The sequence below is a fragment of the Cnephaeus nilssonii genome (assembly GCF_951640355.1).
Source record: "Cnephaeus nilssonii genome assembly, chromosome: 1".
Lineage (NCBI taxonomy): Eukaryota > Metazoa > Chordata > Mammalia > Chiroptera > Vespertilionidae > Cnephaeus > Cnephaeus nilssonii.
In genome coordinates this window covers 88452950-88597128 of record NC_137072.1, presented here as the reverse complement: position 1 = coordinate 88597128, position 144179 = coordinate 88452950, and the positions used below count along the sequence as shown (strand labels likewise).

The 144179-nt window shown below is 41.3% G+C and overlaps 4 protein-coding genes across 7 annotated transcripts in view; 1 reads left to right on the top strand and 3 right to left on the bottom strand.

Moving 5' to 3' along the window:
* The window catches only part of CNGA1 (cyclic nucleotide gated channel subunit alpha 1), a gene marked incomplete at its 3' end in the record, with an annotated part of 11014 nt that extends 7597 nt beyond the window's left edge, over positions 1-3417 (bottom strand). Inside the window, exons 1-3 of the mRNA XM_079773756.1 lie at positions 3290-3417; positions 1268-1384; positions 20-82 (exon numbers count right to left, since the gene is read on the bottom strand). Coding sequence (XP_079629882.1) covers positions 20-82; positions 1268-1384; positions 3290-3396 — 287 coding nt within the window. The 5' untranslated portion in view covers positions 3397-3417. The remainder of the gene's footprint in view (positions 1-19; positions 83-1267; positions 1385-3289) is intronic.
* Positions 3418-22039: 18622 nt separating this feature from the next.
* On the top strand, positions 22040-42277 carry NIPAL1 (NIPA like domain containing 1). The gene is made up of 6 exons (XM_079770601.1): positions 22040-22173; positions 31787-32053; positions 33829-33885; positions 36510-36600; positions 38097-38257; positions 38778-42277. Exons 1-6 carry the CDS (start codon positions 22128-22130, stop codon positions 39386-39388), a joined length of 1233 nt encoding a protein of 410 aa, XP_079626727.1. The 5' UTR covers positions 22040-22127; the 3' UTR covers positions 39389-42277.
* Positions 42278-52793: 10516 nt separating this feature from the next.
* Positions 52794-111572, bottom strand: TXK (TXK tyrosine kinase; the record flags this gene model as incomplete). 2 transcript variants are annotated; one of them, XM_079773975.1, is made up of 15 exons in its annotated part: positions 52794-53770; positions 56049-56206; positions 57787-57905; positions 58521-58585; positions 62538-62754; positions 66728-66899; positions 70350-70424; positions 73723-73850; positions 74773-74852; positions 78282-78336; positions 84853-84918; positions 88351-88556; positions 89291-89393; positions 90777-90831; positions 111485-111572. In XM_079773975.1, 15 exons carry the CDS (start codon positions 111570-111572, stop codon positions 53702-53704), a joined length of 1656 nt encoding a protein of 551 aa, XP_079630101.1. In that variant the 3' UTR covers positions 52794-53701. The 2 variants fall into 2 exon arrangements, with proteins under 2 accessions (XP_079630101.1, XP_079630102.1); XM_079773976.1 differs by lacking the exons at positions 84853-84918; positions 111485-111572 and having other exon boundaries at positions 90777-91055.
* Positions 111573-113897: 2325 nt separating this feature from the next.
* TEC (tec protein tyrosine kinase) overlaps positions 113898-144179 on the bottom strand; it is a 121349-nt gene continuing 91067 nt past the window's right edge. For all 3 annotated transcript variants that reach the window (XM_079771243.1, XM_079771241.1, XM_079771242.1), the window contains 15 exons: positions 144079-144160; positions 143279-143407; positions 141125-141165; positions 139906-140081; positions 138419-138484; positions 132811-132865; positions 130353-130432; positions 128701-128834; positions 124515-124589; positions 123126-123297; positions 122790-123006; positions 119048-119112; positions 115940-116058; positions 115700-115857; positions 113898-114512 (listed from right to left, as the gene is read on the bottom strand). In XM_079771243.1, coding sequence (XP_079627369.1) covers positions 114429-114512; positions 115700-115857; positions 115940-116058; positions 119048-119112; positions 122790-123006; positions 123126-123297; positions 124515-124589; positions 128701-128834; positions 130353-130432; positions 132811-132865; positions 138419-138484; positions 139906-140081; positions 141125-141165; positions 143279-143407; positions 144079-144160 — 1653 coding nt within the window. In that variant the 3' untranslated portion in view covers positions 113898-114428. The remainder of the gene's footprint in view (positions 114513-115699; positions 115858-115939; positions 116059-119047; positions 119113-122789; positions 123007-123125; positions 123298-124514; positions 124590-128700; positions 128835-130352; positions 130433-132810; positions 132866-138418; positions 138485-139905; positions 140082-141124; positions 141166-143278; positions 143408-144078; positions 144161-144179) is intronic.

Here is a 144179-nt window from a genome sequence, read left to right as displayed (position 1 = left end):
CTATTGTAAATGTACTTACTGCTCCTTATTGCTGCTGTTGTTAACATTGAAAAGTGCGATGACACCAGGCAGGTACTGTTCCCTAGGGAATGAAGAAGTACAGTGAAATCATAGTAGTCACCATCCATATAATGTCTATGGTAAGCACACAGTCTCGAAGAACAACTTTTTTTTCAGTTTCTACTTATCACTAAAGATTATCTAGACAAGTTTTGAAAATATAGAGCCTCCATGAAGCATGAGCTACCAAATATCATGCCATGAACCAAAATGATTAGTAAATGCCTGTTGATCAAGGCTCACACCGAGAAGTAATATCCTTATTGGTCTCCACTGAGCCAACTGGATGCCGCTAACTCCCAGCAAGAGACCTGAGACTTACACTTAGGAAGCTAGGAAAGGAAAGAAAGGCAAATGAAAAAAGTGGAAAAACTGGAGGTAGTCAGTGAAAAGAGAAATAGGAGAGAAGGAAAAAAAGGAGGGACAAACAGCAAATAAAGAGTGACTATGTTCCATAGGACGGCAACCCCTGACCCACACCACCACACACAGCTTCCACCCCCTCAGAGTAGCATGTTTGAAGTTTCCATGATTGCTTATTCCCTATGAAGGATTTTAAGCTTTGCTCTTCTAGCTACTCACTCCAGTGCTCTACTTCCCTGAAAGGAAAGTCAAATGGGATTTTAAAAAATGACAGCCAAGCCCTAGCTGGTTTGGCTCAATGGGTAGAGCGTCAGCCTGTGGACTGAAAGGTCCCAGGTTCACAAGGGCACATGCCTGGGTTGCAGGCTTGATTCCCAGTAGGGGGCGTTCAGGCAGCCAATCAATGATTCTCATCATTGATGTTTCTATCTCTCTATCCCTCTCCCTTCCTCTCTGAAATCAATAAAAATAAATATTAAAAAAAAATGACAGCCAAGTTTAAAACACTTCCATATGAAGACAAACAGAGCTAAACTACTTCAAGGCCCTAGAAGAAGGATCAGAGAGAAGGAGGAAATCAGAGGGGACTGGGGCATGAGGCTTCTTAAGAGACAGACATGTGTCTCAGGGAAAATGATCAGCAAGAGTATGACTTGGAGCCCCGTGGACATGAATAATCATCAGGCAGTAGCAGTCTCCCAAGAAAAGAAGTAGCGAGTTCCTCCTGAGGTCCTGCATAGTGATGAGGGAGCAGGACCATTTGCCAAGTCCACTCAAAGGAGATCTTTTTCCATCTAAACAATGGTTTAAAAACCAGTATGGGGAGGTAGATCAGATTGCTCACCTCTGTGATGCTCCTCCCTTCCTGCGTGAACTATTTCTGAAGGAATCCCTTGCACAGGGGTTTTCACTCTCGGAGTCTTCAAATATAGAGGCACTGTCATCATAGTCAGAAAAGGAGCTACAGTCCAATGGGAGGGAGGGATGAATTAGATCAATGCTCTAAACCAAGCATGTCAAACTCGTGGCCTACAGGCTGCTCACAGCCCACAAGGAATATTTTTGCGGCCCAGCCAATATAACGGTATGTAAGAAATGTTTTAGTGAAAATTTTGTAACTTAATTTTTACAATATCCTGTTATACATAATTATTAATAACGAACTACAACATTCGCTAATGACTGATTACTATACGTGATCATATTGCATTTGTTTCCCTTACACGCCTTACATGCAGGTGCACCATTTCTCTCCACTAATACCAGCAGCGAATATTTTAGAGCCGATTGCCACGTCATTAGTCTTGGACTGACTTGTTTGGTGTGTGCAACAGGAAATAGTTTGCTTTCGGAGAACAAGAAAAATAGGTTTATTTGTGTTGTGCTTATTAATTTGTGCAGTTATTCAGTGTCTGGTAAGTTAATGTCCAAGAAAAAATATTAAATTTTATTAAAATGTTCTATTATTTTATGTTAATGATTACTAATTTATTTCAGCCCTTTGTATTCAGCATGTCTCTATTGAAATAAACCTATGTTTCTATGAAAATTGAAGCTTTTGTTTTTTTGCGACCCACATGAACTTAAACCTTGTTTATTTGGCCCATGTGAGCCTTTGAGTTTGGCATGCTTACTCTAAACTGATATGGAGGAATGCCAGTTCTCATTAGGGGGACCCTTACCTCTTTTCCTTCCCTCTCAAACTAACACACACAGCAACTTTTAATTAGAGTGAAATGAGAACTGTACAGAATACGTAGAATTGTAACCACAATTTAGTGAGATACATGTAATTAAGAAAATACTTTCTAGGTCATATACAGGGATATGGACTAACTTACAAAAATCCTAAAGGCCCAGTGCACAAATGTGTGCATCAGTAGGGGTCCCTCTGCCTGGCCTGCGGGATCGGGCCAAAACCGGCTCTCTGATATCCCCTGAGGGGTCCCAGATTGTGAGAGGGCACAGGCCAGGCCAAGGGACCACACTGGTGCACGATTGGGGCCAGGGAGGGATGTGGGAGGTTGGCCGGCCAGGGAGGGACCACGGGAGGGCTCCAGGGTGTGTCAGGCCTGTCTCACTCAATCCCAATTGGTGGGACCCCAGCAGCAAGCTAACCTACCGGTTGGAGCATCTGTCCCCTGGTGATCAGTGCATGTCATAGCAACTGGTCGACCAGTTGACTGTCTGCCCCCTGGTGGTCAGTGCAGGTCATAGTGAGTGGTTGAGTGGCCTTAGCATATCATTAACATATTAGACTTTGATTGGTTGAACGGGCGACTGGATGACGGGACACTTAGCATATTAGGCTTTTATTATATAGGATTCCTTCCAGTAAAAATATATTTAACTACATGTATACATGTTCTCTTCATTTATAGAAATAGAGTAACTGCATTAAATTATACTTTAAAAATGTGCTAGTATTTCACACTCTGTATTTTTTCACAACATGGCAATGTTATCCCTTTAGAATTGAAATGTTGCCAGTGACTAGGAAAATATTTGGCATAGGGGCTTCTAAATGAGCACAATAATGTCTATGTTTATTTGTTGTACAAGTTATGCTGTTTCAAAGTTTAAATAAATTTACTACATTAAATAAACTATAAATTTCAAGGTTACAAATTAAAAGTTAAATTGAGCCACGGCCGGGTGGCTCAGTTGGCTGGAGCATGGTCCCACACACCAAAAAGGTTGAGGGTTCCATCCCCAGTTAGGGCATGTACTGGAGGCAACCGATTGATGTCTCTCTCTCTCTCTCTCTCTCTCTCTCTCTCTCTCATAAGGATTAAAAAATTTTTTTTAAGTTAAATTGAAATTTAAGAGCTCCATTAAAAATACATGGAAAAATGAATGGAGTTACCTGCATGCTCCATTTTCCATCCTTCTTATTTTCTTTTCCATATCTGGGACAATCACATTGGGAATGTTTATGAAAGAATGCTGTGTATTGATAATATTTTTCTTCATGGTTAGTTTAATATCTGGGGAGAGAAAAGGCTTATTAGTAGGAAGATTTCTTTTATATTTACATACATAATCAAAAGTTTCACTCTACCATTCTTCTAATGCTTCTAATCTTATTTCCAGTTATATGTGGGAATTTTTCTTTAATAGAATAGAAACATGGCCTAAGCCCTTAATTACTACTCACCAGTTTTTGGTGTATTTTTTTAAAATTCAAGAATATAAGAGAGGGATAGGACTTTTTTTTTAAATTTTGGATTTACCCAGTTTTGAAATACTCAGGCACTGTGGGTGTAAGACAAAACTACAGGAAACTCACATATACATTAAACAATTAAGAAATAATAAAAAAATAATAAAATACAATACAAAATGGATGTAATCAGCTGTGAATGTCTATAGGCATTCAGAAAAAAATGTCTTGAGTGGTATTCCCTTTGGAGTGAATAAGGATGCAACTGATCCACATTTGTAGCAAGTCCTCTAAATTACTGTGATACATATAGTCCCAGCAACATATGTTGAGAAACACTGGCCTAAACTCTCATCTGGTTATATTATTTCCTAAGATCAGGTGGAATGAGCTGGGCCAAACATCGATCCACTTTACAGCTGCTTCCAGCATGTACCATGCTCATATTATTGCTGTCTACTGCCTTGCCTTCCCACCTTCCCGACTTCGACTGCCCTCAGTGTATCGTTTCTGTCCATGGTCCTCAGAAGGACCCTCTCCCCAATTCTGCAGGTACCCACCTTAGGAATGCCAGAAACCATGACAAAGATGCTGTTCCCTGATGCTCCCCCAGCTGCCATGCAGCAATCCTGCCTGCAGAGTGGAGGATGTTCCCCCTCCCAACCCCCTGCTTCCCTTGATCACCTGGGCCTGAAGGGACCTTCATCTTCCATGAGTCACTGCTGAAAGGAACATACCTATCTCCACAAAAGCCAGCACATGTGAGGCACCCCTTGAGGGGTTCCCTGGGAAGACTTTTAAGGTAGTAAAACTAGAGGTCCTGTAGGTACAGGTGAGCAGGAACAGGAATTATATGTGCTGTTGATGAGAGTAGAGCTCAATATTGTTTGGATTTTATACATTGAGCATGTATTAATCCTATATAATAAAGAGGTAATATGCAAACTAACCCTCACACCCTCACAAGATGGCTGCCTAGGATCAGGCCTGCAGGGAGGTTAGTGAGGAATGACCAAACGACTGAACAGCAGGCTGTGTGGGGCGACCAGGCTGGCAGGGGATCTGTGAGGGGTGACCAGGCTGGTGGGGGGCAATTGGGGGTGACCAGACCAGTAGTGGGGGGAAGTTAGGGGTGACCAGGCCAGCAGGGGGGGCAGTTAGGGGCAATCAGCTGGCACGCAGAGGCAGTGAGTGGCAATCAGGCCGGCAGAGGGGGGAAATTAGGGGCGACCAGGCAGGCAGGTGGGTGAGTGATTAGGAGCCAGCGGTCCAGGATTGTGAGAGGGATGTCCTAAACTGGCAGTCGGACATCCCCTGAGGGGTCCCAGATTGGAGAGGATGCAGGCTGGGCTGAGGGGACCCCCCTCATGCACGAATTTCATGCATCAGGCCTCTAGTTTTATAATAAAGGATAAATATTAAAATATTTTTCTCAAATGAACATTATTTTAAAGCAAAGAAAAATTGTTTTTTTAAATATATTTTTATTATTGACTTCAGAGAGGAAGGGAGAGGAAGAGATAGAAACATCAATGATGAGAGAGAATCATTGATCGGCTGCCTCCTGCACACCCCTTACTGGAGATCAAGCCTGCAACCCAGACATGTGCCCTGACAGGGAACCAAACCGTGACTTTCTGGTTCATACGTAGCTCAACCACTGAGCCCTGCCAGCTGGGCAGAATATTATTTAACTTATAGAAATGTTCATGCTATAGTGTTAAGCCAAAAAAAAAAAAAAAAAAGCAGATTGCTAAGCAATATTTATAGCATATCTTATTTATGTATATGTACATAGAAAAGATAAGCACCTTAATGTCACATATGCTAAGATTTTAGTGGTGGCATAAGTATTTTCACTTTCTTTTTTGTGTTCTGTCTTTTTCTCCTAATTTATTTTTTATTTAGGAAAAACGGTAGTATTTGTACATAGGATTTTATTTAGTGGCAAAAATGACATGTTAGCACTTTTGCTTTAAAGGGATGTTTTGCAGTTCTTTCCTAATCTCAGTAGTCAATCGCAGAGCTTAGATTGTTTCTTGATGTTTAGCAATGCCCCCGGAGTTGTGTAACCAGCCACAACAGGCTTTGCTAGCTCTGCAGCAGGTCGCCATGCCTGAAAACAGACATCTCTTGTTTGGCTGAGACGTGGGTTCTAACCTCTGCTCTTCACCAAACTGCCAGGGAGGGAGACCTCAGCAGAGATGTTTCTGAGTTTCAGTTTCCTCTTCGTAACATAGAGAGGGTAATTCCTTCCCTGCCTATTTTAATGATTCTCTATTTGGACCTCATGCAAAATATATATGAAGCAATACTGAAGGCTGTGAAGAGTTATACAAAAGCAAGTTGATGATATTATTCTATAATCTCCAAGCTCAGAGAGAGGCAACTATCAACTATCTTATGGAGACACACAGAGCTAAAATGATTAAAATAATCTTCCCTTCATCCCCCGCCCCCTTGAACTATAACTTTGAGAAGTCAGATTTGTTAAGGCAACTAGTTAACAATCATCTTCATAGGATCATACCCAAGCTGTAATTCCCACAAAAAAGAAAACAAAGCTGACGCAACACTATTGCCGTGTATGCCCATGGCAAACACAGGGACCTGCCGGGCTTGTTCTGTACATTATTACCAACTTATGAAGAAAACAAAATACTTTCTCAGGAAAACAACAATTTCACCAAGGAGGTCATTATTGTCATAATCATTATCATTACCTTCACAATCCACCGAAAGTTTACAAAGCAGCCATCATAAAATAAAATCTCAGTTAATCAAAATTCAATTAATGAGACCATCAAATATCCAAATACATTATCTAGTACTATTTTTGCAGCCAAAACATTTTTACAAAAAAAAAACATGTTGAAATAAAAGAGTAGTTTAAATGACAGAAAATGTCAGGATCGTGAGAGAAAAATATCTGTTTTGTTCACTACTATTCCCAGTGACCAGAACTAGAAATATCTTTCACATCAATTTAAAGAATTTATTATAACTCTAAAGTCACATATATATATGGTCATGGAACATTGCAAGACCCTACATCATGAAAGAAAGTACTTTTTAAAAAATCAAGATGCCATACTAATCAAGGGTAAGAAAGAGACTTTTCATGATGGTAGAAGGCCTAAATGTGTTATTATTCCCACTTCCTCCATTGAACAAAAAAGTATTCAGAATTCCAAAATTTGATCAAAAATTTAACAAATTCTGATTAATTGAAGATCTATTTGCCTTTTTTGTTAGGGTACCTCATTCTTTCTGCTTCATAATGGAATTTCTCAGAAATGCATGTTGATGAGAGGTGTTTTTGGAAAGTCAAAATTATTTCTTCAAAACATATAACTTATTTCTTTTTCTTGTCTTACATTGATAGAAGTTATAGAACAATGTTAAATAATAGATAGCATCACTCCTTGTCTTGTTTCAGTTACTAGAATTTCTCCTATTTTTGTCCATTGATTTCAGATAAATATTCTTTATTGTATTCAGGAAGTTTTCTTTTATTACTAATTTCTTATTTTGTCAAGAGTAGATGTTGAATTTTATCAGTTACCTTTTCATCCACGAAAGCTGTATGAGTTGTTAAAGTTAAGTTGATTTATACTTTGGAACATTTGCACATTTGAGAACCATGAAGTGTAATTATAAGCACTTGTCCCACACTATAAAGTACCTATATTGGCAAAATCTTGGCACAGTGGTTGTCTTTTGATTGAAAGCTACATTATATACCTCCTTTAAGGGGGTATAGAAAAGTAACAGCTGTGGAAAGTTTGGTTGGTGCCATAGCCAAAACTTAAAATATGGCAGCTCAAGTCCCACATACTTTTACCCAAGGTGAAGGCTCTGGCATATGTGGACTTACTCCTTTTGATCAATAAATTAACAAGTAAAAAATATTTTTAAGAGAATTCTTTATATACACTGAGTGGCCAGATTATTATGATCTCTGAACGCATAATAATCTGGCCACTCAGTGTGTGTGTGTGTATTAGAGGCCGGGTGCATGAATTCGTGCATGGGTGGAGTCCGGCCAGCCTGGCCAGGGGGAGGGGACATGGGCGGTTGGCTGGTCTGCCTGCTGGTCGAACTCCTGGTCGAGGGGACAATTTGCATATTAACCTTTTATTATATAGGATATACGCTAAGTGGCCAGATTATTATGCGTTCAGAGATCATAATAATCTGGCCACTCAGTGTATATAAATGTTATTATTATATATGTAACCATATATATTTTTTATGGATTTAAGAGAGAAAGGGAGAGGGAAAGAGAGATAGAAACATCAATGATAAGAGAGAATCATTGATCAGTTGACTCCTGCAACCCCACACTGGATATTGAGCCCACAACCAGAATCAAACCATGACCTCCTGGTTCATAGGTCAATGCTCAACCACTGAGCTATGCCTACTGGGCAACAAGTAAAACATATTTAAGGTACACTGCCTGTTTTTGGAGGTAGTTCTTGGGCTTTTTCAATCTTGCCCATAATTTTTATTCAATTTAATTTTTTCTTTCTTAACTTAAATTTAGACATTTTGAGTGTAGAAAATAGTCTACCTTATCCAGATTTTTTAGTTTTTAGCGCATATCAACTTCACAGGTTAAAAACTACCTCGACGAAAAAGAGAAAGATCTTCAATAGCTTACATTATTTAATTAATTAAATAATTTGCTGTTATCTTCCACTGAAGAGCTATTTGACATTGTTTTTCTCTTCCCTATACTTTTCTTTTTCCATTTCTAAGGGTAGGGTCCTTAACTTAAACTTTAGTTGTTAATCTCTAACTTTATTTGACTGTTTGGCCAGAGAGTGTAGCTTGTATACTTTTTTTTTTTTTTTTTTTTGCCTTGCTGAGATTATTTTTGTGATCAATATTTATAAATATTCCAAAAGTAGAGGAAAGAGGTTGTATTCTCTATGGGATATAAAGTGTAATCAATAACTATTAGGTTTTTATTTATACACTGATGCTTCATTCACACCCATCTTCTTTTGTCTGCCTGCTTGATCTAACAATGATATGAGCGAGTGATATTTATGAAAAGAATAAATACAGCAGAACAAATGAGTTAAGGTACATATATAAGCAAAAAAATGGTCAAAATGTAAAAAGTCAATTTAAGATGTGTCTTCATTGACAGGGACATTTTAAAAGCTTGGTTTAATAATGTCTAACTTTCTAATGTAGAATGAAATCACAAATATTTAAAATCCTGTAATCTTTGCACAAACAAAATGATGAGTAATTTTTAAATTTATAAAAACGAAACATGACAGTAATTGATAATTGTTTTCAAAATTTAATTGAAATAGAAATGCTTATCGTGAAGAATTAAAAGAAGGCAAGGTGATTTAAATTCTGGCTCCATTACATAATAGTAAGACGTTGCCTTGAAGGAGCCACTTATTCATCCTGAAAAGGAGGTGTACTGGTTATAATAATGTTTATAAAGCACCTAATTCTTAAGAGGTTCTCAATGAGTTGAGGCTGATATTTTAATTTTTTATTAAGAATTATATGAATTTGGTGGTGTTCTATCTTCAAATACGTTAAAGAAGAAGCAAACCAGTATATAACACTTCCTAGGGAAAGACACACCTGCCAAAGTTATTGTTTTTGACTTCTAAAAATGAGTTTGAAATTTGCAAAAAGCAGGTAGCATTTACCACGTTGTGATATTCAGATTAGCAGAATCATATTGCTAGGCCTTTATATATTATCATGTTAAACTAAAATTGTATTTTAGCAGAAAATTAATTCACCTGTCAAAAATACAGAGAAATTAATAAAAATACAACCATCAGCTGTAACTAGAAGGCATGTATCATGGAAAACAAAGCAGATGCTGATGCTTTAATAAGTCAAAACCGAGGTGTAAGCATATGTGAAAATACAACTGTAATTACCATTGGGTTCTTACCTTTGGTTGCTTAAGCACTGTATCTGTGTCTTCTAGAGATGGAAGTCAGCGGTGTATCCAAAATAAACAGGGAGATAGTGTAAACCTTGACATTGTCAAAATCCAGGTCTTAACTTTTAAAAATAATAAAAAAGCTGATCTTTTTCCTTTCTTTCAACGTGTGCAAATGGCCAGTTTTCATAATCATTTTCAGAAAGGAAAGAAACAATCCCGTGGCATTGACAAGGGGGATTTTCCTGAGTCAGTATTGGATTTGCGGATTTATTGAAGGATGAAAACAACAGCCACCAAATCACCATTATCCTTCGCCAGGGCCCCAGCTTATGAATATGTATGAGAGTTAGGGCTAAAAGGGGTGTCTCAGAACTACACCTCTTAACAAGTTTGAAAGTAAAATTAACCAAAGAGAAGATTGCCTGATGAATTTTATTATTTATGCTATCCATTTCCCCAGATTTACAATCTTGAAAGAAGTGGCTCTCTGTCTGAGAAGCTGCTCATGTGTGACCTGCCAACCTGCCCCCAAAGGAGGGGATGGCGGCGGTCCTGCGTCCAGGCGGTCTGTGCATGGCTCCCCCAGGCAGGCCCCGGATTCCCGCAGGCGGGTCTGGGTCTACAGCGCCTTGAGGGAGTTTAAGATGTCCACCGGTGTTATCCTTGAGTAAAGATCCCTTCCCAGAATGGCTTCCCCTGATCCAGGTCTCCCTAAATTGGGAATGATGAGTTCTCAGACTAGAGTCTCTGATGCTGGTTCTGAAGTGAAAAATTAAGTCCGGACTCATTTGGGGGATGGGGAGGGGAGGGGAGGGGAGAGAATTGTCTAGGTTTTTACAAAGTATAGTTAAAAATTTAAATATAGTGCTATCATGCTAAAAACTATTAAAATGTAAGTAGGGTGCACTTATTTATTCATTGACCTGTTTATTGTGTGGAAGAACTGCATGCTTGAAACATATCTGATCAAGAAATACAAAGAATGAGTCTGAGCTTGCCCAAAAGAATAATTCATACTTTAGATGTGCAAAAAAACATCAATAGGCCAGCTAGTTTCTAAATGTTATTCTGATGACTTAAAAGTAAATTTCCCTAAGAATTTTTAATGCAACATTTGACCTTTTACATGTTCACAATACTTTTCCCTAAGGCTCAAAATCAGAATGGCATGAAATAAATACTGTCTCCATCTAGCAATCTGCCTTCATTTTAATCTGTCAGAAATCTCTCCAGAAATACATCATTCTTTCTCCAGTACTTGCAATAGTTGTCCTGCTGAATAGTTAGCCACTAAACAACCCAGTAGCATTTATGACCTTAGATAAGTGGCTACAGCTCCCAGTGGGATTAGGAAGCTATCAAAAGAGGAGAAACCCCAAGATGCTTAGCAAAGAAAATTAGCAGAGTACTGAGTTCTTTTGGAAAGTTGGCTTGTGGGTTATAGAGTTTTAAAATAACATACTTCTAATTATAAAATAAAATATGCATCATAAAATGTGGATAATATGGAAGAGATGAAAACAAAACAAACATATTCTTACCATTCTGGGACAATTGATATTAATATACTAGAGGTCCAGCGCGCAAAATCTCCCGCGGTAGCCCGCCGCCCCGTCCACCCGCCCACCGCTGCTCACTGCGCTCGCCCCCCGCCCACCTGCCTGCCTGCCACTGCTCTCGTGGGCCACAGGGAAGGGACCGAGAGGTGGTCAATGCACCTCATGGAGACTGGTCGTGACAATTATGGCCTCTGGCCTTTTATTATATAGGACAGTGGTCGGCAAACTGCGTCTCTCAAGCTGCGGTTTGCTGCTCTGTTGACTAATGAGTTTGCCGACCACTGGGATAGGGGCTTAATTACAAGGAACAACGACAGCCTGTAATTATTGGAATCGAGAGTCTAGGTCAGTGGTCGGCAAACTCATTAGTCAACAGAGCGGCAAACCACGGCTCGCGAACTGCAGTTTGCCGACCACTGATATAGGATAACATATATTTTAAAATGTATAATAATATATAAATATATTTTTAATAAAATTATTCTGATTTTAATATTATATTAACACTTTTACATTATTAAATATCTATCTAAGGCATCCTCTAAAAGAGTGCATAATATCCTGCCATATTCCATTTTCATAATTTGTTTATTGGTTTCCCTATCACTGACTTATTTCTTCTGCTCTAAAATATTTCAAAATGATTTTCTTATTCTTAATGAAATGAAATGTTTCTTTTTTATGGTCTGCTTGTTCTTTGACATGTTCTTAAATTATTTAATGAATTAAATAAAATCATCAGATCAATGATTCTAATAAACCTCTCTTCCTCTTAACTCCTGGTTGACATCATGAAACTTCATAGAACTTGTCATTATGAAACAGTTCCTCCCACTCCCCACCCCACCTCACCATGCACACACACAATTCTTTACCTCTTTGGAATGACTCATTCCTTTTATCTCAAATGCACCTTCTTTTACTAGCTCTTGTACTTTCGTCATGCACCTTTCCCACGCCAAAACTATAACTAAGGATGAACTAAGTATTATAACTCTTGGGATAATGCTTATTAGTCATATAGTCTTGAAAGAATGACTTAATCTTCCTGAGCCTCAGTTTCCTTTTCTGTAAAATGGAAATATAACCTCATTAAGTTTTTGTGAGGACAAATGGAGTAGGATTATAACATATCACACACTGGTGGTATACAAGAGAAGACAATAAATGTGCTCTCTTTTCTTCTCTTCCTTCCCTTTCCTCTAAGCTCTTGGACAGCATCTAAGCTTAGGCTTAGGCTTCACCAGTATGTTGCAGTGAGACTTTTTAAAAAAATATATATTTTATTGACTTTTTACAGAGAGGAAGGGAGAGGGATAGAGAGTTAGAAACATCGATGAGAGAGAGAAACATCGATCAGCTGCCTCCTGCACACCTCCTACTGGGGATGTGCCCACAACCAAGATACATGCCCTTGACCGGAATTGAACCTGGGACCCGTCAGTTCGCAGGCTGACACTCTATCCACTGAGCCAAACTGGTTAGGGCATCAGTGAGACTTTTGATAGGCAGGAACATGTGGCTATTAAATAACTAACGTATGTAAAGTTACAGGGCCCTTATTTATACCTTATTTCTAAATAATTTATTATATACTTCTAGCAGTATGATCAAATGATATAGTAATTTATTGGAAATAAATTTATTTTTTAATATATTTTTATTGATTTTAGAGAGGAAGGGAGAAGGATAGAGAGATAGAAACATCAGTGATGAGAGAGAATCATTGATGGGCTGCCTCCTGCACGCCTGCTACTGGGGATGGAGCCCACAACCCAGGCACGTGCCCTTGGCCAGAATCAAACCTGGGACCTTTCAGTCCGCAGGCTGACACCCTATCCACTGAGCCAAACCAGCTAGGGCTGGAAATAAATTTTAATGGAAATCTGTTTTATGCATGTAAAGTGCTTAACAATGAGAAATAATAATTCTTCATAAAGGCATGGAATTTGTTCAAGTGTTTGTCCTTCCAACACTTAGTTCCTGAGCACCACATGTGCTGGGCACTGTTCTAAGGTCTGCGAGCACCTGCAAGCCCTTTCCTGGAAACTATACAGAGGAGGAAAACGGGTTAAGGAAGAGATGCTTCAGTACAGGGTTACCAAAAGCTAAGGGGACACATTTAAGAGGCCCTACGGTTTGGGATGGAAGGAACTGGCCTAGAAGATGTTTTGGGGGAAAGTGTCTCTGCTGAAATTGAAGGGAAGTAGTAATGTTGTTTCATTTACAAACAGACATAGTAGGATATTTTCCCAATTTACCCAAGTTTAAAAGGGCCAGAGTGTGTTTTATTTTGTTTAGTTTGTTATGTTTTCCCCCACCAAAGTGCAAGTAGCTTTATTCACTCAATCTGAACGGATTTCTTTTCCTGGAGCCTGCAGTAACCTTCACCGATGGAAAGAACAGAGCCACACTGGATTATCTGTTTAGTAGGCTACTTTTAGTCTGGTTCCCAGTCTTGCTTTGTCAGCTCCCTCTAAATCTTTATAATCCCATTTAAACTGCCTCTAATTATAGATGCTCATTTGCATGACATTGACTCTATTGTATGTGCTTTGAGAGAATTTGGCTCTTGGCCCTAAATTATTAAATATTTGCTAGTCTGTCTTCTAATTTATCAAGACCTTCAGCCAGAGTGGTCAATGAGGTCTCCTCAGGATTCATAACCATAATAATTAAATGTCATGTGATTAATTGTTTAATGCCTGTATCCCCTGTAAGAATTGTAAACTCCATGAAGGCAGAGACTGTGTCTGTGATGTTCATTACTGTACCTGTAGTGTGAAGTTCAATGCCATGCAGAGTTATTGATTCAACAAATATTTACTAAGTGCCAGGCTCTCTTCTACGCACTGGGGAATCAACAGTAAACAAAATTAGGTTCCCACCTCGTGGAGTGTACATTCTCAGGGAGTGGGAAATACAAACAAAGCAGCAAACAGAAGTCAGGTAGTGAATAGTAACATGATAAAGAAAGCAACACAAGGGAATAGAAAATGGTGTGGAAACAGGCAGGACTGTTTTAGATGAGATAGTCAAGAAAGGCTTCATCTAGCAGAGACCTGAATATACTAGTAGTGATAGAGTTAGCCATGCCCACTTTGGGGGGGGGGGGGGCAAAAGGGGAGGAGATCTGCCTGGCAAGAACACATATGCAAAGCTTGAAGATAGGACTGTGCTTGGAGCAGTAAAGGAACAGCAAGGAGCCAAGTGGGTAAGTTAAAGGAAGCAAGGGGAGGAGGAGGAATTAAGGTCTCAGAGGACAGACTATGTAGAGAACAGTTAGGAGGCTACATGATAGCTTCCTTCCCTGCTCTGGATTCAGACCAGGATAGCAGAAGTGGAGCTGTGAGAAGGGGATATATTTTTAAGACAGAAGCAGTAAGATTTGCCAATTGATTGGATGTAGGGTGTGAATGAAAGAGTGGAGTTAAGGATGACTTTAGATTTTTTGACCTAAGCAACTAAGGTTGCCATCTCCTGAGGTAGGAAGGACACCAAGAAGAACAGACTGGAGACAGAGGGACATTGGGAGTCCTGTTTGGAAAATAAGCAGCTGAAATGAATAAATAAAAATGTACGTATTTTCTTCTTACTTTATTAATGAGGATTCAACCAAGATGAAATGTTGGCTGCATAGTTCAGAGAGTAGCAATATTCATAAAGAGAAACAGTAGAACTGCCTTCCACTGTCCTTGGAGTGCAAAGGTTCTTATATGAATTCCATTGGCAGAGTTTGAGGGTCCAGGACCCCATGATATCATAGCATAATTTGGTATATAGATGAAAATGGGTTATTTTCTAAGATGGTTCATGATTTTCATCAATTTGCCTTCCCCAAATAGCTAATATATTAATATATTAATTAGATTAATATATTATAAATTCCTTAAGTATCTATTAACACTTCTTTGTTTAGAGAACTCAATTAGAGTATAAAATATGTAAAATGTGCAAAAGTAAGAAAATGATATTGTTCTTACTCAGTTAAAAAGAAAAAAAGGATAGTATTACATGCTAGGCACTGGGCTAGGGAGCATTCATAAAATTACCCACTAAGAGAGGCGGTTTAGCTTAATAGTTAGGAATATCAGCTTTGGACATTAGATACATGGGTTCAAATCCCAGTTCTTCCACTTGCTATCTGTGTTACATAGGGCAACTTATATAACTTCTTCACTTCTTAGTTAAATGATATATCTAGTATGGTAAGCTGTCGTCCACAAAGTGCTTAATACATTGACAGATTTCTGCTAATGAGCAAACCACCTTTGATTATAATTTAGCTTCTCGGGTAAATCTGTTTACAGGGAGAAAGCTCACTCATATAGAACATGGTCATCTAATCTATAAAACCAGACCCACTGAATGAATAAACAAAGTAGAATTTTAGGGCCTAAAGAGTCACAATCCCACCCCTCAGAGTTGTGCACATACCAAGTTGCCATCATTCTATGGTAACTGAAATTATAAGACCCTTCACAAAGTATTATACAATTTAAAGTAAATAAAATATTTATTATTATGTCTGAATTTAACTGATAGAATTTTGATTGACCCTCTTATACATCTAGGAGGAGCTGAGTAATAAAATTTTAGCACTTGGTGTTAATAGCTGCTTGGAATATTGGAAATTTAATAGACTGGAGTTAGAGTAAGGTAGACTTGCATTCTAACTCTGCCAATTACCAGCAGCATTATGGTCTTGGGCAAATTATTTAACTTCCTTGAGTCTCCATTTTTTCATCAGTATACTGGAGGATTCCTTTTATCAGGTTATGGTACTTAGAGATAATCTACACAAAACTCTTTCCACAGTGTCTGGCACAAACCAGGTCCTCAAATATGGTAACTATTAACAGTCTTGTTTTTTTTCACTGAGATACAGTTACTGGAGCTCACTATTAATTAATTAATAATTCTCTATTAGAGTATCAAATTTCTAGTTAAGTAGTAACATGATTAAATTCAGAAGAAGTCAGATAGGAAAGGAATCTATCATGTAGAAGCACAGGGTTGTATCTGAGAATTTTAAGTCTTTTAGGTAAGTCGATAGCGTATCACTGCCAGGCAACTAAATGTTAAATAATTGCCAGAATTCACACAGAGTTTGAAGAGTCAAGTTCCTGTCAGAGTGGAGTGATCTCATTGAAAACCCCAGCAATAACAAGGTTCACAGGAAAGCCACACTTTTGGTAATAGGTCTAAACTAGATCTAGGACAAAGGATATACTCTAACAACCATAACAAATATTAAAACAAGATTGTAAAGGATCCAGCTAGTCTCCAAGTAACTCACCTCCTTTTCTCTCTTTTAGGAAGGTAACACAAATCTAAAACCTTCACAATTTAATCTCATAATGCCTGGCATTCAGTCAGAAATCTCTCTCTTTATAAGGTTAATATGGAAAGTGTCTTCTCAGGAGTTCGACCAGGAGACCAGGAGTTCAATCACTCACTATGACCACCAGGGGGAGGCACGGAACGTGGCAGGCAACCAGTGGTGGCAACCGGGCACTGAGGGAGTAAGGGAAGGAGGAGGCAGGGAGGCAGGGAGGCAGGGAACGTGATCCGCACTGATTGCTGGCCAGGCCTAGGGACCCTACCCATGCATGAATTTCATGCACTGGGCCTCTAGTTACTAGATAATTACTAAAGAAGCAGAAAATGTAATCTATAATCAGGATAAATAGCAGTAGTTTCAGACCTACAGATAATGGAATTAGCAAGAAGTCCGTAAAATATCTATTCTAAATATACTCAAGAGTTTAAAAAAAACAAAACATGGACATAATAAATAAACAAATGTGAAAGGCATGAAAAAGTAACAAATGGAACTTCTAGAAATTAAAAGGAAGCTGTCAAAATGAAAAATTTATCAGATATTGACCTAGCTGTTTTGGCCCATGGACTGAAGGGTCCTAGGTTCAATTCTGGTCAAGGGCACATACCTCAGTTGCAGGCTCGATCCTGGCATGTGCAGGAGGCAACCAATCCATATGTCTCTCTCACATTGATGTTTATCTCTCTGTGTCTCTCCCCCTCCCTTCCACTCTCTCTTAAAATCAATGGGAAATATCCTCGGGTGAGGATTAACAACAAAAACAACAAAATTTTCCAGATATTTATTCAGTGGAATTGATAATACAGAAGATAAGATCAGTAAACTTGGAAGACAGCCATCAAAGGTATCCAAACTGAAGCAAGAGATAAAATATCAGAGCCTCAGTGACTCATAGACTATAGACTTCATGAGACTATATTAAGCAGTTAAACATATGAGTGTTTAATGTCTTAGAAGGGAAGAGGTAGAAACAAATATTTGAAAAAATAATGGCCAACAATTTTCTAAATTAATGTAAAGGATAAACCCACATATTCAAGCATCTCAAATGAATCCACACAGGATAAACACAAAGAAAATCACACCAAGGCAAATAAAAGCCCAATTAATAAAAATAAGTGATAAAAATAATTTTTTAACAGCTAGAGGGGGGAAATAGGCACATTACATACCATGCGGGAAAACACAAATGAATAGTCACAGTCTTTTAATAGAAACAATGTGAGCTAAAAAACAATGGAACAATATCAATATCCTTAAAGTTCCAAGAGAAAATACTTTCAACTTATACTTCTGTACCAAGGAAATATCACTTTCAAAAACAAAGACAAAAATAAAGACTTTCCTCCCCCCCGCCCCCAGAAAAACAAAATGGAGAGCAACTATGCTAGCAAATCCACACTATAAGAATGTTAAAGGAACTTCTTCAGTATTTAATCCAACTATATCAATAATTACAAAACATGTACACACACTAAGTAGACTAATAAAATCAGAGATTGACAGTTTGGTTAAAAAAGTAAAGTGCAGCCCTGGCCAGGTGGCTCAATTAGTTGGAGCGTCGTCCCATACACCAAAAGGTTGCAGGTTTGATCCCCAGTCAGGGTGCATGAAGGAGCCAATCTATCAATGTCTTCTCTCTCTCTCTCTCTTTCTCTCTCTCAAAATCAATAAACATATCCTCAGGTAAATATTTAAAAAAATAAAATGCATCTATATTTTATTTATAAGAAATAAGTTTTAAATATGAAGATAAGTTAGAAGTTAAGGGATAGAAAAAGGTATAACATGTAAACTCACAATAAAACATCTGGTTTAGCTATATAAATTTCAAAGTACAATCAAATAAAAAAAAGTATTACTATAAATAAACAGGAATCTCTAATAATAAAAGGCTAATATGCAAATGGTCGTGATGCCCTCACACCATAACGACCGATCAGCAGGAGGCTGCATGCACAGCAGGTGTGGGTAGGCGGGGCTGCGTGTGCGGCGAGGCCGGGGGACGTGAGTCTGCATCCCCCGCCCAGCATGGCTAGACAGGGGATGTGAGGCTGCGTCCCCCACCCAGCGCAGCTTGACGGGGGACTGAGGCTGAGTCCCCCACCCAGCATGGCTTGATGGGGGACTTCTATTATAGAGAAAGGGCAAATAGCAATATTTAAATATTTCCTCTAATTAATTCCCTTTTAATGTGCATGAATTTTATGCACTGGGCCACTACTATTTAATAATGCTAAAAGTGTCAATAGACTCAGAAGACCTAATAGTGCTGTGTGTATATTCACTTAATGACAAAGCTTCAAAAATCCATGAAGCAAAAACTAACAGCACTAAATTTATAGACAAACTCAAAATTACAGGTGATTATAACACTTCTTTCTCAGTAATTGACAGAACAAATTTAAAAATCAGTAATAAACTAGACTTTGAGCAAGCAATTTAACCTAGTTGACATTTATAAAACATTATACCCCAAAACTGCAGAATACACATTCTTTTCCATTTCACTTGGCACATTCACTAAAATAGACCATAAACCAGATCTCAATAAATGTCAAAGGCCTATGATTATATAGAATATGTTCTATGTCCAAAACAGAATTAAGTTAGAAATCAATAACAGAAGGATATCTGAGAAAAAATCCCAAATATTTATAAATCAACTGCACATTCCTAAATAATCCATGCATCAAAAAAGAAATCACAGAGAAAATTTCAAAATATTTTTAACTAATCCTATATAATAAAAGGGTAATATGCAAATTGACTGAATGGTGGACAGACCGGTCACTATGATGCACACTGACCACCAGGAGGCAGACACTCAACACAGGAGCTGCCCCCTGGTGGTCAGTGAGCTCCCACAGGGGGAGTGCTGCTCAGCCACAAACCCGGCTGACTGCTGGCCAGCACAGCGTCAGTGGCAGGAGCCTCTCCTGCCTCCACAGCAGGGCTAAGGATGTCGGCCTGCCGCTTAGGCCCGCTGGGGAGAGAGCCTAAGCTGTCAGTCGGACATCCCCCGAGGGTTCCCGGACTGCTAAAGAGTGCAGGCTGGGCTGAGGGAACCCACCCCTCCCCGGTGAATGAATGTCGTGCATTGGGCCTCTAGTTAATAATAAAAACACATTTCAATTTTTGTGGGATGTAGCTAGAGCAGTATTTGAAAGCAATGATCTATGTTTCTACCATAGAAGCCAGAAGAAGAAAAGCAAATTAAACTCAATACAGAAGAAAGAAAATGATAAAAAATAGTAGCAGAAGTCAATGAACTTTTTAAAATCAGTAAAGAAAATCAATAAAGGTAAGAGATGGTTTTTGGAAAAATTGATAACTTCCTAGCTAGACTGACAGAAAAAAAATAAGGAATCATGAATTCCCAGTAGTAGACTTGGCATAATGCTAGGCAGGGCTGTAACTTCTGCAAATAGTCTCAAGTCCCCTCTCCAAAACTACCTCTCCTGCCTACTCACCCCATCCCTGCCCCAGGAACCTTAGACCTCTCCACAATCTAGCAACTGAAGGGTTAAAGCCTTACACCATAGGGACCCTATCAGACCCCTGCACTGTTCAAAGAACCTGTGGCCTTGTTCCTGGAGGCCTCAAGGTTTGTTCATTATTTGGACCATCACTACTGAGTCTACAAGACCAGTAAGTCAGGAGCTGACATTTTAGAGGACCTCATGTGTTATCACATCCTAAGTTTTGAGTCAGAAAGGAATCTTCCCAGAGTTGTGGAGGAGGCTAGTTGTACATTTTTAAAATGTTCTTCTTTTAGTTAAATAAACACCATACTTTCCAATAGGAATAAAAATCTCTAAAATTAATGACAGTCTATGGTGCTATAATGGCATAATATCCAAAAGTCATCTAAAATAGGCAGTGAAGGAAAATAAATTGTAAAGTTCTGATAAGCAACATTTAAACTGGGGAAACAGTGATCTTAGATAAGCTTACTTTTATTTTTCTGTGATTTTGTTTTTATTTCTAGAACCAACAAACAAGAATTACCACAAAGTGCCTCCTACTTAAAATAGACTTTACGAAGAAGCCGGAATTCAATTTTTACAAAAAAGCATCTCAACAGTAATTCTTAGTTTTTTAAATATCCAATTTTTAAAAATATCCATTTAGCAAATGGGGTAAAAGCACAGACTCTGAAGCCAGACTTCTTTAGTTAGCATCCCAGCTCCACCACTTTTTAGCTATGTGTCCATAGGCGTGTACGTTACTTAATCTCTATCTGCCTCCCTTTCCTATCTGTAAGGGAGAAGGGGGATTAATAAAGTATCTATTATGATGATTTAAAAAGCAAATATTTGTGAAGTGTTTAGAATAGTGCTTACCCACATAAAGGCTATTTGTGTCGGTTAACTATATAAGTAATAAATAATACTTCAGAGCACGTTCACTGTTCTCACCAATCTTTGATAAAGGTAAAAATTTCAAATCTGATGTTAAAACCTTTAACTAGAAATCTAAGTTTTAAAGCTTGTTATCCAAGTGTGCCATAAATCTCCCTCCCATCCAGTTTTCACCATATCCCTCCCCATGCTATGCCTTCTCCACCAAGTCATCCACATGGTGCCATATGGTGACTGATTGTTAACTCTTCTCTCATCAGCCGAAGAACAAGAAAAGCAAGACTGAGGCCTCTGCTCTGAAACTCTTAGGTAATCAAGTTAATGACAACCTAGAGCAAAGACAAGGTGAGCAGCCAGCCTTTCCTTCGGTGAATTCCAGAGCACAAGGGCCTGTGATGAGGGCTCCCGCAGGAATGGTAATCATTTCACGTTGCATCAGGACCTGCTACGCAGCCTTCCACTGACTACTTGGTTGACCCAACCTCACTTTTTAGCGCTGATCCCGCATCTGTAAACTAGGGGTTGCTAGGTTGTGACACATACTGAGTTCATACATATAAAGTGCCTACACATGCCTGGCAAAGTCAGAATATCACACATGCGAACTATTACTATTTTGTAGGAACCAGCCGTTTCCGTTTGAGCACTGCCTTTCCTTTAGGGTTTATTGCAGATAACTCTATGACCAAGAAAAAGGCGGGTCGAGGGGCGCAAGTTCGAAGTCGAAGGAGCGCGGGAGACGCTGATAGTAGCACAGAAGGGCGCAGCCTGTGTCCAAAGCGCCCAGGTCAAACTTTGGCATGGCCCTCAGAGCAGAATCCCAGCGGCCAGCAACTTCCCTGCAGAGCCGCTCACGTAGGACGGAGCGCGCTCAGAATCCTGCAGCAGGAGGCATTTCCACCCGGGCGAGCCAGAAGGGGGCCCCCCCGCACAGCCTGTCCAGGTACCCCACGAATTCCCCGAGGGTTGGCTCGGCGGCCTCCACGCTCGGAGAGACGCCTCCGCCCTGCGAGGTGTGCCCGTGCTTCTCTCGGCCCCGCTCCGGCGGGCGACCGGAGGCGCAGTCAGCGATTCCGCGCGTCACACCAGCGACTGGGAGACGCCGCCGCCGCCGCCTTCCCCCCGAGAACCACCCTCCAACCTGGCAGGTCGGGGGCGGGACTCGCCCGCAGGCCCCACCCAGCCGCCCCCATTGGCGGAGGCCTCCCAGGGGGCGGGGTCAGCGCACTTGGGTCTGAGCCCGCGCAGCTCTGCGGGAGCCCGGGGTCCAGGCGGTGGAGGAGAAGCCCAGGTGGGTGAGCAGCGAGCGCCTGCGCCCGGGAAGCCCTGCCTGGGGGCGATGGGGGGAGAGGTGAGGCTGCCGCCCGGAGAGCCCTGCCGAGAAGGTGAGTGTGTGCCCCGAGCCGGGGGACCTGGCATCTGGGTGGCGAGGAGATCGAATGGGCGGTCCCGGGTCCTTGCAGAGGCGAGGAAGGGACGCACCGACTCCTGATGCATTCATCGGGCAGGTATTCATTCAGTCGCCCAGCCAGCGCCCAGCCAGGCAACAGCTGCCTATTGGTGCCTACAACGTGCCAGCCTCGGTGGGAAAGCCCGAGTGGGTCGAACCAGACCGACGTGGCTCCCACCCCGGTCCGGAAGGGAGATCCCTGTACAGGACAGTAGGCTGAGTCTTGGGACGGAGAGATTCAGGATGCTGCGGGAAGACTTCCAAGTCTCCTCTGAGAAAGACTCTGAGTCACTTCCAGAGTCCTCGGTCGACATCGTCCAGCGGCCAGAGGGCGTGCCCGGGGACCGGAGTCCTGCGTGGCGCCCTGGGCAGGCGCCCTGGTCCGCGGGGGAGCGCGCTGGACCCGCCCGGACCGCCCACGTCTCTCTCACTTGGAGATGAGAAGTCCCCGGTCCCGCTAGTCTCCCGTCTGACTCGTTGTGCGGTCACTTCTCGGCTGCGTTCAGCGAGAGCCCAGCGGGAGAGGAGAAGAGAACGGGGCACAGTCGTGCGTAGGTCTCACTGCTTGCTGGGCTGGAGCTTCAGCCCCCACCCGACCCCCAGGTATTTACAACACCCGCAGGCTTTCTGCAGTCACAAAGGCACGTCACAGCCCCGAACCGGGACGGAAATTGGGGGGGGGGGGTGTGGGGGTGTGGGTGCGACAGGAAGAATGTGTACCAGCTGAAGATTACGACGGTTTTCACATAAAGGCAGTTTTTCATTTATCTGATGAGAATATAAATAGACAGGACAGTGAGGGGCCTGACAAGAACTACGTAGTCCAATATAGCTAATCCATTATATCTAATCCCATCAATATAGTCCCATATACCGTATTTTCCGGCGTATAAGACGACTTTTTAACCCAGGAAAATCTTATACGCCCAGTCGTCTTATACGCCGGAAAATACGGTATATACCTTTCCCAAAGTTGCTGGCAACTTCCCCGGTTTTCTCTCCTCTGGGTCCCTCCAACTTATTCCTTGATTTGGAGAGGCTTGTTGTTGTTGTTGTTTGCTTGTTTGTTTGTTTTTAAGGCAGTGAACTAGTCGAAAGTCAAAACCATGGTGAGAGCGAGAAAAGGGACACCAAGAAAGAGAAAATGCCTGAACCGTTCACAAACGCTTCAAAAGCTGAGATTTTTGGAAGCGGTAACCAAGGCAGCTGGATGTAGATTTCCTAGATAGTCAGACTGTGTGACCTTTATCAAAATAATGCCTAAACCAGTAAGTTAGATGGCCACTAACCCTTCCACCCTTGTTTACCCAAGGATCTGTGCGGAGGAGGGTGTGTGAGCTACACCAGCTTGTTTGAACTTCCTGATGTTTTTCCTGCTTCGCTAATACATTTAGTTCCAAGAAGAAATATCTAAGCTCGGCGCTTAATGCCTGTGGTTAATCGTGGTAACCGGTGTGTGGGAGACTGGTGGGAAAGATTCGGAATCCGCATTGTCGGTAGTGGTGGGAAGGGATTAGACTTGGGCACCAGACTGTCTTCTCAGCTATGATTTAAGCCTCCTTGCGTCTTTCTTCGTCTAAAACTTGGGAATAATTCCTACAGTTTACAGTTGTGAGGATTAGAAGCAGGTGGGGTTACACAGGAAGCCTGACAAGGAGTAAAGTCTCAATTTGAACAAGTCCCATGTCCCAGGCATCTGCCTAGGGCTAGTACAGAGGGATTTGCAAGATAGTCTGGTCTAGACTTTAGGGCCAGGTCCCTGCTCCCATGCAGCTAACTGTCTATTGACAGATACTATGCAAGAAACAAACGACTGAAAAAGGACAAGAGTGGTGAGTGTCATGGATAATGTAATGAGAAACTTGGGATGGTCGGACTGGGTACACAGGGAAGACTCCTTAGAGAAAGAAACATGTGCACTGAGACCCAAATGACAAGGAGTCCATCATGAGACCTGAGGATAGAGCAATCCGGGTGTACTCCCACGCAGAGAGTTAACCCCGTAGTGTGGTTTTTACTTTTAACACTATAGATGCTTTAAAAGGCCTTCTAATCCAAAATTATCTCAAAAAATAAATTTAAACACGTATGAAGGTTTTTTTAAAAAATTCAGGATTTTTACATTATGTCACCTATCTTACAGATTTTAATTTGACTCCAGTAGAGCTTTATTAACATGAAAGTATGACATGATGAAAATAGAATGTAAGAAATACACCCATCACCTGTGAAGCACCAACTGCACGAAGACTTTGTGCTAGGCCAGTGGTCGGCAAACTCATTAGTCAACAGAGCCAAATATCAACAAGTACAACGGTTGAAATTTCTTTGGAGAGCCAAATTTTTTAAACTTAAACTACTTCTAACGCCACTTCTTCAAAATGGACTCGCCCGGGCCGTGGTATTTTGTGGAAGAGCCACACTCCAGGGGCCAAAGAGCCGCATGTGGCTGGCGAGCCGCAGTTTGCCGACCACGGTGCTAGGGGACACCAAGGTCAGCAAGCCTGGGCTGTAAGGAAGACGGGGCATCTTCCTGAGAATTCGGACCTGGTTTGGCGGTAGGGAGGGTTGGAGATGGAGAGGGGCCCAGTGGTTTTCAAAGTGTTCTTTGAGTGAGCCACCTTCCCAGGGTGCAGCCAATCAGAAGAGTGACTGACAAATGACAGGTGGTATTTAGAACTGATGCAGCCTGTCTTGGTGGTTTTGAGAGGAGAAAATTCAGGAACTGCGCACTTCTTTAAGAACTGGCTGTATCTCTCATGTACTGATTAGCATGTGTCCCATTTTCATGTATATAATCTTTTTTTCCCCCATGTATATAATCTTAAATTTTCGAAACAGGTTAACATAAAAATATATCAGTTTACCCTCACACATGTTAAATTCTGTGAGTTTTATTAGGTAACCATTATATCCTTTTTCAGATACAGAAACCAAGGCCCAGAGGATTGAATAAGGTTTCATAATTAGTGATCAAACTAAGCATGAAATTATTTGGGCCTTTATTTTTTCTGTAGGAGCCCATCTCCAGTCTCTGGCCTCTTGGTTCAATGGTATACAGTATAATGATTCTGAGATTTTACTCTTTAAAAACATCCATATCTTAAACATTTTTCAAAATTCCACCAGATGAACACAACCTGTATTGTCAGGACACGCTGTATTTTCGGTGTAAAATATAGTGGCTTATATGTTGAACTAAAACAGACTTCCTTCCGATTTTTACTAGAAGTTTAATTTTTTTGCACAAGTTGTTGTCCCAGCCTTCCACAGATTTTCTAAGTGGTGAAAGTTAAAAGTGCTTAAAGGTAGTAAAAATTTCCCACTAAAGTTTGTTGAGAAAACCATAGGCCATTAATTGCTTAGTTTAATATTTAATATGAACTGTATCAAGGTTTGAAAACCTTGATATAAATGCATCCTTATTGCAATATTAGTCCCTAGTTTCTTTTCCTGCATCTTCATTCATTAATCATTTATTAACTTTATGGGAATTTTATCTTAACAATTTAGTGACTTTAGTAATATACAGATTGTAAAGTGAAAACAATAGTTTATGTAGGAAATCTGTTAGTTAATTATTGGAATTCTTGGCTTCCAAACACACTGATGGTGGGAAGATACAGGTTTTTAACTTAAAAAAAAAATCAATAGTATCTTTTCAATTTTATTTTGGTCAATTGAAATAATGGGCTTCTTCCGCATCCTATCAGAGTTGATATGTAGTCTACTATGACTTGATTTCCGAATTTACTCAAAATTATTACTCATTCTATTCTGCTCCCCTTACTCCTGTTCTTTGTTCTCTCACTAAAATCATCAGCTCTGTGAGAACAGAAACCTGTTTACCTGCCTTGTTGATCACTATCTCACAGGTTCCTAGAACAGGGCACGGCACACAGGAAGTGCCGGTAAGAATTCCCTACGTGTTGAATAAATGAATACCTAACATATGTTTGTGTGGTAGGTGTTCAACAACTATTTTGTTGAATGAATTAATGAAAAAGCTTTACGGATATACAATACTATTATATATAAAACCATAACTGAACTGTAAGAAGTTTGTTTGGAAGGATTAAGTAGGGTGATAGGATGGAACTTAACTGAGAAGTTCCTTTAGATTGGAAAGTCCGAGAAGGTCTCTCTAAGGAGATAGCTCCTCAGCCAGCTACTACTTCACTACTCAGGCTAAGTAAGGGTTACTTAAAAGTTTTAACGTGAGAAGGAACTTAGCCTAAGAAAGGAACAGAGGAAAAAAAATAGTAGGGAATGAGATTGCAGAGGTAGCAGGAGGCAGGATTCTGTAGACCCTTGTAAAGTGGTGGGAATTTTGGATATTTTTTCTGAATGAGGAGGGAAGCCATTATAGAATTTGGGAAGGAGAAATGACAACATCGGACCTACTTATTTAAAGGCTCCTTCCACCTGATCTTGTCCTCTGCTGTCCTTCAACCTAATCTCTCAGCCCAGCCAGCCTGTCTGATTGCAGTCCCTCCTACCCATCAAGCAAACTCCTCCCTCAAGAGTTTTGCATTTACACTTAGCAGAGAGGTTTTCCATTTAATGTTGTTTTTTTAAAAAGTATTTCTTTATGCTGCTTTTACTGCTTTCCATGGCACTCAACATATTATGTAGTTATTAGTTCATTTGTCTATCTTATTTCCCCCTCATTAGAATGACTATAAGAGAGCAGGAATGTTCTTTTGTTCACTGTTGTATCCCCAGCTTCTAGAAAATGCCTGACAGATAATAGACACTCAATAAAAATCTTATCTGCAGAATAAATGTAGGGACACCAAGAAATTTCATTCATTCTTTACTTTGCTAATCAGAATAGGTAGGTGTGTCAGTCAGCTATTGCTACATAACACACATCCCAAAACTCAGTGGCTAAAATAACAATCATACAGGGTGAGGCAAAAGTAGGTTTACAGTTGTTCATATGGAAAACAGTACAATAATTAATAAATAATAATACAATAACAAACTCTATTTTCCATACTCACAACGGTAAATCTGCTTTGCCTCACCCTGTAGATTCTTGCTTATGTGTCCGTAGTTAAGCTGATAGTTGACTAATGTAGACTGGATTCAGCTGGGTGTCTCTGCATCAGGCTACATGTCCATCTGGATTTGTCTCCTTGTGGTATTGCCAGAGGAACTAGGACCATTCCATGGTATCACAGAAAATGCATTTGAGGAATGCACACACAGGAAGATTTGAGGTCTAGTGGCAAGATTTACTTGAGGGAAAACAAAGAACTGCCCCCAGGTACACGGTGCCCGATGCCTCACCCATGACCAGGTGGCTCCGCTCCATCTCACTGCAGAAGTGCAGCCTCTGGGGCCACAGCCACACACTTGACCCCACCAAGCCCAGGAGGAGCAGGACCCAGAGCTGCAGTACATGAGCCCAGCACAGCTTCTGTCCCCCTCTGGCTCGCAGTTGGTGCTGCATTGATATCTCTCTCTCTCTCTCTCTCTCTCTCTCTCTCTCTATCTCTCTCTTACTTTAGAAACATTAGTTATAGCTACTTGGTCTTGGTTTGGGCAGTTACAGGATTTTGGCAAGTCACTTAATAGCCTGGCATTAGTTTCTTTAAAATGCCTTCCAACTACAAGTGACTGTGAGTTTAGAGCTGGTCCTTTGGCAACATTTATGCTACCAGGATCATCAATAAATTATTCTGGGAACAAAGATAGCTTATGGTCAAACCACCAAATTATAGAAGGCATCTTCAGAATCAAGTCAAATGCCCTCATTTTAGAGATAAAGAAACTGAAGCTAAGAGTGATTGATTACTCAACTTGCCCATAATTACAGATAGTAATAGAGCTTAAGGGAAAAGGCATATGTTCCTATAGGAAATGTAATATTGTTTTTAAATTATTAAATTGTGTGTGTGTGAGTATATATATAATATATAGAAAATATATATTATATAATATATATATATAATATATAGAAGATATATATTAAGTTGAACCATATGAAACTGCTATTTTGTAGCATCAACAATTGTCATATATCAAGTACATATGTTTCAACATAATTGAGAAATTATCAGTACTGTTTGTAAAATCAAAAACAGTGCAAATTACCCAGATGTTCACCAACAATAAAACAAAAATTAATTGTGAGAAAGTCATACAGTGGGATCCTATAGAACAGTGGGGAAATAACAAACCCTACAGCCACATGCATCTACATCAATAAATCTCAAAAAGAGCAAGTTACCAGAGAATACATACAGAATGATTATATTTTATATGTGCAACAATAGGCAAAACTAAATTTATTATTTGAAGATATAATCTCACAGGGAAAACTTTTTAAGCAAAGGAGAATCAGCATGGTCGTTACCTCTGAGGGGTACTGTTTTATTTCTTAAATTGGGTGGTTGATTCATTAGTGTCTATTGAATTGTTTTTCTTTATAACTGACACATATTTTCTAAATATTAATTACTTAATATTTAGAAAACTAAGTAATAACAACATCAAAGAACTAATGTATGCTCCCTGCTGGCAGGAGTATAAATCGGTACAGTCACTTTAGAGGGCTATTGACAATGTCTATTGAAATGAAAAATAATGAATGTAATAGATTTTCTCTTTCTATGTCAAATAAAATTTGGATGAAATTCCCCGTATAATTACTTTGCTCACACACATCTTAAAAAGCCAACTCTGATTTGGAGATTTTTGTGATTCCTCTGGAGGAACACTCCAAAGTTCCTGCCCACACATCCTGTTTTACCCTTCTCTCCCCTGCTGCTCTCCACTCCACACCCACCATCTCACCATCCACTCCCTCACTCCCTCCTTCAGTCACATCTGCTGCAGCCTCTCTCCTTAACATACACCCAAAACACAAAATAAATTAAGTTCTAAGGTCAGTAACTAGACAAGATTTTTATTATTTGGCCTGCCATAAAACATGCAGCATTAATGCCTGCCACTTACAATGAGAACTTACAAAATGCAACAAAGATTATTTGCTCTCCCTTATCACCCTCTGTCCCCACACCCCCTAAAATGTCGGAAACATTTTGCTGTGTCAACAGCTTAAAAAGAATATTGTTTCACTGGAATGAGGTCCACCCACACTGTTTTCAGAGATGAAGTTTTGGAATGGTTATGTTTCTACACAGTAAGTGACAGTAATGTAGCCATGGAATCTACTAGAAAGTCAATTACATGTTTTCTCGTGAATTAAACCAATTGAAATTCTTACTATTAAAAATTACTTTCCATTCTTGGGGTTTAAAGGAAATGAACAGTGCCCAGAACAGGTCTAGTTTGTCTGAAAATTTACTGCAGTTTTTAGTAAGACAACCTGACTGAAAATTTGCCAATGATATAGAATATCCTTGAAGTAATATAATTTTCCTCAGAATATAAGTTTTGTCTCAGAATTTATACTCTATCTCTGAATCAAAGTTGATTCATCTTCAAGTTGCAGAAATAAATGAAATAATAATCATGCAAATCTTAAATTCACATTTTTTTACCTTTTTCTAGACATAAACTTTTTGGTTGCTTCATAATTTTATATGTGATAAAATTCAGATGTCTTTATAATGTTTGACAGGGAGGCATCCATCCAATTATTAAAGTTTTGTTGGTAAGACATTGTTTGATCAAACTGATTTTGTTGTTTTGTTTTAGTTTGTTATGCATTCTTAAGATTTTTGAGACATAAAACTGATGTTTTTATTCAATTCTAAAATTGTTACTTGATTAATTTTTCTTTGCCTTTTTTTATTTAGGGTAATTCAAATGAGAAAATATGACTTTATAATGAAAAAAAAGTTGAGAAGACAGTAAAAAAATCTAATCATTATGTCACCTGTTGACAGCTTTTCAAGTGGAGAACAGATTACAAAAAGTTTGCAATATAGTGTAAAATGTTTTCATTTATTGTTTTAGTGTTTAGCCTTAAAATTCCAAGGTACTTATATAATGAAATGTGGAAGCCAAACTGAAACATATAGTTTTTTTCTGGGCAGCATGGAAAAGTGATTTCTTTCCTGGGTTCTTGTTCAGGTGGATTTGAAGAATGAAACCACGGACAAAAGGTGGTATATGAAAAGGTGGAAATTTATTGGGAACAAGTACAGACTCCCATGTGGAGAGGGGGTCCCAATAGGGGTAGTCCATTAAGCCCTATTTCCTAAGGCTTATAAAGGCTGCAGTTCTTTGTCTTTTGATGCTCCCTTCTTATTGGTCACTATAGCAGCTTCCAAGCTCAAACCCTACGTGGGGACCCTCTTTTTCTCTCCCCGCTTCAGTGGAAGAATTCTCTGTACCTTGTGAAAATCTGTTTTCCTCTTTCTCCCTTTTGTTTCTCCACTCCCTGTGGCTTTCCCCTTATCTTCTGTGAATGGGTGTCTTCCCCTCCCCTTATTCTGTGGCGCCTTCTGTTCTTTGTGAATTTATGACTTTTGCCAGTTTCAAGTTCCCAACCATTTGTGCCTCCCCCCCCCCCCCATGGGCCCCCTAATTCCTAAGACTTCCTAAATTTGGCTATTTTACCCCTAAAAACTTCTTTCAATAATAATGGGTTGTGTTCAGTAACTTTACATGGTTATTCGAATCCCATCTATATATATAAAAGCCTATGCAACCATTAAGGCGGAACGACCAGAACAACTGGTTGCTATGATGTGCACTGAGCAGGCAGGCAGGTGAGCGGTTAGAGGCGAGCAGGCAGGCAGGCAGACGAGCGGTTAGGACGAGCGGTCCTGGATTGCAAGAGGGATGTCCGACTACCAAATTAGGTCTGATCCCTGTGGATCAGGCCTAAACCGGCAGTAAGACATCCCCTGAGGGGTCCTGGATTGCAAGAGGCACAGGCCGGACTGAGGGACACATTTCCCTGCCCCCGTGCATGAATTTTTTGCACCAGGCCTCTAATTCTGAAGTAAAGCCTAAAGATGATGAAATCATTTTTCTCTTAGATTCTATTTTATTTAGGGGAAGGTGGGTTAGTGGGCCTGAAAAATCATTCCCTTCAGGGAATGTGGTACAGAAATGCACAATTCATACCCCATCAAATGCGTTAAATTCTTGTAAGGTGGTGATTTCTGGACCAATGGGTTGCTGTTCCCTTTCCCTACATTCAGGTGTCACAGACACTGCTTTCCAGGAGACAGATTGACACTGAGAAGGAGAGAAGTGGATGTGGAGGGGCGGGGAGGGGGAAACTGTGATGAATTTCTGGAGCAGGTTACTGTTTTTCTAGAACAAAGAGCCAACTATTGCCAAAAGTTTCCAATTTATAAGAGGAATCCAGACTTTGATGCACAATCTCTCATATTTAAATGATAAAAACTAAACAAATTTATATGTTTTTTAAGAACCGGTGTCCGCCAAATCAAGCATGTGCATGGGCCTAAGGACCACCTTCTGGGCACTTCCCTTCATGCAATAGAAAATGGAGTTTCAGTGCTGTCCACTCAAGTTTCTCTTTCCTGCAGAAGCGGAGTACACACGAATGCATCTCCCTCTTGTTTGTTGACATTTTCTTCTTTCCTTTTTTCCAGGCTATGTGCTGTCTTTGGTCTGTCCAAACTCCTCCCAGGCTTGGTGTGAGATCACAAACGTGTCACAGCTGCTGGCTTCTCCTGTCCTCTACAGGGACCTGAATTCCAGCCTAACCAACTTGAGCATTTCTGCAAATGTAGAAAACAAATACAGTCTTTATGTGGGCCTGGTCCTGGCAGTAAGTTCCAGTATTTTTATTGGCTCCAGCTTCATATTGAAAAAGAAGGGCCTTTTGCAACTGGCCAACAAGGGCGTTACTAGAGCTGGTAAGAAACGGATGCAACTAATGAATTCAAGTTGCTAACTGCAGAAATAACCCTACTGTAACATCATCATACTGCTGTCTACTCATTGTAGCTTCTATCTCCATTGGTTGCAGTTCTTTTCTCAGCCATTTCCAGGATTGAACCAGCTGTGTCTCCTTTAGGGAAAGTCTGAAATTCTTGTTTCTAGAGGTTTGGAGTGTACTACAGGTTCTTCTTTTCATAGCTTTATTCTGCAGTTTCAGGAGTCAAAGTCAGATCCTGCGCTCGGGATAAAATCTAACATCTTCCCACAGACTCTGACTTCCTGCATGAATTGGCCCTTGCTACCTCCCCAGCTTCATCTTCTGCTATTCTCCCAGTCACCTACTTTTCTCTTGGAATATACCAAGTTCTTTCCCACCTCAAGTCTTTCCCCTCAGCCTGGAACTCTTTTCTCCCTGCCCTTCATTTGACTGACTCCTCCTTGAGATCTCAGCTTAAATACATCACCCCAGAAGGCCTTCCTTGACCACTCTCCCTGGGCAGGTCTCCCACACCAGCCTGCTCTGTCCTTGCACTAATGGTCTCCTTCATTGTACCTAGAATAACTTGTCCTTGTACGTTTATTGTTTATTTACTTGTTGTCAATGGGTTTACTTATTTATTAATAGTAGAGTCACAAGAACAGGAGCCTTCCCTAGCATAGTGTTTGCCACCCAATAAATATTTGTTAAATCAAATGGATAGCCATAGAATTAGGTTGCTAATAATACTGACATTTCACATGCTAAATAGTTCTGCTTGACTATCCTTCATTAACCATGAATTTTGTATTCATTCTTATCAAGAATAATATTATAACAGAGCTAAATATTATTCTAAGGTTCATATGGAAAAATAAATAACTATAAATTGTGCAAACAAGTTTATAAAAGCGTACTATTGGGGGGAGATTTACACCACCAGAAAATAGAACATGTGATAGTGCTATATTAATTTAAAAAGACAAAACAATAAAAGATAATTAGAAATGTCTAAGGGGACCCAAGTACATACAACAATTTAATGTATGATTTTTTTTAAAGTGGCATGTTGAGCCACTAGAGAAAGGATGTATTATTCAATCAAAAGTATTGAGACAATTGGCAAAAATTAGAGGAGGAAAATATAAAAGTTCTACTCTATACCATTCATCAAAATAAATAATACATAGTTTAGAGTTAAATTAAAAAAAAAAACACCTAAAAGAAGGCCTTTCTAAGCATAGAGATAAAGGAAGAAACTATTCTATATAAAGGAAGAGATGATCTGTATTGAAAAAAATAAATCTATATGGCAACACCTTTAACTAAACACCTGAACTAAAAAGAAAATGACTTGGGTAAAATATTTCAAAATATAATAGAAAGTGTTAGAGAATCTTTGGAAATGGCCCCATAACTAGGCTAAAAGACTAAGTATACTGACATGGCCTTAATCTTGCCTTTTCCAACCATATTCCAGTACCTAGAAGTCAATTCTCCAAACCTTCCTTCACGTTAGAACTTAATTTTGCTCAGCCAGTGTGGCTCAGTGGTTGAGCATTGACCTATGAACCAGGAGGTAACGGTTTGATTCCTAGTCAGGGCACATGCAGGCTCGATCACCAAAAAGGATTGTGCTGAACAATGATTCTCTCTCATCATTGATGTTTCTATCTCTCCCTCTCCCTTTCTGAAATCAATAAAAATATTTTAAATATATTTTAAAAATATTTTTTTAAAAGAACTTACTTTTCATTTTTATTATTTTCCTAGGTCAAGGTGGACATTCTTACCTCAAGGAATGGCTCTGGTGGGCAGGATTACTCTCAAGTAAGTCCTTAATGCTGAGAATAGTGTTTGCTTGCAAAATGATAAATAGATTACATGGAATTATTTAAAATTGATTGATTTAACTGCCTGGTAAGGATGACATTTAAGTCTAGCAAGTATAACATATTGCCTTATATATAAAATAAGTCATATTTATTTAGAATTTATTTTTACCCTTCTTCCCCACTCCCATGTTCTCAATACTGTCTTGGAATGCAAAGGGAAAAGTTAACATGTAAAGTATTATATTTTATCATGGACTTCTCTTTCTCTTATTCTGTTCTCCATAACAATTGAAGAGAATGCTTTCCCCCCACATTTTCCCAGTGCTGAATTAAAATTGGGGACTATTCTAGCTGCATGTTTTCTAAGGAATGGGTACATTTTCCTGGCCAGGACCAAAACATGGATAAATTCAAGTCCCCTCTGGCTGCTTAGCAACTAAACAAATAGAGCAGCGATTTTCACCTGGTGTGCCACAAGAATTTTATTTTATTTTATTTTATTTTTATTTTTTAATATATTTTATTGATTTTTTTTACAGAGAGGAAGGGAGAGAGATAGAGTTAGAAACATCGATGAGAGAGAAACATCGATCAGCTGCCTCCTGCACACCCCACACTGGGGATATGCCTGCAACAAAGGTACATGCCCTTGACCAGAATCGAACCCGGGACCCTTCAGTCCGTAGGCCGACGCTCTATCCACTGAGCCAAACCGGTTTTGGCCACAAGAATTTTTAAAACATGCAGTACCTGACTATTTAGTCAGGGGTGCTAACCTCCTTTCCCTTAGATTGTCAAATAAATAAAAAAAATGACAACAGCCAACACAACAATAGCCATTTGGTGTGAATGAATCAAAATTATACCTATTTTCTCTGTCAGATGGGCAAAAAAATGTATATGTTTTTGTGTGCTGAAGAATTTTAGCAATTAGTGTATGTGTGCCGTGAGGTGAAGAAGGTGGAAAATCACTGAAAGAGAGAGATGGAGCTTGTCGGCACTCCCCGCCCTCCTAAACGTGCTCTGAGGAGTAGATGGGACTCTGTAGCATCTGCAAGCTCTTTCTAAACGCCAAGCTGATGTCCAAATAGAAGGCATTTGCCTCCTTCGGGCCCCTCTGCAGATTTCTACCTCCCTCCTAATGCCTCTGAACTTCCTTAAACCCCAAACCTAAGACTTGCAAAGAAAGGGCCTAAATACATTGTAGTCTCACACCAGTTGCTAGTCATCTACATCTGTAGCCAGGAACCTTAAAACTTCCATTTATTTTCCTGTACTGTGGCAGTATCTGTGAGATCCTGTTATAAGAAAGAATTGGAATACTTTTAACCCTTTGCACTCGCTTGCTTTTTTCTCAATTCCTTTATTCTACTCGGGATTTAATTTTTTAAATACCCCAGATTTTACAAAGCGCAGCAGTAGAATAAAAAACTGGAGTTTCTTTTCATACAAACTTATTTATTTGGATTTTTTTATATTTCAAATTATTGATACATTCAAAGAGTAATTTTAATCTCGACATCCAAGTGCAAAAGGTTAACAAATGGCAGAATCTAAAAAGATGATGAATAAAAATAAATTTGTACAGCCCTTTATCTTCTTGAAAAGTCATCTATAAAGATAAAAATATAAAGTATTCAAGAAAGCTTAAGATTCTAAGAAAACTGCCATTGCCCTTCTTATGAGAGGAGTCTCCTAATTATTTCTGTTTGTCTTATGATGTTTTCCTAAAGCTAAGTACTCCTGTACATTTGGCTGGGGGCGCGGGGCTGGAGTATAGCAGCCAGAGGAGAAAAGAAAAAGTATGCTGGTGTCTTTCATCTGTTCCAGAACTTTCTCTACAATAAGTTTATTTTGCATAGCTGGCCAGCGTGAAATACTACATTCCGTGGGCAAGTGTTTAGGTGTTCAGTTGTGACCCATGAGGATAATTTGGCCCCAAATAGAGGACCCAGCTCTTAAAGGAGTTTTCTCTCACTCTAGAAGCGATTTGCATCACAGTAGCTCCTGGAAGTTTAGAGTTCCTCAGCTAAGAAAAGGATTGCTGGAGCACATTATTAGGACTTTAAAACGGGTGCTTGGATCTCCCTGAGCTACTAAGATAGTGTTACATTCTTGTAGGTCATCTGCAATTCAGAGAAGCCTGGCTGCACGGGCCTGTGGTGGGCATGTCTGGCTGTCCCCTGCCTAGGCAGTAGATCTCTACTGGGCATTCCAATTTTAGGAGTTGTTTTATTGTTAATTTGCATTAACAGTAAGTATTCTTGAGCAAACAGAATCATTCTCTGCTTACTCCAAAGCCACCTCTACTAGATTTCATCAGTGACCATGTATGTTTCTGGTACTGAAATAACTAAAACCTTTATTGAAAGTCATTTAAAATGTGTTTCCATCACCACCTTTTGTGTTAGTTGAGCTTGTATGACCAGGTAATTATGGTTTATCTGCATCCCTACTACCAATCTTCCCCCTCCCTCCCTAAAAAGAGTTCATGATTCCTTTTTGTTCAACTTATGAGTGTCTTTGGGATCATAGTCCACAGCTTTGCATCTGTCATTTGTTTTTCTCTCCTGACAAGTAAGTCCGTCTTTTATATTAATTCTGCTGCTTGCTTTCCAGTGGGAGCAGGGGAGGCTGCAAACTTTGCAGCTTACGCTTTTGCACCTGCCACGCTGGTCACGCCACTGGGCGCGCTGAGTGTTCTCATCAGGTACGTGAGCCATGAAGAGCGTGGCTTCTGTAGGGATTTTAAAACTATGATAAGCTTAACCCACAAGAAATATATTGCTAAGCATGTCGCAAAACAAAATCCAGAAATCACAAAAGTAATTTGGGAAGACTACACAATAAAGTGTGGGAGAAATAGGAAATAGATTACCTTATTGTGTTTTAGAAAACCTATGAGAGTGAGCTTGGTTTGCTGCTAACAAAGTAATTGTGTGTTATGTTTGTGACGATTCAACGAAGCAGATTTTTTTTTTCTCTCTCACCTGAACAAATTGCCACAGCCCTTTTAATCCTCTCTGTTGTCATAGTGGTTAATGACCATTGCAATTAGAGGACTTTTAAGAAGCATAGTGTTTGGGTTCAATTTCAACTCTCGCTAAAAGTCTTGCATCTACTACTGGATACTTCTGTTTGGAGGTCTCTTTGTTTCTTTTAGTGCTGGGAACAGGAAAAATTTCCCGTTCATAGAATGGGGATCTAATCCTTCTGAGTTAGTCTTTCTTATGATCCCAAATGAATGTGTTCAATGAGCCCATGAACTCTTATTTTCTAGCTAAGCAACTATTTTGTTTGTTTTCTTTTTCTTTTCCTTTTATCTCCATTCATTATCAATCTCTGGTAGAAAGGTTATGACTAGGCCTACTCACTTCTTTCCACCTTCTTTGTGGGATTGTTTTGAGAATTCAGTGAGTCAATACACATAAAGCACTAGAACACTGTCTATACTATGAATGACAGCTATGTTTTTGCTGAGGCTGAAGACCTCACAAGTGACCACAGCAGGGCGACTCTTAGAAAACACCTGATAATTGACCAGTCTTGTGTGCAAATGGGTACTGGTAATATCCTGATGGGAATGCCAGGGCATCAGGGGAAGGAGGCTGGTGTGCAGGAGCCACAGCATACCTACTGGTGAAGCAGCAGGATGGCACCGTCTGGTGTCCATGGTGGTGCTAACCTGGAACTACCTGAAACCATGGCAACCAAAGTAGTGGGAACATTGGGTAGGTGAAAGTATCAGGGCAGGAGCAGCTGGTAAGGAGATATTTCAATATTTTGACAACCCATATGATTGTACTTATGTGTTCTAGCTAAATATCAGTCCTGAGCAGAGTAAATCTTTAAGCATATATCTTTCTTTGAAGTTTTCATGAACATGTGTATTCTAAGTGTATCATGCCAATAAGATGGAAAAGGTGGAAAAATTGAAAATGAATTGAGTGGGCCCTTTTTAGAAGGTCATGGGAAGTTTAGAGGGGTATAGAATGTCTGTTTTAATTCTTAGATATAAAAGCAATTAAGCAGATATGACAGACCATCATTTCTGTGTTTTAAAACTAATCAGGGTTTTCAGTGTCCCGTAGCACATTCAGATCAGTTGATTGGGATACAGTGGCTTGTGCCACAGTGTGACTTCTGAACTGCTATGGAATCAAAAGATAATTGAATAAGAGTGATTTATTTTTCTTCTCCCAACAGTGCAATATTATCTTCCTATTTTTTAAATGAGCACTTGAACATTCATGGGAAAATAGGCTGCATATTAAGTATATTGGGGTCAACTGTGATGGTTATCCATGCCCCACAAGAAGAGGAAGTCGCTTCTTTGCATGAAATGGAAATGAAATTGAGAGACCCAGGTCTGTGCTTCAACCAAAAGAAACACTCAAATTCTGCTCCACTTTCTCTCTTCATCAAATAAATTTGTAATAATATTGTAATAGGCTTCCTACAATCCAAGTCGTGCATTGAGAGACACAGTTAAGTGTCACTGAGTATTACAAGTCTTCTGAAAAGGTGACACAGCTTACTTTTGCGTCCATGCTTTCCCTCTACACAATGAAACGAAGACATGGGGAGAGGAGAGGCTAAAGACTTATGCTCCAACCCAAATCTGGCCACTCCTCTAAAAATAAAAAGTCAATCAGACAATATCTTCCATGCCTCACAGTATTTTCTGTGAGATTCAAATGACATGTTTGGGAAAGTCCACTGTAAAATATAAAGAGCTATGCAGTCAAGTGTTGTTGTTTTTTCATTTAATCTCACTTCTCTTTCTAAAACACCTGTGCTTCTAAACTCCTGACTAATAATACTTCACAAACATGACATGATCTCCTGAGCATTTTCTGAAGTCTGATTCTTTTCTCTTCCTAACAGGATTCATTTCCTTTGCTGTGATCATTATCATCATCGCCTTGGTGCTGATTTTGATCGTGGCTCCCAAGAAAGGACAGACCAACATCTTAGTCTACATTTCAATCTGCTCGTTGATCGGAGCATTTTCAGTTTCTTCTGTGAAGGGTCTGGGAATTGCCATTAAAGAACTATTGGAATGGAAGCCAGTTTACAAGAATCCCCTGGTCTTTGTTTTGCTGGCTGTACTTGTGCTTTCAGTGACGACACAGATTAACTATCTCAACAAGGCCCTAGACACCTTTAACACATCTCTGGTGACTCCCATTTACTATGTGTTCTTTACGTCCATGGTAGTGACGTGCTCCGCCATCTTGTTCCAAGAATGGTATGGCATGAAAGCTGGAGATATCATCGGGACCCTGAGTGGGTTCTTCACCATTATCAATGGCATCTTCCTTCTACATGCTTTTAAAAACACGGACATCACCTGGAGTGACCTGACATCCACCACTCAGAGAGAAGCCCTCTCTCTGAATGGCAATGAGGACAAGTATGTCTTACTAGAGAATATAGAATGTTCAACCTCGGGATATGAGGATGACATTACCTTGTTTAGCAGGACTCGTGAATGATCAAAGTCTCTACAAACACTGAGCTTGAACCATTAAGAGACACTTGAAGAGGAGAAGCAATGCCTGCAGAACTAGTAGGAAAGCTGACATGTTTAAGGTTCTAACTAGTAATTTAGATGTAAGGCCAAATAAAAAAAAAAAGCCTTCATTTTGGCCATCATCTTTGAAAAATCAAGATTTTGATCATCCTCCAGGAGACTTCTGTTGTTTCTCATTTCTGCAAACTTGAAATCTCTTTCTTCTGGTCACAGTATATTTGGCCTGACCAGGTGGCTCTTCATTTCATTGGCTGCTAGTCTTGGTTTCATAGTAATTAATAGATAACTTAACTGTGTGCTGATAAGCAGAGTATCAGTCATTCTCTGATGAGTCATAGTTTCAAATTATTGAAACTGAGATGTGAGATCATTGATGCTTTCCCTCCCCTTCCAACTTCATTTAGCTAAACTGGATGGTAGCTGAAGGGTAGAATGTTAAAGAGAATAATTGGCCTGCTCTGGAAATCTGCTCCTGGTGTGTTAGAATGCAAAGAAATATGTGTCCATGCAGAGCTACAGATTGTAATTGTAATTTATTGACATATCATAGAAGCTTATTACCAAATAAAAAGGGGAGAATGGAGGAGGGAAATATTTTATACTTTAAGTAAAGGAAACACTTTTTTTCCCCCCAAATGTTTAATTCCCAAAGGGTGGGTTTTCCACAAACTATTTGGAAACAACTAAAAGAATCTTTGTGAAAAACCTGAATGAGTTATAATAATCATCGTCTTGAAATTTAGCACTTTCCAGCTTATTAAGGAAATTATAATTAGTTACAAACCTTTTTGAAAATATACATATCCTACCACAGTAAGTGGTAGATTGTCTCTTTCTGTTGAATCTCACCCTGACCATGTTTTCTGTATATTTTATCTATAAGTGTTTTGGAAGAATAAGAAGGGCGGTTACTTTCCTAGAAAACAAAATATTAAGACCTCAGGAACTACTACCAGAAAATACATTTTATGTATTGAAACTTACCTGAAGTGTTCCTGTCTCCAAGTGCATAGCAGGAATAACACTTTTCATGGTCTTTAATGTTTATGGACTGATTTCTGATCACTCATTGATTTAATAGAAAAGGAGAAATTAGCTGCCTTCTGAACTTACTTCTCTCAAAACAAAACAAAAATCCTAACCCCCAAAAACTGACATTCAAAAAACAAAAACCCTTCTGGTTGACTGCATTTATCTGTTCTAACATCAAAGGTCTGTGATTTTGTTTGTTTGCAATCTAGCTCATGTCTACCCTGGATAATAATAGTCAATTCTGTTATTCAGAATTCTGTTAAACTGACTTTAGCACTTCATCAGTTCTACTGAACTATCACTGATTTCACAGTGACAACCTGAGGTGACTGCCAAGTCCTAAAGTACTGTTATCATCTCTTCAGCAGTTTAGTGTGGAGTGCAACTCAGTGTGTTCTAGGTTTCTGAAAACTGATAATCCATGGAAGATACATGGGTTGATACCTCAGGTCAAATATGCGTTTACTGTGTTGACTGCTGTTTCACTGTAATTGTATATCAGATATATAAGCTATGAACACAAATTTGTAGAAAAAGGTAGTGTTTGAAAAATGTAGACATTCTTTAAATTTTTTTTTCTATTGAAAACTTGATTGGTTTATCCTTCTTGGTGAGGAAATTAATGGCATCCACACTGAGGCTGTGAATTTCAGTGTCAGATGTTTCTTAAATGTCAGCTGTTACAAAGCTTTGCCCTTGGTGTATTGTGTTCAGGTTGAAGGTTCTTGGAACACAAGAACAATTTGTACCCTGGGTTGGAAAATAAACTGGTGTTGACATATATGCCCGCGAGAAAGACTGAGAAAAATTTAACAAGTTGAAATACGTTGAGAAACAGTGAAGTATTTCAAATACTCTAAAAATACCTGGTGGACTTTTTCAATATGCATTGAAAAACTAAAATGTTATTGCAAACCTTAAATTCAGAATAAATTTCTCCAAATAGGGATATATTGTCTGAGGAGGAATAAAATGCTGGATCCCCATTTTCAGACTAACCATGTTAGTCTTAACTGGAAGTTTCGTGTATGTATATATTTAAAATATACACTTTCTTCATCTCATATAGATGATATCTGAAGGTTTATTATGTGAATATCTGCACTTGTGTCATTAAGGATTACAAAGTTGTCCTCACACAGCCATATTGAAAGCTTTTCCTAATTCTGTAAACATAATAGTTTCATTTTACTTTTGGTCTTGTAATTTTATTCTTAGGTCAATGGTTAATGATTTTATTTTTAGTTCAGATTGCAAAATATTCGTAAAATCGTTTAGCTTTAGCAACATAAAATTAACACCATTATTTTAAGGGTACTAAATTAAATACATGGAAAGCACCCTACATCATGTCTGTTAGAAGAGGCAATTAGTAAAATTTAATTCTCTTTGAATCAATATCTTAATTCTTACAGTCTTATTACTAGATAGGTAAGGACCATTCATTGCCAGTTTGCATACATTCTTCATCTTTTCTCAGTGTGTGTCACAGTAGCTCATTGTAAGTAATTCAAGTGAAAATGAATTCCATCATTATACTATCTCAACACAAACCGAAACAAAAGGATTCCAACAGAAATATTTTATTTTTCTTAATAAAACTAATAAAACTGAACTAACTGCAACCTTCACATTCCAACCAAACTTTGTGGAAAAGTAATTTATATGAATGTATGTGAAATGTTCTCAGATATTTTGAATGAACTCTGTGGTCATGAAGTTTTCTATTTTTCAAATGTTTATAAATACTGTTCATTTTTAAAAGTTTACAAATTTTAAATTAATATTTCTGTATATTTTTCATTTTCAATAAAATAATGTGGTTTAATTATGCTTGTTGCAGTTCAGTTTTTAGTGTATTGAAGTTAAGTTTATGTAATGGCAAAATTATCCCCATTTAGTTTGGGGTTATAAGAGAAAGTTTCAAGGTTTTTTTAAAAAAATCTGTACTTAGGTTAATTTTGTTTTGTCATTTCCCTTGAAATTCACACCTGTTTTTTAGAAATGGCTCTCCACAAACCATCTTCCATATAACGGACTCGTCACTGGAACAAAAGGTAGGAGACGCTATCTCACCTTCCAGTAATTGCATTGAATAAGATAGGAGTTCAAAGCAGTCAGTATAATGAAATCTCCTCTCAGTCCAGAGATTTATAAGAAGGCGAAGAAAGCATTATAAAAATATTTGGTAGTATTGCATTACATCAAAGTTTACATTTACAAACCCTACACAAATTGCCTCTAGCCCCTGTGTAACTAAAACTTCACTTCATGTAGAGACCACATCACCATGACTTGATCGATTCTTCCTAATTTGATTAGGATTCGTGTTTGAGAACAACTCCCTCAGTTGTGTAGGGTAGAAAAGGCTTGTTTCTTACCTGTGTCCCATGCCCCCTCTTTCCTGCCATTTTATAAATAATACTAGAGGCCCGGTGCACAAAATTGGTGCACAGGGGGGCGGGGGTCCCCTCAGCCCAGCCTCACCCTCTCCAATCTGGGACCCCTCGGGGGATGTCTGAGGATCGGGCCTAAACCAGCAGTCAAACATCCCTCTCACAATCCGGGACCACTGGCTCCTAACTGCTCACCTGCCTGCCTGCCTGATTACCCCTAACTGCCCCCCCTGCTGGCCTGATCACCCCCAACTGCCCCCCTGCTGACCTGGTCACCCCCAACTGCCCCCCCCCCCCTGCCAGCCTGGTCACCAATCACTTACCCCCTCTGCTGGCCTGGTCACCCCCAACTGCCCCTCCCCTCCCCCCGTGGGCCTGGTCGCCCCACACAGCCTGCTATTCAGTCGTTTGGTTGCCCCTCACTAGCCCCCCTGCCAGCCTGGTCGCCCCATGCAGACTGTTGTTTGGTCATTTGGTTGCCCCTCACTAACCCCCCTGCTGGCCTAGTCGCCCCACGCATCCTGCTGCTCAGTCGTTTCGTTGTCCCTCACTAACCCCTAACCGGCCTAGTCACCCCATGCAGCCTGTTCGGTCGTCCGTTTGGTTGCGATGGTCGCTTAGGCTTTTGTTATTATAGATACAATTCCCTAAATCACATAGTTACCTAGGGCCAGAATGAGAACCAAAATCCAAGTGTCCCAACACCCCGGACTACTCAATCCATGGAACGTAGGCCTGTCTAAGGAGGGCACATCTATCCCAGCAGAGTTAGAACAAACTGACTATCGCAAGCAAGTTGTTTGCATAGACAAACATTTCAGCACCCTGGCTGCAGGGTACAGGAAGCCACAGGTGAGCTTAAGTTACAAAGAGTCTTAAATTGTATAACAAAGAGCAACATATTCTTCCCAACTGAAAGCTTTGATTGGTTGCGCGCGCGCGCGCGCACACACACACACACACACACACACACACACGCACACAGTTTTTTGAGAGAGCTGACTACCTGAGCCACCCTTTTTCCACTTCAGTTACAAATCATGAAGTCCTTTCTTCTTGAGGGAAAACTGAATCTCTAGAAACACCATTATTGTAGGCGAAAACCTTTGAGTTAGAAGGCATTTTAGTTTTTGGGTTTTTTTTTAATACTCACCGAGGATATTTTTCCATTGGTTTTTAGAGAGAGGGAAAGAGAGAGGGAAAGACAGAGAGAAACATACATGCGAGAAAAGCACATCGATTGGTTGCCTCCTGCTCGAGCCCAACCAGGGCCCAGGCCGGGGAAGAGCCTGCAACCAAGGTACGTGCCCTTGACCCGAATCGAACTCAGGACCCTTCGGTCCACAGGCCGATGCTCTATCCACTGAGCCAAACAGGCTAGGGCGGTATTTTAGTTTTTATATGTATAGCTTCCCTGTGGCTGGTGGGCTGAGGGGGGTAGGAATCTTTGCAGGCCTAGCTCTACCTACCGGCCTCAGGAGCTTGTCCAACCCTCGGGAGACAGGCCTCACACCAGTTCACTGCATTGGTGTACTCCTAAGACCACGTGGCCCTTCCTTCCACCCCATTCTGTGTAGCCCCAGCCACTACTGGACTGGGGGGAGCGGGGGGAAGAGGCAGATGGGCAGGGTTAGTAGTGGAGATAAAGAAGCCATGCTCTGAGTGCCATGTTCCTACAATCCCCTCCCACTTTCTGCCTTCTATGATCCAGCCAGTAACTCCTGACCACAAGTAAACAGCATGCAACTCAAACTTGGCCCAAAAGCTTGAAGACTGCTTTGTGAATGCCTTCCATAGGAACTCACTGACCATGGAAACCAAATACAGAGTCCTGATTGTTTAGTTTCCGCTGAGAAAACCTCTAGCTCTCCCCTAGAATAAATCTTGGGTAATGATATGTGACTCCTTGAGTTAATTGTGCCCAACAAACATCCAGAAAATAAACTCAAAGATATCCCGAAACCTCAGGCCCATTAAACAGATTGTTCCATCGACCACGAATGAGCAAAATAGCCCTTCGGCTCAGGTCTCCATCTCTCAATTAGAGTTTGCCTTTGTTTTCACTGTTAACATTTCAACATATTTCTAGAAGAGTTTTATTTTATTTTTTTAAAATATATTTTATTGATTTTTTACAGAGAGGAATAGAGAGTTAGAAACATCGATGAGAGAGAAACGTCAATCAGCTGCCTCCTGCACACCGCCCACTGGGGATGTGCCCGCAACCAAGGTACATGCCCTGGACTGGAATCGAACCTGGGACCCTTGAGTCCACAGGCCGACGCTCTATCCACTGAGCCAAACTAGCCAGGGCTAGAAGAGTTTTAAATAAAATACCCTATATAATAAAAGCCTAATATGCTAAGTGTTTGGTCATCTGGTCATCCGGTCATCTGGTCAGTCAATCAAAGCGTAATATGCTAATGACATGCTAAGGCAGCTCAACCACTTGCTTTGATGTTCACTGACCACCGGGGCTGAATGCAGGAGCTGCCCCTGATGGTCAGTGCGCTCCCACCAGGGGAGCACCGCTTAGCCAGAAGCCAGGCTTACGGCTGGCAAGCACAGCTGCAGTGACGGGAGCTTCTCCTGCCTCCGTGGCAGAGCTAAGGATGTCCAACTTAGGGGAACGGGCCTAAGCCATCAGCCGGACATCCCCCAAGGGCTCCCGGACTGGGAGAGGGCACAGACTAGGCTGAGGGACACCCCCCTCCCCCGAGTGCACAAATTTTGTGCATTGGGCCTCTAGTATTTGAATAAAAGGGATCTCTCTTCTCCTTGACTCGTGGAACTGAGAGGCTGGGTCATAATGTACAAGCCTTAGAGGAAGCAGACAGAAAATAAGTTCTTATGGGTAGAATTGGGTTGTATTTACTGGACCAAATTCCTTCTGAATAATCTTACATGCACAGAAGAAAAAGAGCAAAGCTGTCTACCAGTTTTGAGTCTATTTTCAGGATTACAGGGTGTAAACCTAAGTAATGTGGTCAGTCCGTCTTTTCAACAAGACCTGCAGTACTCAGCAAAGGGAAGCTGCCTGATTGAGTTAATGTGGACAAAAGGAAGACCCACGTTCGAGGCACCATGGTGGCTTTCTGTGCGAACCAAACTGGTTCAGAATCAAAAGGACTTAGGCAACTCGATGCAATTCAGGTTACAGGCAGCAATCCCACTTGTTACGGGAGGTGCCTGCTGATTGAAGATTAGCCCGCAGCAAGAGGGAAAATAAAAGTGTGGAGGAACTGGTCAAACAAGATCAAGGTTGTATTATTTGTTTAGCTGCACAGCATGGAGTAGCTGGGGCTGGATGAAGCAAGTACCCTCCACTGGAGCACGGGACCTACTTGAACAACCTCAGCATAATTTACCGTCCAACGGAGGGACGATTAACCACTTCCACCAGACACCTCTGCGTGTCCAGGGTCTCCGAAGGGCCGTGACTTCCTAATCATGAATGAGACATAAAGGGCAAGATCTAAAATATGCCGCTAAGCAGAAACACTTTCAGTTTTGCTGCCAAGCAGACAAGAAAATGAGGTGACTTCAAAGTCACAAGTCCACTCATCGGCTTTCATTTCCCCCAGTCAACCAGCAGAGAGACGCCACAGAACAACAAACCAAGGCACGGAGAGTGCTCCCCACCCCCCATCCCACCCCGTGAGATACACAGAGTAAATCCTACCAGTTTCTCGGCATCTTTAATATCTTCTCTAGAGGCCTGTCTGCTAGCACTGAAACCGAGGGAGGAGAAGATGTGAGCTCCCTGCCGCCAGGTTTCTGGCGCTTTGTTAAAAGGCCCTGGATCTCCTTCCCTGTGATCCCATAGCCACTCTGGGGGCTGAAGCAGGGAAATGGCAGGCCGGCTAGTCCCGCATATGGTGGGTTAGCAAGGGACAGCTGTGAGTCATCAGGCATGGCTGGGTCATTTTCTCCCTTTGTTCCACCTTTTAATAAACTTCACAAGAAGCCTGGGCCCAGAGTAAGCATATCTACATGCACTTCGAGGAGTGTATCTAGTGCAGTGATTGTTGGCCCCGGCTGCACATGGTTTCACCGAAGAGGCTTTTTGAAATTACCATGTCTGGGCCCCACCCCAGACCAATTAAGTACAACATCTGAAGGTTGGATACGGGCAGCTATTTGTTAAAAAGCTCCCCAGATGATTTTAATATGCAGCCAGGGTTGAGAAACACAGATCTAATCGAAGACCCTACCTGTTATAAGTCACATCCCAATTTCAAAGTCATTTTTTAAAAATTGCTAAAATATAATATGCACACATTCTGTGGTTGTTTTCCACTTATTGGGCAGATTTCAGCAACCTTGGAAATAAGGTACATAGCCTGTACCTGAGTAAAAGTGTCAAGTGCAAAAGCTGCCAATGGAAGAATCAGCAGAGATGTGTCCTTTAGAAAGGGGCTTGTCCTCAGGCAGGTGAGCATTGGACTAATAGTGGCTTAAAGAAATAGGGGCTCATTTGTCTCAAAGAACAAGAAGTCTGGAAGTAGGTGATTTAGAGTTGGTGTAGTGGCTGAACAATCCCAGGAGGGAGCCAAGCTCTTTCCTTTTTCTGCTCTGTAGATAGGATTGCCAGATTTAACAGCAACAATAAAAACACAAGACACCCAGTTAAATTTGAATTTCAGACGAACAAATAAATTTAGCATAAGTGTGTCCCTTGGAACATACATAGTGTAATAAAGAATCTGACTTCATTTTTTATGTTTGCTGACAGCTTTCAAGCCCCAACACTTTCCCTTTTCCTTCTGCCCCCCACCTGAGCAAACTCCTCAGATAGGCTGGGTGCTTCTTCCTTGGGTGCCAGCTGGAAGTTCAAACCAAGCAAGCCCCACCCAGCCCCTGCACCTCAGCCCCACCCCTCATCACCACAAAACCCCAAGGCAGTCTCCCACCTGCTCTCTCCAGCTATTTTCAGATCTGCTGGGGAGCCTTCCCTGATGTCCTCAGAAACTCAAGATGTGAGTCACAAATCTCTCATACCCCCTTGTTATGTGTATGATGTCAACAGTCTCAACACTGGGGCCAAACATGGGATTGGGGGGCGGGGTTCCATCCATTTCTGAGGGTGACCCCAACACACTAAAATATTGTTATTTATCTGAAATGTATCTTTAACTGTGTATCCTATATTGTATCTGGCAACACTATCTGTGGGCCTTTCTCTGAGTCACAGGTGGGCACGCCAACTCCAGGTCTCCAAGCCATGTTCCAAGCAGGAAGAGTCAAAAAAAGTTTTCCTTCTGGTGAGACTTGGCTTTTTATTGGGCAAATTCTCCTCAGGTGCTTCTGGCTGCATTTCACTCTGTGGAGTTTGCTGGTGTGGGTGTGCTTGTTGCCAGAGAGCGTAGAAAATTGAGTATTTTAACCTTCATACCAGGAAGAATGAGGGTCGTAGCTGACTTTTGCAAGATAAGCCCAGAGCAACTACTAGAAAGTTGTCTGTGGCCTTATGTAATGGGTATAATGTCTTTGAAAGACCTTCACCCACCCATAAGCCAGAGTTCCCCTCTCTGAATCCTGTTAGCCTTGGGGGCAGGGAACGGATGTAAATGTCCTCTGGGAGGAAAGGTGTGGTCCATGGATCCGCACCTTTGACATCAGCTGGGAGCTTGTTAGAAATGCAGAATATGAGGTCCCACTGTGGACCTACCGAATCAGAACCTGCGTTTTAACCAAGTCCCCAGGCGACTGTGTGTGTATTACAGTTTGAGAAGAACTGGCGCGGTTATCATATTTAAAAGGAACTTTAAAACGACTGCCATCGATATTGTGATTTCAGTGGTCTCGAGTGCAGCCTGGGCATCAGGATTTTGAAAAGCTCCCTAAATTATACTCAAAAGCAGTGAAGTTTGAGAACCTAGAACGGTGGTTCTCAACTCTGGGTGAGAATCACTTGGGGTAATTTGTTTTAAAACCACCAATGCCTGTGTCCCCCTCAGAGCAGTTAAGTCAGAATGGAAAGATGAGTGAAACGATGGGACCTGAGCAATTGCGCTTCCCTAAAGGTCTCAGATCATTCTAATGTGGGAGGACCAGGCCAGGAAGAGGAAGTAAAAAGCTAACATCCTCCAGCCCAGTGGTTTTGCAAAGAGGGACAGTGGTAAGTGGTATTATATGGGTTGAAGTACCATTGAGACAGGAGGGCCAGGTGGGTGCAGCAGGGAACAAAACTGACAAAAACACCTGACCTCACACGTGTGTACAGTTGCAGGAGGAACGGGGCAGACAACAGACCAAATAAATAAGTAGTCCTATATGATTTGCTATATTGTGTTGAGAGCAGAACTCTACAGAAAAGGTAGACAGGGCATATTCATGGTGAGGGTACAATTTTAAATAGTGTTATCCGAGAAATCTCTCACAGAGAGAGTGACATTTGAGCAACAACCTGGAGGTGATGAGGAAGCAAACGCTATAGATACCCAGGAAAAGGACTCCCGGTGTAGAGTACAACAGGCGCACAGGTCTGAGACAAGAAGGTGTCTGAGATTTGCAAGGGCTAGCATGGGCAAATCGGAGAGTAGCGAGAGATAAATGAGTGCATAGGTACAGGTGACAGCAGTAAACAGAGCATGCCACTCCAATCCAAGCAGATTCATCACCTGCCCTTTGAGCTTTCCTAGACAGCTTACCATAAAAATCACCAAACCCATGCCTGGGTTGCAGGCTCGATCCCTGGTAGGAGGTGTGCAGGAGACAGCCAATCAATGACTCACTCTCATCATTGCTGTTTCTATCTCTCCCTCTCCCTTCCTCTCTGAAATCAATAAAAAATATTTTAAAAAATAAATTAAAAATACAAATGGCTCTCTCTGTGTGTGTGTCCATCCTACATATGATGGTACATCCACATCTTTCATAATTTCTCCATATCCAAGTTCTTATTGCTGTCAAACCCGCCCCCCTTCTCTGCTCTGCAGTACATCTCTAACATTTCTTTTTTTTATCATCCTACATTACTTCAATCTTCTCAAATATTATTTATTTTAGATTGTGGTCTGTAGGTCTGAAAGGCTGGCAACCGCTGGCATATACCATACTGTTATGTTGAGGGAGTGAGTGGGTAGATGTTATATTGTAGCACAGCTCAAATAAGCAAGTTAAAGTTGAATATGAGACACTCTTGCCCATAAAAGCCCTTTAGCCATTGTTACGGCCAAGACAATTCCAAGTGTTGTTGAGGATGTGAAGCAGCTGGAACACTCATGCACTGCTGCGGGTTATGAATCTGGTTGTATCCACTTAGGAACACTGTTTGGCACTATTTACAAAAGCTGAATATTCACATAATTGTTGGCCCTGCAATTCCACTCCTAGATATACCTAACCGAAGTACATACGTATTTTCACCAAAAGACATGTAGAAGAATGTTCATAGCAGCACTGATCTATAGCCAAAAGTTGGAAACAGCCCAAATATCCATCAAGAGTAGAGTAGATAAATCACCTGCAGTATAATTGTATAATGGGAGACTATACAGAGATGAAAATGAATGAAATGCAGCTACCTACATGTAACATAGATGAATCAAACAAACATATTAAATGAAAGAAGCCAGGCACAAAGGTACAATGCCACAGGATTCTACTTACAGAAAGTTTGTGTTGGAAATCAGGAATTGATTGCTGTTGGGGTAATGACTTGCACAGGGAACGAGAATGGAGCCTGAAATTCTGGAATGTGCCGTTTCTTGATCTAGTGCTAGTTTCACAGATGTACTCACTTGGTGAAAATTAAGCTATGTACACGATGTGTGTGCTTTACGTGTGGGAGCCAAGGGTCAACAGCAGGCCTGTACTGTTTTTCTCCCAGATCTAGACCTACCTGCCTGAGAGGACTACCAGTCCCTCGGATATGTCCCAAGATAAGGTAAATCTGGACTGTTGGGTACCAGGGCCAGACATGTGTTTTGTACACTGTGAAACCTCTGACCTGTGAGACAGCACATGGGTTGGGAGGCCTGTGAACTGCAGGCCTACATGACAGATAGAAAACCAAGGAATAAGCTTCTTTGCATCAGGATGAACACCACACATCATGGCCTCATTGCCGGCAAGCACACACTCTCCTGGCAGATGAGGAGGGACCCGAGCATCTGTGCACATGGGGAATTGGTAGGCTTCCATTGGAACTGAGGGCTGTGCATACTCTTTTTCCTGTCCCGAATCTTTCTAAATAGCTAAGTAAACGTAGTGCTGGAATAAATACTATGGTGTCTTGTGAGTTTGATTGCCACTCAAACATGTCACCAATGCAGTGGTGGGACCATGTATTGTACTTCAATTCAAAGTTTACTAAACAAAAAACATTTTTTGGCTCTTCTTGCCAAAAGGCTATTTACACTGATCATATATTCTGCTTGGCCTCCAAGTTCACTGTGTTTTTCTGAGCTTCCCTCTCTCCTTTGACTTCCTGTCTTCTTCTTTTTAGGGCTCTCACCTACAACCAACCTCTAAACTTCCTGTCCATTCCTTATGCAGAACTGTTTAACTATTGAACTATCTCATCCTTAACTAGTCAAGCCACCCACAGACAGCTCATGTCAATAACGAATACAAAGATCGGTTGCAAAACAGCTCCCTCCCAAAGGGAGTTGTCTGACTACTTCTTAAGGAAATTTTTCTTTTGTTAGACAGGGAATGCTGACTCTCTGTCCATAGACATTCCAAATCCACACATTATCTGAGTCTCAGTTACCTTCATGATTCCTGTTCCTAATTTGGTGTTTCAAACTTTCTAAAACGTTAAAACAGAAGGAATAGAACTTGCCTACCATGGCCATAGATGCTCTTAGAAGTCCCAGCTGCCACCCTATGACCTCCAGGATAACTTACCTGTACCGCCACTCTGCTCTGTGCTCTGTCTCCCTGCACTACATTGATAGTGGTGGCAGATGCTCTATAGGCACTCCCAGCATTTCAGTGTTTGGTATGTTGTTGTTTTCTTTTGAGGGGAGAGTGAGGACTACTAAGCTTAGTAAAACCCGAGAAAGACACCTTACTGCATATATTGGTACTACTTTATTTCCTGTTATAACATTAACCTTCCCTCCCTCTGCTTTTGCTGCTTAATGGTCTCATGGTCTCTTGAGCTAGACTTTCACATGATTTTACTTGAACTACAGTCTCAGTAGTAGGAGCCCTCCCCGTAGCAGAAGCCATGAGGAAAAGCAGGTGATAATCTCAGAAATGACACAGTGTCTCAGACAAACATGTCTGAGGCCACCACTTGAGTTACCAAGATTCTTCTTGTGCCTGATTATTTCAATGCACATTTATTGGATACTATTGACATTCAAAGATGTCATTCTTAGAGTGGGAAAATATGATTTAAAAATCACAACTACTGACAGCCAGCAAGTTAGGATTTAAAGAAAAATATAAAACAAGTTCCTTCAGAACCATGGTGCAGGGCAGGATAGCATAAAAATAATGGGCTCCTGTTGTTAGACCCCACGGTAATGACACGTGTGCTTTCTATCATAACCTTCTTCACATGGAACTTCTGAAGCCCTCAGAATGATAAAGATCAATTTCCAGTCGTTCCTACAAACAGTGCATGAGAAATTAAGATTTTATCTTATGACTGCTGGTTGCTTAATCATGAATTCAAAACCCTGGACTTCAGAAACGAAGGAGCCTGATGTAACAATTGGTTGTCTTACTTTTGCCTCCCTCTTGTTCTTGTGGAAAAACCAAGTCATCTTCCGGTAAGGTGCAGGAGGTACGTTTTATGACAAAATAAGACTTCTTACGTTGTCCAATGTCACATGGACAAAGTGTGAAATCTTGGAATTGAAATTCAGGCTCTGAATTTCCCCTGACAATGGCTGTTGGGTCCAAGTTCCGCTGCTATGGACTTGATTTCTTTGGATGCCAGGAATTGGAAAAAGACATGAGCAGCCATAGGGAGGTGGGTCATGCTTTATTGCAAACAAAGCAGACAACTGCCTGGTCAGTGGCACCTTATATACTCACTCAAACAAAAGAGGCCTCATGCCAATTAGTGACATCTGTGCTACATTAATGTAAGTAGGTTATATAAGGGTGCGCCTGCACAGTACGTACAGTGATACTGCTGAGTCATTGCTTTTTCGAATGCATATGGCAAATGGGCCTTTAACATCCAGGGTGCTCTGGCCAGAGTCCCCACAATGAGGATCACTGGAAAGGGAAATGTTACCAGGACCTGTACAAAGAAGGATGTGGGTTATCTCCTACAACAGTGTTTAAAACTGAAATATAAGAAACTGTCTCCAAAAGTATCAGATATGTGCAACAGCAATTTGTTAAATAACATAGGGAAGACTATACAAGACAGTTCCAGACTGCTCACAGACGTGCGGTCTGTAAAATGAAGGTACGTTTCTATGAAGATCTGTGTAGATCAAAAGCATGAGATTCTGCAGGGGAGGCTCCTTTGGTCCATGAGTTGGCAAAATTTATTTCCATCTTCTGTGCATGGCTGACTGAAGTAAAGAGTGTCACTCCTCTTCAGGAAATAAATTTGTTTCACCCTTAAAGAATCCTGTTTCCATGTACCCTCAGGGGTCCTCAGGGCTAATATAAATACGATAGAGCATTTTCCCCATCTTCATAAATAGGACATGAAGAATGAAGAGTTTACAAGTCCCGCTCAAACATGTAGGAAATCTGTTGTCAGAATATTCTTAAATGTTATAAAAAGTTTGGGACGCCTGTGATCTTGATAATGTTTCCAAGAGGCAGCAACTCTGAAAGAAGATATTCACCATCAGTGATCCACACAGCATTTCCTTTTGAGACAACTTTACGACATGATCTTCTGGGTGGGCATCCCACTCCAGTCACCAAGTTTCTGCAATCTCAGAGAGAACCCGCAGCAGCTCAGCAAACGTAGGGCGGCCTTTAGGTTTCTGGAAAAGGGAAGCAGAGGTGGTCAGCTCAGCTTCAGACTCACTCAGACACCAGTTCTGGAACTCGCCAGCACGGACCTGGGTCCAGGCTGGTTCTCCACAAATGGGAGAGAAAGATACCTTGGCTGTCACACGGGGCATGACTGGCAGTGGAGTGAGCTATGATGTGAAAATGTAAGGGTAGAGAGCATTGCAAAGATAAAATGGCTAGAGCTGCAAACACTAGCCACATGTGGCTATTTAAATTTCAACTAATTCAATTAAGTCCATTTTAAAACTCAGTTTCCAGTCACACCAGCCACTCCGCAAGTCTTCATGGCCAGGCATGGCTACCATATTGGATAGCACAGACATAGCGCATTTCCATCATCACAGAAGGTTCTGTTGGCCAGCACTGCCCGCAATCGACTTGGATAATTTGATGTGCATGAGGTAAAGAAGAGCGGGGAAAGAGCGGGCATCTAGAGTACTAGGCTCCCACAGGCAGCTCCTCATGGGAGCCCACATTCTCACCAAGGCCATAGGCGGCAGGGTTGGGGGAGACAGACACCCTTAGCAGCTTTTGAACAATAAAAAAGCAAAAGAAGATGTGGGCTCATGTGAGAATCCTCCTGGAAATCCCAAGAATACATTGTGAAGTTTCGTAGGGGCTGAAGATCCACAGTCACTAGAGACTATGAAACGTGTGTATCAAGGCTATTATTATCATGTTGGATCTAGAGGTGCCTAAGTCCTTAGGGCTTTTAGATTACATTAAAAAGTTGTAGGCAAAATCAATTTTGTAAGCAAGTGCATCAACATAACCAAAACACTGCTTTAATCGTGTTCCAACTGTTATTGAGACTGATGTCACTTACTTGCCCCTTCTTGGTCTCCTCCCCACAAAATATAAAATTTCAATAGGTATTTTATTGTATGTATATGTATACATACATATCTATATCTATATCTATATCTATCTATCTACATATATATAAAATAGAGAAATATGCTAATTAACCAGGAGGCCGTAACAGGTCGACCAGACAGGAGGAGGTTGCGCAAGCAGTGTGGGGCTGGCGGGGGGGGGGGGGGGGGGGGGGGACAGTAGGGGTCTCTGCGCGCCTGCACAGGGGAGGGCTTGATCAGCAGTGGCCGTGGCTGCTTCAAGGGCCTGAGAGGGAGGCAGGGCCGGACCGGCAGTGGCCGTGGCTGCTTCAAGGGCCTGAGAGGGAGGCAGGGCTGGACCAGCGATTCGAGGGTTGGCGGCACCACGCTATTTCGAATCGCACGCTGGGCTCCCAGTACAACACATCATTCCTGAGCTATTTACAATGTTAATGCAAAGTTGCTCTTAAGACAGCTGTTTGCTACTAAAAGCCTACAAGATTCCTTGCAGAGCAGTTAGTCATATGTAAAATATTTTCATACACCAGGTATCTTTATAAAATTAATACTTTGCTGGATATGAACAACCACATCACTCTTGAAATATTGAATTTTCCAGTGTTTGTGGACTGGAAATCAAGTGGTTTCTTTTTCAGCCAGGAGGAAACTCCTCACCCAGCTGTGGTTTTTCTGGGCTGAAACTGTCAGCTGGAAAGAGAGGAGCTAACACCATCAGTGGGGAGTCTGATATGACAGGAGAGGTGTGTTGAATCAATGCCCAGAAAAGACAGTAGTGAGACATAATCCCCTCTGGCTTTATTTTTAAGCTGATCATTTTAAGAAAAAGAGAAATTGGGCTCCCTAAAGATCATTTCCTGAGTAGAAGTTCCTGGCACCCTTTCTTGCCTTCATTCTGTTCTGGTTTAATCTCCCTACCAAGAGTCCTGAGTGCCCCAAGAGAGATGAAACCCACTACTTTTAGCCTTAGAAAAGCAAGACAAATTAGTAGAGCGAAGTAAGTAAAAACACCATCCTTCTCTCTCAATGTGGAAGTTTGACAAACCTGATTCTACCCTTAGTTCCCACCCACCAGTTCCTAAAAGGTGTAAACCAGCTAATCTCTGAGGCTTTATTAGCAAGAGTTTCTGCAGGAACCAATCTCAGAGAGATAAGACTTGGAAAATATCCTGAATTCCTCAGATGAAAGGCCATTGTTAAAAAACAAAATAGATTAATGACTTTGCAGTGGGAGTTTCAGAGAGAAATAGTGCTTCTGGCTCTCAGGGGTCATTCCCAAGGAACAGACACCTTTTCCTGCCATGATGGGGTCCAGCGGTGAGGTATGTGATACATGGGCCTGCTCTCCGATGCTGAGGCTGCCAACCTTCACGGGAAAGTGAGGGACACTCACCTCGTGCCAGCAGCGGTACATGACTTCGTAGAGGGACATTGGTGCCAGGCGAGGGCGGTACAGCCGGAAGCCTTTAGAAATGGCTTCCACAACTTGCAAATTTGACTTATTTTCAAAAGGCATTCTCCCTTCTGTAAAAATTTCCCACATCAGAACGCCTGCAAAGATAATGTACGAGAACCAGAGGTTAGAGAGAAATGGTTACTTAGAACTGAAAGAACTGTCTCACACTATACGGCATTCTCTTCCTCTTCCAGTCTTTGCAGCATAACCACCCAGAATGAGAGCAGGTCCATCTAGGGAGCAGATTGTGTGCATCCTAGTTTTCGAACAGGCCTGTAATCTGAAAATGTCCCAGTTGGAAACAATGCCTTTGCTTTTCCATTGGCCTTGTCTGCCTCCCTATTGGAAGAAAATGCTGCCAGCACTTTCCTTTGTAAGTATTCTCATGCCCCCACACCCTGAAATCAATAAACCTTTTGGCCTTTGCACAGAAAATGACAGACTTGTCTGAGGCTCTGCTGCCTGCTAAGACCAAGAGTTTACCAGCTAGCAGACAGCATGCATCCCCCTCCAACACTGGAAGCTAGACTGCTGGGTTGAGCCAAAGACTATCTAGCAAGGGCAGGTGTTGATTGATTAACTGATTGATTCAGTTAATCAATCAATTAACTGATTGATTCAGTTAATCAATCAAGACTATCAACATAAGCAGGTGTTGATTGATTAACTGATTGATTCATGAAACTTCTTCAAGTCTCCCAATTTGAGTTTATTTAATAATTCACTTATTCTACAAATTTGTATTCGGTATTGAGTAAGAGGCCAGGCCTATGCTAGAGCCAGAGGGTCCTTAAGAATGACACCACTCCAGGTGCTCAAGAGCCTCACTTGTCCAAGGGGCTGAAGAGAGACAAGTGGGCAGGTAAAACTCCAGGCGTTCTCGTTGTTCTGCAGCCACGTAATGAGGCCCTTGGGTTGCTATCCATCAGTCTCAGAACGTAACTCTCCAGTAGAGCTTAAAATGTCACCTGCCAAGACTACCACATGTCAGTGGAGAGCTAATGAGATCAATGACACGAGTTTAACCTTATTGTGACAATAAAATTCACACCCTGCTGAGGATATAGCTGTTCCTCCAAACCCAAGAAGCCGTCCAGGAAAGTCTGGGTGAAAGAGGGTAGATAGCCACACATTTGTTGCCACTCTTTGAAAATCATTTAAAAGAACAGACTCCATTGGGCATAGGTCTACAGTGTCTCTTTCTCAGTGAAGAACATTACCCAATGTAAATATCGATTGACAGACCCCAAGGAGGCCTATGTCTAAATTCTATAAAATTTGACGGTAATGAAGTAAATTAGGGGGTGTTGCTTAGCAGTTAAACAATGAAGTTTATTAATCACATTCGAAAGTCAATGACCCCATAAGATCAGTTTTCCTTACAAGTCTCTGTGGTGTGGACGTGCCGGCTGAGTTTGTTTTCTAGATCAGAAGACTCTCTACCCTTTTACGGTTTCACAGCAAGTGCTCAGTGGGAAAGGAAAAGATCCAAAGGCAGACTTATGTCAGAGGGTGAAGGACACCAGTTGCCGAAGACAGCCTGGATGTGTTCAGAACACTTAAGACAGAAAGCAACTGTTTTCAAATGCTGCATCCTGTTAGGAAGTCAAACTTTTAGGAGACTGGCCTATTTTATGACAGAAAGCTCCATTAAAAGGACATTAAATTCACTCACCAAATGACCAGACATCAGATTTGCTGCTGTACTTGTTGAAATGGAAAACTTCCGGAGGGGACCACTTGACTGGGAACTTGGCTCCAGAAGAACTGATGTATTCATCATCCAAAACGTACCTACGGCCATCAGATTGCAAAGCACATTGTGTTCTGTGTTACCTCCAAGTTCTGTTTACTTCAAGCCCCTTCAGTGAAGTCAGTTCTACAAGACAACGTGTTTTACCCCCCAAAAGTTCTGCATGCCCTCCCTTTTTGTCTTCAAAGTGGGAAAGCGGTCCTGAGAGTGTTTCTTTTCCAAGCCAAGCCTCAATTTTGTTTATTTTACTTGGGTCTCAGAAAACCATAGCCATGCTTCAGTCCAAAACATACCCTACTTATTATGCTAGTTACAATAAAATCTGCAAAGAAGTGTGCTGAATGGTCTAGCAACCAAGTTTATAAAAAGGAGGTAAAAATAAATATATAATAAAAAATAAATTCACAGCTGAATGTCTTCTTGTCTTTCTGCATATTTTTTTGTGGGACAGAGAAGGGAGAAATGAAAGTATTTGAACATAATATATTTGAGGTAGAAAACTTCTAGTGCATTAAAATGACCCTATAGGAAAAAAAATCAGTAATAGCTACCACCTCCTTTAAAAAAATAACAAAGAAATTACATCTTTCAGTTTGTCAGTAGACAAATACAAGAATTTCTCTTATGAGTAAACAATAGCAAAATATATTATGTACCTTGTCATTCCGAAGTCTGAAATTTTTACTATACTTGTAGAACTGACCAAACAATTTCTTGCCGCCTATAAAAGAAGAAGAGAACCTGAGTTTGAATATAAGTTTTTCTTTCGAGTTTCTACTCTCCTTTTCCTTAGTTTATTTGGGCCCCAGCCTACTTCTCTGTGTGGTCAGCCTGTTATTTTTATGGTGGCACCTGTGGAAGTTGATGTATGTGACTTGGCATATCTGCCCTCACATGGGAGATTTTAATGATTCTTCAAAGAAAGAACAAAAAAGTGAAAAGAAATTGTAACACTTTTTAAAGATTTTTTATATTTTCAAAAAGTATCCTTGATAAATCTGAACATTAACTCAATCTTAATGAGGGAATCCTCTTAAATAAAGATGGTAAGCTATGAATCTTGACATAAAAAATAGTGTGTATTTTAAAATGTATCTTAAATAAAAAGAAGGCTCAATATACATGACAAGTAAGGAATAGTCATTACATATCTTTGGGACATATCATTGCTAATAAAAATTGAAGACTTGTATTTTAAAACTTACATCTCATTGAATATAACTATTTATAATGATACTTTCACATCCTATATAATAAAGAGGTAATATGCAAATTGACCATCACTCCAACACACAAGTTGGCTGCCCCCATGTGATCAAAGATGGCTACCTCCATGTGGACACAAGATGGTTGCCCCAAGATGGCTAGCAGGGGAGGGCAGTTGGGGGGACCAGGCCTGCAGGGGAGGGCAGTTGGGGGCAACCAGGCCAGCAGGGGAGGGCAGTTAGGGGTGACCAGGCCTGCAGGAGAGGGCAGTTGGGGAGGGACCAGGCCTGCAGGGGAGGGAAGTTGGGGGTGACCAGGCTTGCAGGGGAGGGCAGTTAGGGGTGTCCAGGCCGGCAGGGGAGGGCAGTTAGGGGCAATTGGGCCAGCAGGGGAGCAGTTAAGCATTGATCAAGCTGGTAGGGGAGTGGTTAGGGGGTGATCAGGCTGGCAGGCAAAAACGGTTAGGGGCAATCAGACAGGCAGGCAGGCGAGTGGTTGGGAATTAGCAGTCCTAGATTGTGAGAGGGATGTCTGACTGCCCGTTTAGGCCTGATCCCACTGGACATCCTTCGAGGGGTCCCAGATTGGAGAGGGTACAGGCTGGGCTGAGGGACACCCCCCCCCCATGCATGAATTTCAAATGCACCGGGCCTCTAGTTTCTTAATATTACCACAGTGAACTAAATATAGGGCTATATAATGCAAAGATGATCTATCTGCTGCCAATCATTCTATTTTCAGTCAACCTAATCAAGAAAATTATTATTTAGGTTAGTTTGATAGAATTTTTCTCTTATCAAATGTTTGTGGTGTAGTAGTCCTAAAATAAAAGCAAGAACCTTGAAATGGTTAAGTCAGAAGGAGCCAGTTGGGAAGATGTTGACAAGGGCTGGCAATCTCAAAGACAGACCACAAGGTAAGCCCTTGACAGAGAAAGACTCCTTGTTAGCTGATATTTTAAATGGTATCTAGGTGGGTAAAATAGAACACAAAAGAAAACAATGAAGAGATGAAGGAAAACAATGAAGGAAGGTCTGCAAGAAGACCCTTGGAGCAAAGAGAATGATCAGAACTGTCACCTGAGTTTTAAATTCTAACCCTCATCGGGAAAGACAAACCTGCAGAGTTTAGGAAGGTGAGCTAGGCGGAATGGATGCCAAATCCATCCACTCCAAAATCTGCTTGATAGCTACTTGGTACTAGACACTGGGGCATACGCCAGGAGGGATGCAAAAGAATGGTTCTGCTATGTAATAACAATAGCTGGCATTGCTGAGCTCTTCTCTGAGCCAAGCACTGAGTTAAGTGTTTATTCATATTAATTCATGTAACCCTCCCAATAAGCCCACATGAGGGAGGTGCTTATAATCAACACCACTTTACTAGTTAACTGGCTTCTTAGCTGGTAAGAAACAGAGGCAGATTTCAACCCAGGCAGCCCAGCTCTGGAGCAGTGGTTCTCGATCTTGACTGCACAGGGGACTTTCCAGGACATGTTTCAAAAAATACTGATGGCAGGATTCCACTTCCAGAGATCCTGGTTTAATCTGTCTGGGGTATGATCTGGGTATTGTGATGTTTTAAAAGCTCCTAGGCCTTGATCTCCAGGAGTTTAGAGTCTAGCATTTGTGTAAACAATAAAAACAATTAGGAAGTAGAAATAATAAATTCCATGAATTCTAAGTCATGTAGGACAAGCAAGGGTGTCCTGGGGCCAATGAAATTATGCCTCCTATCTCTCTCCAAAATATTTCAGCCGGAATGATGAATAATATGGTCATTCTGGTCATGGTGATGGGAGTACAGGATTACCTCTAGGTGACAATAGCAGGGATTTCTCACAGAATGCTCGTTGGAGCTCTTTTTGGGCTTAGAAATTAGACATGGAAGGAACAGTATGAATATCATTTACAAATATGGAGTAGCTAGAAAATGTTTTTCAAGGGGAATAAGCAAAGCAGGAAAGCAGACTATTAGCATTTGGGGCAAGATAAGCCTTGACTCTGTTTGTATGTTTGTTTGTTTGTTTGTTTACTTGGACTATTCTGAACATTACAAAACAGAATGGTTTAGTATTTCTAGTCCTCTCGTTAATGCCAGTAATGCTGATGCAATCCTGTTAGAACCAAACCACGCCCACATGGGGCGGTTTCATACCCTGGGTGAGAACCACTGGAGCATGTTCTTAGCTATTGTATCTCCAATGCCTGGCAGAGCTTTTGGCATTACTAGGTACTCAATGCCTATTTGATTACTGGAAGGGAGGGAGGGAGGGAGGGAGGGAGGAAGGAAGGAAGGAAGGAAGGAAGGAAGGAAGGAAGGAAGGAAGGAAGGAAGGAAGGAAGGAAGGAAGGAAGGGGAAAGAGTGAGAGAGGAAAGAAAAGTGAATTAGTTTTATTGCATGGTGGCTGATTAGTTTAAGGCATATTTAAGGTAGCACCTTACTTGGCTACAGCATCAACTGGGCAATTAAAAATAAAGCTACATTCCTAGAAGTGGGATCACTGGGTCAAATGGGAGTTCCATTTTTAGTTTTTTGAGGAAACTCCATGCTGTTCTCCACAGTGGCTGCACCAGTCTGCATTCCCACCAGCAGTGCACGAGGGTTCCTTTTTCTCCGAATCTTCTCCAGCACTTGTCAATTGTTGATTTGTTGATGATAACCATTCTGACAGGTGTGAGATGGTACCACATTGTCGTTTTGATTTGCATCTCTTGGATGATTACTGATTTTGAGCATGTTTTCATATGTCTCTTGGCCTTCCTTATGTCCTCTTTCGAAAAGTATCACCAATCAGAAAGGATATGTGCACCCCTATGTTCATAGCAACACAATTCACCATAGCTAAGATTTGGAAACAGCCAAAGTGCCCATCAGCAGATGAGTGGATTTAAAAAGGGTGGTACATCTACACAATTAAATACTACACTGTGGTAAAAGAGAAGGAATTCTTACCATTTACAACAGCATGGATGGAACTGGAGAGCATTATGCTAAGCAAAATAAGCCAGTCAGAGAAAGATAAATATCACATGATCTCACTCATTTGTGGAATATAATGAACAACATAAACTGATGAACAAAAACAGATCCAGAGACAGAGAAGCATCGATCAGACAGTCAAACCTCAGAGGGAGGTAGGGGTGGGTAAGGGGGAGGATCAACCAAAGGACTTGTATGCATGCATATAAGCCTAACCAATGGACACAGACACCAGGGGGGTGAGGGCATGAATAGGGTTGGGGGAATAAGGACACATATGTAATACCTTAATCAATAAAGAAAAAATAAAGACAATAAATAAATAAATAAAGTTACATTTCCAAACAAATTGCATGAAGAAGAAAATGCTTTAAAATTAAGCCAGCATATGCATTGTTCAAAGTATCAAAAGTCCTAAATTGTCACGTCCTTCCGAACATAAGTATGCTACATGAAATAATCAGCGAAATTGCGCCACACTTACCAAGTCCCTGTGAATGAAGCAGTTCCTCTCCAGATACTCCATCCCTTCACATATGTCCTGGCACATGCTCAGCAGCATCTCCTTCCTGAGCTTCCCTTTCCTCTCTCTGAGGTAGCTCAGCAGGCAGCCGTTCTCCATGAACTCCGTCACGATGTAGAGGGGCTTCCGCTGGATGCACACTCCGTAGAGCTGAACCAGCCTCGGATGGGATAGTTTCCTGCGGCAGAAACACGTGCACAGTGAACGGAACCGTGTTTGCATGGTGAAGTGTTTGGACTCCGCTGGGATCATCTGCCATCTCTACAACATTTTCTTCACCGCGATACGATCAAAAGGAACCCAACCACAGAGGAAGCAGTGCAGTTTCCTGCCCACTGTCTGCGCTAAGAAAGTGGGGTGGAGAGTAAGCAGGCTGCCTAAGTCACTGTAGATACAGACTATTACATGCCCCATATTCTATGTTTTCTCCTTTCCGTTTCGTATGCTTTTTGCTTCCTTATTACGGCTGCTCTTTGCCCAGATCTTGCAGGATTTCTGTTCGTTGAGTTTCAACCTTCTTAACTGTAGCTGCTCAGACAAAAAATTCTGGACAGGCAGGAGGGACGAAAGAGTGATTGATGCATACAAAAAGAAAATTGAATAATAAGAATGTATTTCAATTAAATTATATGTAAATAACAAGGGCTAGGATTTTAACTAAAAATCTTCATTATCAATGTTAATTACCCCTGGAGAAAAAACACTTAGGGAGACAAGAAGATTGGGGTGTTTGCAGTTTTTTTTACCTTATACACTTCTGTGTAATATGAACTTACAATGTTAAAACTTTTCTTTCAAAATCTAAATTATTTTGGCATGAAGATATGATGATGTAGAAATAAAGAATAAAATGAGATACAAGTTAAAAAGTTCTTTAAAAAATTAAAATTACTATACATATATTTTTTTATGATTATAAATATAATTAGTTCATATATCTCCATATAATATATTGCCACCAATAAGCTAGACCCAGAAACACAAAGCCATGGTTCAACAACTAAAATGAAGAATCCCTTAAAGGCAATGCAGTGCTGAAATGATTTAAAGAAAAGGTAATGCCCCTGATCCAAAGAGCTGAATTCAAGTTTTATCTCCTATTGGCTGCCTGACCAGGCAACTTATTTAAACTTCCTTAACCCCAGTTTTCTTCACACCTGAAATGGAGATGACAAAACCTATCCTTCTTTCTTGTGAACAATAAATGAGATCACGTATGTGAATATATTATAAATAGTATAAACCAAGGTAAAAATATGTAGGTAACTTTTTACTTTAATAAGCTTTTTATGGGCTTACGTTGTCAAAGACGGAAAAGACTGGTTTTATTTCATCCTTCTAAATTACCTTCAGCACATGCTCTGGAAGCCTCATGCGTGTGGGCTCCCACGTTAGGCTCCATCTCCAAACATAGTGATTAAGAGCCCAGAAGAGATTTAAGTTGTTCTTTTACTGCAATGGAGCAGCTGCACAGGATGCTAACAGTTTTGGTTAACAGCTATACGATCTGGCCTATAGTAGTTGCTCAATAAGTGTTTGTTGATCATTATGTTATTTAATTGAAGATCATGGCTTTTGTGCCCAAACAGTTCATAGTTCTAATTTCAATTAGAAACTCTACCAATGTTTTATTGTGGGACTGTAGGCAAATTAGATAAGTTTACAAAATTTCCTTTTTCTCATCTATAAAATTTGGATCTTAATGGAATCTACCTCATAGAATTGTGAGGATTCATTAACTCATTCAGCAGTCCACAAATATATTTTGAACCACATGCTAGTCATTATTTTAGGTTATAGAAGAGAGATAAATAAGCTCCTATTATTATGGAGCTTACGTTCTAGTGGAGGGGAAACAAAACAAATACATATGAAGCTTTGGAGTAGTGACAAGGGCTTTGATGGAACTAGCACAAGGTGATATAATAGAAAGCATTTGGGGATGGGGATGCCAATTAAACGGGGTAGTCAGGGAAGACTTCCTGAAGGAGGTGACATTCAAACCACACACTTATAAAAAGAAGGTAATGTGTATATCCTATCTAATAAAAAAGTAATATGCAAATTGACCATCACCCCAACACACAAGATGGCTGCCCCCATGTGGTCAAAGATGGCTGCCCCCATGTGGACACAAGATGGCCACCACAAGATGGCCAGCAGGGGAGGGCAGTTGGGAGGGACCAGGCCTGCAAGGGAGGGCAGTTGGGGGTGATCAAGCCTGCAGGGGAGGGCAGTTAGGGTGACCAGGCTGGCAGAGAAGGGAAGTTGGGGGTGACCGGGCCTTCAGGGAAGGGCAGTTGGGGGGGACCCAGGCCTGCAGGGGAGAGCAGTTGGGGGGGACCAGGCCTGCAGGGGAGGGCAATTAGGGGTGACCAGGCCTGCAGGGGAGGGCAGTTGGGGGGGACCAGGCCTGCAGGGGAGGGCAGTTAGGGGCAAACAGGCTGGCAGGGGAACAGTTAGGCATCAATCAGGCTGGCAGGGGAGTGGTTAGGGGTGATCAGGCTGGCAGAAGCGGTTAGGGGCAATCAGGAAGGCAGGCAGGGGAGCAGTTGGGAGCCAGCAGTCCTGGATTGTGAGAGGGATGTCCGACTGCCCGTTTAGGCCCGATCCTACTGGGATCGGGCCTAAACGGGCAGTCGGACATCCCTTGAGGGGTCCCAGATTGGAGAGGGTGCAGGCTGGGCTGAGGGACACACACTCCCGTGCATGAATTTCATGCACTGGGCCTCTAGTTACCATATAATATGCACATATACAATATAAGTATATTACCAAGCTGTACATGCTTGCCAGATAGAGCTCAATGTGTGTCAGCTTAATTTTTTAAGATGAATGCATTTGCATTCCACAGTTAGAAGTCAGAAGGGAGCTCTTCCTGCCTCACTTAAAAAAAAAAATTAGGAGCCCTGGCCAGTATGGCTCAGTTGGTTGTGCGTCATCCCATGCACCAAGAATTAAATTGCTTGGGATAATAAAACAGAATCTAGGTAATCTGGGTTTTCTTCTTCACCACATCGTTGTCCCTTTTAAGTAAATGTTGAACAAATACTTAAAGTTGATTTGATTTGTGTCACATTATCGGCCTGTCCTGGTCCAGGCCAGTGTATGGACATAAAACACAGCCATGGGTTCAGCTTAGTCAAAATCCTGATCTGTGAGGGTCTACAAAAAGCCATTTCTGTTAAAGCTCATAATTCTTTTCTTTTCTTTTTTCATTCGGTTTCATTAATTTTATTTTTCTCAAGGTAAAATTTATTTTTATAATCTTTATTTTTGAAAGTATTACACCGCCCCTCCTTCCCCCCCCCCCCCATTAACCTCTTCCAGCCTGCTCCCATCCCCTCTAAAGTTCAGAATTCTTATATCTTCTGAAAGCAAATACTTTATCCTTATCCTATGTAATAAAAGGCTAAAATGCAAATTGACCAAACGGCAGAATGACCGGTCGCTATGACATGCACTGACCACCAGGGGGCAGATTCTCAATGCAGGAGCTACCCCCTGGTGGTCAGTGTGCTCCCACAGGGGGAGCACTGCTCAGCCAGAAGTTGGTCTCATGGCTGGCAAACACAGTGGTGGTGGCGGGAGCCTCTTCTGCCACTGCAGCAGTGCTAAAGACCCCTTGGGGGATGTCTGACTGCTGGCTTAGGCCCATTCCCCAGGGGATTGGGCCTAAGTCGGACATTCCCCTGAGAGGTCCTAGACTGCTAGAGGTTGCAGGCTGGGCTGAGGAACACCCCCGCCCCCATTGCATGAATGTCATGCACTGGGCCTCTAGTATTACTATAAAGACAAAGTCAACATTTTTGCTTCTGAGAAAATGAACAAAAAGTGCACTTATTAAGCCCTATTATTGAAGCAAAGAGAACATACATTTTTGTCACTTTCCTAGATTATCTCAATTAATCCACACATTGGTCCATTGAGGTAGGTATTACTATCCCCATTTTACAGGTGAGGAAATTGACAGGCTGGGAAAGGTGAACTGACTCATCCAGGCCACACAGAGGTTAAGCAATTTGCCCAAGTCACACAACTAGCTTGGGCAGAGTTGTGACAAATCCAGGTGTGACTGACTCCAAAATCCATGTTCTTTCCTTGATACCAGGGTGTTGTAAGACATTTGTCTGGGTATTCTTTATGCTTACGTCATCACTTTGGCCTCCTCAATGAAATCCTCCTCAGACATGGAGCCTTCGTTGATGGCCTTGATAGCTACCTGGAGATGTGTTCGCCATTCACCTAAATGGACCACACCGAACTGACCGCTTCCGATCTCCTTTACAAAAGCCAACTCGGATGGATCTATCTCCCACTTTTCTGAAAAGTAAAAAAATAAAATAAAATAAAAATTTATGTTATAAGTAGGGAAAAGCTTGCTAAAATTTTAGAGCTAGAAAAGATTTAGGGATCACCTAGATTTCGTCTCTTATTTTATAGAGAAGTTAAAAAGTTTATACATGATTGAAGAGGGCCTACAATCATTTTTAATACTCTCATTGTGGCTTAAATGTGTAATTCCAGAATTCGAGTTTAAAAATACAAGCTTGAGCCCTAGCTGATTTGTTCAGTGGATAGAGCGTCGGCCTATGGACCGAAGGGTCCCGGGTTTGATTCCAGTCAAGGGCATGTACCTCAGTTGCAGACTCCTCCCCGGCCCAAGCCCTGGTCAGGGCTCATACAAGAGGCAACCAATCGATGTGTTTCTTTCACATTGATGTTTCTCTCTGTCTTTCTCTCTCTCTTCCACTCCCTCTAGAAAAAAGAAAAAAGAAATTAAATCAATGGAAAAAAATATGCTTGGGTGAGGATTTTTTTAAAAAGTAGAAAAACATACAAGCTTGAGCCTTAGCTGGTTTGGCTCAATGGATAGAGCATCGGCCTGTGGACTGAAGGGTCCTGGGTTCAATTCTAGGCAAGGGCACCAGGGCATGTACCTTGGTTGCAGGCTCAATTCCCAGCCCCAGATGGGGCGTGTAGGGAAGGCAACCAATTGATGTGTCTCTCTCACATCGATGTTCCTATCTCTCTCTGTCTCACCCCCTCTCTTCCATTCTTTCTAAAAATCATTGGAAAAATATCCTCAGGTGAGGATTAACAAAAATACAAGCTTGACTTACTTGGAGAAGAATTATAGACATTAAAACATGCTTTCTCTTTTCAGAGAGAGCCAGGATAAAACAAGTTCTGTGCCTTTCTAAGCTAAAGCTACCAAAACTAGATCTGGGACCTGAAATATTTGTGTCCAAAGTCTGCTTTTGTCCTAGTGAGTGAACTTGTGAGACAAAGTTTGGGCTTCCCTCCCCCATTTCAGTTCCTTCTACTGCCCATCCCCATTCTTAAAGGGCTTTTCTGCCTTGAAAAAGTCTCTTTAGGAAAAAGTCTAATCAATCCAATCTGATAAATATATCCAATGTTAAGATTCGAACCCACACATATATATATACTGTATAAGTGTATGTTTGAAGTGACATTTACATTACTACATATTTCTCATCCTATAGAAGCAAGTCAGGGGGAAAAATGTTTTTAAAAAGTACCTCTTGAAAACTCTAAGTATCAAATCTTTTGAATCTCTTTTTATATAGCAATACCACCACCTGCTGGAACTTCAAAATAATGCATTTAAACGAATCGTAAGAGCTGATGGCTCTTACAGCTTTGCAAAGTGCTCTCCCTCCCAATAGCAAGTGTGTAAGAATGCCTATTCAGAATATAAATAAATCAATTAGAAAAAGTAGATAATCCTCTTTTTAAGGGTTAAAAAACCTGAACTTTCTTTTTTTTTTGTAATCATTTTTACTTAACTGCAATCTATTTTTTAAATATATTTTTATTGATTTCAGAGTGGAAGGGAGAGGAAGAGAGAGATAGAAACATCAATGATGAGAGAGAATCGTTGATAGGCTGACTCCTGCACGCCCCCTACTGAGGATCAAGCCTGCAACCCGGGCAAGTGCCCTTGACTGGAACAGAACCCGGGACCCTTCAGTCCATAGGCAGACACTCTATCCACTGAGCCAAACCAGTGAGGGTTGAACTTATTTTCCTCACAAAAGAGAATACCCAAATGGCCACTAAACCTATGAGAACTTGATCAAAATAATTAGTCATCAGAGAATTGCACATTTAAACCATAATGAGATACCACTACACACTTACCAGACTGGCTAAAGTGAAAATAAAACAAGACAAAAACCAAAACCACAAGAATGCCAAATATTGGGAAGTGGGGAGGTATGGAGCAGCTGGAACTCCTTATACTGTTCATTGAAATGTAATTTCGTTAAGCTCTTTGGAAAAGTGATGAAATCTAAGTGCATACCCTATGACCCAGAAATTCTACCCTTAAGTATATAACCAACATTGGGGTATAAATGTGAACTGAACTTCTTCAAAAGACATACAAGAATATTCATAATATACTAGTAGCCCATTTGCAGGAAGAATCCTGCAAGCGGCCGCTGCCGCCGTGTGCGCTGCCGCTGCCGCCATTGTGGCCGCTGCGCCTGCACCCGTGCGCCGCTGCCGCCCGCCCCGCCCCGCCCCGCCCCACCCCGCTTGGGCTTTCCCTCTGGCAGCCACATTGCTTTCCGCTTTTCCTCCCTCTTCCTTCAGTCTTCACTCCTCCCTCCCTCAGCGTATGCAAATTAACCGCCATCTTTGTTGGGTAATTTGCATACTCGCCCTGATTGGCTGGTGGGCGTGGCTTTGGCTGGTGGGTGTGGCTTGGGCATAGCGAAGGTGCGGTCAATTTGCATATTACTATTTTATTAGGTAGGATGAGACAAAAATTGGTTATAACCCAAATGGGCATCTAAAAAAAAAATCCATTGTAATATAGTCATGCCATGCAGCACGACACAACACAATGAAAATGGACCAACTATACCCAATACCATGAGTGAGCTGAGGTATGGACTGAGAGAAAAATGCCAGGCACAAAAGAACACATGGTGTCCAATTCCATTTTTAGTAAAGTACTCAAAATCAGGCAAAACTAACTGAGCAATAGACTAATAAATTGTGCACTGTTCTGGATGTCAAAAATTGACTTTAGCTTAAAAAAATTAAACAGGGCCATTGTAACTTAAATTGCTAATGGTGGAACTTTTATTATACATAGTATTTATGGGCAAAGAAAGAATCCAGGTACCCATAACATCCTGAAATCACTCTTCCATCTCAATTAACATAGAGACCCTGAGTCCTGGTTATCTATTACACAATATAATTGTGTTATTATTTTTCCCAGTATATTCTGAGTCCCACTAATGAGAAAATTTAAAGGAATAAAGCATCACCAAATTGATATATGGGATTCTTTGTCTCTATGTATTCTCATAGATTTGCAAATAATCCATTTGCTGGTTAAAATCAAATTTTGTGCAGATTTGTGCTGTTTAAAAAAAGGGATGAGGACACTTTTAGCAGCTCATTTTAACAGGTTCTCCTGGGGAGCATCATTTGCCAGACACCCATGTAACCAGAGAACAACAGCCCAAACACTCAAATGAAAAGAACTATAATTTATCAAAAGGGCTCTTAATAGTAAAATTTGGGGTAAAAGTGAAACATTTCCCCCCAAAGTTTAAATTGCCCTTAAGAGGTGCATATAATTAAACATCTCAGAAGGGGGATTTAAACTTTGAGAAGGAATGTAACTCAATAGATATCTCAGCGACTGAGAACTTAAAGAACATGGAGGGAACTTGGGGTAAATTCTTTACTGGATCTGAGGCTTTACTGGAGCACATGTGTACACCTTACCATAGCTAAAACCAGCGGTGGCTGGCAAACAGCTGCCCATCAGCCCAACTGGGTAGCGGAGACGAGACATGAGACCTAGGGAAAAAGAGAAATCAGCATCTCAAGCCTAGTTGCTAATATAAATAACATACTAAATGATAGTACCATTCTTTACATAAATAAGGCACTATTCCACTTCATCTGTTTGCTTATTTTTTCCCATTTGAAAAACATTTTTCATTAAATAATATATTCTCATTGAACACATTAAAGAATTCAAGAACATATAAAGATGAAATAAAGATCCCTCACAAAATATTAACATCCAGAGAAATACTATTGATGAACATCTTTGTAAAAATCTCTATATGCGTATTTGAAAGACTATACACATCCAATACATTTTACAGAAATTTAAATGTCTTGCTATAGGTTTATACAACCAACATGTAACTGATATATACAATGACTATAAATAGACCTTAAAGTTATTTCCAAGATTTCCCTATTGTAAAATATGCTGTATGATTTTGTATGCACCTCTCAACTTATCGCCTTAGGAGAAATTCCTTAAAATGTAGTTTCCTGATCAAAGGGTATCTACCAAAATTGTACCAATTTATTCAACTAAACAGTGCTCAAGTGTAACCATTTCCCTATTTTTATTTTTTGAGAGTAGTTTATTTAAAAAAAAAAAAAAAAAGCATTAGAGCCCTAGCCAGGTAGCTCAGTTGGTTAGAGCATTGTCCCCAATACACCAGGGTTTGGGGTTTGATCCCCAGTCAGGACACATATAAGAATCCCCAGTGACTCTGAAGACCTAGTTGAGGTTCGAACCTTCATCAAGCTGGATCTCTATAACTCATGGTCCAAACAAACATAAAAAGGAATTTCCTTAAGATCCCAACACTTTGCTCTAAGTTAAAAGATTTTGTCAAAGGCCTTGTATGAATGCATATAAGCCTAACCGATGGACACAGAGAACAGGGGGTGAGGGCATGAGTGGGGGGGGGGACGACAATGGGGTGATAAGGACACATATGTAATACCTTAATCAATAAAGAAAAAAATTTAAAAAAAGATTTTGTCAAATATTTTTATTCTGTAAATTACTACCAGTGGTTTAATGACAGTCTATCTCTCTGATAGAAAGAAGGCTGTCACTGTCTGCATTGCTGTTACTTCTGCTAAGGAGATGACGATCATGAGCTAAACTCACCAGAGGTCAAAAAATAGACAAGATAGTCATGGGTTTTAATGCACAACCTCTTCCAAAAGTGGACCCTCCAAAATATTCCCCAGTGACATGATTTGCCTCTTTCTGGAGGTGATGGCAGGAGTTGTGTGCAGACTCTGGATTTCATAGATTCAGTGGCTCCAATAGTTTCAAAGATTTATGGGAGTTCAAATCTCAGTTCACACACTAAGTAACTGTGTGACCTTGAGCAAGTTACCTCACAACTCATGCCTCAGTTTCCTCACTTGTAAGATGGAGATAGCAACAGCACTACCTCATAGGATTGTTCTGAAGGTTAAATAAATAAATATACATAAAAGCATTCAGAATAGGGTCTGGCCCCAAGTAAGTCTGCAATAAATGAGTTCTTTCTGGGTCCCATGCCTTTCTTCTTACCACCCTTCTTTCTTGTTGCTGTATTTCTTTTCTACTTCTTTTCTCTTTAATAAACAGCAGCCAGCCAGGCTGGTGTGGCTCAGTGGATAGAGCATCAGCCTCCGGACTAAAGGGTCCCAGGTTTGATTCCGGCCAAGGGCACATGCCTGGGTTGCAGGCTTGATCTCCAAAGTGGGGTGTGCAGGAGGCAGTCAATCAATGATTCTCTCTCATCATTGATGTTTCTCTCTCTCTCCCTTCCCCTTCCTCTCTGAAATCAATAAAAATATATTTATAAAAATAAATGAAGAGCAGCCATTGTTTTAAGTTTTCAACTCCCATTTTTCATTGTTTAATCCAGGTTTTTTTATCTTAAGTTATCTGTATGGTATTTTATATATTGTAAGAATAATTTATGTACATAGTAATAAAAAAGTTAAACCTTAAAGCAATTTATAAAGCAGAAAATAAAAGCTTCCCATATTCAAACCTCCTTCCCCAGAGGTAAACCTTAACAGTTTGTAGTCTGTTATAATCTTATCAGTTTAAAAATTACCTAAATGTCGAGTTTCTCTGTGCACACATATATGTGCAAATGTGTATTTTTTTTCAAAAGTAGAACTATACTCTAAATATATTGCTTTGTACTTTTATTTTTTTTACTAAATAACTTATCACTAACATCTTTTCATGTTGGCACATCCTGATCTACCTCAGTTTTGTTTTGTTTTTAACCTTACCACCAAAACCACTCAGTTTCTTAAAGTTTGTCTTTGAAGGAAGGGGAAAGAGGAGTGTGAAGGAGAAAACTCAAAACTGGTCTCCTGACTGAAAGGGTTTCCCTCCCTGGCCCCACTCAGAAATGTTGTCACTTCCTCTCTAATCAAACTCTCCTGACCACCTGGAATATCCATAAGAACTCATCCCATTCCCATAAGTGGATAAAAATGTCCTTGGATTTATTCCTGATATTTAGAACCAGTACAATGGAAAAGTGGCTGCTTTCCAAAAGAGATTTTATTTTGTCAATACAACTTTTCATGAGAAAAATCTAAAATAGTATTGTATGACAAGTAGTCAAAAAAATATGAAAAGTTACAGTGGGTTCCAAATTCTATAGAACTGAGGTAAGAGGATTCCCCCATGGGTTCCAAGTGGTCTCACAGAGGTTGATGAGGGCTGAAGGCCAGAGATGTGACTGCAATTGTGGTGGAACTTTCTGGAATCCTATATCTTTCCATAGATGATATGTTTGTACAAATAGCAATTATTGCAAACAATAGCTGGGGGTGGGGGCTAAATATGCCTCCAGTATTTAAGCCAAAATGTAAATAGTGAGAGGCTGTATCCTGTGTAACATTTTCTGTTCTCCAAACAAGAAAAGAACAGAGAATGAGAACAAATTTTCTATTGCAATAGTCTAAAATAGAGAGCAAATTTATGGGGCAAGGAAAAGGAGGCATGATTCTTTAGGACATTGGAAATCCTATTACATTTAGCCCTGCGTAAATTTCAACAAATGTATAATGACTCAATAGCCTTTGCTTCTCTGTCATCTATCACTTTCCTAACTTGGCAGAAATGTAAAAAATAGACCTATCTCTTGCTCTCTGACTAGAAAACCAAAGAAGCGTCATTGAAGGGAATTGTTCAGAAGCACGTTGTATTTCAAGCTCTTACACATTTTTTGCAGGGATATGTGTAAAGTGTCCAAGACCAAAGATGCATTGCCCATCTAGAGCCTGGCTCCCCAACTCTCCCAGCCTGAAGTTCCTGACTTACCAGCTGCGTTGTGCTGGTGATACCAAATCAATTCAGGGATTGACTGAAAGAGGTGCCTTTCAGCCACGTACCACGCTCCTGAGTCATTCCTTTTAATCTGGTAATGTTTGATGGTAGGCTCCATGCTTCTACAGTCAATAAAATGTAAATTAGTGAGCAAACAAAAGGTCACTTTGGAACTAAGTCAATTCGTTAAGCAACAGGGCTCCACCTCTCAATCCCTTAGCCTGGCAACACTACACACTGAAGCTGGGATTGGGTTAAATTAAACAGGTCCCTCCCCATCCCAGGAAACTTCCCCAGCTGTCTTATTGGAGCCTTAGAATCAAACATAACTTCCAGCCAAAGTCTAAGAGACAACAAGATCTCATAATGGGCACATAAGTGTTTATTGACTATCAAGCATGTTATATGAATGAAGCAATGCACTGTGAGGGGTGTGAGGCAATATGAGACAAAGAAGGGAGGAAAACCAATACAGGGCACATTGATGAGCAGTTCTGCTATGAACTGCGGAGTTTAATCCTCAGAGGAAGCTGAGAGACTGTGGAACACACCTTGGAATTGTCCCACTAAAGTGCAAAGAAGCTGAGGTGCTTATCCACCAACTCCCATTCCCCATTGGTGGAGGGTGGCTCCTAGGATGTTCATTCTCAGGCACGTCCAGCCTAGCCACGGGGACCATGCGTTCCCTCATCCAGAGAACATCCTCGGCAGAGACACAGGAAGCTTTCTGAGTGCAGGTGAACTCCGCAGGTAGACCCAGGGTAGACGAGGGATATGAGGAAAGCACCACCAGCTGGGCTACAACTAATCAAGCCTCCTCACTTGATGGTTGAGAAAAGGGGAAGAGAGAACTTAAGTAACACCCAATGCCACACACAGATCTTGTTAGGGATACAAACTGAACTGGTCTTCTGTCCTAATTTCCAGTCTAGTAATCTCCCTGTGTGAGGCTCTCGCTTACATTCTGTAAGTGACGGTGCCTGCATGAAAAGGGCTGTCCCAGGAGTTGTTATTTCTAAAGTGGCCGAAGGCACAATGGCTTACCTCCTATCTCTTGTAAACACGGAAATGGTGTAGGATCCCAAATGTCTTGAATCTCGGACAATAAATGCACCTTCTTTGGACTGCAAAACAATTCATTCATTGCACAAGTTTACATTTATTAGAAAGGAAGACAAACCCACATCTCAGTAATGAAAACCAAGGCCATACTGACTTACTATAAAAGCCTGAGATTGTGTTTACAAGTACAGGTTTAGAAATAATACCTATAAAATACATTTAGGACAAGCATTTATTGTATACATGAGTACCTTCAAACTTTGCCCCCAGTTTTCCTAAGCAAAATCCTGCACACCACCATTTAGTTATTTTTGTTACATTGATCAGGATGATAGGTCGAAACAGCTGATGAGTAGGATGAACAGACTGACAGAGTTGTACTTTGGAAGAAAAGAAAGAAAATGACAGGTGGGGGCGAAGGAGGGAGGGAGAAATTGTTGGGATCGGAGTGGGAAAGGAGACCAGAGTTTGTAATAAGGAAGAAAAGAGAATAAATTTGGGGGAGTCTGGAGAGAGGAGCGAGGAGAGCCATTCTAGTTGCTCTGGGTATGGGAGACACAAAAAGGGATATGGCAAGAGGAAAGAACATTATAATAAGTTTGATGTTAGATTATGAATTGCATCCCCACTGATATTTTTGGAAAATCTCAATAAAGCTGTGGATTGCTTTCAAATAATCTTGAATGTGTTGGGCAGTTTTATTTGATTTTGTGTGTGTGTGTTTGTTATTTTAAAATGCTTCTGCTTTATTGAGGGTGTTTACACTTGTGGAGAGAAAAATATCTCAGAATCTTGTCAAACCCTTGAAAGTTTACACCCGTGAAAGTGCTGCCGATAAGTTGCTTGAGAGCTGCACCACCCACGGCATGGCCTGGCCCTCAAGGTGACACAGTCCATAAGGCAGAGTCTCCTTCTCCTCCCAGATGCTCACCAAGAGACAAGCCCCGTGTTCTGCTCAAATTGTCAAACCAAAGAACCTCTTATAGCCACTTAACATGATAAAATCTAGCTCTCTCTCCGAGTGGAAGACCTAAATGTGAAACGCAAATCTTTAAAAACATTTAAAAGAAAACTTACAATTCCTTTATCACCTCAGGAGAGAGAGGAATTTCTTATAATAAACAAATAAACAAAAAAGCAGAGATCATAAGAAAAATATTGAGAAATTTGGTATTAATATTTTTAGAAATTCTGCATAAGAAAACAGCATAAAGTGTTTTTTTTAAGCCAGAAACCAGAAGAATATAGTTGTAACACATAACTGACAAAAGATTGGTATTCAGAATATATTTTTAAAACACGCATTAGTCAGTTTAAAAGACGAATACTACAGAAAAACGAGCAAAGACTATTAACAGGCATGTAACAGCAGAGAAAGCCCACTGGCCCACAGACACCTGAAAAGTTACTCAATAGAGATGTTTATCAAAGAAATGCACATTTCAAAATATATATATGAAATTTCTTACTCAATGCCAGGCAGATACCAAAGGTTGGCAAGAATGTAGGAAACTAGTTTTCTCATTCCCTGGAAGAGTTTCAACTAGTACAAGTACTTTGAATCATGATTTGATAATATCTAGTAATGTTAAATGTGCACATACCCCTGACCAGACCATTCCATTTCTGGGTACAATTGAAAGAAACCCCTTGCCTTTGCATATCAAATGAAACATACACGGAAGTTCTCTGCAGCACTGTTTGTGATAGTAGGAAATTAGAAACAATTTGAATGTTTATCACTAGTGAAATGGATATGTTTGGGTATCCTATATAATAAAAGCCTACTATGCACATTGACCGAACAGCAGAACGACCAGTGGAACGACTGGCAGAACGACCGGTCGCTATGATGCACACTGACCACCAGGGAGCAGATGCTCAACGCTGGAGCTGCCCCAGCCCGCAGACCCCAGGCCAGCCAAGGCAGGTGCCAGCGGGGGTTCCCCCGCGATCGCCCCGCTGGTCTCCCCAAAGATTGGCCCTGATTGCTGGCCAGGCCTGGGGACCCTACCCGTGCACAAATTTCATGCACTGGGCCTCTAGTACTCATATAATGAAATAGTAGGCAGCAGTTAAAGGAATGTGTTTGATCTATCTGTACCCTTTTGAATAAAATTGAAAATATAATGCTTAATTTAAAATATCAACACATATGGCCTCCTTTATGTTAAACGTTAAAACACATAAAATAACACTCCAGTTTGCTTATTGCACAATCTATGATAAAAAACGTAAACATGGGGACAAAATGGGAAATGTTCTTCTACTGTGATTGCCTCTGGGGAGTGGGGGAGGACAAGAACGATGAGAGGATGGGCTCAAATGTTTTATTTCATTAGGAAATGTCATGGCCAAATGTGAGCATGCTGTGATATCTAGGCTGTGTGGGGGTTGTCACATAATTCCCTGTGCTAGTCTCTGTGGGGAGGTCAGACCCTCGCCCTGTCAGGCTTCCTCTCGGAAGCAGAACCACTCATGCTGCACAGCCTCGTTCCCTGTGATCACCTGGCTCACTGTGGATCTACTTCTGGACTTCCCTCCTCCGGTTCTGCTTGCCTCTCATCCATCTTCTTTGTTCATTCTGGACCTACTAAGATCACTTTACAGAAAGCCAGGAGGACACCACCTTTGTGGCACTCTCCATTTCCTCCTAACCAGTGAACCCAGACCTGACCTCCAACCTCCATGCCCACCCCCGTGAGGTGAGCTGGGTCTATGTCCCTCATGCTCTCTCTGCCTGTCCCCCAGCTGTTACCTGGACCCTCCCTGTGTCCTGAGCCATTCCTGGCATTGGGTTTTTAGTTACAGAACTGATTCTTTCTCACTTATATTTCTAGATTTCCTCAACATCCGACAGCAGTGTGTAATGACACAAATACCTTGCACCTACTTTCTAGTTTTGACTCCACGTGTACCCACAGTTAATGTTTACCGTCAGTTGGAAATTTAAACTCTATGCAGTTTTGTTTTGTTTTGACCTAAATGATCAGTTTTGACCAAGCTTGATATTTTGGCTACCTTACTCTTCCCTTTGTTCCCAAAGATCAAAGAAGGTGCAGCACCGTGTATTTTTTGATATTTGTGTTTTTAATGAGCCTAAGCTCAGCTCATGAGGATAGGGTGTATATTTGATTGGCACTGAGGCAAAGGTGTTTGGGCCATTCAAATATAGATTGTACGGTAGAATGCACTTTGGAGTAGATGAAGGAGTTGTAGAATGTTGGTGTTGAAATCGTTTCAGGAAAGATGTTTCTGAAGTTATGATGAAAATCAATAAAAAACATAATCTGATACAAGGACAACTAGTTTACAACATCAAAAAAATGTGTATAGGAAAAAATGTGTATAGAGATGAAATTATAGTACTTTAAAACTAAAAAGAACAGGAAGCAATAAAACTTTTTAGTTGGGTAAGGTCTTTCTTTACAATGCAGCCCTCATGGAAATTTTGAAAATATTCAGATTTATTCAGGAATAAATTGAATTACCTCTTGTCTCAAAAGACGTTCTGCCTGATTTCTGGTAATGTTTCTATGGTACCACCTGTAAAAGCAATAAAAATAATTTTTAAATTGTATATTTCTTTCCTTTTTTTTTTCCAGAAAAAAGAAAACACCCTGCTCCATTTCCCTGTCTTAAAAACTTACTCCAGAACTGATTTTTAGAATATAGAGTGGGTTTTTAAGTTCACATGAACAATAATGTGCTATTGTGGGCCAGTTAATTTAGTTTAGTGGAGTTTTATTAGTTGCAGGTTTATTCTATTATCTCAATTCAACTTTCTGACACATACTTAGTATATAATTTTGAACAATTTAACCTCCTAAAAATTTCCATGAAAGATATGTGGTTAAGAAGTCATCATCTTCACCCTGGCCAGTGTGGCTGGGTTGGTTGGAGTGTTGTACCATACTCCAAAGGTCATGGGTTTGATTCCCATCAGGTCACATACCCAGGTTGTGGGTTTGATCCCCGGTCAGGGTACAGGGGGCAACTGATCAATGTCTCTCTTTCTCTCTCCCTTTCCCTTCCTCTCTCTCTCTAAAATCAATAAAAGATATCCTCAGGTGAGAATTTAAAAAATAAAAAAGGAAGTCATCATCTTCAGTAAACACTTCATTGAGTTTTGGTAGACAAACTAAAAAAAATACCTATTTCTTTCTTCTCAGGAAATTCTTATTTGCATGTTTTTGTATGTGCGATGTTACCTTTCCAAAATTAAAACCCACCCTAACTTACATGACTTTCCCAAGTATGTACTTTGCAGTAAAGTGAGCAGTTCAGTGAATGGAACAATCTATATAACCCTGCTCCACACCCCTCTCCAGCCCCATCTTTCCTCATTCTCTGCTCACTCATGAGCTTCGCCACTTGGGATTCCTTCCTTCCTCAAATTCACCATGCCCTTTTCTGCCCCTATCTTTCTATTACCTCTCTGCATGAAACATGTCACTATAAGACTTTAGAACAGCGACTTTCAGCCTTTTTCATTTCATGGCACACATAAACTAATTACAAAAATTCTGCAGCACACCAAAATATATACTATATATTTTGCCGATCTGACAGAAAAAAAAATGTAAAATTTTGATTCATTCACACTGGATATCTATTATTGTGTTGGTTGTTGTCATTTTTTTTTTATTTTTTTTATTACAATCTGAAGGAAAAAAGGTCAGTGCCCCCTGACTAAATAGTCGGTTATTGCATGTTTTAAAAATTCTTGCAGCACACCGGTTGAGAATCGATGCTTTAGAATACCAGAAGTGCACACAGTTGTCATAATTAAATAATATTATAACTTAAATATGAAGTTTTGTATGACAAAACCTAGTCAGTAAGCAAACATGGTACAAGAAAGAAAAAAAGGAAACAGAACCAAAAAGAGAAAAAGAAAAATGGAAAAACTTTCATTTTAAAACAAGATTTTTAAAAGCAGCTAATTTGATATTACCAGAAATACTATTTTTAAGGACAGTGGAAGGAAGAATGCACATATAGCCCTGCACTGAGTCATAATGGGGGGCGGGGAGAGGGGGCAGATGGTGGCTAAATGAAACTCATACCTGACTGCGGATGGAATCGATCTTATTACATGGACTTCCCCTAACCTCTAGCAGTAGAAAGCTGCCACTAAATTAGGATGGTCAGGTATGAAAAATACTAATGTCCTTAAAAGGAAAATGAGCCTTTAAAAAGATGAACCATAGATAGTAGGGATGATTAGGGATGATTCTAGATAAAATAATATGACTACTTATCACTAGTGGGAATAGGAGTAACTGTGATGTCCAACTGTGAATATCATTTAGTACTTTTTAATGAATATTCATATTGTGAAGGGAATTTCAAGGTGAATCTGAGGCCTCCTGTTGTAGAGATAAAGACATGGGGAATCGGCTTCAAGGGGCCCCCACTGGCTAAGTTGTGAAACATGGGTGCTAAAAGGAGAATAACAATTATAGCTCAATAAAATATGTTGAATCTGTGAAAAGTAAAGACTGCATAAGGGTACTTCAAATAAGAAAAAGTTAAGATAAATTGCATTTTTTTCTAAATGTTTTTCACCAGCCATCATATCGGTGTTCATTTTGTTGCTTTGTATTTATTTAGTATAGTGATAAATAATATAAGTAAATAGGTTATTTTGTTTAAATGTAAATTAAAAATATGTGTGCATGTCGTTAGAAGGACTTCCAAGTTGTAATCAAAGAACCAGATAGAAGTATAGGAAGAATTTAGGATTCTTTAAAATAATGCAGGATTCCACAGGCAGGAATGAGACTGGATGACTATAACTTAGAAGGTTGGGGCACGTATTGCAGAATAAATCAAATGGTAAAAGTTAGAAGAGTTGTGCGTGTTTTTTAAATTGGTAAGGCTGTAACTCGTACCTAGACAACACTAATTATAAAACTGATACCAAGGATGTGGGTCTGGGACTTGAGACAGGGCTTCTATTGACATATTTTAAAAATCCAGCACATCCAACTCTGGTTGAGTACAAACATCTTGTGTAGATGTAAGCCTCAGGTCCCACGTCCCTGTCTTAGATTTCCGATCAATGAGTAACAGTATTGTGCTCTTGAGTTTTCAACCTAGAAACCCTCTTCAACCTGAAACCCTCTTCAGTCTGCTTCTCTTAGTAAGTGACTTCCTAACCCTGAGAAGGTTAAGCAGTCAGTGCAGAGATAATGAGATAAATCAGACTCATAGAAAGTTCAGGACAATCAATGTTAGATATTTAAAATGTCTATAATTTAAAAAGAATCTGGCATATTGGGGTTTTGCCTCTGGTTTAAAATTTATAATTAATCTTGACTTGGCATTTGAAGTTCAAGGGAATTTGACTCATTTTTAAAATATTTGCATGGTTAAGAGGACTTGATTTAGATCTACCTAGAGTTAGTGAGATTCACATGTGTTTAATTTATTAGATTTACCACGTAAGTTTAATTTATTAGATGTCCAGGATCATGGAAGGACTTGCAAAGGACTATTGTCCTGTCTGGCATGTGAAGAACTAAAAAAAGAAACTGAATGTATTCAGTTTATTAATTCAGTTAAATGTTTCAGGAAATTTAATTAGCTGAACTTATAAATAGGACTGATTGTTGAAGAACATTTAATATGTTGAGTTTGAAATAAGGTAATTGTTCATATTTTTTCATATTTATAAAGAGTATATCAGGATTTACAAGTTAAATTTGAAGGCTTACTGAAAACTAGGTTTTTACATTGTATTGTTGATAATTGGATATTAATTTAAAACCAAAGTAGCCATAAACATTTCTACATATAAAGGCTCCCCTGAGATGTCAGAGCTCACATTGACACAGCATTCCCTCCCCTGAGTACCCCCTACCACCTTTAGCCTCAAGTCACTTCCTCAGAAAGGTCTTCCCCAACCAACATCTAAATTATACCTCCTTCCCCATTGCTTTCTAAATTATAGCTAAATTATACCTCCTTCCCTTTTGCTTTCTCCCAGTGTCCCACACTGTTTCTTCCCAACACTACAATTTAAAATTACATATTTATCTGTGAATTTGGAGATGTGTAATGTCTATATCCCCCTGAAGCTGTAAATCTCATGAAGCTGGGACTGCTTCTGGGCATTCCGTGTTGCATCTCCAGTGTCTGAAAAAGCTAACACCTGGTAGTGCATACGTGTACGATAAATAAAGATCGAACAAATAAAGTGATTCAGGAGACTGAAGTAACCATGACATGTAGTACGCCTGCAATACTGGGTAAGGTGGTTCAAACTGTAAATGCCTTTCTAGTTACCGTATTTTCCGGCGTATAAGACGACTTTTTAACCCAGGAAAGTCTTATACGCCGGAAAATAAGGTATTTTCATGGTTCAAGGAAATACTGATAATTGCTAGAAATTATTGAACATTGACTCTGTACTGTATGGGACAGGTATTATTGTCCCCAGTTTTCAGATCACTCGGATGTTTGGAGACATTAGGCAAGTGCCTGCAGCCATAGCACTAATCAGGATTTGAACCCAGATTTTCCCAATGTCTATGTCCACACTACAGTACTTTGACCTAGGGCAGTAATTCTGGACAGTCATTAGAACAGCACTTGGCACGGAGTAAATGGCTGATCAACTTTTAGTGATTATTACATCTATATCCTAACAAATCTTTTTTTTAAGAAATAGCAATAATACTAAAAAGCAGTCTTCCCATAATTGGAGTTATTAAAGAAAATAACTTTTAAAGACACATAAATCAAGGCCCAAGGAAATGAAATTGTTATTCTAACCTCAGAGTGGTTTTATTCAAATGATCCAATATCTATAATATAAACAAGTTGTTGAACTGGTCTAAACAGGGGCAGCAATGAGCAAATTTATTGAAAATGGAAAAAAGGAAAGGAAGATTGCTGGTTAGTGATTTTCTATTCACTAATCCCCAAACATGGTTAGGTACCTTTACACATGTCTCCTTTAACTCCTGGAAAAACAGAATTGGAATTCTAATATGAAAAAAAAAAGTCTTCTTTTTTTCTTAACAGATTTCCAAACACAACTTCCCTGACCTGGCTTTCAAAGAGACCTGTTTGTGACTCACAGATACAGAGAACAATTTGATATTTGCCAGATGGGAGGGGGATTGGAAGGATGGGCAAAGAAGGTATAAAGGGATGAAGAAGTACAAACTGGTAGTTACGGAATAGTCGTGGGAATGTAAAGTACAGCATAGGGAATATAGTCAATAATATTGTAATAACTATGTGTGGTTATATGGGTATTAGATTTATCAGGGTGATCACTTTGTAAGTTATATAAATGTCTAATCACTGGGTGTACACCAGAAACTAATATAACAATGTACATCAACTGTAATTAAAAAAATATAGATATTAAAGAGAAAAAAGCAAGAGGATACAGAGAGAGAGAGAGAGAGAGAGAGAGAGAGAGAGAGAGAGAGAGAGAGAGAGAAACCTGTTTGCGTTGGTCAGCTTTAGTGGAGATGAGTAACTGTAGACAGTTGTGGAAATGTTTTCCAGGGAAGGTGAGTTCAGCCACTGAAGGGCTTTGTTTGACTGAGTGGAGACTGGAATTTCGGAGCAGAGCTAAATGACGCAGATCAAGAGAGGGGAGTGAAGGAGAGGAGAAGAGAGAAGAGACCCTCTAATGGGGCCAAGGAGAGGGACTTAGGAGAGAGATTTAGCTTGAGACATAGCTAATAGAGAAGTCTGGTAAGGTTATGTGTGTGTCATGTATCCTGTGGTCATCCGTCACCTGTTTCTCCCCTCCAATAAAGTGTACGTTATTCACCAATTCTTTAAAAATTGGATTTGTTTTAGGGAAGGGGTATGCTGAGTCTGCCCTCTAGGTGGGCTTAAATTAGCAGCAAGGCAGACCAATGGGTTCTCTCATCCAATTTGTATTTGCTGCCTGGTTCTCAGAGAAGCACCTGTCTACATGCCTCCACTCATTACCTACTGCCACATGCTAGAAACATATGTTAATTGCAAAACAAGTATCTAAGTGGGGGAGGGCACTCAAGAGCTCAAATTGAACCTGAAGTCGTAAAAGACTAGGACTACTCCCAGCTCGGCTACTCTCTACATATAAATTAATCTCTCAACCGTAGTTTCTGATCTGCAGAATGAGGGACTAAACAAGTGATTGCTAAGATCACCTCTATCTTCCAAATCCATATAACAAAAATAGATTTCTAAGCAGGACTCCAGCAAACATGTCAAGAGTTCTTCCAAACTACACTGGCCCCATTCTCATCTGCAACTGTTTCTAAAACATTTCAAAACATGAGCCAAAATAGAGTAATCCTATCTAATAAAAGGGTAATATGCAAATTAACCATCACTCCATCACAAAGATGGTGGCGCCCAGTCCTCTCAGCCCTGCCGGAGTCCCCCAGTCCCAGGGGGGCAGCCGCTGAGAGCAGGCAGCATGAGCAGCCTGGCAGAATGCTTGCTTCGTCGCTGCAGTGATGAGGCAAGCGTTCCACCCCGGCCGCAGAGGACCTCTGGGTAGTGGGCACAAAGCAGCTGGGCAGTGGGGAGAGGAATGCTTGTGTCGTTGCCCTGGCAACGAGGCAAGTGTTCTGTGCCCAGCCACAGATGGGCCTCTGGGCTGCGGAGAGCTTCTGGGCAGTGGGCATAGAGCGGCCAGGCCCCACAGAGAGCTACTGGTGCACGGATTTGTGCGCAGGGCTACTAGTGTGTCTATAAATTAAGTCCAATTTGCCACTCATTGAAAATTTAATGTCCTTTTAAAAATAATTTTCCATTTAGGAGACATAGTAAAACAAGTGCAAGACGAGTGTTTGGTTTCATGCTGTCACTGTCAAAACAAAAAACAATGGCTACACAAACTGAAACAAAAATAAGTTTCAGAAAAAGAAGTTTCTGAATCAACCATTATAAGGATCAAAGACCTCTTGAGCTAGAGCTGCCGAACGTGTTACTTTCTTTTCCTTTTTCAGACCAAAAACAGTATTTGAGCTTAGAACCTGACAAAATGTAGCTGATTTTCATAGATTAACCATAGAGCGTATTTTGGAAGACACTTACTCATAAATTTCTAAATTGGTTAGTTTGTTTTCAGCCACGTAGTTGCTTGGAATAAAGCCTTCATTCCTATAACAAAAGACAAAGCAAAAATAAAAATTTTGCCAAGTTTATAGCATTATAAGGGCAACAGTTCTTATAAATGTCAAGGCTGTAGGGGAAGTCAAGTTCATTTTACTGATGTTGTTAAAAGAGGAAAACAGGTTTTTCACTTCCACATTTAACTAAAATCTCAATATAATAAATAGCAAGATCCTGACTTATAATATTAGTTTAAAGGTGTCTTATGACACCAGACTCTTTTTAGAGAGGAAAAGGGGCACTTACATGACCCCTGGGATGGCATAGTGACCAGGTTAACCACTGCGCAATTACAAAGATACTGTTTGCTGCAGAGCATTCGATAGAGTAGATATTCTAGTTTAGCCACGTCCCTATTACAGCAACGTGATGAAGAAATACTTGAATGTGCCATTTTTGCCCAAGGAGGGGCATTTCTCTAAGACAGACACTAAGCAGGGAAATTGCTGGGACACCACACATGTGTGTCTTTCAGTAGATACAGCAAATTGTCTAGAAGGGACATACACCAATTTACCCACCCTTCAGCAGGGTGAGGAATTCCCTTTTCCTACACCTACACCTTCAAATTACATTTGAAATTACAAAAAGATCCCCAAGACATATTATTGGGAAATAAAAGCAACTTGTAGGACAATGCATAAAGTGTGCTAAGGTTTAGATAAATTAAGTCTGCAAACAATACCATATATTTCAATATGTGCATGACAGTGCATGGAAAATGATTTACTAAATGAATAATGGTGCTTATTTTTGAGAAAGAGACTGGGTTTGGAGGTGTGGCAAAGCAGAATTTTGGCATTATTTTCCATGTTATAAAGAACTATATGCACTTATTAACTGTAAAGTTAAATATTAGTTGGTTGGTTGGTTGGTTGGTTGGTTGGTTGGTTGGTTGGGTGGTTGGTTGTTTTGGTCTGAATCATGCCAACAGGCCACGTGCAGGAGTTGCTATTTCTGCAGTCCTAAACCTACTGATAACTCTATTCCCACTGAAACATCTCTATCACATGTTGAATCTAAACTAAGATTTGGAAAGACAGCCAAATAATCAGGAAAATAGAAAGAAAGAGGGCATGTGATATAAATACTTCTGATATTTATATACTTATAATCTGCAATATTTATATACTTATAATCTGCAAATCTTGACAAAGATCAGAAATCAATGCCGGCATCCTCTCCCAGAGAGGCCAGACACTCCTCAGAATCCTTCTCTACCCAGGACTTCAGTCAGGCGTTAACCATCTATCGCAACTGGCACAGTGAAGTCTGTTTGCATCCCGGGTCTTTTTCCCCTTGCTGCTTAATTCAGCACCTACTTCCAAAGCTAGTCATTGTAGAAATATGAAAATAAGGAAGAGCCTGTTTCTGTTCCTACCTTAGAGCCTAACAGGAAAAATCAAAACAAAAAACACGTCAAATTCCCAGAGAAAGTATAAATCAGAATAGGAACCTATAGAAATTATTATTCCCATTTTATAAATAAAGACATAAAAACTCATTAAAAATAGAACTAGCTTGTGATCCAGCAATTCCACTTCTGGGCATTTATCTGAAAAAAACAAACAAAAACAAACAAACAAACAAAAAAAAACACTAATGTGGACCCCAATTTTCATTGCAGCATTATTTTCAATAGCCAGGACATGGAACCAACCTAAGTATCCATCAATGCAAGAATGGATAAAGAAAATGTGAGATGAGAGATAATAGATAGATAGATAGATAGATAGATAGATAGATAGATAGATAGATAGAAAGAATGGAATATTATTTGGTCATAATAAAGAATTAAATCTTGCCATTTGCAACAATGTAGATGGAACTTCAGGGCATTATGCTAAGTGAAATAAGTCAGAGAAAAAGATAAATACTGTATGATCTCACTTATAGGTGGAATCTAAAAGATTTTTTACATTAAAAATTGAAAGCTCATAGATAAAGAGAACAGCTTGGTGGTTGCCAGAGATGGGGGAGTGCCATGGGGGTCGGAACAATTGGTGAAGAGGATCAAAAGATGTAAATTTCCAGTGACAAAATACATGTCCTGGGGATGCAATGGACAGCATAGTGACTATCCTATCTAATAAGAGAGTAATATACAGATTGGTCATCACTGCAACACACAATATAGCTGCCCCCATGTGGTCAATGATCCTGCCCCCATGTGGACACAAGATGGCCACTACAAGATGACCAGCAGGAGAGGGCAGTTGGGAGGCACCGACCTGCAAGGGAGGGCAGTTGAGAGGGATCAGGCTTGCAAGGGAGGGCAGTTGGAGGTGATCAACCCTGCAGGAGAGGGCAGTTAGGGGTGACCAGGCTGGCAGAGGAGGGAAGTTGAGGGCAAACAGGCTGGCAGAGGGGCAGTTAAGCATCAATCAGGCTGGCAGCAGAGTGGTTAGGGGGTGATCAGGCTGGCAGGCAGAAGCGGTTAGGGGCAATCAGGAAGGCAGGCAGGCAAGCAGTTGGGAGCCATCAGTCCTGGATTGTGAGAGGGATGTCCCTCCAGGAGTCCCAGATTGGAGAGGGTACAGGCTGGGCTGAGGGACAACCCCCCGCCGTGCACGAATTTCGTGCACCGGGCTTCTAGTAGTTAATAATACTGTATTGCATATTTGAAAGTTGTTAAGAGACTAAACCTTAAAAGTTCTCATCACAAGAAAAAATATTCTGTAACTATATATGGTGACAGATGTTACCGAAACTTCTTCTGGTGATCGTTTTAAAATATATACAAATATTCAATCACTAGAGGCCCTCACAGCCCTAGCTTCGTCCAGAAGGTTGTCCGGAAGGTCATCTGTATGGTTGTTCCACTGTTCGGCCGTCCAGTCGATTTGCATATTACACTTTTATTATTATAGATTATGTTGTACACCTGGAACTAATAGAATGTTATATGCCAATTACAGCTCAATTTCAAAAAAAAAAGAAAGAAATGAAGCCTGGCCGGTGTGGTTCAGTGGTTGAGCGTTGACCCATGCACCAAGAGGTCTCTGGTTTGATTCCCAGTCAGGGCACATGCCTAGGTTGCGGGCTCGATCTCCAGTGGAGGGCATGCAGAAACGATCCTTGTTTCTATCTCTCTCTCCCTTCCTCTCTCTCTAAAATCAATTTTTAAAAACATATTTAAAAAAAAAAGAAATGGAAACTCAGAGAGGGTAAATGACTTGCCCAAAGGACACGATAGTAAGTGGCAGCATTGGAATGTGAAGCCAGGTGTATCCACTTCTGAGAGGCTGCTGAAATCATGGAGCTAGAAGCATGGGGAGCTGTAGGGACAGGTTTAATTTCACACAGAAGGAAGTTATAAACCCGGAGAAACTGAGCCAGTGAACAGCCTTCTTTATGCTTCAGAAGTCTGTAGGGGATAAAAGAGGAGGTATTTGATAAGGATCGAGCCACCCATCTTACCCCCAACGGTCTCTTGCCTTCCACCAGTGGGTATCATACTTCTCCAGGATCAGGTATTCCTCTGCTCTCTTTAATGCTAAGTCACAGGGCTCTCTGGGCAGGAAATCATAGAGTGCCATGACTCGGATCTTCTCTTCAGCAACCTCAGTGGGCGGGAGGGGAGGCAGCGGCTTGCGTTTTGACGGTTGCGCACGGCCCCTGCTGGACTGTGAAAACCAAGCAGTGAGTAGCTGTGCCGCTGTCCCAACAATCTATACGGATCCTAATCTGTACGAATCAAGAAGAGGCATAGAGCATCTTGGCCTGCTGCCCCCCTTCTCCCATCCAGCTGTGCCAGAGCGGAAGCCAGGGTGGATAAACATAGGAAATGACCAACTATAAAACAACTTTCGGATCCAGCAACACACTCATCGTTTTGTACGTTTTCAAGATCACACAATTCTCTTGCCAGCATTGCATTGGATTTTTTTTTTTTTTTTTACATTGGATATTTTTTTCCCTTGATTTCTTTCCCAATAGTTTCACTTTGTCTTACGGATTTTTCTCCCTTGGTAAAAGAAAAGCTGCCCTTTTCTTTCAGAAGCTGTAAGCTTGTGTTTGGCTTTACCATGCTTCCTAAGAACACTGTTTCTCCCAACACTGGACTGAAAACGAATCCTGGCCTCAAAACGGCAGCAGCCAGAATACATGTTTTCCCTATTCACTGTCCAGTTTCAAGTTCTTCCAAAATACAGCGGAGCAGGCTATGTTAACTGGTCTTTTTTTTTTTTTTTTCACTTTCTCCTAGAAAATTCATTCGCTAAATGTTTATTGAGCCCTTATTATGTGCCAAGCATGATACTAGGTCTGGGCATGGTAGCAAACAGTACCTACTGGAGCAGACCCTAAAAACCCAAGCTTCCTCGACCCCCACCCTTACCCCCATCAAGATGATACTCACTTGCTTCTTACTTCTCAGTTCACTGAACCACTGCCTGCGAGGCTGAGTGTATTTTTCTGAGAGCTCCTCATCATTGCTCAGGCTTATTTGTGTTCTCACTTGCCTGACATAAAAAAATAATAATGATCATGTTACAAGTGGTTATTTTTATTCAAGTTATCTGTAAAGCCACTAGATCATCCCAAAACTAGTACAAAAATCCAGGTCTCTTTCCCGAGGCTTTTTTAATTATGAAGACTAACCATTTCCTTGGGAAAGTTACTACCTCTCAGAATTTAATTTTTCTTATCCGGAGGTGCGAAGAGCACATAGAGTTGTTATGAAATAAAACTGAGGAAACATGTCACATGCCCAATACAGAGTCTGGTCCAGGTTAAGGACATAAAATCATAAACATGATAATGAAACACTCTGTATCAGGCACAGTGTTACTCATTTTACATGCATTACCTCGTTTCGTAGCATCTATTGTTATAAGTAGACATGATATAGTAATTAAGAACAGGAGTTCAAATCCCAGCTCTACCATTTCATAGTGTGGCCTTGGGTAAGCAATGTAACCTCTCTAAGCCTCAATTTCCTCATCTGTGAAATGGGGATTATAAAAATCCGTAGGTGGCTTTGAGAGTTACTTGAGCTAATAAATGCAAACCTCGTAGCACAATCTGACATATGGAACACTCCCATTAAATGTTAGCTGTGACTAATTTCATGGTGCTTTGGATTTTATTCTTATACAATCATTTGCTGGACACCAAAGTATAAAGACACTGATAGTTTTGAGGAGATATTCAAATGAATAAGACAGAATTCTTGCCCATAAAATTATAGAGTGGAACACAGGCATATAAATAGGATACATGAAATAAATATATACTAATAAAAGGGTAATATGCTAATTAGACTGGACGTCCTTCCAGACAAAGCCATAGTGGCGGGCCAAGGCAGAGGCAGTTAGGGGTAATCAGGCTGGCAGGGGAGAGCAGTTAGGGGGATCAGGCCGACAGGGGAGAGCAGTTAGGGGGATCAGGCTGGCAGGGGAGAGCAGTTAGGGGGATCAGGCCGGCAGGCAGGCAAGCGGTTAGGAGCCAGCAGTCCCGGATTGCAAGTGGGATGTCCGACTGCCGGTTTAGGATGACATCCCCTGAGAGGTCCCAGATTGGAAAGGGCTCAGGCCGGGCTGAGGGACACCCCCACCCCACTCCTGTGCACCAATTTCAGGCACCAGGCCTCTAGTATTAAATAAAGAACTGAACTGCATGCTTTGGAAAGACAATCGAAGGAGCAATTAAATCCAAAAGGATTAAGAAAGGATCACAGAAGGTCTGACATTTTACCTATGGCTTTAAATAACTAGGCATTTAACAGGGGGGAAAAACGGGAGAAGGGTTTTCCAGGCAAAGGCAACAGCGGATACAAAGAGACATGGAGACTCGAAACTGAACACATTCATTTCCAAGTAGTTGGCCTCAGAAACAAGACTTACCGCTTCTGCACGGAACAGCAACAGCAGCAACAGAAAATCGACTGGATGGTATTATCTGAAAAGCAGAGCATTCTCAACTGTCAGAAAGCCATGGGTCCATGATATCCGCTAGATGAGTCTGAGGGTGCTATTCCAAAGGAGGAAATCCCCTATCACCACAGCGGTGGTAGGAATTATCATAAAACGTGTGCAAAGTCCGACCATGCCCTCCTTCACCAGCGGAAGGAGAAAACCTGCCACAAAAGCAAGTTACTGGCACCCCGATCAATGTGGTTTCCCTTCTCAGGCTCTTCTCGCCAGGTCTGGTTTGTGCGATTTCCTCAATCAGCGAAGGATGACCACTACGCTCTACCTCACCTTGGTCAGGGCTAATGTCAGCTAGCAAATGCACAAAAGAATGGACTTCCACCACGTTCTCCTAGAGAATCTGCTCACAGTGATTTTGAATTAGGTCATCACATTTCCTTAAAAAATATTTATTATATATATTTTATATATTTATATAAAACATAGATATATTTATATTTAATACATTATATTTTAATATGCTTACTTTATATTATATATATATATATATTTGGCTTTCAAATTTTCTATGGATTAAGTCCAAATATAAGCTAAATATTTCAAGAAAGAAGTAGCTAGCTTAGTAAATCTGGGACATGCTTACACTTTTATTGTCAAGCTTAATCTTTTTTATTTAAGTTAGGTCAGCGATTTTCAGCCAGGGTGCCACAAGGAGTTTTAAAGCATGTGATACCTGACTATTTAGTCAGGGGCACTGACCTCTTTTCCCTTAGGTTGTCAAATAAAAATATGACAACAGCTAATACAACAATATCCATCCAGTGTGAATGAATCAAAATTTTACCTTTTTTGTTTTTATCAAATTAGCAAAAACTATATATTTTTGGTGTGCCACAGAATTTTAGCAATTTGTTTATGTGTGCCATGAGATGAAAAAGGTTGAAAATTATTGAGTTAGACCATTTGCCTTTTTAAAAATAAATAAATAAATTTTGAATTTATCAAAAGGATGTTTTATGTTCATTGAATTTGCATTTCACAGTCAGCTCTTTCTTCTATTCACACCTGAAAATGAAGTACTGTGAAGGAAGCAGAGTGCATTAGACAGTAGCATTAGCTTTGAGGGTAGACAGATCTGGATTTGAATCCTAGCTGTGCGGCTGACTATACCTGGGATGAATCCCTTGACTTCTTTAACTCTTCGCTTTTCTGCGTGTAAAAACAAAATAATCATACCTACCCCCCTTGAGAAGCCTGATAGGGCAGAGGTTAACCTCTAACTTTGTGGGTTTGGACAAGTTACTTAACTTAAGCAGTTTCCTTATCTGTAAAATGAGAATAATGGGATATTTAGCATGTAAGACTGCTGTGAGGATGAATTGAATCAATTCATGTAAAGTACCTAGAACAATGTCAGGTCTACAGCAAGAGGGTAATCAAGAAGACCTATGATTATTATAGGGTTGTTGAAATATTATCTCTAACGTCCTGGAACATGGGAGAGGGGCACAAACAGAAAACACCCAGAGCAGTCCACCTCTCAGCATCAGAGTCCTCCTTGTCCTCATTGTGATGGGCCAACCCAACTTCTTCCTGGTAATCAGGACGTTCGTTCCAGCTACACTGATTCCAATTCAGAAATACAAGGAATCCAAAATGTCCAGAGGGCAGCCTCAACCTCCAATATGCCCCAAGAAAAGACTTCTTTTCTCATGAAATGAAATCTCCAAATCCACTAAACCCAAGGTCAGAGGGAAAGAGAACAACAATATTCCAATGAGTTATTAGGTTGAGTGGTGAGAGGGGCCATTCCAATCTTTACTCACGTATCCTGGCTACATATTTGCTGCTGGTTTTAAGACATTTATTGCATCTTATAGGACACCACTTCAACTTTGCAAGGTATTGTCTCCTAGATGTTATAGTAATTGAGCCTTTTCCCAACCCTTCCTCTGTCCTGTCAAGCCAGCTGCTTCTGAATTATGGGACACACTGTTAGAGTATTCAGAGAACCATTGAGCAAGCACCAATGAAACTAAGAAAAGGCTAACACCACAGAGTAGATAATCTTGTAGATGTCTTTCCATACTGTCCCCATTGCAAGAGTTTCAAATGTATTTCTCTCCCCCAGATCTCCTTGGCACCAATCTCCTATTCTTGTTCGTTCAATGTTCCCAACCAGCAGGCCAACTTCTCGCCATTGCCCATGAGATAATGTAGAGCAATGCCTGACACTAGCTTGCCCTAATGAAATGAACAAACTGATGTATTTAAAGTTCTGGGAGGATTTTATTTCAGCACTATCTTAGGGCAACCCTGCATCGGGCTGTAGTACAATGGCTGTTGATTTGCCATTCGTGTGGGCTCAGGATGCAGATCTGTTTATAAATCAGGTCTGATAGGGAATTCCTCTTGAGGCCTCTAGTGTGAGTTAAATGAGAAGTAGAAAAAACAGGTACCATGTGAATATAAGTCACCTGTTCATGAAGCTTTCTTGGATCAACTAGGGCCCACTTTCATATATACCACTTCTATATTCTGATGGATTACTGCAGTGCATGCCCAAATTTGGGGTTCAGTGAATTAGATAACTCAGCTCATGCTGGATAGTTTGCATCACATAAATATTTCATGATCCATGGTCAGGCATTCAGTATTCACCAGTAGCAAGCCAGGAGCTACTTTTCAAATTGAAAATAGTTATTGGCACAGGGTCAAGCCTTTACTCCAGGGGTTTGTGCTGTGATTCTCATACATGGAACTTTCAGAAGCTCTTTACAGCCAACATTTTTCCCTTTATCCCAGGTTACCACCAATGATAATTCAAGTAATTTATAATTGAGTTATTTCTCCCTGCAATGAGGCTATTCCTGGACCCCTAAATATATGACCAAATACATCCCAAATCCAGTTGTGACTCTGTTTCCTAGAGCCGCTTCTGATACCAATTTTATCAGTCAGAGTCCCAATATGAAACACGACTTGCTTAAAATCATTTGTTTAAAGTTTTATTTACAAAGGGACTGACTACAAAAGTGTGGATGGGGGTATGGAAACCACAAAAGATGCGCAGAAGCATGGGTCCAGCAGTAGTGGAACTACGATCATCCCTAAGTTCACAAGGACCAGAACAGGAAGAGAATGTTGAGGGGAGCAGACACCAGCTTGATAGGAGCAATGATCTGCTGTTGAGGTACACAGCCAACTTGAGCAACCTCACACACCTTCCTTCCCAGGCTCCCACAGGGTGTAATCCAACCACAAGCCAGAGGCTTGGAAGCATGTTGAACCAATCCCTACAGATTACTTTCCCAGGACAGAGTGCAGGGTGGAGAAGAATGACTACCAACAGGCTGGGGTCACTAAGCCAGCATGGAGACTGGCTACCACATTTAATCCCTGTAGTTCATCTTTCCAGGGTAAAACAGTGGGGATAAGAATAACGCTGTTCAGCAAAGTAATTAGGATATATTAGTTCCCTTTCCTTTCACAGAAGTTGACCTTCTAAACCTAGATTCATGAACTGGTTACTTGCCTTTCTCTGGTTTGGATATAATCGTTACTCAGTCTTTGGGCTATGGATACATTGGTGGTCCAGTGGTAAATGTCTTATTTCTAAAAAATAGAGTCCTAGTGCAAGCTTAGGCAAAGACATCTTTGTTCCCACTGCTGTTTTTACCACTCATTCCTGATTTAATTGCTTTCTCTCTTCCTTTGCCTGTACCCAGAAACCACTCATTTCCCAAGGTTTATTTCTGGAGGCTAAAATAAAATAAATTACTAAGTCCCAAAAATCTGGGACTTTATTTGTTATTAGGTGTTTGGAATCTGACTGTCAATTTTCACTGATAGTGTCTGCATGAGCAACCTGCCAAAAACACTCCTAATTAGCACGTGAGGTCTCTGTCTACCCTGGCAGGAGTGGTTTTAATTTATATTCACACCAATTTATTTCAGTGTTGTTTTACAGCCTCATAGAGATCTGTATCTATTCAGGCCAGAGGATGCAAAGTAAAATGTAGGTTACACAAATGAGTGAAGCAGGTCAAAGTATGGTGTAGATTGTGACAAAAATGTGCCAAAGCCACATGTGGAGGTTTTCAAATTCAAAAATTTTTAAATATTCCCTTCCTCTCCCACGTCACTATTTTCCTTTTCTACTGGATCATTCCCATCAGCATACAAATATGCTGTTACTTCACCCATTAAGAACAAAACAAACAAACCACTCTTGATCTTATTTCCTCCTTCAGCTTTGCTCTGCATTTATAGTAAAATCTAGAAATGAGTAGTCTTTACTTGCTGCCCCCAATTTTTCCCCTCCCATTTTCTCTTAACCCATTCAAGTTTTTGTCCCTACCACTCCATCCAAACTGCTTTGTTAGGGTCACCAGTGACCTCCATACTTCTATATCCAATTATCAGTTCTAAGTCCTAAACTTATTTGACATCTCAACAGCACTTGACACCACGTCCTCTTGGTTTTCCTTCTGTCTCCTTTGCTGCTTTCTTCTTGTCCTTCCTAACCTCTGAGACTGGGTCTAATGCTGAACTGCCTCAAAGCTTTTGATCTCTTCTCTTTTCTCTGTCCCATTTACTCCCTTGATTGTATCATTTCTAGTGATGGTTTAAAAACCATCTATCAGGTAGATATCCATTGTACACTTACTAGTAAAACCTATATAATCTTATTAACCAATGTCACCCCAATAATTTAAACTAAAAAAAATGTTTAATTAAATATATATATACTAGAGGCCCAGTGCACGAAATTCTTGCATTAGGGGGTAGGAGGTCCCTCAGCCCGGCCTGCTTCCTCTAGCAGTCCGTGAGCCCTCGGGGGATGTCTGACTGATGGCTGATGTGGGGAGCGGGCCTAAGCCGGCATTCGGACATCCTTAACACTCTCACCACCACCACTATACTCGCCAGCCATGAACCCAGCTCAGGGCTTCCGGCTGAGCAACGCTCCCCTGTGGGAGCGCACTGACCACCAGAGGGTGGTCCTGCGTTGAGTGTCTGTCCCCTGGTGGTCAGTGCGCATCAAAGTGACTGGTCATTCTGCTGTTCGGTCAATTTGAATATTAGCTTTTTATTATATAGGAATATATATATATGCTGAGGACACCTAAATATACACCTCTAACCCAGTTATAATAAACTCCAAACTTATATACTCAAATGCATCTCAAATTTTCCACTGGGATATCTAGTAGACACTTCAAATTAACAAAGAAATTTGATCTGAACTTCTTCTCTAAATGTGCTCTGCTCATCCTTGTCCATCTTGTCAATAGCTAGACCATGTTTCCAGATGTGCAGGCCAATAATCTTGGTGTCACCTTTGACCCCTCTCTCTCACACCCCAGTTCAACCTATCAGGAAAGTATGCTGACTCTGCCTTAAAAATATATCCAAGTGTTTCAGTTTGTAATGATGAAAAAGTTCTGGAGATGAATGGTGACTATGGTTGTACCACAGGCGAATGTACTTAATGCCACTATACACTTACAAATGGTTAAAATGGTACATTTTATGTTGTCATTTTTGTTTTGTTTTGTTTTATTTATATACTAGAGGCCCGGTGCATGAAAATTCATGCACTGGAGGAGGGGGGGCACATGTCCCTCAGCCCGGCCTGCACCCTCTCACAGTCTGGGATCCTTCGGGGGATGTCCACCTGCCAGCTTAGGCCTACTCCCTGGGGGATCGGGCCTAAGCTGGCAGACGGACATACCTCTGGCAGCTCGGGAGCCCTCGGGGGTGTCTGACTGATGGCTTAGGCCCAATACCTCCCGGGTAGTGGGCCTAAGCTGCAGTCGGACATCCTTAGCGCTCCCGCTACCGCTGCTCTGCTCGCAGCCATCAGCCCAGCTTGTAGCTGAGCAGAGCTCCCCCTGCATTGAGCATCTGCCCTGGTGGTCAGTGTGCATCATAGCGACCAGTCAGTTCCAGTTGTTCCATCCTTAGGGTCAATTTGCATATTACCCTCTTATTATATAGGATTCATTTTGCTTCATGTTTTATTTCACCTCTATTTAACACATAGACACACAGAATCTTACTGCTTTTTCCCACCATCTGTTATTACCATGGTCTAAGCCACCATCATCTTGTTTGGATTATACCAATGGCTTCTAACTTCTTCCTGATTCTATCCAGAACCTCCTATGGTTTACTCTCAACACCATGGCCAGAGTGATTAATTTAAAACCTAGATAGGATCAGATTAATCCTTATCGCCAAACCTCACAATGGGTCCCCATTTCACTGGAGGTATAGCCAAATTTCTCACGATAGCCTATAACACTCTTCATGCGCTCGCCTCCTGTGGTCTCTCACCTTCTCTCCAGTACACTTCTGCTCACTTCCTCCAGCCGCACTACCCTCACTGCTGCTTCTGGAGCACTCCAGGCCTGTTCGCATCATGGCTTCTTAGCTTTTGTTTTGCCTCGACCACTGTTCACCCAAGTATTAACCTTTTTCATTCTGTTCCTTCAAGTCGGCTCAAACCTCACCTTCCTAAGTACTCTGGACGATTATTATTATCACTTGCACTCCCTAACTTTGAGATTACTTACTTTGCTCTACTATTTTTGTCTTTTTTTTAAACAGCATTTCTCATTTTCTAATGTATTATGCAATTCATTTATTATTTTTTTACTGTCTATCTCCCCTATTAGAAGATAAGCAGTGATCTTTGTCTATTTTCCTCACAGTTATATCCCAAGAGGCTAGAACAGTGTTTGACACATAAAATACATACTCAACAAATATTTATTGAGTGAATGAATATGTAAATGAATTGGTTTGAAGGAGCATCAAATTATAACCTTTTCAGAGTGCCCACCTGTCTTGATTTAGTCCTAATGAGAAAATGGAAACTGTATTTGGGGACAGACTAAACAGGGGCAATAGGACACAGGGAACAGTAAGAGAGGTGGTGTAGAATGAGATTATGAAAGTCCTTCAAGTAAAGGAAGATAGGACCCCAACTGTCTATGTGGTAGGGAGTCTTATTAGACACTGAAGATGGAGAACAATTTGGCCATCGGCCAATGCAGAGTGAAATCTGCATTCAGCCTAGAAACCTTTATAAGATGGTCCAGCAAGGTGAGCAACCATTACCTATGGTCTCATGTTTTAAGATAAACTAAAACCATTTATAGATGAATCCAACTTACAATAGTTCAACTTTAATAAATTTTTCAAGATGGGTGATAATGGTGCAAAAGCGATATGCATTCAGTAGAAACCATGCTTTGAATTTTGATCTTTTCCCAGGATAGTGATATGTGGTGCAAGACTCTTTTGTGATGTTGGGCAGCTGAAGCAAGCCACAGCCCCCAGTCAGCCACATGATCACACAACCGATATTGCCAGCGTTTTCTGAATCTTGTGTTCTGAGCGCATATAAGGTAGGCTGGTCTAAGCTATAATGTTCGGTAGGTCAGGTGTTTTAAATGCATTTTCAACTTATGACATTTTCCACTTTCAATATCAGGATATAAAACCATCATGAGTTGAGGAGGATCTATATTGTCATCCAAGCCAAAGAGTCTTGATAATGGTCACTTTACTCCTTGGATAATCACTGGCATGTTACATTACTCTCTTTATTTTTCCATATGCTTGAAATATTTCAAAAACTAAAATTTCTAGATTGCAAAGAAGGAAATTCTCCAGAAAATCAGGTAAGATTATGGGCTAGATAGGTGCCTATTTTAGCATTAGTATGTTTTTACATATACATGATTGTTTAGTAATAGGTGCAAAAGGCTTATTTCTTTATTTCAACCACTGTCTTACCTTTTGCCCAACCAAAATTATCATCTCCCTCGCTAGTCCCAATAAGAAAACTATTCTGTCAGTTTCCCTTCCCAATTTGCCATGTCTGTGTATGTATGAGTCTATCATAGAAATCTTGAATTCTTTCTGAGCCCCATCCTTAACATTCAATCTGCCATTATTCTGTTCAAATTGGCATTTTACTTCTTGTCTCTCCTGCTACCTACCCAGCCCAAGCCCTATTCAGCTCACGCCTGTATTTCTGCATTAATTCATTTAATCCTCACAATGTGAAGTAGATGGCACTTCACAATGCTGAATTTGAACCACAAAGAGAATCTTCCTTCCTGAGAGTCAAGGGCTTGTAAGTGGAGAGCAGGACTGGATTCCAGGCAGGCTGATCCCACAGTCTTCTCTTAACCTCTGTGCAACCAGTGTTTGCTCAGTTCCTGAATGAACTGTCCAAATCCCCTGCCTCTGAGCCCTCTCTCCTCCGATCCATTCTATATACTCGTTTCCCTAAAAATCTGTCTCAGCCAACTGCTCTATATCTTCAGCATCGAAAAAGGCTCTTAATCACACATGGCATCAAGACTTGACCTTCCCTGTGCTAAAGGCCTTCCATCATATGGCCAGTCCCACTTTGACTCTTAGTGTTCCCCAGTTCCTGCTGCACCCGCTTCTCCCACTGGCTCTATTCTCACAGACACCTTGCCTCCCTCTGGCCTGAAAAAAAGGGGGGAAAAAGCCATTGCAATCCACTCCCAACTCATCTTCCTTTGGCTCCCAAAGAACATGTGTTCTACTCTACCCTGTGGCCCTTAATTAGATAGTCATTAAAATTTCTTTGTGTGGGTTTCATTTTCTCACAGGGTTTCTCAAACCACTATTGACATTTTAAGTTGAATTATTCTTTGTTGTGGGGGCTGTTCTGTGTATTGCAGGTTGTTGAGCAGCATCACTGACCTCTATGTACTTACATGCCAGCACTAACACCTCCACACCCCACTAGCACCCACCCTCCCCTCCTCCTAGCTGTGACCACCAAAATGTTTCCAGGAATTGTCAAATGTCCCCTGGGGGCAAAATCACCCCTAATTGAGAACCACTGATCTAGACTGTAAGCTCTCCAATTTCAGGGACTGCATCTTATACATTTTCGTGTTCTTTACAGCATCCAGCGTCGGTGCCTCATACATAGCAAAACTCAATAAATAACTATTAAGTAAGGCTCCACTTCTCAGTACCTCATTCACCACATGAGAGCTCACAGCTCGATGCTGGCTGCAGAGAAAGCTAGGCTTACCACGGTCTTTTGTGGTCAGCTGTCCCACTACGTGGAACAGCAAAATTGAAGAACACGGAGCTTCCGGAGCTTTAGCGAGCACTTGTACAGGCCACAAGTCTAATCTTTTCTTCCAGGTATATTAAAAAGAAAGAAAAAAGCGTATTCAAAACCAAGCATTAAACTATGAGATGCTAAATAAAATGGCTAAAACCTCTCTGGTGTTCAATTTTTTTTTCTATATTAGGACAGCATGTGGCACTGATTTTCAACCTTTTTCACTTCACGGCACACATAATCTAATTACTAAAATTCTGTGGCATGCCAAAAAAAAATATATATTGCCGATCTGACAAAAAAAAGGTATAACTTTGACTGATTTATAACATCATCATCATAATAATAATAATAATAATAATAATTACCTACCCTTTTTGTTCCAAAGTGATTTTTTTAAAAAATCAGGTACCTATACTTGTATATAGGATTTCTAGTACCAAGAATTAACCAATCAGATGCAACCTTCTTATGTGATATGACCAATAAGAAACTGTAAAACTCTATTATATGACCTATATATTTATGGTTCAAGACAGGGCATGAATACCTATGACTACTGTTGTGTTGGCTGTTGTCATTTTTTTTTTTTATTTGACTATCTAAGGCAGCAATTTTCCACCAGTGAACTGCAAGAATTTTTAAAACATGCAATACCTGACTATTTAGTCAGGGGCACTGATCTCTTTTCCCTAAGACTGTTTACCCCAACCTGGTGATTCCCTGAGACCCCACCCTACCCAACTCCTGGGCCCACCCAAGCCGTTTCCAGTGGCTTTTCCATACAAATATCCTCTCTTAGCCCATGCTTCAGATTTTGCTAAAATATTTCAAACAAGTAGCATCTGGTCTCTGTGTACTCCACACTTCTTGCTAAGTGGCTGAAGGGCTGGCACTAGCAGCAGCCAGCCTCAGTTTGCAGCTTGGCCTCTCTTGGGCACTTCCTAGCCTAGCACGAGTAGCACCATCTGCAGATCACTGTAGCTCATGCCAGGTGGCTATGGGCAGGGCACAGGCAGCGGAGGACCTTGGCCTGCACCTCCTGGAAGGCCCCAGAGCTGTGCACCTAATGGACAGCTTCAAACCATGCCAGATTACAACCCAACCACCCCCCGCGAGTAACATTCTCAAAGGGCGAATACAGTGGGCACCAAAGCCCCACTGAAGCAAGTCCTGCTAGTGTGGGGTCGGCCCATGCACAGCAGCTCATCCCCAGTAGTTGCAGCCAGGCCTCGAAGGCAATCAGCCTGGAGGTCAGTCCCTCCCAGTGACGTGCCAATAGCAATCAAGGCTCGACTACAACAGGAGGTGCACATAGCCCACATGGGAGGCACACCTGGTGTTCCCAGCTCAAGTAATGGCGGAGGCTGTGCCACTGGTCCCTACAAGACACCTGCTACATTAGGCCACCCTACCAAGACCAGGAGATGTAGCAGCTCTACCAAATACATAGACACAAACACAGGGAAGCACCAAAATGAGGAGATAAATAAACAGGCTCCAAATTAAAGAACAGGAGAAATCTCCAGAAAAAGAACTCAATGAAATTGAGGCAAGCAAACTATCAGATACAGAGTTCCAAAACAATGGTTCTAAAGATGCTCAAGAATCTTAATGAGAACTTCAACAGCATAAAAAAAGGACATGGAAACCATAAAAAAAGAACCAGTCCGAAATGAAGAATACACTAACTGAAATGAAGAATACTTTACAGTAGAGTAGGTGAAGCAGAGGATCAAATCAGCTATTTGGAATATAAGTGTGGGAACCATGCCAGTGAGAGCACAGAGGCCCTGTTATTCATACACCGGGATGTTCAAGGCCATTCTGGCATGGATGTCCAAGGACTCTAAGCCTGGGAATCATAATCAGGCTAAGATACCAAGTGGTAAGGATACACGGTACACTGTGCCCTTCTGTAACCCAAATGACTGATATCACTGTTGGTGCCCACTCTTTGCCTCTGGAGTAATGTACAGTTTACTGACCAAGAGTATGTGAAGAAGTCTGCTAGAGGGAGAGCAGCTGGGCAGAGAGAGCTCAGAGAAGCAGAGACAGTAGACAGAATGTAGCTCCTATGTGTGCAGGAGAGGCTAGAGAGCTCAGACGGAGCTGAGAGCTGATCCTGCTACGATGTCAGGCTAAGAGCTCGCAGAGAGCTCAGATATAGCCACCATGTTAACCAGCCAGTGTGCTGGGTAGGGGAGAGAGGAGAAGCTGCTGAGCCAGAGGAGCTACTGAGGCTGAAGCTCTAAGGGAGAGCTCAGGTGCTGCTATAACGTAAGGCGGTGAGTCTGGGGCAGCATGCGGCTGCTCAGATACTCACAGTGGGGACAGAGATTAATGCTGCTTTTGTGAGAAAGATACGTATTCACCAGTCAGTGTCCGGCTGCCTGCCTGTATGGATTTTACTGTAAGAAACTGTCTTATCTGATGGCTATGTGACCACTGGTTCTGCAATAAAGACTCATTCTTATGCACCCAGCACTTCTCATGGCCTCTCCATCTTCCCGCCACCGAGGATTGGCCTGTGTCTCTGTGAGCAGAAGATAAAGGAGGAACTTGGACTAAGTTCCCAACAGTTAGTTCAGTGGGCAGGGTTCGAGGAAGAACCAGCCCTGGAGTAGTCGTGAAGAATTCAGAAGAATACGTGGACTCAGCGAGCAGCAGTGCTGAGCAGCAATCCTGCTGTCTCTGACAATAAGGAAACAGAAAACAGTCAGAACAGCAAGAAGAAAAAAGAATCCAAAAACATGAGGATAGTGTAAGGAGACTCTGGGATACCAACCTTTGCATCATGGTGTGTGGAAGGAGAGAGAGAGCAAGAAATTGAAAACCTACGTATTTGAAAAAATAATGACAGAAACTGTCCCTACCCTGATGAATGAAATAGACATACAAGTCCAGAGTGGTTTTTCTACAGAAACTTTGCAGGCCATAAGCTATTGGCACGAAATATTCATGAAAAGCAATGACCTAGCCAAGACTACTCTACCAGCAAAGCTATCATTTAGAATCAAAGGGCAGTTAAAGAGCTTCACAGACAAGAAAATCCAGAGTTCATCAAAACCAGTATTACAAGAAATATTATAGGGTCTTCTTTAAGAAGAAGCAACAACAACAAAAAAGGTCAATATATGAATTATAAAATGGTAATAAATACATATCTAGCAACAAGGTTGAGTATTGTCCCATGCCCTTAGAGGTTGCCAGTCCGATTTCCAGCCAGGGCACATGCCTGGTTTGTGGGCTCGATCCCCAGTAGGGGGTATGCAGGAGGCAGCCAATTGATGTTTCTACTCGTCTCTCCCTCTCTAAAAAAAAATAAATAAATAATAATAATAATAATAAAAACATATTTTTTAAATTACTTTAAAAGCAAATAGACTAATTGCTCCAATCAAAAGATATATGAAAAAATATATATACATATGTATATAGTAACTGAACGGATAAAAAAACAAGACCCTTACGTATGTTGTCTACAAGAGACCCACTTCAGATCAAAAGACACACACAGACTGAAAGTAACAGGATATAAAAAGATAATTCATGAAAGTGGAAAAGAAAAGGCTGAGGTTGTAACACCTATACCAGACGGAACAGACTTGAAAACAAAGGCTATTACAAGGGACAAAGAAGGGCCCAACAGCTCCGCTTCTGGGTGTTTATCTGAAGAAACCGAAACACTAAATCGGAAAGACAAATACATCTATATGTTCACTGCACCATTATTTTTTTAAAGACTTTTTTTAATCCTCACTGAGGACATGTTTTTATTGATTGTTAGAGAGAGAGAGACAGAGAGAGAGAAACATCGTTGTGAGAGAGAAACATCCATCGGTTGCCTCCTGTATGTGCCCTGACCAAGAATTGAACCTTCAACCTAGGTATGTGCCCTGACTGGGAATCAAACCCACAACCTTTTGGTACGTGGGACAACACTCCAACCAACCGAGCCACCCAGCCAGGCCCATTGCAGCATTATTTACAATAGCTAAGATATGGAAGCAACTTAAATGTCCACCAATATATGAATGGGTAAAGAAGAAGTGGTGCATATATACAGTTGAATATGATTCAGCCATTTTTAAAAACGAAATTTTGCCATCTGCAACAACATGGGTGGACATAGAGGGTATTATGCTAACTGAAATAAGTCAGAGAAAGACAAATGCCAGATGATTTCATTTACATGTAGAATCTAAAAAACAAAATAAACAAACAAGCTCTACAGAATCACACTCATGGATACAAGAATATTTTGATGGATGCCAGATGGGAGAGGGGGTTAGAGATGGGTGAAAAGGGTGAAGGGATTTAGAAATACACATAGTTATAGCATCGTCATGGGGATGTTAACTACAGCACAGAGAATACAGTCAATTATATTGTAATAACTATATCTGTTGTCAGGTGGGTACTAGATTTATCAGGGTGATCACTTTGAAAGTTAAATAAATGTCTAATCACTGGGTTGTACACCTGAAACTAACATAGTATTGTATGTCAACTATCATTTAAAAATTTTTGAGCGTCGGCCTGCGGACTGAAAGGTCCCAGGTTCGATTCTGGTCAAGGGCATGTACCTTGGTTGCGGGCACATCCCCAGTAGGGGGTGTGCAAGAGGCAGCTGATTGATGTTTCTAACTCTCTATCCCTCTCTCTTCCTCTCTGTAAAAAATCAATAAAATATATTTAAAATTTTTAAAAAAGAATCACTGTATACTGATAAAGAATCACTATATACTGAAAAATTTCTAAAAAGAATCACTATATATTGTAGGAGAGGTGTAGAGGGTAGGGGGAAAAAACGATAGCTGAGGCAAAGTGCCTAGAACATAGCAGTTGATCATTTAATTTTCAGCCTTTTTTCCTTACCCGGTTCCTTGTAGCTTTGGGGATATTCACAGGATATATTTAAAGTAAATCGATAGAAACTGATGTGGTTCTCCCTCTGAGACGAAACAGCAACAAGGCCAAGTAAGCCAAAGCGAATCCTCAGCCCCCAGCTTCTCTGCTCTGAGCCCACACGCTACCCCTGACTCGGGCCAATGGCCCTTCCATTCCGGACTCGAATGGGCTTCCTCTCCCACCATTAAAACAGCTCTTTGGAGAGACTCGACACTTATTCTTGATAAGGTATACAATACATGATGTAATAGTAAACATGTTGTGCTGTAGTTTCTTTTAAAGGCATTTTCATCTAAACATGACACCTGTATTAGAGTGAACAGAAAGAGATTGATTTCAAGGAATTGGCTCACAGGGTTGTGAAGGCTGGTGTGTCCAAAATTTAGTGGGATGGGCTGGGAGACTGAAAACTCAGAGAAGAGCTTCGGTTCAAGTCTTAAGGCAGTCTGCTAGCACAGTGGTCAGCAAACTTTCTAAGCAAAACTGCTGGTATCAGCCGAAACCGGTTTGGCTCAGTGGATAGAGCGTCGGCCTGCAGACTCAAGGGTCCCAGGTTCGATTCTGGTCAAGGGCATGTACCTTGGTTGCGGGCACATCCCCAGTAGGGGGTGTGCAAGAGGCAGCTGATCAATGTTTCTCTCTCATCGATGTTTCTAACTCTCTATCCCTCTCTCTTCCTCTCTGTAAAAAATCAATAAAATATATTTTTAAAAAAAAACTGCTGGTATCAGTCAGCAGGCAGAATTGCTATCTGAAACTAGGAAAAAAAAGCCTTCTGCTGTACACCGAACTCACAACACATGACTACACAGCAGGAGGGGTGATTATAGAACCCAAGGACATGCCCTGAGTTACCTTTGCTTTCTGGATCCTAGAATTTTCAAATATTTGTTTTTCCTGATTCAATAGCAAAGACAATTGCCCTCCGATAGAGGTACTACCCTACCCTGCCACGGCTCTAATTATGAGAAGGCATTTGTTCTCTCTCCCCTGAAGATCAGCAGCAGCTGTGAGCAGGAAGGCGGCTTCTGCCTTGTTGATGGTTCCCTCCCTTCTGCCCAGCACACAGTCGCTGCCCAATAAATAATTGCTGAGTACGTAAAAAAGCCAACGGTGAAAGCCAAACCGCTCCCTGGCTCTCCCTTGTTTGGCAGGACTTTCCAAGACACGAGGCATCTTTACAGATTGAAGGATTGACTCATTCCCAAGGCGATAACAATGATTATTAGAGTCATGGTCATGGTCAGTTTACAGCATCACAGGGTTTTCCAGGCGAAGAAATAAATGGAGAGCCACTTCCACGTGCACACTGTGATTACAGGAACTATTCTTTGAATTGTTTTTGCCAAATACCTGCAGACAGAGAGCACTTCTGTGCCTTTGGAAAATGCCCAGTTTAGGCAGAAACGCATGCATAGCCAGGGCTTTTGCCCGGGAGACTAACATGCCCCGGAGGTGGGCAATGACTATTTGCACAAGGGGAGGATATATTCAGCGTGGAGGATTATCGCAGGAAGGAACCAGGGCTTCCTCTCCCAGGCTGACATCTGCGCTGCTCCTTTCATCTGCTTCTTATTCCCCAGCAAATATCTTTAATTCTGTATCAGGTACCAGCGTGTCAGGAAAAGGGCATCGCGGCCAATGGAGTCTCTGTGACCTTTTGGAGCCGGCTCCTCTCTCCCGGGTTAGGCAGGGGGGCCTCTCATTTGATTAGGTGTCTGTGTTCTTTTTCCGGGAAGGCTTGCCCCCTTATTTCCTCCGAGCAGGTCCTATTCGCCTTCCTTTCCCCTCCAGACCAGTGGGTGGCTGCACCAGGGCTCTGTCTGGGAGCCCGTTTCCACCAGGGGGCACTGGAGCGGAGCGAGTGTGAGCAGCGCCCCTTCCCAGCACAGCTCCCCGGCCACCTTTCAGCGCCCAAATAAACGTTCGATGAAAGGCTGTGGGGCCACTGCTGCCTGGGAAGCACGGCTGGTGGCTTTCCTTCCGTTTCTCATGTTTTGAGGTTTCTGTATCAGCATAACCTCGTGTTCATCCCCTGGCATTTCCGATGTCAGGGTTTCGTTTTGAATTAGTGGTTCAAGTGAAATCCATTCCTACTGAATGTGGCCATCCTACCGGGCACCTGGCTAGTGGTTTCTATTTGGAAACAGGAATAACTGGCTCCGTTTCAAGAGCTGCCCTGGACCAAAGACCAGGCTAGTCGCCCACCCGCCCGCACACTCCGGGTCGTGGCTGGAAGGCAAGGAATTCTGGCGTCAACAGCCTCTGCAGCGGGAGGGCTGGGGGCAGGAGAACCTTGGCCACCTGTGGCTCTGGAGAGAGGGCTCCAGGTGATTCGAGCTGAGACTCTGAGTTCCATACAAGATATGCCTTCTTTTTCCCCAGGCATTCACAGCGGCCAGACTTCCTCACTGATGTCACACATTCCCCCCTCAGACCTATGTCTTAAGGGCCTTTTGACACATTTTAATGGACTTACCTGTTATCTGGGAGGTGATCTCCACCTCTGATTAGGCATCCGAAGAGGCTTCCCAGATGTAGAGCCAAGAACCCACACCAGCCCTGGCCGGTTTGGCTCAGTGGACAGAGCGTCGGCCTGCAGACTGAAGGGTCCTGGGTTCGATTCTGGTCAAGGACACAGGCCTGGGTTGCAGGCTCAATCGCCAGTAAGGGGCGTGCAGGAGGCAACCGATCAATGATTCTCTCTCATTGATGTTTCTATCTCTCTCTCTCTCTCTCTCTCCCTCCCTCTTCCTTCCTCTCTGGAATCAATAAAAATATATTAAAAAAAAAAAAAGAACCCACACCAATTAAAGGAAAAACAAAAGGAAGAAGGGAAGAGTAAGCGAGAGAATGGAAGGGTAGGGAGGGGCAGAGAGAGAGAGAGAGAGAAATACTCTGAGATTTTTATTAAAATGTTTTCCAATTTGGAAAGCTTTCTTTTATTCTGATTCTACACTCTATATATTTGAGACGTTAAATCATTCCTGTTTTGTGTGTGTGCCTCCTTTTGACATTAAAAGAACACCCTTGAACAGAAATGCTCAAGGAACACTCCTGTGATTCTTTTTGATAGAAAAAAATGTCCATTTTTCTAAGAAATGATGCATCAGAGATGTTAATCTTTTTAAACCTATGGACAAAATAAGTTGACAACCCTCTGTTAGAGCCCAAACTTGGATTTTAACATTATCCTTGTCTGTGAAACCTTAAAGGAAGAGGAGTGACTACATTAAGGGATTCACTGCTTACAAACAGAGAACAGGTACCTCGCTCATGGGACAGTAAACGGATACATTTGGGTGGAAGATAAGACTGATGCTTGGTCTGGCTGGGGCCTGAAGGGTTGCTGAGTGTGAGGAAGGGCTGGGGAGAGTCTAGAAGGCTGGGAAGCTAGAGGGGGCACTGGGCCCAGGGGAGACAGGGTTCCTGGGAGTAGAGGGTGCAGGACGGAAGAGCAGAGGCTCCCAGAGACTACTCATCTGTTCACAGCCTCTGCCAGGGCAACGGCCAGCACCTAACATCCCAGCACCCTCAAGCCCTGTGTGCTCTCTGCAGGAATGTTGATTTCTTCCCAGTAACCAGTGGATGTGAGCTGGAAGCAGCCGTCTCCACACAAGTCCTCCCCGCCCCCAGGTCTCAGAGTAGTGATTTCCTAGAAGACTGTTGTCTGAGCCGCAAGTTTATGAAACGCTCACAGAAATCATACCCTAGACATCTGGCCGGCTCATGATGCGGAGGAGTGCTCGGCCACAAGGCCTGCGGGCGTGGCTGAGCTCCCTGACCCTCGGCGGGCAGGAAGTGGGCAGACGATGCTGGCCAGTGGGCCTCACTGAGGATGGACAGGGGAGTCTGCAGGCCAACGCCCCAGAGGGCACGGAAGCAGATGGTGACACACAGTGCCTACAGTGATGACAGTTACCATGATAGGCAGTGCAGGGTAACAGTGAGATGATTTACAAACAAAGGAAAGACACATACTCATGCCCACACTAACACCGAGAATTCTCGTCTCTGAGAACTTGACTCCGGTGGAGTCAGGGTGGTGGTAAAGTGGCCAAGTTTGTTTTGGGTCCATGATTCTGTCTCCTTTTGCCACTGAATTAGTTATCCATTGTTGGAGACAAATACCTGCAAACCTAGAGGAGTAAAACACTTACTATCTCACAATGTCTGCGGGTCAGGAATCCGGCTTAGCGGGACCGAGTGAGACTCACTTCCAAGTTCCCTCCCGTGGCCGTCAGCGGGCCGTGCGCCCTGGCTGCCCACGATGGGGCTCCCCACAGGCTGCCGCCTCATCGCCGAGGCTACCCTCCACCATTTTTCCATATTCTGTTCCTGAGCAGCTACTGGGCCCAGTGTGTCCTCAGGGGAGGGACTGCACAGGGCGTAAGACAGCCGGGGGCCGTCGCAGGGACTCCCTGGGCAGCCACCTCTGTCTGCATATTAATGATGGACGTAATAATAGAAGATATTAACGTAGCAGGGCTGGTCTGGGGATGAAATACAGGAAGGAATAAGAGAGGGCGTGGAAAAAAGAGGCTCTAGAAAGACACTCCGAGGAAGGGGTCCCGACTTCACCTCACAGATCAAATTACGGAGATAAGTCCAGAAACGTGCATTTGTTTAATATATTTTCCCCCCATTGATTTCAGAGAGGGAGAGAGACAGAAACATCAATGATGAGAGAGAATCATTGATGGGCTGCCTCCTGCACGCCTCACCATGGTGATCAGGCCTGCAACACGGGCATGTGCCCTGACTGGGAAGCGAACCCTGACCTCCTGGTTCATAGCTCTCTCGGGCTCTCTCCTATTCAGTCTCATCAGTGTCTCCCCTTCCACCATTGTCTCCTCGCATGACCTGCCCTGCAGCAGCCTGAGGCCAGATTTCTACGGTACACAGTTCTTAAAACAGCAAAAATATTTGGCAAATGACTCCGGCCCGGCAGACACACACAAGCATGTTTTTGATTTGCAGTAATACTTTTGGAAGCTTGTTCTCTTGTCAACAGTAAATATTTGGTTTTACCCAGAAAAAAAGAAGAAGAAAAAAAAAGGATAAAGGAGCCATGTCAAGTTGTAATTTATAGCAGAAAGAACAGGTAATTCTTACCATCAAATCAAATTATCAGAAGTTGGAAGGGACAGGGAGAGTTCATCAAATCCATGTCCTTCCAGGCCAGACAGAGAGATCCTCAAAATATCCCCATCAATAGGCAGTCCCTTATTTCACCCCATGGGCAACCTCTAGTTCTTGTCCCAACCATTATTTATTTTATATATAACCGAACCTTTCCTATTGTAATTTACAGCCTTCTCTCTAGTTCTGACCTCAGGAGAAATGAAGAGCAGATGCTCACACAGCTTTTAATAAAAAGGTTTTTATTAAGTCACTGTTCATCTCGGTCCTGCCACTGGGGGAGGCGGGAGAGGTTGCTGCCTCTGAGCGCTTTCTGCTTGGCTCTGCTTGGCCTGCATTCCTGGTAACAGGCAGCCGCGTTTTTTATCTACCAGAGGATTAAGACCATAACTTATATCCAGGTCAGTATAACTGAAATCACTGGGTTTAGGTTTTTACAAGTTCTTCCAACTCGTGTTGGGTCCTATGAGGTGATTTGGCTTAAACAGATAACATTTTAAAACTGCAATCACTTTTCTCCTATTGCCACTTAAAAATCAGAAATGTAAACATTTTGTTAGCTGGCCTTTGCTTTAATCTGATGTGACTGAGCTTGGTTAAAAGCTTGGTTCCTTCGTCATTCAGAATTAAGATCAAAGGCTATTTTTCTTCCGTAGTTTTAATTATTTGCATGATAAGGCCCTCTGAGCTAAATTAATAAGCATTTCCAAAAATTGCACACGGGACTGAATAGTCTTCCAAAGCAACTTCAAATTTAAGTTCAGAAAGGATGTGTCATTTTTATCTATTGTTCCTTTATGATGTCTTGTTAAAAGTTGGGCAAAAAAAAAAGAGTCACCATTTTACAGATGAGAACCTGATACAGGCCTTGGCCAGGTAGCTCAGTTGGTTAGAATGTCATCTCAATATGCCATGGTTGTGGGTTCGATCCCTAATCAGGGCACGTACAACAATCAGCCAGTGAATGCACAAATATGTGAAACAACAAATCGCTCTCTTTTTTTCTCCTCCCTCCCTCCCTCCCTCCCTCCCTCCCACCCTCCCTCCCGTCCTCCCTTTCTCTTTCTCTCTCTAAAGTCAATAGAAAGGAGAAAACAGAACCTGGTATAAAGAAGTTGCCACAGGTGACCCACCCGGGCTGCAGCACACCCAGAACTAGAACTTGGTCTCCTCGCCTTCAGCCAAGTTGTGGACACTAGACATCATTCTAAAAAACAGACACCTTTCCAACAGAATTTCTCTCGTGAGGATTTAAGGACACAGTTGTTTGTTTTGCTTTCTTTTGCATTCTCTCAATGTTGAGCATTTCCTAAAATCATATCACCACAATGATCATTTAAACAACAAACCAAACCCCGTCCCATCTGGGGAAACGATCCTCAAAATGTCACCAGCCCTATGCCCTAGAGAAAAACGCCTTCTGGTGTTCAAGAACCAGTAACATGCCCGGAACAAAACAAGCCCGAAGCCAAGCGCCAAAGCCATCTTTACTCACAGGTGGAAAGGATCATGGCTGCACCTCGGCCCGCAGCACACAAACCAGCCTTCAGCTCGCCGGCCGTGCTCCCGTCACAAAAACACATCTTTCAGCTGAAATCATAGCTCAGCCAAGATGCTTCTCGTGGGCAAGGTTAACCCCACCTATTTTCCTGTTCTGAAACCTCAGACGCGTGTGAATGGCGGCCGATGGCCTACATGAGAAAGTGCCGCAATCTGCATCCAGATCTCTGAGGGCGGCGCCAGCCTCTCGCCTCTCATTCCCAACTGTGTGGGCGACGCCAGCAAACAGCACTTTCAAGAAATCACAACATTTGGGTAAAAGGGACCTTAAAACTCATCAAACCCAACTGCCCTCCCAGGACAGGGAAGCAGAGGAGAAGGGACCTGCTTAGTGGCAGAAACAGGATTAGATTGTAGGTTTTGGAGTACACAGTCTAGAATGTTCTGTCCTCCCACTCGGTATAGACACTGCAGGGACTATTAGAGGAAACCTTTTTTATTTTATTTTTTTTGGGGGGGGGCATTGAAAACAATAAAATTATACCCATGAAAGGTGACTAGAGCATGGCCAGAAAATATAAAAACAGCGTCACTATAAACAATGCACCCATGGGCTTCGCTTCATCCCTTTGGGAAAAATAATATATAAAAATTAACTGAAACTGAAGGGAACAACTCTGACGAAGAGGCAGCACGTTCACCGTGCCCTTCCTATTTCCTGCCTCACAGATTGCGATCTCTGCGCATTCTGGGTGGATTCTTCTATTTTTACTTCACCTCTTGCCCTAGCGATGCTTCTACGTAAAACTTTTTTCTTCTTCAAGTTTTAGTGAAATATTGAAAGATTTCTGAGAAACATGCTGCCAGCGATGACTCACCGTGTCTTCCACATCCATGATCTACAGAACGGTCACTGCAAGGGCTGTGCTTCTCCTCACTTTCTGCCACGCCACCCAGCGCCTTGGACTCAGCCTTGAACTCAGCTCCTCGAGGTGAAAAGGGAAGGCTGGGACGGGAGGGGGCGGGGGAGGAGTCCAGGTGAGGGAGGGAGGGATGAGAAGTGTGACAGTGAGAGTGGGGTATGACTCGAATAGGATCAACTCCTTGCATGAGCTACCGTTCGGTGAAAAGGTGTGCGGGTTTTTGTGCCGGGGGTACAGTTAAACAGGAAGATGAGGAGGCAGGTGGCAAACAGACTGCGACAACACTCGGGAGAGTTGTTTTTGTCTTTTTCCATTCTGGGGGGGATCAGGAAGGATGGGAGACAGCCTTCAGAGGATGGACTGACCGGCAGGGAAAGCGATGGTTCCCCGGGGTCGCAGGGGAGGAGCTGCTCAGAGCAGCCGGCAACAGCCGTGTGTTCCCACGGGCTCCCCAGCACCGGGGCCCCCTGGGCGGTGCACAGGGCGGACGGAACTCCCGAAGGCCTGTGTCTCCTTTGGCTTCCTACCCACACCACAGGAAGAGTCACGTGCGGGGCCGCCCCGGCCTCTGCTGTTGATGACAGACTGTGCTGCTTTCCCCTGGGCTCAGGAGGACAGATGATGGCTCTCCCTCAGCAGGCGTCTAAGTCAGAGATCGTAAGGGTCAGAAACCTACTCAATAAACTCAACCGCAGGGTCTACCGTGAGGCTGTAATAGACGATTCTCTGGTCCAGGAGCCCATGTAAAAGAAGGCCTCCTGAAAACCATCGCAGACAGCTCAATCCATGACGCTCTGCTTTTTTCCTGGTCTCTCTGCCAGAACTGGAGCCTGCCCCCCAGTCTTGCTCACAGCAGGGCAGCCTCTGTGGTGAAGGTCACCTATCCTTCTGTTCCAGAGCCCAGCACCCCCACTCACAGCTTCTATGTCCTGGGACAGAGTCTTAAGCTGTAGAAACCGATTGATTGCCATTAGTTCAATTTTCCACCTAACTCCAATACCAAAGGTAGGGTCACTTAGCCCAAACGTGTCTACCTAAGTGAGGAGAGGGCATTCATGATAGAAGAGTCCAAGCTTTTTTCTCTTCAGTAAGAAATAGTTCAAATCCAGGATAAACGGAATTGACAGCTATAAGGCACCACCCCAAGTCCTAAGAAGGTTAGCTCATATATTATAGAATTCAAAGTTTCAATTAAAAAACAACTCATGCCCTGGCAGGGTGGCTCAGTTGGTTGGAGTATTGTCTTGTACACCAAAATGTTGCGGGTTCAATTCCTGGTCGGGGTGCATACCAAAGGTAACCGGTCAGTGTTTCTCTCTCACATTGATGTTTCTCTCTCTCTCTCCCTCTCTCTCTCTCAAAAAATCAGTAAAAACATATTGTTGGGTAAGGATTAAAAATAATAATAATAAAAACAAAAGACAACGTATGTTTCTTATAAATATATAACTTTATATATTATATATATTTACAATATATACAGGGTACAAACGTTTTGTAATGTAATACTAATGGCAGTCTTAAAAACAGATGTTTTCAAAACAAAAGATGGGTACGTATCCAGTGTGCTTCCTGGTTCCTCCAGAACCCACATTAGACAGTGCCCAGGCCCAGATTTCGGTGGAAGTGAACGGGAAGAGATGGGTTGCTGGAGCCTGGCTCCAACACCCGTGCCCTTCCCAACACCCGTGTCTTCCACCGGCACCAGCCAACATGGCCCAGGTGCACCCCTCAAGTGGGTGAACCCTGGGGCCTGGGCATGGTACCTCTGTGGGCACGGAAGCCCTGTGGAGTGTCTGAGAGTGCTTTTAATCACCATCTCTACGGCAGCATTTCCATAACCTGGAAGATTCAGTCGTGGGGCTAAGGATGGTCTAAAAGCAGATGCGTTAGGTGTTTTCAGTTTATCAGTAAAACAATCTACACATCCATGTGCTAAATAAATTAAAAGTTAGCTACAAAGTGCCATTTCTTCCTTGTGCTTCGGAATCTGGAAGCCACTGGTCACAACACCGCTTATCTTCCAAAAGTTTCTTCACACTCCACTAGTTCATCGATCGTGCGCAGCAAATCTTCAAAGGAAGGCCTTCCCTCTGGTTTCTACAATTAAAAATCAAAGAGAAGCGGTGGGTGCCAGAATCTATTCCAAAAATGATTTCCCAAACTCACATAACATCGCGCTCTAGAGCAAGGTACTCATTGCTTTGGGACTGGAGCATGCAGGCATCTCCAAAAGGGTCTGATCTAGCCTGCATGTACTGCCGCTGGACTGCGTTCTGCCATCTGCTTTTGTGCCCCCACTCAAGAACCCGACTGAGCTCTTTCCTGCCTGCAAAATCAAGTCCTGCTAATTAGCAGTGCTCTCTATAACCTGCCCACCCCCCACCTCCTTGGGACCCAATTTCATTTCCCAGAAAAACGCTCACATGGCCTCTCTGCTCAGTCAAACCAATCTCCACCCTCGAGTCCACACACCAGGTGCATTACCACCTCCTTGCCTTTGCTCATGCTGTCCTCTCTCCCCCGGACCACTCCCTGGCCAGAGGCCGCTGCCCATCCTAGTCGATGCTCTTAGGAGGCTTATCGCAAATGACTGGGAGCCGAGGCTCTGGAGTCAGATGGGACTCGGGTCCTCTGTAGCCAGGTGGCCTCATCAACTTCATGAGTCTTGGTGCTCTCAGCCAGAGTCATCCCAGCACCTCCCAGGGTTATTTTTGAAAACTAAATCTGAAGCATTTAGTACAGGGCCTAGCATACGATACATGTGAGCTGACGTTATTGTCTTTAATTATTATGATTATCTTTCAAAAGTCATTTTGGTCTTTAATCTCGTCTATAAGATGACATTTCAATGCAGGAGGAAGGTAAACTTCCAAAGAATGTGAGTAAAAAGACCCGAGAAGGTGGAGGGCTGGAGAAAGAAACCCTCCCTGGTGAAAGAGTGATACTTCAACTGGAAGAGACTCCCACTGAAAGAAGAGCCCCTTCGGCAGGCTGTTTGCTGGGTCCCTACCTCAGCCACTGTGGCAGGGTCCCCACTAGGTCGTGGGGCAGCCTGAATTCATTATCTTAATTATTAGCATTTCCCACTTCTCCCAACTCTTCTTCTCATTCTTCAGAACTGAGTCCAGAGACTTGGCTTCCTACCTACGGTTTCAAACCATGTAAAACAGGCACCAACCCACAGCTCACCGGGCTCTAAAGACAATACATTATTAGTCTACCAAGCCCAGATCCATCAGTGTTTTAAAGATTCAAAAATAAAAAGCACCAAAAAAATTCCATACCTCCTGCCAACATCTCAGCATCACTTCATAGACATATTTGGACGCCAACTTAGGCCGGTAGAGGCGGTGGCCGCGAGTGACCATGGTTACCACTTCATAGTTGGTGTTCTTCTCGAAGGGCATTCTGCCTTCGGTGAATACTTCCCACATGAGAACACCTGGAAGGGGGCAAGGATTACCACGTGATGCATCGCTTCCCCTTCAGAGCAGAGTGGAGGGGAAACGGACTGTGGGTCTTACCGAATGACCAGACATCCGATTTGCTGCTAAAGCGGCTGTAATTAAACACCTCAGGGGGACACCACTTCACAGGAAATTTAGCACCAGAAGAACTTGTGTATTGATCATCCAGAACATACCTAGAGTAAGAAAGACACATCGTCGGTTTACACCTCTGAGTTCTGATCTGCATTTTGTACCATGTTCTTGCTCCCCGCCCCCCGCCCTTAGAATAAAAAACACAGTTGACTGAAGTCCAACAAGCATCCGGTTGAAGCTAAATGTTTGCTTTGGTGGCCATGCCTGGTGATTTCCATCTCAGCTTTATTTATGTGAAATGGATGGATTGTGACATTAGTATCTGTACTTTCACTTTTGTCTTTTCTTTTTTATAAGCAATAGAGGCAGCATATAATAAAATAGTTTGCAAACTTTTTTGTGAGCAATTTTGTTACAGAGTTTTACCCAAAGGCCCCACTTGTAAAACATCTAAAGCAAAGCTGTGCTAAAGGAAGTGGTGAAAAGCATTTGGAGACACACGTGCTTTTAGCCCCCACAATTCCACAGAGTGCAATTTAAAACTACAGCAAATTTAAAAAGCAAACTGCAAAATGACATATGTAAATGGTGGAGTATATATTCATAAACCATGACATTGCTCCTACATACATACACAACAACAACAAACTATTATATAATTTTTCTATGGGAGCATACTTCTATCTTTCTGGAAGAACAGATACAAACTGATAACACTGACTATGTCTTGGGAGAATCCTTGATTGGCATGGTACACATGGGGACTTCAGCCCTTTCTGTCATGTGTTCAGTATGTATTTTCAAGAGGAATGTGTTTGTGTCTTACATAAACATAGAAAGTTAATTCCTAAAAGCTCCTTGTTCCTGGAGAAAATATTCAAACACTCGCACAGGCCTCCTTTGCTGTATAGACAGAGATGGTGACGATGCCACCAGGGGCTGGATCAACTTGTCTGTCAATCGGGGGAGTCTGAATTTGTGTATAATGAGTGTTTTAGAGGGGCTGACACAGAAGCACAGACTTTCTGAAAGCCAACCGTATGAAAATGGAACATGTAAAACTGAAGGACTGCCTGTCAGATACAGAACATCTTTGTACAAAGCAAACCAAGAGCAGTGGGTAACTAACGCCCTGACTGCCAGCAGTCCGATCCCATTGCCGACAGTAACAGAGCTTTCTAACCTCCCAGGTCCTGAGTTTCCTTAGGAGCTAACCTTGACCTGTATGGCCTGGTCCTCCGTCCCTTTATTATTGCTCTTTGCGCTGGCCATGGGCGAGCCACCCTGGCTCTTTCAGTTCCTTGAGCAGGCCAAGCTTGTCCCAGATTTCAAACCTTTTAAAAATATATGTATTCTTTTCTTTTTTCCCACCATCATCCCACCTATTCTCTCCACCACCTCCACCAGCTTTCAAACTTTTATACTTGCTGTTTCTTCCACCTGGAATATTTTATCCTCAGGTTTTCACCAAACTGGCTACTTTCTGCCTTTTTGGTTTCATTTAAATATCTGGGTCTCAAAGAGGCCTTCCGGAGTACCATCACCCCTCCCTTACTCCATCACTCAGCACCCGCCCCACCCCCAATGCCAAGCTCTCTCTATCACAGGGGCCAGCAAACTTTTTCCACAAAGGCCCAGATAATGAATATTTCCGATTTTGCAGGCCGGTTTCTGTCACAACCACTCCACTCTGCCTTTGTGCTGTGAAAGCAGCCACAGTCAACACAAAAGCACAAGCAAGGCTGTGACCCAGTCACGCTTTCGTTACGGACACTGACACCCGAAGGCCAGATAACTTTCACCTGTGTATTCCTCTAATTCTTTCCCAACCATTTAAAAATGTGCAGCCCTAGCCGGTCTGGCTCAGTGGATAGAGCGTTAGCCTGTGGACTAAAGGGTCCCAGGTTCAATTCCAGCCAAGGGCACATGCCTGGACTGCGGGCTCGATCTCCCCCCTCCCCCCAGTAGGGGGTGTGCAGGAGGCTGCCAATCAATGATTCTCTCTCATCACTGATGTTTCTATCTCTCTCTCTCCCTTCCTCTCTGAAATTAACAAATATATATATATATATTAAAAATAAGTAAAATAAAAATGTGAAAATTGTTGTTGACTCACAGGTCATACAGAAAGAGGGTGGGTCAGATTTGGCCCAGGGGACGTAGTCCGCTGACCCCTGCACCATCACACCACTCCGTCCTCTGTGTTTGCCCCCTCTGTGTGTCTCAGGTCCTATATCTCACCTTCCTCTTGAATATAAACTGCATGTGGGTGGGGACTCGTATGTCTTCCTCTCTGCTATGGTTCAGTCTAACATTGTGCCTGGAACCTAGTAGGCACCTAATTTCTTAATGATGGATACATGGATGAATGAATGCACAGAGAGGAAGAAGGACAAATTAAAATTACAAAAATTAAGCAAATACAAACAGTACAGATTTGGGTATTCTAAGAACTTTACTCCGAAACAGATTTCTGTGAAAACAAAAGATTCTAAAAATCTAATCCACACCAGGGAGAAAAGAAAGTAGTGTATTTAACAGGCTATACCACCACCTAGTGGGAAGGATTAACAATAATTAACACAGTATCCACTCATTTATTTTAATGAATATATTTGTCTCAAAAGAGCCAGCTAACAAGCTTGCCTTTCTGCTTCATTAGTGCAGATTATCCCCATGCTTATTCATTCTACATGCCAATGTGAATATCACATAATAAAGCATTAAGCAATCATAATTTCTCAACAATTTGTTTACCTGAGAAAAAGCCACAGCTAACAGTAATGGACACACTCAGCAAAGAAATCTTCTAAAATGCAAGTAATTTATTTTATTAGCTTATATAAAAAATACGAATAAATGGAAAAATCAATTAGTTCCTCTATAAAAAATGAAGGGTAGTACCAATATTTTCGCTAATGTAACAAAACATGTGGTTTCAGAACAGCGCTTACGTAGGCTTCCGAGGAAGAAGCTGACAGTCAAACTGCAAGAAAAAGTCAGGCTTTCTGTACTTTCAAGGGAAAGGTCACAGTCTCACATTAATTTAATCCAAAATTGATAAAAATGTTCACATGTACTCAGACTTACCTGGCCATTCCAAAATCAGATACTTTCACAACTCCTGCCTCATTTACTAGACAATTTCTGGCAGCCTGGGAAACAACATCATAATGGTATATTAGTTACAAAGTTCTACAATAACAGTGGAAAAATATAAGTTCTGTTTATATTAAGTTTAGTATGGCCCAGTCAACATCTGCAGAGGATGAAAATGTCTCTTCAAAAGTTGTTTGTACACCTATGGAAATGTCTCCAACATACAGTTGACCCTTGAAAACATGGGTTTGAACTATATGGGTCCACTTACACATGAATTTTTTTAAATAAATAATACAGTACTGTAAATGTATTTTCTTTTCTTCATGGTCTATAATAATAAAAGTGTAATATGCTAATTAGACCAGACGTCCTTCCAGACAACTTCCAGACGAAGCTGGGGCTACGAGGGAAGCCCCGGGTCCCGGGTGCCAGAGGGAATCCGGTGCTGGTAACCAGGGGAAGGAAGGCCTACTCTTGCACAAGTTTTGTGCATTGGGCCTCTAGTTTTCTTAATAAGATTTTTTACTTATTTATTTTATTGTAAGAATACAGTAAATAATACATATAAAATATGTATTAATGGACTGTATGTTATTGGTAAGGTTTCTGGTCAACAGTAGGTTATTAGCAGTTAAGATTTGAGGGAGTCAAAAGTTATACACATATTTTTAACTGTGTGGGAGTGGGATTCCCCTAACCACAGGAGGCAACCAATCAATGTTTCTTTCACACATCAATGCTTCTCTCACTCTCCCACCCCTCTTCCTCTCTAAAATCAGGAAGGAAGAAGTCAAATTGTCACTATTTGCTAACAATATGATCTTACATACAGAAAATTCCAAAGTCAATAAAAAAACTGTTGGAATTAATCAGTAAAGTGGTAAGTTACAAAATCGACTTATAGAAACCAGTGGCATTCTTTTTACACTAATGATGAAGCATCAGAAAAAGAAATAAAAAAAACCTATCTCGTTCACAATAGCATCAAAACCAATAAAATACTTAGGAATAAATTTAACCAAGGAAGTGTAAGATCTGTACAATGAAAACACATGATTTTGCTGAAAGAAATAAAAGAAGACACAAACAAGTGGAAAGACATCCCAAATTCATGGATTGGAAGAATAAATATTGTTGAAATGGTTATACCATCCAAAGCCATTTACAAATTCAACACAATTCCCATCAAAATACCAAAGGTATTCCTCATAGAAATAGAAGAAACAATCCTAAAATTTGTGTGGAACCACAAAAGACCCTGCATAGCCAAAGCAAAAAAAGAACATAGCCGGAGGTATCACCCTTCCTGATTTTAATCTATACTACAAAGCCACAGTCATAAAAACAGTATGGTACTGGCATAAAATAGACCATGGAACAGACCAGAGAACCTAGAATTAAATCCTGGCATTTACAGTTAACTAATATGCCACAAGGGAGCCAAGAATACCCAATTAGGGATGAATAATCTCTTCAACAAATGGTGCTAGGAAAACTGGAGAAACACATAAACAACAGTGACATTGAACCTCTATCTCACACAACTCAAAAAATTAACTCTAAATGGATCAGACTTAAACATAAGACCTGATATCATAAAACTCCTAGAAGAAAACCTGGGGGAGAAACTCATTAATATTGGTCTTGGCAATTTTTTTTTTTTTTTTTTGCATAACACCAAAAGTACAAACAACAAAAGCAAAAATCAGCAAATGGGACTACATCAAACTCGAGAGCTTTTGGATGGCAAAAGTAATAATCAACAAAATGAAATGACAGCCTACATAATGAGAAAAAATGTTTGCAAACCACATATTGGATAAGGGGTTAATATTCAAAATATTTAAAGAACTTAACAAAAAAACAACAAACCAATTAAAAAATGGGCAGAAGAACTAAATAGATATTTTTCCAAAGACATCAAAATGGCCAACAGGAACATGAAAAGATATTCAACATCCACTATCATCAGAGAAATGCAATTCATAACCACAATAAGGTATCTCTTTACACCTGTCAGAATGGCTATCATCAAGAAGACAAGAGAAACCGGTTTGGCTCAGTGGATAGAGCGTCGGCCTGCGGACTCAAGGGTCCCAGGTTCGATTCCGGTCAAGGGCATGTACCTTGGTTGCGGGCACATCCCCAGTAGGGGGTGTGCAAGAGGCAGCTGATCCATGTTTCTAACTCTCTATCCCTCTCTCTTCCTCTCTGTAAAAAATCAAGAAGACAAGAGACAACAAGTGCAGGCAAGGATACGTGAAACGGGAACCCTTGTGCATGCAAATTAATGGGATGTAAATGAGTCCAACCACTATGAAAACAAAAAGTTAAAAAGAGATCTACCATATGATCTAGCAATTTCACTTCTGGCTGTATACTCAAAGGAAAGGAAAACAAGATTTTGATGAGATACATGAACACCCATGTTTATTGCAGTATTATTCACAATAGCCAAGATATGGAAACAACCCAAATGCTCATCAATGAATGAGTAGATTTTTAAAAAGATGCAGTATATATACACAATGAATATTATTCAGGCCACGAGAAAGAAATATATCCTGGCATTTGTGGCAATATGTGTGGACAGGTACCTTGGATATCACTTACAAGTGGAATCTAAAAAAAGTCAAAACTAAAAAAAAAAAAAAAAAGCAGAGAATAAAATTGTGGTTTTAGGGGAACTAGTGGTTCTACCAATAGACACATTTTGGAGAATAAGCAGAGAAGAAAAAGAGAAAGAAAAGAATGAGACAGAGAGGGAAAATGAGTAAGAGAGAGTAAAAATTAAGAAGTGTCTCCATCACAATAATTTAGAACCAATAATAAAAGATATACTTTATCTGGTATTTTCAGGAATTAACATGGGTTCCATCTTTTGAGAGATTAAAAAAAATAAACCAAGGATTTCTGTTATATCATTTCTGCTGATAGTGTGTAAGGTGGAAACAGCTTAGTATTTAGTTAAAACATGAGTCAAGCTTAACTTCCTAATTTATCACCATTGGCAAGTCCTTTTATGTCTCTAAAGCTAATTTTCTTATCTATAAAAGAATGATGGTCAGAAACACTATCATGATTAGCTATTTCATGAGATTCTTATGGAGATCAAAGAATCTATGCATGGTAACTTGTTGGGACATATTACCTATGTCATTATGTATTATTTATACAACTGCCTATGTAATTATCTATACATATAAAAGCCCAGCGACTGGAACGGTGGAATGACCAGAAAGACGGGCTGCTATGACATGCACTGCGGTGGCCAACGGGCCCCATCCGGGCCCCGATCAGCCCCTCCCACAACCTCCCGTTGCCCTTCCCCCAGCCAGCCCCGCCCCTGATAGGGAGCAGAGCCAGCTGGCTAACTGCCCATGGCCCCTCTCCCCGGCCAGCCCCCCCACTCCAATCAGGACTGGCCAGCCAACCTCCTGCGTGCCCTCCCTCACCCCAGCCCGATCCGATCAGCCCCCTTTGGGGCGGGTGGGCCGGACCCCACCCATGCACGAATTCATGCACCGGGCCTCTAATGTATTATATATATTAGATTTTAAAAAGATCTTTCTGTTAAAATTATGGCACATTAAACTTACCAAGTTTAAAAACAATAGTGAAATATTGTTGACAACAAAAATTGGGTATTAACGGATTATTGCTCATTGGCGGACCCCGCATTACAAAGGAATTTGGACAATGAAGGGGAATCGGGTAGTTCATAATTTACCAGATCTCTGTGGATGAAGCTGTTTCTCTCCAGGTACTCCATCCCTTCACACACATCTTGACACATGCTCAGCAGCACATCTCTACTAAAATGCCCTTGTCTCTGCCGGAGGAAATTCAGAAGGCAGCCCCTCTCCATGAACTCGGTAACAATGTAAATTGGCTTCTGCTGGGTGCACACACCATAAAGCTGCACTAACTTCGGGTGTGTCAGTTTCCTGGAGGGAAGTCAGGCACACACACAGTTACTACAGGAAAAGAAACCACCGGGGCTCAGGCTGGGGAGGGGACACTTTTTAGTGCAAAAAGGGGAACCGGAAAGAACACAGTAACTTACATCATCACTTTAGCTTCTTCTATAAAGTCTTCCTCGCACATCGCGCCTTCCCGAATAGCTTTGATCGCCACTTTGTACTGAGCTCGCCACTTGCCAAGCCTCACCACTCCAAACAGTCCACTCCCCAGTTCCCTCATAAAGGTCAGCTCTGAAGGGTTGATCTCCCATTTTTCTGTGAGACAGACGGGGAAAGTGATAAAATCTCTTAAGGAGAACAAAGCACACATCAGTGGGAAATAAAGAATTATAACCAATGTCCACCTCACAGTCACAGGATAGTACAATGACTGGTAAAACAGAGCAAACTTGCAGCCTGCACCGAAACTGCAAATGTGTCATGGACGTGGACAACAGTGCGGTGACTGTCGGGGGTGGGGGGAGGTAGAGGAGAGTATAGGAGGACAAATGGTGATGGACAGAGACTTGACTTAGAGTGTGAACATACAGTGTGCAGATGACGTGTTGCATAATTGTGCACCTGAAACCTGCACCATTTTGTTAACCAGTGTCACCCCAATAAAAAAAAATTTAACTGCAAATGGTGGCTTTCCACTCTCTGAGGAAGATGTACCTCTTTCTAAGTTGTCACAATACAAGCAAAGTGAAATGAAGAAGGCAAGAAGATGCTGCATAATAGGCTAATAACAACAGAGCTTGAAAGTTAAACCTTAAAAACAATTCCTCCTTTACCACTCTTTTCCCTCATATTTTTGTTGTTGTTTGGTTTGGTTTTGTTTCCAATTCCAGCAAGTTTGGAAATAAGTTAACTTGCTGTTTAAAAGGTTTCTGCCGGGCCAAAACCGGTTTGGCTCAGTGGATAGAGCGTCGGTATGCGGACTGAAAGGTCCCAGGTCAAGGGCATGTACATTGGTTGCGGGCACATACCCAGTAGGGCGTGCGCAGGAGGCAGCTGGTTGATGTTTCTCTCTCATCGATGTTTCTAGCTCTCTATCCCTCTCCCTTCCTCTCTGTAAAAAATCAATAAAATATATTTTTAAAAAATAATAATAAAATAAAATAAAATGTTTCTGCCGGAAGCAACAAAGACAATCAAGTGGAATGCCTTCTCTATTATCACCATCCTTACTTTTCTGGGGGTAACCAACAAAGCCAGTGAGAACCAGGAAAGGCTCTGATTCATTTTAGATGTAAGATGGTAACTAATGCCTATTTTCCATTGACAGAGAGTTTTCTGTCGAAGTATGACTATGATGAAAACAGAAAACCGAGGGTAACTACAGCTGTTAAGTGTACTAGTAATCACCTAAAAACCCAGACTACAAAACACAAAAACAGCTCCGCTGTGTGGAATGCTACACATCTAAACTGGCCTTGCGATGATGGCTTCTTTTCAAAGAAACCTGGCAGGGCAAGGACCACGCGAGTTACCGTAGCTGAATCCCGCAGTGGTGGGTGCCTTCTTCTCCTTTGCACTGACTGGGTACCGCAGCCTTGTGACAAGTCCTAGAAATCAAAGGAAGAATTGCAGTCAAATTCGTTCATAATCAATCTGCATGGCCAAGTGTGAAGCTAAAATCCATAAAGTCCATTCATTTAGTCACTCAGTGCTCATCCTCTGTGTGTGCATACAGCTCTGTGCCATATCCTGGCAAAAAATAGAGGAAGGCAAGAAGGAAGAGGATGAGCCTACTGTCTGAGCTGATAATTTCATATTTTTATGGAGCATGAAAAACCTGAATATATATGTATATTCACACTTTTATTCATTCAATGAACATTTTTTAAATACTACAGTGTTTATCAAGCACCATGATAGCTATTCTCTTCTCAAACATTTTAAAGGATGTTAAAAGGTTTCTAACAGTTATTATCAATTATTCTTTCATGTTCTTTTTAAATATGCAATCTGTACTATGAAAGGGAACTACAATATTTAATAAAAATTGATTCTCTGGCCCGGCTGCTGTGGCTCAGTGGATTGAGCTTTGTCCCATGGACCAGGAGGTCCTGGGTTCGATTCCTGGTTAGGGCACATGACCAGGTTGCGGGCTCTATCCTCAGTAGGGGGTGTGCAGAGGCAGCCGATCAATGTGTCTCTCTCATCGATGTTTCCATCTCTCTCTCCCTCTCCCTTCCTCTCTGAAATCAATATATATATAAAATAGATTACCCAGACATAACAATATTAGGAATCTTAGCATAAAAAATCAGGCTCTAAAATATCAACAACTGGTAATACCAACTACTGGAAATCAATGAGGAACATTAAATCCTTTCATCTAAATTGCTAAAACACCAAATAAGAAGAAATGGCAGGTATCTCTCCTATAAACACCCATTATACACTGTATTTCCTCTATTACAGCATATCTCATACTAACTTAATATCATTATACTAGAAGCCCAGTGCACGAAATTCGTGCACGGCGGGGGGTTGTCCCTCAACCCAGCCTGTACCCTCTCCAATCTGGGACTCCTGGAGGGATGTCCGACTGCCCGTTTAGGCCCGATCCCACCAGGTGGGATCGGGCCTGGTGGGATCGGGCCTAAACGGGCAGTCGGACATCCCTCTCACAATCCAGGACTGCTGGCTCCCAACTGCTTGCCTGCCTGCCTTCCTGATTGCCCCTAACCGCTTCTGCCTGCCAGCCTGAGCACCCCCTAACCACTCCGCTGCCAGCCTGGTTGATGCTTAACTGCTCCCCTGCCAGCCTGTTTGCCCCCAACTTCCCTCCTCTGCCAGCCTGGTCACCCCTAACTGCCCTCTCCTGCAGGGTTGATCACCTCCAACTGCCCTCCCTTGCAGGCCTGGTCTTTCTCAACTGCCCTCCCTTGCATGCCGGGTGCCTCCCAACTGCCCTCTCCTGCTGGCCATCTTGTGTCCACATGGGGGCAGGATCTTTGACCACATGGGGGCAGCTATATTGTGTGTTGCAGTGATGACCAATCTGTATATTACTCTTTTATTAGATAAGATAGAGGCCTGGTGCACGGGTGGGGGCCAGCTGGTTTGCCCTGAAGGGTGTCCTGGATCAGGGTGGGGTTCCCTTGGGGCGTGGGGCGGCCTGAGCGAGGGGCCTGTGGTGGTTTGCAGGCCGGCCACGCCCCCTGGCAACCCAAGCAGAGGCCCTGGTATCTGGGATTTATTTTCCTTCTACAATTGAAACTTTGTAGCCTGGAGCGGAGCCAAGCCTGCTGTTCCCTCCGGGGTGGCAGCCATCTCTGTGGCAGTTAATTCACCTTCTACAATTGAAACTTTGTAGCCTTAAGCGGGTGGGCCCGGCCAGGGTGTGTGGAAAGCTTTGCTTCCCCTGTTGCCGCCGGAAACCCTGTCCTGCTCTCTCAAGCTCCATTCTGCCGCCATTTGTTTGAATTTGTTTACCTTCTATAACTGAAACTTTGTAGCTTGAGTGGAGGCTTAGGCCTGCAACGGCTATGAAAAGCTTGGCTTGCTCTGTTACCTGGGAAACCTTGCTCTCTGTGGCTGTAGCCATCTTGGATTGGGGTTAATTTGCATACTTGCCCTGATTGGCTGGTGGGCGTGGCTTGGCTGGTGGGCGTGGCTTATGTAGCAGAGTGATGGTTAATTTGCATATTACCATTTTATTAGAGAAGATACTTCTCTGCCTCTCCTGCCAGATGGTAAGATTTGAGAGAGACAGAAGATCTGGGAGAGACAGAATCAATGACAACCTAGTCCACCATAGTCTCCCTAGAACCTAGCACATTTCCCAGCATGCACTAGACACTTAATACATGTTCTTTAAATGAATGGAGATAATGGTGAAAGAAATAGTGTTATGTAAACACTGAAAATAACAGAATATGGGCTAAGAAAAAGTCCTTTGGGGAACAAATTGATAGGAAATTAGTTCCTCAAATGTTCAACACTGAGTTACCATATGACCCAGAAAATCCATTGTACCAAAGGAAAATGAAAGATATTTCCATGCCAAGACTTGTACACAAATATTCATTGCAGCATTATTCATAATAGCCAAAATGTGGAAACAACCCAAATGTCCATCAACCGATGAATGATAACAAAATGGATAAATAAAGTCCACACAACGACTTATTACTCATCAATAAAAAGGAATGGAGTACTTATATAAACTACATCATAGACTAACATCATAAACATTATGGTAAGTCAAAAAAGGTAGTCACAATTGAGCACACATGGTATGATCCCATTTATATAAAATATCTAGAAAAGGCAAATTTGTAGAGACACAAAGAGTAGTGGCTGCTGAGGGCTGGACTGTTGAAAGGATACAAGACTTCTTTTGGGGTGATGGAAGTTTTTTTTAGCTTATGGTGAGAGTTGGCACAACTCTGTAATAAATATGTTAATGACCACTGAATTGTACACTTGAAAGTGGTAATCTATGACATGTAAATTATATCTCAATAACTGTTCCAATCATTATCTGAGGAAAGTGAACAGAGTCACACGTAGAAACAGACTTTGCAAAAGGTGCCTTCGATAAAATTTCAAAAGTTACTTTTTCATAAACTGGGTTAGATACTTGGCTATCCCCTGCTCGGTTACATCTTTGAAGTCAAAGGCTAGAAATGTTTCCTCTCTTACCCTGTGGAGCCTCAATGGGCATAAATGTGGTTTCTGGTGTTTGGTTAGTTCCCACTCTGGGTGGTGAGTGTAGCAGAGATTCAGGAAGATGGAAACTCTGCCTGGGACATGATTACTCTCATCTTTGGAAGCCTATAGCCCAGGCCTAAACCCTGAGCTTGTCTGGCAGCTTCTGTGACAACTCTGACATGGACATATCTCGGATTTTATTGAAGAAAAGAAAAAAATCCAATGACACTTTTAAAGATGGTATGGCAGGCTTCATTCAGGACCATTGTGATTGGGTCAGGGACCACTGCAATGGGATTTTAGAGTCAGGGAGAGAGACTGGACTCAACCCCAAATACAACATGGGCAAGTGGGAATATATATCCAGGAACAGGGTGAAGGTCAGTGGATGGAAAATCACTAAGAGAAACATCAGAGGTAAGGGAAGTGGCCAGTTCTGGCTAAACCAATCTAACAGGGTTCTTGTGGACGATGGTGGACGATGAGGAAGTTGCTCAGATACTGAGGGTGATCAGACATCAGATATCAAGGGTAAGGGGTTCTGGTTCAACTGACTTAGCAGACCTCCAGCTAAAACTGGATTTTACAGAAAGCGCACAGATGGCCTAGGACAGCCGTTGCCAACCAGTGGTCAGTGGACTACTGGTGGTCCATGAGGTCCGAAAGGTTGGTGACCACTGGCCTAGGAGACAGTTCAGAAGTCTGACTACAGTCTGGTCAAGCAAAAAATCTTAGTCAGTACCAAGGATATAAAGCCCAGAAATGTGACACTTACCATACACAATAAAAATAGCTCATGCCCTAAGGTCCAGACTGAGCTTTTTATGGGACTTGATATTATTTCTGATTTTTCTTTGTATATAGCACTTTCTTAATATGCAATGATTTTAAATCAATCAATCACGTTCTACAGGTAACTACAAAATACAACTGCTCAGGGAAGAATTCATCACAATGTCTGATCATTTTAACCTCTCCCTCTATTGAAATGGGCTCTAACAGCTCACCTACCTGCTGCATTGTGCCTATGATATTCAATTATCTCAGGAATGGAACCAAATGCGTGTTTTTCAGCCAGATAATACTTCTTGGGGGAGGTTGTTGTTTCCTTTATATGATAATGCCTGAAACCTGATGAGCCTTCTCTACAACAAAAATCAAAATGTGTTAGAACCAAGTGGGAAGAATGTAACTTCACTCTGAAGACATGTCCTACCAGGTCACCACAGGGTCCCCCTACATATGGCCCCTCCTACTTGCTGCATAAATTTTATTTCTCCCCATGTCCACCTTAGGTTTGCTTTTCACATTAAAAGGCAGAAGTTTTTAAAGTGGTCACTGAGAACATTCTTGGTCCCTTGCCTGAGATTGTAGCAGAGAACATTTACCAACTTTGTTTACCAGCAGTTAAAGTCTTACAATAGCTATTAGCTGGCTACTGCTGTCTGTCCCTGCTGTTGGAGTAAACTTGCAAATATTTAGAGGACTTACATCCACTTAAAAGTGAATAAACTAGACTCGTAAAAAATGTACAAAGTTCTATTTTAGATATCGTTCTAGAACACAGAGCTTCTGGAGTCATCTCTTGCTAATAATATTTCAAAGATAACTCCCACTGCTCTTAAGATAAAGCTCAGACCCAGATGATGTGGCCCAGTAGTTGAGCTTCCACCTATGAACCAGGAAATCACAGTTCGATTCCCCGTCATGGCACATGCCCAGGTTACAGGCTTCATCCCCAGTAGGGGGCATGCAGGACGCGGCCAATCAATGACTCTTTCTCATCACTGATATTTCTCTCTCTCTCTCCCTCTTCTTTCCTCTCTGAAATCAATAAAGAAATATATTTTAAAAAAATTAAAAAAAAAAAAATATATATATATATATATATATATATATGTAAAGCTCAGACTCCTTGACATTGACATGACCTAACCTCCACGTTTATTTCTCAGGTTCTCTCTCCTCTCTTCATCCTGTCTCCCTCATTCTACAATCCAGCTGCAATACACTCTTGTCAGTTCCTGGTACTCATCCTATTCGCCTCCCCCCCCCCCGCCCCACTTCTGGGCCCAGGCAGTTTCCTGGGTCTGAAACATTCTTTCCCCTCCCTCCAATTTTTGCCTGCCTCACCTGTCATGTCTCAGCTGGAATGTCACTAGACAACATTAACAACTAACTCAGAGGTGCCTGGGCTACGTACCCCATTTTCCCCATCCTCCCCCCAGCACACAAGCATTGCCCTCCTAGCATAGCACTTATTCATATACTATCCTAACTGACTATTTGCTTTCTGAAACAAATTTGCTCACTGTGGTATCTGTAGTGCTTAACACAGTGCTCACTAATTATTTGTTTAACGTTGCTAACATTTCTATAGCCATTCTCAACAAATTTATAGATATGTATATAATGTATATATAATTTATATACATGTATAATTTATATATGTGTGTATGTATTATATATATATGTGTGTATATATATAAAACTATGAAGCAAATTATTGAAATATCAATATAAAATATAGTACAGACTTTAAAAACCAAGTTTAGGTTTTCTTTTTAATGTTGAAAATTAGGAATCCATATGAACTATAGAGGAACTTCATACCAAAACTATAAATTTAAAAAAAGAGAGAGAGAGAGAATAGGATTACTTACCCTCCAAACTTTGTATAAAGGGAGACTGTGTACATGCCCGGTTGACTGGAATCCCTTACCATAAAACCGCCTTCTTTATCCTGAAACCCCAGTGAAGAGAATTGTTTCAGTTCAGTAACACATATCAATGCCATGGAGAAGAGTCACGAACCCAATCTTGAACGATTATTAGCTTTTACCTAGAAGATCTGCTTTGGAGAAGCACAGCTTCCAGGAGGGTTCCTCCACCTGACTTTCCACGAGATTAGAGAAAGCACACTCACAATTCCCCCCATCCACAATCACACACTCAGGATGAGAAGTTTCAAAAGGATCCTCCCTCCGGCCCTTTCAGAACTAACAGACAAGATTCTGCGACTCCTTCAAGACTTGGACACGAGGGGGGACACAGTTACTGAAAAGTGTATTTCTTAATGATTGGGTTTCATTTTGTACATTTTTAATATCTGCTAAAGGTTTGATCCTGACCCAATATCCTCTTCTATCCAAACAGCATTTTTTTTTCCTGTAAATATCTCAGTGCTCTTTACAAACATGTGTTAAAAAATCCTGAGTTCCCCTGGAAATTGATGTTAAATATCATTCTTTACAAAAGGAGAGATGGAGGCACAAGTGACTTAAGCAGAGAAAACCAAAAGGCAGAAGCAACAATAAGTGACTCAAGGATAAATCCTCATAGGTTTCAAGCCAAAGAGCAAGAGAGACAATGGAGTTAAATAAAACCCCACAAATAAATCTGATAAGAACAATTAGGGACAATGGTATAACATTTTATTGGTAAACAGAATAGTAGCTACCATATGCTTACTAAGAATTTACTCTATTTTAATATGTTCTAATCTGTGGATTTACTTAATCCTCAAAACAGTCCTATGCGGTAGGTGCTACTGCTATCCCTGCTTTACTTCACAGGTAAGGAAATGGGCACAGAAAGGTTGGATAATTTGCTCTAGGTCACATAGCTAATAAGTAGCAAACCCAGGATTTGAACCCCAGTTCTTCTAGCTACCCACTCCCCTAGAGTGGCTGCTAATTGTGGGGTCACCAGGGTGGCATGTAAGAATCCTGCAGGGAAGTCACATGGTTACGTGTCATTTGAATCAAGCTAAGTCACCTGCTATTGCTCTCTCAACATAAACTACAGAAACAATTGCCCAACAAAACCTTGACTGGTGGGGAGAAGCAGGAGATAAGATGAGAAAGCATGAGTTTAAAAGAATGGAAACCATTTGTAAATGGAATAGCTAGATACAAAATGCAGAGAACTATAGAGGTCACCTTCTAATCCAACTCCTCACCTTACAGGTGAGAAATGGGCTAGAAAAGTCACAGTTAAGACTTGGGTCACCTTACTTAGCCCATTATAGTTTCCTCGATACTACATTTTACCCTTTCATGTTAATCCTTTTTAAAGTGTAAGAAATTTCAGCACATTTATCTCTAAAGGCAACTAAATACTTTATCAAAACCTAATTTCTAAAAGCTATCATGTACTTGTAACTAAGGGAAATGTGAGTCTCTGACTCCATCCTGTTCCCATGGCCTCAGCTAGTAGCTCTGCTTTGTTGCATATGGACATGCTAATCACTAGAAGAATTCTGTTAGCCTCTGAGTTTTACCGAAAACAGCCCCTCCCATTTCCCCTTCCCTTGACATAAAAGAAGCCTGAACTCTCTACTTTCTTAGGATGAATTTGAGGGTTGGTCTCCCATCTTCTCAGTTGGCACCTTTGGATCAATAAAGCTTTCCTCACTCCAAAGTCTGAGGTTTTGAGTTTTGGCCTTTCAAAGTATCAGGCACACAGTCTTTGGACTGGTAACATACTATTGATATTAATTATTTTAAAACAAAAAACTTCAAATAAAAAGGAAAAACACATTTAGTACCAAAGCAAACAATAAATCAGTAAGAGAGTAAAGACAATGTTACCCATCTATAGCTATTACCTACTGTTATGGGTTTAACCTATTGTTAAAAGCTTGGTGGAGTCCTAACCCTCAGGACTTCAGGATGTGACCTTATTTGGAGACTTACAGAAGGAATCAAGTTAAATGAGGTCATGTAGGGAAGGCCCTACTCCCAATGACTGGAGTCCTTATAGAGGAGAAGTAGTGACACAGAGCCAGACATACACAGGGTGAGAAGCAGAGAGACCTGAAACAGCTCCTTCCCTCAGAGCCCTCAGGAGCCAACCCTGCTGGCACCTTGATTCCAGACTCCTCACCTCTAGAAGGTGAAACAAGACATTTCTACTTTTGAAGCCACTCGGTTTGTGGGACTTTGTTACAGCAGCCCCAGGAAGCTAATACACCCGTGTTCACTATTAAGTGATTAAGAAAACAGACCCTGTACTTACAGTATTTTTTAGGCTTTAGGAACAGAGGTACATGAAATGACTGGATTCATTACAATTAACTGGTGCTAAAACCAAAATCGTGAAACAAGTATAAACACTTACTTCACTCCTGAGGAGTAGTTCAGCTTTGCTTCTATTCATATTTCTGCAATACCATCTGAACAGAAAAAGATACATCTAAGACCTCAGGTTTCTTAAGTTATTTGTTATTCTTTTTAGACTTAGCAAGGTAATATTTCTCATTTATTACAAATACAATAAATAAGAACAAGATATGACTCATAATCTCAGTAATACAGACAACCACTAGCAACATTTCATGTATATACTTCCAGATATTTTCTACCCATATTTTTATGAAAGTGGGATCAAGCTATACTTGTTATAGCATAACCTAAATTTTTCATATAACTGCATGATTGACATCTTTGCAAAACAATATAGTTCTATGTATCATGGTATGGATGTGCCATAGTTTACTTAGGCTATTCTTCCTTATTTGACATAAAAATCATTTCCAATTTTTCACTATTATAATAATAGCAAGAATAAATTTTCTTCCACAGACTCAAACGTGCAGGAAATGTCACTTAACATTATTGTCTTGAATTCAATTAAATTTTATCCCAAGCCCCCATCTCACCAATAGTCAATAGATTTTTATCTCAAGTCATCATGGAGGCATCCCCATTGAATTTCAGGAAGAGTTGAAAGAAACAGAGCAAAACAGAAGAGCAGGCTTCCTGGGTCCTCCGGACTCACTGGTTCTAGCCCTGGAGGTCCCCAGAGGCTCTACTGTAGGAATCCACCATGGCCAAGCAGCGGAGCCTGCCCTCACGCCAGGTCCCGCACCACTCCGTGCCACAGCCCCAAGTGCCTGCTGATCTGTGTCACTCATTAGCCCTCGGGAAATCTTTCCTGAGGAAAGATGGATACTGCCATCGCCCTCCTCATCCTCAGAGGTGCTCCGCTCTCTCTGCTGCCCCACCCCAACCTCCATGAGATATCAGTTGACCCTTGAACAACAGGGGTTTTGGGTGCTGACACACACACCCACCTTCCCACCCCAGAAGTCAAAAATTCTAGTATAACCTTTGACTGCCCCAAGACTTTACTAATAGCCCACTGTTGATCAGAAGCCTACGGAACAGTCAATTCATACGTATTGTATACATTATATACTGTATTCATACAATAAAGTAAGCTAGAGAAAAGAAAAACGTTACTCAGAAAATCATAAGAAAGAGAAAATACATTTACAGTATTTAGTGTAAAAAAAATCCCTGTAGAAGTGGACCTGCGCAGTTCAAACCTATGTTGTTCAAGGGTCAACTGCATAAGCAAGGAGGCCAAAGAGCATAAACTCAGATTTTCTTTGGCCTTTCGTTTTAAACTTGACTTCTTTTGTTTGTTTTCAATGCCCTCCAGTGGGCAAAAAACCCTCTATCAAGGTCATATTTCCTGAGAAATATGAAATCAGGTTGGCCCCTCTGGACATCTGAATTTTCCACACTGGGTCAGCCTTTTATTAAAGAGCCAGCACCCTGAGACAAGCAAACACAAAGGCCTTCCCAGATGGAGGAAGGTAAAAATACAAAGAACAAAATACAATACAAGATCTTTCTTGGTCTGGATTCTTTTATGCAGCTGTAGAAGCCAAACACAAATTACAAGCTGATGACTGTTATTTCATCGGGAGCCTGAGGTGATTACCCGGGTCTCAACATTATGGGCACTGAGATCTCACTGCTGAGGACCCCACTCTATGAACTGAGCTCAAGTTCAACAAAATTGCAGGTCTGATCAATCAACTTCTGAATGCAATTAAGAAATAGAATAACTGAGAAGAGAATGGATTCTCTCCCTAAAGCTTTTGCATTGATACAAGAAACATTGTCAAATGACAAAAGCAGTCACAAAAATTAATTAAGGAAAGGTAACTAGAGCTCTCATTATGCATTATAAATCAGCAAAAAGACTGGAAAAAAAAGCAAACCAGCGTCACAACCAAACAACCGGTCAGAGCCGCACGGTGGAGGCGGGGCCCGCAGCTCTGCCAGGTTCAGTCAGGGTTCCACCTGCGCGGTAGGTCTGGGTCTCGCGAGATTTCGTGCGCTGGGCCTCTAGTTATATATAAGATACTCAGAGAAAGAAAGAGGTCCTTTCCTCACCCAGGGTATTCAAGCTCCCAGGAAGGGATAAAGGAAATAAGGAACAGCACTGCTATTCTGAGGGGTTATTTTTATGGCATTTGCAGATTCCCCAGAAAGGCCATGTTCCCTCCCTAGGTATCAACTCAGAGTTTTAAGGATGTGATGAAGGAAGGAGTAAAGGAAGGAGTGATGAACACACAAACAGATGAATCAACTAGTGGTGAGTATTTCCTAACAATTTGTTGTGGCTTCTCTCCCTCTTCTCTGATACGTATCACCAGGCAATAGTGACTCTGCTGAATCAGTCCTGTCAGGAAGAGCTATACACACCGGGGTATAGTGCGAAGGAGCCCGCGTGGTGGGAGAGAGTGCTGATACACAGATGCCAGCCCACGTACAGCTTGCACACACCTGTCACAGAAATGCCTCTGTTAGGGGACATTCAGCTCCCCTTGGCGAAGGAACTATACAGCTAGAAAGCAAGCCCAGGATTTGTAAATAACTTGTCATTCCATTCTTAGATATCACAACCCCAATGTGAACGATGTTTGCAGATTGGCTAGTCACTTCAAAACACCCCAGACGAACAAGATGTCATAGTGGTGTTTGATCCTACTCAGAAAGAACTGAGTAGGATCCCGGCCAAGCTTCTTGGGCAGGGTGGGCGGGGTAAATCATAAAAAGAAAATAGATATAAATGAAGAAAAAATAGAAAACAACCAACGAACCAGCTATCAATCTTTGCCAGTTCTTAATTTGGCCCTTGCCACCTATGCCACCAACTCAAAGCCTTATTTCTAGACTTTTTCTTGCTTAAGGGCCCTTTCATTCTTGTCACCTTCTTTCTTTACCATCTTTCCATCAAGAACATCTTATTGACCATCACAATGAACCTACTTTCTTTCCTGCAGCTGTTCCGAGCATTTCCTCCCCAAATTGTTACCTGGGTGTGGAGGGAGCCCTGACTAGGATCCCGACAGGCCCAGGAGCCTCAGGTCCACAATCCTGAGTCCAGCCCAGTGGACAGGGTGTTGGGAGCCCTGACTAGGGTTACTGGGAGCCCTGACTAGGATCCCGACAGGCCCAGGAGCCTCAGGTCCGCAATCCTGAGTCCAGCCCAGTGGACAGGGTGGTTGCTCCTAGGCCCAAAAAACAGCAGAACTCTTGATTTAACAGCTGCCAACAGGCGTTTACCTTAGGGACATTTAAGAGTGGAAAGACAGCAGGAGAAGGGGAACTCTGCCTGTCACATTAAGAACAGGTTTCCCCTTTTCGTCCAGCAGGCGTGGCACAATGCCCTGTGGAATCCCCGACCTCTGGCACATGGCGAGGAGACTCCCACGCCGCCAAGAACTTACAACAAGTTCCCTTAGTCACACAGAGGAGGAGGAGAGTCCCTCAAAGGAGAGAACGTTTCCATACTAAGATAGACCCAAAAACTCATGGTACTGAATCACAAACTTCGTAAAATCCTTATTTGTAATTCCGTGAGTCATAAGGGAGTTCTCACATTTTAGGGGATTATCTGGTTGTCAAGTACACCCCTCTCCTCAAGGTCCCAAACCCAGCCAGCAACAGGGTCAGCCCTTGTGACTAGGTTCAGATCCCTTCCTAATACTCCATGATGCTAGTCTTGAATTCAAAACTTCGTGGGATGTTTTAAAGAAAGCATTACTTCAGGAAAGTTAATGTGTTGGGTAAAAATACCCACCACTCCAATACCTCAACAGTCCATGTAGAGCAGTATTTCATAGAAGACAGTCCTTGACCTGTTAGTTCTCAGATGACTTTAAAATCAGGTCCAAGTAGGGGAGGGTGGGGGTAAAGGGGAGAGATCAACCAAAGGACTTGTGTGCAAGCATATGCGCCTAACCAGCGGTTGGGGACAACAGGGGGGTGGGGGCATGTGTGGGGAGGGGTGTGGGATGGGAATGGGGGGATGAGGACAAATATGTGATACCTTAATCAATAAAGAAATTAAACAAAACAAAAAAAAATCAGGTCCAAGTTTTCATCTTTTAGTATCTTCCCTAATTCTAAGGATTTGGCTATATTTTTCTAAAATATTTTTAATATGTCTTATTGATTTTAGAAAGAGAGGAAGGGAGAGGAAGAGACAGAAACATCGATGAGAGAGAAAACATTAATCGGCTGCCCCTTGCACCCCTACATTAATTAGCTGCCTCCTGCACCCCTCTAGTGAGGATGGAGCCCGAAACCCGGGCATGTGCCCTGACCAGGAATCAAACCAGCAACTTCTTGGTGCATGAGATGATGCTCAACCAACTGAGCCACACCAGCCGGGCTCCAAAAATATTAAGAATAGAAACACTATTTTATTTATATATCTTTATTCCCTCGCCTACTTATAAACAACCTTGAGGGATCATACCACTAAATGCTGTCACTTTTGAACCTATTAATCCTTTTCTAGATCTTTAAGGTATACTCATGTTCTAAAAAGTGACACGGACAGAGGAAACAGCTTTTCGTTGTTGTTATTGTTGGTGGTGGTGTTTTTAAAGAAGTAAATGGAAACATCAGTACATTTCCTTAGTATAACCACAAAAGAGTGTTTGTTATATATGAGCCTCTCCTGAAAACCTGGCCATGCACGGCTAGTGGCATATGAATAGTATGTCCATTGCTTTCTTTGTAAAGAAATCTGACTGCATGCACTAGAGGTTTTAGCCAGTTCATAACTAGCCGTTAGCCGAGTACATTGATTTTTAAAGATCTGGTTTAAAACAGTAAGCAGGAAGAGGGTTATCTCAGTTATTTTTACATATAAAGATGCCTACACAAACATAATGCCACACAAATAAGAAAATGATTATATAAATTATTGCATATCCATGTGCCACATGCATTGCTATACCCCCCAAGGCCTAGCACAGTATCTGATACATGCTAAGGTCTCAGTAAATATTTGATGAATTTATTACAAAGAAATATAATGCAGTTATAAAAGTGTTTCTGAAGAGTAATTAATGGCATGAGGAAATAGATTCATAATGTTCTATTAAGTGGAATAAACACAATATAAAACAGTTATGTACAGCATGATTCTATTTTTTAAAAGATTGAAGAAAAATATGCTAATGTTGACAGATCAATTCTATTTTATTTACGAGTAATTTTTCTTACTAACTTTTTAATATTTTTCAAACAATTTTAAAACAATAATCATATATTATTATACTTAGAAAAAAATAATCAAACATGTTTTTTAAAGGCCACTCTGAAAAACTATATTCTGATTTTTTGAATGCATGCACAGTGATCTGCATTTCAAAGTCAGTTAACCTGTGATTTGTTTAAAATAATTGCAATTGTATTGCTTGTATAAAACCATTTATACATAGTACCTTCAGGTAAAGTGTATTATAGAAACTAATTCAGCATCTTTTATAACCTAGACAACTAAGTTAAGCATATGTTAGTACCACCTTCTAAAGATAGTGAAAGATATCCATTAACCTCCAAGATTCCTTGCATAATTAGGAAATGAAAACATTTTCTGGTTTTCCATATTCACAAAATAAACATTTACTTACTCATATTGATCTAAGTTGTTTGATTTCTTTCCTGTTACATAATTACTTGGGATATATCCTTCATTCCTAGAAAGAAGAAAAATACTTTAGGTAAACTGATATTATCTTACTAAGAGGTTACTAAAAGAAAAATTATTGCCTTCTTAAAATAAAGTATAATATTGCCTAAACCTTATAAGAAAGACCAGCTGACCCCTGATAAGTCAATTCAGTGATAGCATTTGATGCTTTACAAAGTACTTCCTCATTTGATCCTCACAATAAGTCTTAAGTAGGCAGGCATTTTGTACCTACTTTCTGGGGGGAAACCAGGGCTTAGAAAGATTAAGGGACTTTCTCAAGGTCCCAAACCAGGAAGAGGGTTATCTCGGTTATTTTTACATATAAAGATGTAAAAATACACAAAGCCAGCAACACGGCCAGCAATTGATCTGTCTCTGAACTTGTGACTAGGTTCAGGGTCCTTCCTAATATTCCATGATGCTAGTCTTGAATTCAAAACTTCTTGGGATGTTTTAAAGAAACCATTACTTCAGAAAAGTTAAAGTGTTGGATAAAAATACCCACCACTCCAATACCTCCATGTAGAACATTATTTCATAGAAGGTATTCCTTGACCTTTCACATCAATATTATCTGGAGTGCTGTTTACAAGGCAAATTCTTGGGTCATATCCCAAGATATCTGAGTTGAGAAGGTCTATGTGAGGCCAAGAAATCTTTGATTTTTACCCCATATGACTCTTATACACATTACATTTAAAGAAGAAGTCATAGGTGGAATCTTGGTAGAAGCTAAGATTCTCCACATAAGAGATACATGTATAAAATTTAAAAATTGAGTGAAAACCTTGCAATCTTCACTCTGAATTTGAACTATTAGTAAGAACTCATAATACATTCACACAGAGTGTGTATGTGTAGCTCTATTCCACTGAGCAAGACCTAGAAGCAATGACAATCCAGTAGCAGTTAGAATCCTAGCACCCCAACTGTTGTCTCCAGGTATTATTTCTTGCTAAGAGGAGCTAGCACATGCCTGGCTGTGCAAGTATTTTATACATACAGATTCTCTCTCTCTCTCTCTCTCTCTCTCTCTCTCTCTCTCTCTCTCTCTCTTTCTCTTTCTCTCTCTCTCTATCTATCTCAGGGGGTAAAAACATAAAAATGCAGTTTTTTTCAAGATCAAAATAATCCAATTAAACATATAATGGATGAGAAAGAGACCAGTGTAATGCATTCTAATTTCTGGAAAGAAGTGGTCGATCCATTCACATTTATTGCATCACTGATAAGAATACACTGTGTTACTGCAAAGTAATAATGTGTACTTTCACTTATGGCCGGCCAGCAGAACCAGTCTCCTACCATGGGAGTTATAGGTTATCCTCTGAACCAGTCTCCTTGGGAGTTATACATTATCCTCTTCTCATCAGCACTTAACCCCCACCACCCACCATGTGTCATACACAGAGAGGGAACACTTACCCATATTTATCTCTTGCTCTCCACCAATGAACATCATTCTTCTCTAATATGATATACTCTTGGCCTCTCTCTAACCTGAGATCATGTGCTTCTGTCGCTTGGAAATCATACATAGCTACAACTATTTCTTCGCTATTATCTTCCTCTTCAGGTGGAATTGGTGGGGGAGGCCTTCGCTAAGAAAAAGGGAGAACGTGTGAACGTTTAGTCTTCCGTCTGTGTGCAGTAAAACACTGAGTGATTCACACACATCACCACAGAACAGAGCAGAACCCTCCAGTCTACCTCATATCACCTGGTGAACCCTCCCATAAATCTGATGCTACGGGTCCTCTCATGGGTTTCAGAATATAGGACAGGAGTAAAAACTATCTTGAAACTTCAAGAGGCTTCTGCTCAGGGGCAGGGGCAGCGTTCCAGGAAGAAGGAAGGGTGATCTGTGAGTAGAAACCAGAAAAGGGAGACCCGCCGCTCAAACATACTGCAATGGGGAAACACACCGTGGAGTGGAGACTTTTATCTGGTCTCCTCCCACTCAAAGGAATTTACATTTGTCTTCCTGTGTGCAAGACACACACTTAGTACATAATTCCCCATTTACAACTGAGGAAGCAAGGGTTTAAGTAACCCACTCAAGGTCACTCCTATCAGAGTCACGTTGGATCAGGCCCTGTCTGGGTCCAGCGTCCCTGTGCTTCCCACCATATCCCACTCTTCAAAGGCGTGTCACTAACTCTGTGCCATAAGACTGCAGTTTTAAGACTAAAATATTTCTGTGAAGTCCCACACCTCTTACACAATTCTCTTTTTAAAAATATATTTTTCTATTGATTTCAAAGAGGGAGAGGGAGAGAGAGAGAAACATCAATGATGCGAGAGAATCATTGATTGGCTTCCTCCTGCACACCCCCCAACTAGGTGGGAATCAAACACTGACCTCCTGGTTCATAGGTTGACGATCAACCCCTGAGCCACACCGGCTGGGCCTCTTATACAATTCTTGAAGCCAAAATACAGGCAAAATGCCAGATGATAGTAGGGGCCCCGATGATAATATCTGATACAATTAGTACTATTTGATACCCCCAAAATCAAATATGTGATAGCATATCTGTTTCTGATATGATGGGGGTAGGGGTGGGGGCAAACAGCATCACCTGAAGGAATATAAACATACTCAATAAACTGCAAGTGCTTCCAAAAGTTAAAGGCCACCTACCTTCTTTGTTTCTGGTGCTGGAGGTAGTGCTTTTCTTATACCTGAAAATGACAACAACAAGAGTAGGTCAAAATGCCATCTACCAATGATTGATCATTTTAAGGAAAAATGAAAATGAACACATTGGCAAGAAGTCCACTCTGACTCTCTCACTACGGTGGTTGCTCATATTAATATTTGCAACAGAATTTTAAAATGCTGTTCAAGTTGGTTTGTATTTCTGTCTTTCTGAGCAGGTTGTAAAGGCCATAAGGATTGGGGCCTTGTTTAGTCTTTGTAAGCAAGTGGGGTTTTATCAAACTAAAAATCTTCTATTAAGCGAAGGAAACTGTCAACAAAATGAAAAGGCAGCCTACGGAAGGGGAGAAAATATTTGCAAACCATATATCTGATAAGGGACAAACATATAAAATATACAAGGAACTCATACAACTCGATAGCAATAATAACAACAATCAAAAATGGGCGAAGGAGCTGAAGACATTTTTCCAAAGAAAACATACAAATGGCCAACAGGTATATAAAAAGATGCTCAACATCACTCGTCTTTAGGGAAATGCAAATCAAAACTACAATGATATATCACCTCACATCTATTATAAGGGCTGTTATAAAAAACACAAGGGATAAATGCTGGAGAGGACATGGAGAAAAGGGAGCCCTCGTGCACTGTTGTTGGGAATGTCAACTGGTACAGTCAGGATGGAGGTTCCTCAAGAAAATAAAAATAGTTCTACCATATGACCCAGCAATACCACTCTGGGTATATACACAAAAGGAAATAAAATCAATACCTCAAAAAGATATTTGCCCTCCCATGCTCACTGCAGCATTACTCACACTATCCAAGGTATAGAAACAACATAAGTGTGTTGAAAATGTGACATACAGGGTGTCCCAAAAACATAAATATACACTTTAACACCTGGTAGCTCAATTGATGTTTCACTCTTTTCAGCCAGACTAAGCTTTGAACAAAGGAATTTCACCCTAAAATGCTACTAGAAGTTTGAAAATGCAGTTGAAGTACAAACACTGCCTTTATAATGATGCAAAGTGTCCCAAAAATGTATATACAGTTTAACACCTAGTTACTCACTTAATTTTCACTCTTTTTCAAGTTTAACTGATTTGAAATAATGGGTGAACCAGACTAAGTTTTGAACCAAGAAAATTTACCCACCGGACTTTTTTATGGGGACACATAAAAGATAAAGTTTACAGTGCAAAACTGGTGATAGCGCACAAATACCAAACGAAATGATTCCTGATGTCTGCGATTCCACTGCTTCGCATTACCAGCAGTGCCTGGACCAGAACGGTCATCGGTTTGAAAACAGGCATTGACAAAAAAAAAAAGTATTAATTTCTGTAGATTCTTTCAAATTTTGAAAATGAACTGTATGTTAATAAACACTGACTTTATAACCATTCAAAGTGTGTATACTTTTTTGGGGGATACTCTATAGGTGTCACCCATATGGTATCAGTTATATGTGGAATCTTAAAATAAAAAAAGTCAAAACTCATAGAAAAGTGAGCTGGGAGTAGGAAAACAGAGATGTTAGTAAAAGGGTACAACCTTTCAATTGTAAGATGAACAAGGTCTGGGGATCTAATGTATACCATGGTGACTATAATTGATAACTCTGTAGTGTTTAAATGAAGTTTATGAAGCGAGTACTACTTAAAATATTCTCACTCATACACAGAAAAGGGTAAACATGTGAGGTGATGGATGTGTTAACTCAATGGGAGGAATCCTTTCACAACACATCAGTTTATCAAATCATCACAGCATATCCTTTAAATACATTACAATTTTATATGTCAATTATACCTCAATAAAGTTGAAAAAAGGTGATGACAGTGCCATACTAGGCTCACATTTTTAATAGTCACTTTTAGCAGGCTTCCACATTGTGATAAAAGGCCCCACAAACTGATTAGACATTTGGATTCCATGAAATGGACCCACTGCTAACTAAATATAATTATTCTTACAAGTACACCTGCCCAATATTTACACTGTGCTAGAAAGTGCGAAGGCCATACTTAACCAACCTCAAAATCAAAATCATGTCACTTTCTCACTACACCACTGATATGTACATCCTGAGCACAATATAATCATAGAACAAAACGAATACTTACTACTCTCAAAAAGATTATATTTTTCACATCCAGGTGCTAGCTTTTCAGTTTGTCTGCAACACTGATAACTCCCATCTGCCCAAAATTTAGGATGATATTTAATCATAATATTATTGTTGTTCTTTATTTCTGCAATTCATAAACATATTAAATGATTAGTGAAGTAAGGCAGAGATGATAACGTCTCCTCAGTAACAGTCAATCCTTCTTTGTTTCTCAGATTCCATATCTATTATGAGAATTCCCTCATAACATCATCCAGCCCAGCATTCAGAAAAATCCATGTGGCTCTCTTTTGCCTCCTTTTTTTGGTGAAGCACCCTTGTTAGCAGAAGTAATATGGGCTACACCGTAATGGATAAACAAAGAAGTCAGCCCACCACCATTCTGTTTTACAGAAGAAGCAAGGAGGGTTGTATGGGACAAATCACTCATTTAAATACTTTAAGCAAAGTCAGTTCATCCACACCGCATGTTGACTACCTTGTCAATGTCTTAAAAAATATCACATCCCGTTATCATAGAAGCCCAGTGTTTTATCGCTTTAAAAAATCATGCACTAAATAAAAACATACTTTTCTTAGAAACTATGTATATGCCACTAGAAGAAATCAGATTATAAAAAAAGAAGTTATCTTCAACATGTATCACTTAGGTAACAGAATGTCCTTGGAGAAATACTTATTGTATAGTAAAAGATTATAAATGCAAGATACATTAGCTGTGTTTCTATTTTAGTGATAATAATGGCCTGTCCTAAAAATTATATACAGATGAATATTTAATTATAGGAGTTTTACCTTCTTTCAACTTCTTCACCCACTGGTCCCTGCTTTGTGCACTAGGTGCAAAAATGTAAAGTGTGTTAGCATCATGAACAACCTAAAATAAAAGATAAGAC

Bases quoted from the DNA above. Each gene is read 5' to 3' on its own strand.
- NIPAL1 (XM_079770601.1), top strand. From the start codon at position 22,128: ATGGGGGGAGAGGTGAGGCTGCCGCCCGGAGAGCCCTGCCGAGAAG. The intron at 22,174-31,786 runs GTGAGTGTGTGC...CCTTTTTTCCAG, and splicing joins CGGAGAGCCCTGCCGAGAAG to GCTATGTGCTGTCTTTGGTC. The intron at 33,886-36,509 runs GTAAGTCCTTAA...CTTGCTTTCCAG, and splicing joins GTGGGCAGGATTACTCTCAA to TGGGAGCAGGGGAGGCTGCA.